Source organism: Astatotilapia calliptera, chromosome 5 (assembly GCF_964374335.1).
Source record: "Astatotilapia calliptera chromosome 5, fAstCal68.1, whole genome shotgun sequence".
Classification (NCBI taxonomy): Eukaryota; Metazoa; Chordata; class Actinopteri; order Cichliformes; family Cichlidae; genus Astatotilapia; species Astatotilapia calliptera.
Genome location: NC_137426.1, coordinates 29135805 through 29279983, shown reverse-complemented (window position 1 = coordinate 29279983; position 144179 = coordinate 29135805). Strand labels below are relative to the sequence as shown.

At 40.8% G+C, this 144179-nt stretch overlaps 5 protein-coding genes and 3 non-coding genes across 14 annotated transcripts; all 8 read right to left on the bottom strand.

Moving 5' to 3' along the window:
• Positions 1-6142: 6142 nt before the first annotated feature.
• LOC113022831 (inter-alpha-trypsin inhibitor heavy chain H3-like) lies at positions 6143-41559 on the bottom strand. 4 transcript variants are annotated; one of them, XM_026168691.2, is made up of 42 exons: positions 40883-41558; positions 40211-40315; positions 39546-40082; positions 39326-39355; positions 39049-39072; positions 35190-35344; positions 34934-35038; positions 34675-34837; positions 31606-31716; positions 31373-31501; positions 31156-31269; positions 30905-31073; positions 30670-30795; positions 30376-30557; positions 22101-22286; positions 21841-21980; positions 21508-21668; positions 21174-21200; positions 21008-21067; positions 20584-20640; positions 19388-19524; positions 18703-18738; positions 18538-18561; positions 16162-16316; positions 15974-16078; positions 15729-15891; positions 15462-15572; positions 15224-15352; positions 14879-14995; positions 14627-14795; positions 11694-11819; positions 11000-11181; positions 10705-10887; positions 9680-9819; positions 9382-9542; positions 9247-9276; positions 9054-9098; positions 8320-8448; positions 7649-7850; positions 7301-7476; positions 6837-6948; positions 6143-6720 (listed from the first exon to the last, which is right to left on the bottom strand). In XM_026168691.2, the coding sequence occupies exons 3-42, from the start codon at positions 39657-39659 to the stop codon at positions 6582-6584; spliced, it is 4824 nt and encodes a 1607-aa protein (XP_026024476.2). In that variant the 5' UTR covers positions 39660-40082; positions 40211-40315; positions 40883-41558; the 3' UTR covers positions 6143-6581. The 4 variants fall into 4 exon arrangements, with proteins under 4 accessions (XP_026024476.2, XP_080157524.1, XP_080157525.1 ...); XM_080301398.1 differs by lacking the exon at positions 21008-21067 and having other exon boundaries at positions 40883-41559; XM_080301399.1 differs by lacking the exons at positions 39049-39072; positions 39326-39355; positions 39546-40082; positions 40211-40315; positions 40883-41558 and adding an exon at positions 37785-38117.
• Positions 41560-52944: 11385 nt separating this feature from the next.
• On the bottom strand, positions 52945-77021 carry LOC113022833 (inter-alpha-trypsin inhibitor heavy chain H3-like). The gene is made up of 22 exons (XM_026168695.2): positions 76515-77021; positions 76282-76311; positions 76007-76030; positions 75714-75868; positions 75456-75560; positions 75197-75359; positions 74676-74786; positions 74429-74557; positions 74212-74325; positions 73961-74129; positions 73727-73852; positions 73426-73607; positions 56930-57115; positions 56670-56809; positions 56337-56497; positions 55973-55999; positions 55807-55869; positions 54767-54880; positions 54372-54573; positions 53809-53981; positions 53447-53558; positions 52945-53325 (listed from the first exon to the last, which is right to left on the bottom strand). The coding sequence occupies exons 1-22, from the start codon at positions 76626-76628 to the stop codon at positions 53187-53189; spliced, it is 2739 nt and encodes a 912-aa protein (XP_026024480.2). The 5' UTR covers positions 76629-77021; the 3' UTR covers positions 52945-53186.
• A 953-nt stretch (positions 77022-77974) lies between these two features.
• On the bottom strand, positions 77975-95243 carry stimate (STIM activating enhance). Its single transcript, XM_026168737.2, has 10 exons — positions 94269-95243; positions 91430-91478; positions 91236-91331; positions 91009-91130; positions 90630-90742; positions 88413-88490; positions 87867-88010; positions 82994-83101; positions 79055-79178; positions 77975-78333 (listed from the first exon to the last, which is right to left on the bottom strand). The coding sequence occupies exons 1-10, from the start codon at positions 94492-94494 to the stop codon at positions 78218-78220; spliced, it is 1176 nt and encodes a 391-aa protein (XP_026024522.2). The 5' UTR covers positions 94495-95243; the 3' UTR covers positions 77975-78217.
• On the bottom strand, positions 83872-83944 carry trnar-acg (transfer RNA arginine (anticodon ACG)). The gene has a single exon. It is a non-coding gene; the product is annotated as a tRNA-Arg (tRNA).
• On the bottom strand, positions 84689-84761 carry trnar-acg (transfer RNA arginine (anticodon ACG)). The gene has a single exon. It is a non-coding gene; the product is annotated as a tRNA-Arg (tRNA).
• On the bottom strand, positions 85505-85577 carry trnar-acg (transfer RNA arginine (anticodon ACG)). The gene has a single exon. It is a non-coding gene; the product is annotated as a tRNA-Arg (tRNA).
• Positions 95244-95329: 86 nt separating the features above from the next.
• On the bottom strand, positions 95330-118654 carry sfmbt1 (Scm like with four mbt domains 1). Of its 4 annotated transcripts, none has more exons than XM_026168696.2 (21): positions 116996-118654; positions 111608-111668; positions 110194-110339; positions 109078-109321; positions 108294-108382; positions 106196-106448; positions 105333-105430; positions 105050-105151; positions 103754-103913; positions 103528-103610; positions 102750-102876; positions 102140-102253; positions 101912-101954; positions 101747-101814; positions 101500-101639; positions 100193-100302; positions 99647-99837; positions 98030-98208; positions 97718-97942; positions 97165-97293; positions 95330-96970 (listed from the first exon to the last, which is right to left on the bottom strand). In XM_026168696.2, exons 2-21 carry the CDS (start codon positions 111630-111632, stop codon positions 96830-96832), a joined length of 2667 nt encoding a protein of 888 aa, XP_026024481.1. In that variant the 5' UTR covers positions 111633-111668; positions 116996-118654; the 3' UTR covers positions 95330-96829. The 4 variants fall into 4 exon arrangements, with proteins under 4 accessions (XP_026024481.1, XP_026024482.1, XP_080157528.1 ...); XM_026168697.2 differs by having other exon boundaries at positions 99662-99837; XM_080301402.1 differs by having other exon boundaries at positions 101747-101811.
• Positions 118655-118929: 275 nt separating this feature from the next.
• Positions 118930-139124, bottom strand: prkcdb (protein kinase C, delta b). Its single transcript, XM_026168705.2, has 17 exons — positions 138966-139124; positions 129941-130071; positions 129482-129757; positions 125742-125910; positions 124968-124999; positions 124717-124802; positions 124210-124339; positions 123980-124080; positions 123796-123880; positions 123163-123287; positions 122208-122381; positions 121539-121630; positions 121345-121407; positions 121044-121182; positions 120641-120829; positions 120418-120546; positions 118930-120259 (listed from the first exon to the last, which is right to left on the bottom strand). The coding sequence occupies exons 2-17, from the start codon at positions 130047-130049 to the stop codon at positions 120101-120103; spliced, it is 2058 nt and encodes a 685-aa protein (XP_026024490.1). The 5' UTR covers positions 130050-130071; positions 138966-139124; the 3' UTR covers positions 118930-120100.
• Between the last annotated feature and the right edge of the window lie 5055 nt (positions 139125-144179).

Here is a 144179-nt window from a genome sequence, read left to right as displayed (position 1 = left end):
CTATACAGCGTGATAACCATTTTGCTGTTTTGCAGTCTTGGAAGAATGACGTACCTCATATCCGCGCGTTTAAATCAGGTCTGCCCCATGTTACCTGCCTCAGGTGAGTACCGTGTTCAGTGGGACACTGCCTGTAAACAAATGGCTGTACTTGCTGAAGGTGTTTGTAAGGGTAGCCTGCACCGCAGGGCTCTGGCCTACACATAAGGCAATATTTATTTCAATGTGACGTCGTTATAATCTTTCCTAAAACAATTCAAAACCGAGTAAACATAACAAAGTAATTCTGGGTTGTTTATGAGATGTGATATTAAGCATATAAAACACGTAAACAAGACGTTCGTGCATTAGCATCTTATAAGCTAGTGACCAATTGGACCGTTCGCTTTTTTCTTTGTAACTGAAGGCACAGGTTTACCTGAGCTGTTTTTCATCGTCTCTCCATGTTTGTTCATTTCAAAGTATTTCCACTGCTCCTCATCTCTCTCTGTAGTATCTCACTAAATATGATTGTCCCATTGTGAGTGGTGTATATATCTTTGACTTCCAGTTGGTGGCGCAGTCGCACGTTTATATGAGCTACTAATGATGAGTTGAACGTGTTGCTGCGCTGATTTACTGAGGACACATGTAAACGATCAGCTGTCGTTAGTACGTCCAACAGTGCTTTGTCAGCATACAATCACAGGTTGTTTTGAGGCTGAAAGTTTTTACTGAGGATGCATGACGTCAACGAATTTAGAAAAGTTATATAGATATGGTTTTTATCAAATGTGAAAACATCAAGTCACTGTAACGAGTTAGTCATTGTTTAATTAAAAAAAATGTTTTTAAGTGCACGAGTAGTTACAATGATGCATCTACTACTTACCAAGCACAACTCTGAATAATAATAATAATAATAATAATGATAATTTGCACGATTTACACAATTTACACAAACACATCCTTTCACGAAAAGTTAAAAGTTTCGCAATTTAGCATCGTCAAGTTTAGTTTAAACTTACAAAAGACCATCTTGATCCTTTTTGCCATATTCAATAATCAGAGCCATAAAACATGAAAGTCTTGATCGTGCCAGATGTGTGTGACACATTTCATAACTTTTTAAGCTTTCCAAACCCCACCACTTCACATTGCAGCGAGCCAGAAGGGCAAAGATTCAGGATTTTACTTAATACATTTTACACCAACATACATTTTCTTATAGAAACTGTATCACAAACTCTTTATTACTGGTTGAATAAAGGGAATTAGTGTAGACAGCTTGAGCTAGGAAATTAATAAAGCAATTAAGGTAATGTTATTCAACCAACAGCAGCCTTTTAAAGGAACGTTTTAAAAAGATTAAAAGATTTAATAATTGATAAAATTATAATGTTAATTATATTATGATAAAAAATTGGAGGATATGCCCTCTGAATAGGGCTGGGCCATATTATACCGTTCACGGTAATACCGGTATAATGTTAGGCAACGATAGGAAAATGAAATATCGCGATAGAATGGGAGTAAAACGCGCATGCGCAGTGCCTTTGTTTTCATACGCACATGGCCGATTGTTGAGTGAAACAGATGAACCAGAATTGGTTTGTAAAAATGGTGCAACTTCAGTGATGTGGAACTGGTTTGGTGTTTGTCCGTCAGATACACAACAAAGCACATTTTTTTGCAGAACATGCAAGCGGCCGTTGTTATTGTCATATTTGTCGGACTAAGATGCTCTTAAATCTGGGAGTAATCTGGGTCCTAAACTCCGTATTCTTCAGGTCAAACAACACTGCAGCATCACTTAGAGTTAAAAACTGTCTAAATTCTTTCATCTTTAATAAAACGATCAGCATTGCTGCTTTACCAGGTGTAACTATAAAGTTTAACTTCCAGGCATCCATGAAAACAAAAGTTATTACATTTAACGGAGTTAGAAGTTAGCAGGAAGCTAGCGGAAGTTAGCTCGCTAGTTTCGCTAGTTACCTAAGCATGATATTGCATGTTCTGACTGAGAGATTTCTGAAAAAAATCAAACGTACAGCTCTGCTATCACTTCCAACATAAATGAAGACAGGAAACTAAACAGCAGTGACGTTTGTAGGGTTACTGAAGTTGGGCTAGCTGGTATATAATGATGTGCTACGTGATCGCTAGCGACACAGCTATGTTAGCATAACATAAACAGTGAAGCTGGAGGACGAACACTAACACTTTTCCACTTATAAAAGTTAACGTGAAGGTTCTTCATGGTTAGAAACAAATGCAATCGCATGGCAGGATGCTGTAAACGGACCAAACTTCAGTCAGGAGAACAACTGAGATAATCCATCCACAATACGAGGTTAGTCATTAATATACTGCAACAACATGGGAATAGAGCAGCTGCAGAGAATTCAACATTAATGAATCAATGGTACAGAAGTGGAGGAAGCAAGAAGAATGAGTTTAATAAAGTTTGATTTATCTGACTGCTTTGTTTCGCTTAATGTGCCTTATAATCCTGTGCACCTTATGGTCCGAAAAATGCGTACTGCACACTGCAGTTTAATGTTGCAAAGCACCTCTTTTTAACCATATAACCATATTATACGTGGTTATGCTCAGGATATGTCAGCCCATTTCTACTGGAAATGCCTTTTGGTTAAACTTTCAGCAAGGAATTTGCATTTGCACTGTTACATTTTTATAAAGCTTTAATGTACATAAAAACCAGCTTCTTGTTTAAGTGAAAATAAATGGAAGGTTGTCTTTTTGCGCTAGTAATGTTGTGGAGTTGTATTTTGTCTCGCATCAATTATATCGTCGGTTATATCGTTATCGCAAATTTTCAAATATATATCGTGATAAATATTTTTGGCCATATCACCCTGCTCTACCTCTGAAGTCTGAGAACTACTGCTTTAAAGTCAAAACTAACTTTCCAAATATTTCTAAAAAGGACTGTCATGAACCAAGCAGCCAGGAACACACAGGCACAAATGTAATCTTCAAAAAAAAAAAAAAGGGTTTTATTATGCCTCAAAAAGGACAAGATGATTCCAAAAATTCAAAATGACAAAAAATAAACTTTTTTTAAGAACCAAGTGGGCCCATAAAAGAGGTTAACTTAACAAAACTCAACTCAAAAGTCACTTAACAAAACATAACTCAACAAACTGACCTGCCCAAATGAGAAACAGCTCCAGTTATATAGCAAATGAATAAACCATTATATACACCAAAGGTGAAAACTAGAGATAACAGCTAACCATCATTCAAGAAGAACCCCATTCCCCCTACATGATCACAATAGATGGTCCAGTCCATTCTATTGGCTTTTGCATTTAAACCAGCTCCATCCTCAGCCTCCTCTTTCAGCCAAACCAGGAAGGACTGGAGCGGAGGCCAGGTAACTCAGAAAGAACAGAAATATAATTAATATAACACATACCCATATAAAATAACAAACTGCAAAACAGAGCCTATGCCACCCTTTGGACTATAGCCTAGTGCCGTCATGCATTACAGGTAAACTCAAAATATCAAAAGTTAACTTATGATCACAGAAGCTTTAGAGCATAATGTAAACATAAGACAAAAAGATCAAATGAATATTACCCAAGTATTTCAATTGTGTGGTTGCATGCAGCCATCACAAGGACAACCCTACCCAGTGGTCCTGTTACACGTATAACCCCAGAAGATCACAATTTATCTGAGTTCTACACTGAAATGGAAAATGTATGTGTATGGGTGCATCAGGTCAGACAGGTACTGCAGGGCCAGGGCATTGAGGGTTTTTTAAGTGAGAAAAAGGATATAAGTAATGCGTGATGTGACCAGGAATCAATGGAAATTTATGAGGGTGGGGGTGATGTGTTCCCAGAGCTTGGTGCATGTTAGAAGCCTAGCAGCTTACCTGCTGCTTTCTGGCAGGTAGCTCCATGCCCTCCTGGGTTTTAAATGCACCTTAGAACACACATGCATCAACACTACAATGAGCGGGTGGAGGGAGGTTTGGAGTCTTCTCTCACCCCCATTCTCTGCGACCTGCTGGAGCGGGGGGGCTAGGAGGAGGAGTTGGCCGTCCGACTGCGGTCTGGAGTGTGGGGCCTTCCTGCTGCTGCGGAGTCGGGGCGGTCTGCCTCCCCCCACCGCAGGGAAAAGGGTAACACCACCTGGGTCTGGGTGCAGCTCCCCCTCCAGGGGCAAGGGTACCTAGACCCGGTTCGTAGAGTACGCTTGGGGAGTGTGATCGTGTGTACAGCGTCTCTTTATGTCTGTCTCCACGTTGGTTGAGTGTGGAGTAAGTGCATATGAGAGCATGAGGGTGGGAATGGATGTTTGTATATGTGTGTGCCTGTATTGTGTGTCTATATGTGTCTATATGTCAGGTTGGGTGTCAGGCGCCACCTCTCTGGGGACATCTTAGGCCCTCCAAGGTTTGGAGGCCTATCTCCACCTACCACCACTTCCCCTGCCAGTGGCGGACTCCCTCAGATATCGGTGCGTTGGTGGTTCTTTGTGTCTGGGGATGGGCGTCCAGGTACACACCGGCTCACTCCTTGGCGGCCGCTTATCGGGGCCTGGAGCCTGGGGCTCGCTCGGGCCACTTCGGAGGTGGAGTGCCCCTGGCCTCTCGGCCTGGGGCTCGGTCACTCAGGCACGGCTGGCTGCCGGCGGAGCTCACGGGCGCGTCACTGCAACTCCCCCTGGCTTCTGCTCCGCGGCTGCTGAGTGAGCCCTCATCTGGGACTCTCCTCAGCTCTTTCTGGGACAGTGGCGCGGCTGCCCCTCTGGTGGTCTTCCTTGGTCTCTTGTGTTCTGGGGGCCTCTGGATGTCTGGAGTTTTGATCTCCTCCACACCTGCTTCATGCCCTGGAGGACGGGGCTGTGGCCCCCCCACACCCTCTAGCAGATCATTACATGAAGGAACCTTTAAAAAAAAGGTCCATGCTCACAGGTGTACACACGGGTGATCACACCCACAAACTACACCCTTTCTGGCTCCTACCTCAAAGCACACTGTGTTCTGTTGATCTTATGTGCTGCACAATAATGTTTAATATTTAGTATTTACTGTCATATTCCCATATATCATTGTGATGCTGTTTATTCTATTACTCTTGTTCTCTTCTGCTTGTTTTCTTTTTTCTTTCTCAAATCAAATCAAATTCAAATTTATTTGTCACGTACACAGTCATACACAGTACGATATGTAGTGAAATGCTTGGACAACTGCTCGTGACCTAAAGAGAACAAAAAAGGAAAAGGCTATGAATAAGATAGGAAATAAATATGAAAAATTAAAAAGGGTAAATTTAACTAGGAAGGAATAAAATATAAATTAAGGTTAAAAATGAAATAACTGTACAACACAAATTAGAATGAAGGGTGATCCAGGTGATTGATATATGCATTTTTTTCTCTACCCATTCTGTTGGTTTATGTTTTTTGCCCTTCTCCCCCGTCCCTCTTCTCAGCTGTTTCTCTTTCCCTCTTTCTTTCTCCCCTTCTTTCCCCCAGTCAAGTCTGTCCCGTATTCAGTAAGTGAAAATAAAATAAACAATAAAAGGTGAATCAAATAGACCATTACGGCAAGGCTGGGATGGTCAATTTGGTAAAGTAAATCCGTTGGGCATCTTTCTTTGCCTTTAGACAACAATTCTGAAGGCAAAAGAGCCAAACGGGACAGGCAAAAAAAAAAAAAAAAAAAAAAAGCCTAGCAGCTGAGTTTCTGGACATACTGGAGCCTGTCCAGGACTCCAGGACCTCACTGCAATAATCCAGCCAGTTGGTGAAAAAGTCATGGATGAGGGTCTCTGCTCATCAGGTGACATTTCATTTATATGAGACTGGAATGGAAGTGTGAAACTCAAAATTGTCACCCAGATTGTGAACTTCTGGGGATAGTAGGATGTGGCGACCGACTATGTCAGTGAGTAGATCGCCAATCTTCGGGAGTACGGCTTTGAAGGCCACAACAATAAGTTCTGTTTTATTACTGTTGAGCTTGACTAGGTTAGATGACATCTGTGTTATAATTGCAGCTGACATGACCAAACTCAGCCTGCTAACCAGTTTTTCAACAGCTGAAGCACAGAAAATGTGAACACTGTGTGCCATTCTCAAGTCTAATATCTTTTTTTTTTTTTATGCTGACAGGGAGCACTTTTTTAAAAAGCAAAATATTTATTTAATTCCAAGAAAGCATGGAGAAATGAATGCAGTATGTCATATATGCAGACTATTCAGAAAGCTTTACCTGCCATGTTATTTGTGTCATCATTAAATCTCTTGACTCACACACTGTCATTGTGTGAGTAAAGCAAACTATCTCACTGATGCTGTTTGACTAAATAACATTTAGCAGGAGAGGTTCGATTACACTCTGTAATGCCAGACGGACACAAACACGTACACTCAAAATATACTGTAACGTGATATGCTTGCATTAATATAAACATGCACTTGCTTTCAGTTTTTGCATGTGTCACTTTGAAATAGAAAACACCCAGCGACTCACTACAATGGCTTCTCATCACACACCACCCAGAGCATGTAAATCTACCCTGCAGCTCCCAGTGCAATGCTGATCGCACTTTGCGTTTTCAAATAGCCGTAAAAAGGTCTGACACGGTGTAGTCTGAGGCTGTTCCATCGATCAGGCCTCTTCCCTCGTTGTCAACAAACCAGCAGGCGATGCTTTCTCCATTCTTCACATCCTTGTTGAAGTCTTTTTGCCAGTGTCTACAGAATATATAGATGTTTTTTTTCAAGGATGATTTGCACATACATGAAAGGAAACTAACTTTAAGGCTGAGTGAATATTATGCACACTTCTAAAATTTAAGAAGTCGCCTTACCTTGTCACATTCAGCCTTTGCCCCTTCACGTACATGGTGGCATCCAGTTTCTCCTGGCCTTCACCTGGATGCAGGTCTGTCAGCTCAAACACAACCCCACGGTAGAACTGACCTGCAGGAAAATAGCTTGTGACATCTTTTGTTTCTGTTTTAAGAATTAGTTTTTAGTAAAAACAAAAGAGCTACACCAGGTGTGTCGAACTCCAGGCCTCGAGGGCCGGTGTCCTGCAGTTTTTATATCTCACCCTAGGTCAGCACACCTGAATGAAATGATTAGTTCATTACCAGGCCTCTGGATAACTTCAAGACATGTTGAGGAGGTCATTTAGCCTTTACGGTGTGTTGTCTTGTATCAAGGTTACATCTAAAACCTGCAGGACACCGGCCCTCGAGGCCTGGAGTTCGACACCTGTGAGCTACACAGTCACTTTATTACTATATCAAAGCTTCTTGCAGTTTAATACCTAGCAGACCATGAACTGAAGCAGACAAGTGCTGGCTGTCCAGAGTGTAGAAACCCAGGTAGTCTTGGTGGTCGTGGCGTCTCTTCCAAACCTTTGTGTGTCGGATGACCCTGAATTTCACTGAGTGCCTCAGCGTCACTGTCAGACTGCAGTTTTTAACTAGGTTGAGCTCCATACTTGGTCAGAGGCATCCAAGTTGGAAAACACATGAAAAAATGAAGGAAACAAACTAACGTCATTTGCAAATGTGATTAAAGTACATATAGTAATTAGTGGGACTGAAAAATGGTTTAAAATATTTAATAATTTCAACTTTACGCATGTGTTTTGCCTGGGGATTTTACTCACTTGGCATCTCTGAGTGAGGTGGCATCAGACCACAGCAGCTTGACCTGCTTGTCATTGTAGAAAACAGAGATATCCTGAATGCTCACATCCAGTCTCACCCCCAGGTTCTGATGTGTGATACCAAAACGGCCAAAGTAGGTGTTCACGTTACCATCCAGAGCAACTTTCTTCTTGCTAATTATTTGGCCATTCACCACAAAGCCTGAAATGAGGGAGGATAATGAATTTGGAAAATTTGAAAAAAGAAAATTCTCCCATTAGAACGAGTCCTTCAGTATCTTCTTGATGCATGCTCAATCGTCCAGGTAAGTAAATCCCCAAAGTTTGATTCTGTTCATCTGGACGTAGTGGGAGAAATGTTTCATCTCTCATCCAAGTGACTCAGCTGACTGCAGGTTTCCCCAATCTTATAAACAGTACATTTGCATAATGACTGAAACCAGCCCACTGAAGGAACAATAGGCTGGGAGGTCAGTTCCTTGATCATTACAGTAGTGCTAGTTTCAGTTGTTATGCAAATGTACCATTTATGAGACTGGAGAAACCTGCAGTCAGCTGAGACTGAAGAAGTCACTTGGATGAGAGATGAACCGTTTCTCCCACTGAAAACGCTACCTCCAGATGAACAGAATCAAAGTTTGGGGAGTCCTTCAGAAAGACTCAGGACAGACCTGATTTGGGGTCTCTGACCAGACTGAAAATGGTTCCTGGTTTGTCGTTGATGTTGAAGCACAGAGCGTCGTTTTTATCTGGAAGCTCTATCATAAAATGGGGATCTCCATCAACTGCAGCAAGTAAGTCTAGAAAAAAAAGGTATATCTGAGTAAAAAGCTAATTTAATTATTGAGCTGACAGGTGTGTTATTATAATAAAACAGAGTCTGCACCAACAGTAAAACTATCTTACCTGCCCTTATGACAGCAGTGTACAGCCTGGTTTTTCAGAATTAAATGTTTTCAGTTAAATACACTTACTTAACATTTTATTAGGTACATCTTGGTAGTACGAGGCTGGACCCCACTTAGGTACATCTTGGTAGTACGAGGCTGGACCCCACTTACCTTGAAAGCAGCCTTAATTCTTTGTGAAACGTGTTAAACAAGGCTCTGGTAACAGTTCTCAGACATTTTGGCCCAAATTGACATACCATGACCCCATTAATACATTAGTATTACTAATATTGTAACATTGTATTTGATATGGCAGATGTCTTAAATAATGACGGTCAAAACATTCACAACTCCTGAGTTTCTTGAGTCTTCTATGAATGTTTTCATTAACTGTATAAGGAAGCTGTAATGCTTACCTATTATAATAGCATGAAATGAAACAAAAACAAAACAAAACACTGAAACCACCTGTCAACTATTTAAGTCCGTAAAAATGTTACATATGAAACACTTACCATCAATTACACGCGAGCCGACAGCAGGCGATGCATGTGCACCTGCTAAAAGCACAGTTTCCTTCATATGCATTGTGCAAGTCAGATAAGATAAGAAAGGCTTTACTTTACCCAGATTTGGGAAATTCTTCTCTTATAGCAGTTTAAAAAGTAAATGAAAACACATTAAATTCCATTCAAAGACTTCCCATACCCATGTGTCTTTCTGCTTGCTGTCGCTGGCCTGTAAAATAGGAAAGAAATGAAAAAGAAAAAGTTAATTTTGCCAAAGTGATGGGAGAAGAATGTTTCTGCTAATTTAATAAGCGGTGGATTTTCTTTCTCCTACTTTCAGTCAGCTTGTCAGCAATGAAAGAGCGATCAGCTCCATTCTCGTTTTCAGGCTTGGTGACCACCAAGGATGTGAGAGGGGTGACAAAGTTATACTTCAGAGACAGGTTCAGAGCCTTGGCTTCTATATTTCCTCTCTCCTCTTTAGTACTGAGAGCACTGGAAGAGAGACAGAGGACAAGATGGACATGACGTTAATAATTTATTATGATGTATAACATAATGTTTAACGGAAAAAAAAATCACCATCAATAAAATTTCTGCACGGTAACAGAAAAATTTCCCCATGAACCAACCTGTTCTCCAGCTGCTGCTGGATGGTGAGGTAGGCCCACATACGCTCAATGAAATCTCCAAAAATGTACCCCTTTTCTGGGTACACTGTCTGCCAGTCAGCCACACTGGCCTTTCCCTGTGCCACAAAGTTCTCTTCAGACTTGTTAAAAAGGAAAGATTAAATGACAGACATTATTCTGTGCAGCCACTCAATTTTTTTTTTTTTTTTTTTTTAGCAAGCTGACATCAGCATGCTAATATTGTTTCAGATAATTACGTTTCATAGATATTCAATTATTAGAATCTGAGATGGTGTCGACAGTGTTTTCCAAATCTGCAGAGTAACTGCAGCATCTAAAGTTTGTTCAACTTGCTGGCTAAATAACTCAGCTTACAGTAAAGTACATAAATATCACATGAGCTTTGAAAATGGGCCTTTATCCCATCATCCATCTTAACACATTTTATGACTTTAGCATTAAACATTTTTCTTATTCCATATATTTATTTATTCTTTAAGTCTTTAACGTAGGGTCTTTACCTTACAATATAAAGTGTCTTGAACTGACTATTGTTGTGATTTGTCGCTATATCATCATTAATTGAATTGAACACCACACACAGATTTGTTTTCATTTTAGTTTAAAGAGTTGAAGTTCATGAAGCACTTACAGTTGGTAAGGTGGGTAGATATATGCTGGTAGGAACGTAGTACTAACTTTGTCATAGTTGTTTAAGGTATTTACACAGATCTGATCTTATAAGCATAAGTATTATGCTTCACATAAGTATAAAGATGGATGAAAGCCACTAGCTTAGAATCTTAAGTTGAAAGCAGAAAAGAATGAAAAGTAATGAGACTCCACTTGATGTTCGGACTACAACAGTCAATTACAGCTCGGTTCATTTACAGTTCGTGAAATTCCATATTCAGCCACAGTAAGACTGAATAATAAGGCTCATTTGTATGAGCACTAACATAGATCTGAAGTCAAACTCACGTTGTAAAGGAAATACTTTAATAATGTGCTCTCCCTTTTCTCACCCCGTGGGCAAACACTTCCACCGAGAAGTTTTCCACGTCATTTTCCTTCAGCTGACCAGCGACCACGATCTCTGAGCCGTTGAACAGCTGGCTGTAGTGAGTTTTGGTTAAGAAGTCTGTATTCTCTGAATAACGCAGATCCACCTCCAAGAGCAGAGGGCTGGACACTTCCTCGTAGAAACCCTGCAACAAAGACACAAAATTGTTGCCATTTATGTAAGGCACAAACTAGCATTTCTACGCTTGCATTGATTTTCATGTTACAGTCATTAACGTTCTTAATTTCTTGCCTTACCTTGAGTTGAATGGCAGCATCTGAACCCTCAAAAATTCTGCGGGCCACTCCTTTATTTTGCCTGCACATAACATCCAGGAAGGAGTAATCCACATCATTTCCAAATCCAAGACAGAACAGAGACATGATTCCTCCAATAGCAGAAAATACATTCTGCTGGATTAGCTGGGGGCTGGTCACCCCTGCAGACACAAACACACTTACATATGAGCATGCATTAAAAAGCTTCCATTTCCAATGAAATTGTCGAGTTGGGTGTCAGCTTTACATAACAAATCAGTTCCATCTTACTCCCTAACATTGTTAATATTCATTTATATGCTATTATAAATGAGTAAAAAAATGCTGCGGGATACAGGTTCCTCTCGCGTTCTTAGCTCAGGGTGAGCAGGTGGGTGAGCTGGTGGTGGGCCCAGCAGTTGCTTCGTGGCTTCCTCCGGTGAGCACCTGCCAGCCACATGCCGCTCCCACCTAAGGAGTGGGGATGGGTGAGGCAGCAGGCAGCGTCCTGGCTGATTGCAGGCCCCGCCCCACCACCTACCCCCATCGCCTGACTGAGGCCGCTGAGCCTGGCGGCCCTCCCCCTGGGAGCCGGCACGGGCGCCGGAGCAGCCCGGACCCCTGTCTCTCCCTGCTGTCCCATACGTGGATCCACCACAATTTTCAACACACAGAATGTTTAAGATTGTCTCACCACTGTTTGGCATCCCGTCAGTCAGTAGAAAAATCATATCCATACTCCTCTCTGGAACTTTCTTTTCTTTTCTTTCTTTCTTCAGCAAACTAACTGCATCCAGTATAGCACTGTTGATGTTGGTGCCTGAAAAGCAACAATGCTTTGAGTAACATGAAAATCTCATCATGTTCAAACTTTTACTTTACTCTTTTACTTGTTAAGCCTTGACCAAAAGATTGATAATATTCTCTCTATGCAGTATGACTGGATTCTGTTTAATTAGACTATAGCTCTGTACAAAAGTTCTGAAGACGTTTATTAAAGTTCTGAAATGAAAACACCACCTTGATTGTTTAATCTACACAAAACCTAAAAGTGTAAAAAAAATAATATTACTCTGTTTTCTATGGTATTTTGAGCATGACTCTTTCTTGGCCATGGCAGCTACTTCCTGTAGCTGTCTGTGGTCACTAATCATTGAATTGTTCTTTGTCCAGAGTGAAACAATTGTACAGGATAATTGTTTAAGAAATAAATAAAATTAATAAATTTCTCTAATCTACACATGGATAAATTATATATACATACACCTGCGTAATATTGGATTAAATATCACTTAGCAAGTTGCACCTCAACTAGATCCAATTGATAGCCATCAACAAGCTTCTGGCATAATTCTATATCAAATCACTCTTCTTAGCAGAATTGGTACAGTTCGCTTAAATCAGTTGGTTTAGAGGCATAAACCTTTAAAATGTAGCTCACAGATTTTCAATAGGGTTTAGGCTGCGGCTTTAGGAAGTTAGAAAGTTAATTTCAGAAGGTCATTGTTGCCCTGCTACAAATATTTTCCTGTTGGAACACCCGATTGTGTCCAAGTTCAATCATTTAGCAGCTGATCTGAGGTGAAGTTGAAGAGTTTGGAGGTAATCCTGCTTCTTCATTATTCCACCGATGTTGTGCAATGTACCAGTACCTCTTGCAGCAAATATATGATGATCACCCTGCTTGACAGCCTGTTCCGTGTTCTTAGGTTTGAAAGCCTCTCCTTTACTTCTCCAAATATTCTTCTCGTCATTGATATCAGATAGCTCAATCTTTGTCTTGTTTGACCATAAAACTTTTCCCTAAAGAACATCTGACTCGTCCATGTGGACTGCTGCAAATTTCATTTGAGCTTAAAGATGTCGATTTTGGTGCTGGGGTGTCTTTCTTGGTCGGCACCCTCTCAGTCCTTGATAGTGACGGTGGTGTCCAGCAGTCTCCAGTTCATTGTAGCCTTGAGCCTTTGTGGTTTCTGTGACGTTCCTCAATATTCTGATGAATTTCCTCCCATCTGAAGATGACAGTTTGGGTCTTCTTACCAGTGTTGGTCAAGTAATCATGTTACTTTACTGATTACTTATTTTCAAAAGTAATTAATTACTTAGTTACTTTTTAAAAACATGATTTACAACCTGAATAGGTGATAAAGCGATAGATCATTCAGCCCAATTCTACTTTTTCTGCATAATCCATCATACAAAATGTAATCAAATGGAAAAGTCTTTTTAAAACTTGTTTTATTAGTTTTAATCCTTTAGCTTTATGCATCAAGCAAAAATGTAATTATATGCAACATTCTCTGACTGGAAACCTATTTTCAGCACATAAAATATTTTTTTGTGTTTACACTCACTCTTTCAAATATTTGCGAGGAAAACCCAGCAGAAAATAAATAAAATCAAAGACTAGCGGTCCTGTTGCTCTATTTTCACCTGTAAAGCAGGAGTGGTGTAGGCGGAGGTTTACCCTGGTGCAGGTGTGCCGCAGCGGTCAGTTGAAGAATCCGCGAGTTTCTCTGTGAATTTCCCATTACGTCGTTGCGCACTCGGTGCTTGCTTGGAAGTTTAGGGGGTTTTTTTTCGCTGTAAAAAGAAGTTTTCTTCACACGCACAACGGACACTAATGTTTTTGTCACTTTTTATGGAATCAAACTCAAAGTAAGGTCAGTACTTCCACGCTTTAAACGCTGCACGCTCATACTCTCTCCGTACTCGATATATTATCCATTGTTGATCTGCACACAGCTGTTGCCACGAATGTCACACTCGCTTAGGTCACTGTCATGAGACATTCTCAAAAAAAAAAAAAATAACGGTTTGAGTAACAGTGTTCCTACGGGAAAGTAACGGTAATCTAATTACCGTTTTTGCAATAGTAATCCCTTACTTTACTCGTTACTTGAAAAAAAGTAATCAGATTACAGTAACGCGTTACTGCCCACCTCTGCTTCTTACAGACCTTGGCAAAAAACTTGTGCAATTGAAGTGATGATCTTGGAATCTGCAGTCGCTTAGAAATTGGCCCGAGAGACCTTCCCGATTTGTGTAACTCTACACAATCTTCGCTGAGTTCCTTGTATATTTTCATTGTTCTGAGTATTGTTCAATCCAGTGAGGGATAACAAACTTTTTTTTTTTTTTTTTTATACTGGCAAAGAACTAATCAGTCATGATGACTAACAAGAAGTTAAAAGGTCTTGGCCTTGTCAAAACAAGATTTAAATGGGTGTATGTATACTTTTGCCCCAGTGTGGACTAAAGAAATTCATAAATAAATTAAAACTTGTCTATTTGTTTCATTAAAGTATGCCATACAATCAATCCACACTGGAAAAAGAATAGTTTAGAGAAGTCATTAAAAGCCCAAAATTACCATGAAATTCATGCCCGTGATGACTATGTAAACGTCTGATTACAACTGTACATGTTTAGTGGCAACCTCACACTCAAAACTTGACAAAGTTGCTTGTTTTAGCTATATAACAGTAACAGAGCAGAATGATGCCAGCCTTGTTGTGCAGTTGTCAATGACCCAGAATTTTGCCATTTTTCACTCATTCAATAATGCAGATAATAAGCAGAATAAAGAAAAAAAAATCACTGTACATAAAATTCAGCAATACTTACTTCCACTGTCCTGTATTTTCTTTACATAGTCAATGGCGTCAGAAACATTTCTCTTTGTTGCTTTGGTAAGATAATCCTTCCAGTAACTAATCTTACGCTCAAACAGGAGGATACCAAAGTGGTCCTCTTCGTGAAGGTCTTGCAGAATGGCAACCATTGATTCTCGGGTCTTTATATGTTTACAAAACATATATGGAGATGAACACACTGTCATGCATACAGTATGTAATTTGCCTCTAATTAGTCCCCTACCTGTTCAATCTTTGCTCCATGCATCGATCCACTAGTGTCAATTACATACACCACATTCTTTGGGACTCTGGCCAGGTCAGGGGGAGAAAAGAAGTGCACAAAGTATCCATTTACTGCCTGAAGGGAAAGAGTACTTTGGGTTAAGATGAGCAAGGAAATGTATAGCAGACAAATACAGCTAGGGAAGTAAACGTAAGACTAAAAGCAAAATAATGATTGCAGCTTCCAGTTCTATAAATAAAACTGCTGTCTATAAGAGTGTGTTTGAGATCAGTAAAAATTCTGTGCTTTAGCTGAGATAAAGGCTGCTTGTGTGCTGCTTTAAGTTCTGTCTCATCAGCTGACCTGAACTTCCCCCAGGCTTGTTGCTCGTTTCACATCATACTTGATGATGAAATCTCCATTAATTAATGAGCCCTTACAACCTGGACATTTCTGTTGCTGCTCCACTGTTGGTGAGAATGAGATGTGTGCCTGAGAAACAGAAAAGTTTCATTTCACTTTAGATTATTGTAGATATATCCTTTATACCTAAATGCTACATTGTAAAAACACAAGGACAGACATCTTGCCAAAATATCACCTTTGTGTCTGTGACAGTTTTCTCTATCAGAGGGATCAGCTCATTGGTGAGGAACGTTGCAGAAGCCTCAACAAAAGCAATGCCTTGAGGCTCATAGATGTCTGCCTCAATCTGTCACACCATCCATGGAAGTAAATGAAGCATAAAAGAAGAGGTCATTATGGCGTAAAGACTCACTAAGTCAACGCAAGTTCCTTACACAAACTACTTCAGACAGCCCATCATTAATCATCATGAAGAACAATAAAAGTGAAAAGTGAGTCCTACCTGAAACTCCTGCACTGGTTGTTCTACTTTGACTCGGATCAAGATCTCATAACTGCCCAGTGTTCTCTGAAGGAGCTCCTCGTAGATCAGAATGAAAGACACGCTGCTCTGGGCAGCAATGTTTACAGATACAGAAAACATTTCCATCTTTCTTCCAGAAGCCCTGCAATAATAGATATGGATTACATTATTGCAGGTTAAGGGTGGAGGTTGGGATGTTTAATCTTTATCTTATTCCAGTATACTTGACAAGTCCAGCAGTCTTTCCAGAAGAAACAGCCTTCTCATACTGCTCCTTGGCGCTCTCTTTCTCCTTCACCTCTCCAACATACTCCTGACCATCAATTTCCCTGTGACCCACGAGGATATGTGTCAACATTAAAGGAGGATGCGCTCTATGATCATTGTCAAAAATGCTGTACTATTGACTGACATGCTAAAGTTGGTGATGAAGGCCATCTTGGGCAACTCTACTTCAAAAAAGATTTCCTGGGATGAGTTTTCCTTGTTTAGCGCCTTGGAAGACATGACCGTGTGTGCGAAACGAGACGACACTGTGCAGGTGATTCGAATGCTTTGCACTTCCACCTTTTGAATAAATGGAAAATGTAATGTGCTGACAGAAAAAGATTATTAGTGTAGTTCAAGAGAATTATTGTTAGGTCTGTCTGGCACAGACCCACCGCTGGAACGAGACAATTCTACTACAACAGCAAAAAGCATTGGACACCAAGCAGAGCTCTTTGTTTGATCTCGTGCACGAGGGAGAGAACTGTGACGAGCGCCATTCCTTCTGCTCGAACCCCAGTCGCTCTCGTCTGCTCCCTCGTAGCACTGCTCTTTATTGTGGTTACATGAATATGCATAAGTTCATTAACATGACGTCTTACACAGGTATACATGTGAACAAAGAGTACCTTGTCTGCGTGTACGTGTGTGTGTGTGTGGTCAAGATGTGACCCTGTGAAGACTCCCCAAAGCTGGTGCCAGGAGTCCAGCGGTCCACCTAAACAAAGGGCTCTTATACTTAAGCAGATACAAAGTAGGTGTCCTCCTATACCATAAATCAGTAAGAGAAGGTACGACCGCTCTCATGACCTTAAGATGTGTGTGTTTGCCAGAGTGCTCCGGGAGGCACGCAAAGTCTTTGCAGACTGCTAAGGATCAGACCTCTATCATTATGCAATCGATTATAAAACTAAGTATATGTGAGCATATATTTCTAAGCATAAATGACAACCCACATGTTAACCCAACAATTATAAAATTTTACAACAACCAATTTAATAAAAGCACAAGAAAAATTAAAAAGTATTTGCCTCTTTCTTGATTTTTTCATACCGTATTTCTCACACTTACATGCTTCAGATCATGCAGTTTATAAATGATGATTTAATTTATTAAGGGAGACAAAGTTATCAAAGTTATTAAATCCATTTGGCTCCCTACTCTTTCCCTCCTAATCCTAATAACTGGTTGCACCACCCTTGGCAGCACAAACTGGAATCAAGCATTTGTAATAAGTGGCAATGAGTCTGAAATCACCTCGCATGTGGAGGAATTTGGCCCACTTTTCTGAATTATTTTCATTCAGCCACACTGGAGGGTTTTTGAGCATGATCGGCCTGTATTGCTTTTTTTTTTTGTTTGTTTGTTTGGGGTTTTTTGAGCCATTTGGACTTGCTAGTATGTTTCAGATCATTGTCCTGCTGCATAACCCAGGTGTGCTTGAGCTCCAGAGAATGAACTTTGTGATCTTCTGGATGAGTTGTTGATGGCTTCTGGGGTAATTTTGGTCAATTTCTGGATATTGGCTCTCGCCATGGTTCACTGGAGTCCCAAAGCTTTAGAAATAGTTTATAACCCTTTCCAAACTGATAGATGTCACTGACTTTATTTCCCAGTCATTTCTTCAGATTATGGCATGATAATGTCATAGTTTTGTTTAATCTTTCTGCCTGCTTCACTTTGTCAGACCAGTTATACTTTTAGCGATTCCCTGATTCAACAGGTTTGATAGTTATCACACTTGGGTGTGGCTAGTGAAATTGAATACAGCTTTCCAACTAATGTTGTTAATTCATGATTTTACTTTTTCACATAAGGCCAAATAAGTTTGGTTTTTACATTAATAAATGAAATCCTCATTTAAAAATTGGATGTTGTATTTATTCTTTGTCTAATAATAAAATTGGTTTGATGATCTGAAACATTTAAGAGTGATAAATATGCCAAAAAAGAAATTAGGAAGAGGCAAGTACTTTTTCACAGCACTGCATAGCCTAGACCAGGTGTGTCAAACTCAAATACACAGTGGGCCAAAATTCAAAACTGGAACAAAGTCGCGAGCTAACGTTAATATTTATTGAAATATATTTATTCCTCCAGATATAAGAATGAATCTTTTCTTATGGACTCAAACACGTTTTGCTGAAAAACTGAATATGGAACAAGCAAAGCTTAATACTAAACAATATATATATTAGCTGTATAATACCAGTAGGCCAGCTCTAATAGTAATTTGGTGTGGCTTCGCGGGCCAAATGTAATTAGCCAGAGTTTGAAACCTATGGCCTAGACCCTAACATTAAAATTGCATGTAGTTTCTTATAAGCAGAGAGTAAATAAATACATTTTCAGTGGGCACCAGGGGGAGGGACAAGTGGGACAAGTGCAGCTGGAAGCGATAAACTTTACTGGAAGTATGGACTTAATTTTGGAAAAAGCTGGTAACACTACTGTAAGTTAGAAGTTATAAGTCATGTTGACCAGGGTCTATTTTTGAAAATTGTCCGCCTCTGTTTCTTACATTTGCAGAGCTTGAACTTCTTTTCTGTAAAAAGAAAATTGATAAATAGTTTCATGAACGTGTTTAGCAGGGTCAAAACATAAATGAATGACATATAAACAATGCACAGAATGAAGTATCAGCAAATGTGTCTACTTTCATAATTAGACACTGTGACATGAGTACCTTCATCGACCTGATGCCCACGGTTTCTTTGGTTTCCTGGAACACAGCACAGAATGACTGTAATGTTACTAAACAATTAAAAAGATGACTGTAAAAAGACAAGTATAAAAACTGCTTGTATCACCTACAACATGCAACGACACCTCTGCATTGAATTCTCAGAGCTTTATTTTAAACCATGTACCAATTATGCCAATCTGAAAAATTGGTGCTTTTGAAATATTTAATCTCAACTAAAATAACCTTCTCTACGTCTTGTAGAGGTTTTCCAGACACCGCGCTTCTAAAAGATTCTCAGATGTAAATGCAATAGTCACTCTCTGAGTTGTGACTCATGCTCTGTCCTGTATAAACTGAAGAAGTATTGTGCAATACTCAAGCGTATTTATTTTCAAAAATAAAAGCCTAACTCCAGACTACAAGTCTCTGCAAAAATGTGAAACCATGAAAGAAAACAAGACAAGAAACAAAGTTTGTAACGCTCACAATTTGAGTTACAGGTTAGAGTTATGTCTTCAAGTAACTATGTCACTTCTTTCAAAAGAAATGTTTAGATATGACACCACAGTTTTTCCCAATTTTACTCTATTAAGGAATAATGAAAAAAAAGTATGGACTGAAAAAGAAAACATTAAAACAGGAGTCTCTTTACATCCAAAAAGTGTACATAGCTTATTTAAGATACCTGTGTTAGAGCATCTCTCCTGGAAATAACCAGAGCGCCATAGGTCTGAGCTAGAAGACTGATGTAGACACAAGCAGACAGTAGCAGGACTCTCCACACCACAGGCATGTCTGGGAATGCAACAGCCTTTCCCGTGGCTGAAAACAAATGTGGAAGGAATTCTTAGCATTTGAGGAGTTTGTTCCTTCAGTGAGACTCCACCCACACTATGGTTGAAAAAGAGGAGGGTTACTCTGCTCCCACAACTGTTTACTAGAATATTGTCCTGTAAATTAGTGTGTGTGACTTCCTTAAAATAGTGTGTGCCAGGGACATTGGGAACACAAGGAAGCGAGTTAAAATTATCCAGTTCCAACTTGCCTATCCAGTGCCTGACTTGTGTGTGGGTGTGAAATTCATATTCTTTACGAAACTTTTACTTTTACAATACTTACTCACAGTTGTCTATTAAATATGGAAATATGACTCATGAAAAAAAGAAAGTAAATGTCAATAGCATGATGCTTGATAACAGCAAACATTTTAACCATGATTTTTAAGAAACTGCGGTTTTCACTTTTTAAGAATCATACGATTTTTAAAAAGTGTTTTCATATTGTGAAAAATCCTGTAAAACAAACTAAACTATAACTTTGATTTGGCGCTATATTAATAAAATTTGCTTGTTTTGAATTATGGGAGAGTTCAGGTAGAAGAAGGTGGAGGAATTATACTCTTAAAGTTATTTACAACAGACAGGCGGTTACATCAGAAAGTCATTTACAATGAAATGCATTCCCCACTTCTGTGTAATCCTTTATTGTAAATGTAAATGTTATTATGAAGTGATCAGACAAAAGAGGGTTTTCAGAGAATACTGTTATGTTCAATGTCTATGCCATATGTCAGAACAAGATCTTGAGTGTGATTACAGTGATGGGTGGGTTCTTTTACATTTTGCGGGAAAACAATTGATTCTAATAATAGGTTATATACATTTTTGAGGTTGTCATTTTTAGCATCTATTTAGGGAAATAAAATAAAAGAGGCCTATAAACCAGATAAAATATGATTAAATCCATTTGCAATCTGAAGAAAAACAAAATAAGAAAGAGTAATAAATATTGAAAAACAAGGCAATAAAGCAATAAAGATCCAGCTTGAAGATAGAAATTGAGTATAGATAACTCTATCTGAACTGTATATGGTGTACTTACCAAAATAATTGTAATGCCATGAATACGACTCCATGGGCGAATCATCATAATCATATTCTTGAACAGGGAGAACAAAAATCCAAATCAACACGAATACAACAAATTGACTTTGTCCCATAAATCTTTTTTGTGATTTATCGTAAAGACCATACAGATATTCATTATCTGAGAGCAATGAAGAGCATTTCCACACATCTTTGGACCAGTTAGTGCAGCAGGACTTGAAATAATAATTAGCAATAATTTAAAGTGGCACCAAATTTTAACTCAAGCAGTCACCAAGTCCTCCTATGTTTGTGAAAGATGCCATGGCATTTTATCTAGTTAACTGTGCCTCTTAATGCAGATCTGTAAATATCAGCAAAGTCAGACGTCATAGCTGGAGCACAATCTATCCTATCTGAACTGTATATGATGTACTTACCAATTGCGGGTGCTGGCTGGTAATGCCGTGGATGCGGCTGCGCAGGTATATAATTATATGCTTTGAACAGGGAGAATAAAATCCAAATCAACACGAATACAACAAATTGACTTTGTCCCATAAATCTTTTTTGTGATTTATCGTTAAAAAAAAAAAAATCACTTACTCATTTTTTCAGCCTGCTGTCTTTGCTCTGTGAGAAAAAACAGACAGATAACAGTTTTAAACTGGAGCTCCAGCTTCTGCTTTTATACTTCACTAAAGGGGAATAATATGTGGAAAATGTAAACTCAGTCACCAGTTCTCTTCATGAATGAGCTGCAGCCATGCTTTGCTTTTGTGGTAAAGCTTGACTGCAGCCATTTCAAAGTGACACTTGACAAACACACACAACCACACGCACACACACCCCTCCGATTCATCAGTCAATATAGTTTTTGTCTCTTTAAGAAAAGCCAGTCCAGTGTTTTACATTTTTAAACTCTGTTTTCTCCAGGTACCTTCAGTCAGCTTGTCAGCAATAAGAGGGCTGCTTGTCGAGTCTTCGGTTTCGGGCTTGGTAACAACCATGGATGTGAGAGGGGTGACAAAGCTGTACTGCAGGGACATATCCAGGGCCTTGGCTGTTGTGTTGGCTTTCTCATCTGGTGTACCGCTCTTGCTGCCAGAAGGAAAATATATGTATTACTACAGGGAAATCTATAAAAGAACATCAAATGATTAAAATGAGCGTCCTGGTAAAAGAACAAGTGTCATCAAAGACTATATATCATACCATATTTCTTATGAGAACAATGTGCCTTAGCAGCCAAACTGAACTGATTTAAACTGACCTCTTGTCCAGTAACTGCTGGATAGTGAGGTAGGCCCACAACCGCTCGGTAAAATCTCCAAAGATGTACTCCTCGTCTGGGTAAAAAACATCCCAGTCTGCGGCACTCACTTGACCCTGGACTCTGAAGTCTTCTTCGAGCTTCAGGAGAAACAAAAGATAAAATCCATATGAACCAGAGTAAAACAAATAAATATAGGCTATGTCTACTCAATGTCTCAATGTTTCTGCCATTTCTTTTGTTTTTCTTTTTTTCCTCACCCCCTGTCCAACCACTTCCACCAGGAAGTTGTCAAGGTTGTCGTCAATTAAATGGCCAGCCACAACAATCTCTGTGCCATTAAACAAGTAGCTAAAGTGGCTGGTGGTCAGAGAATCCACTGCATTGTCAGGATAGTGCATGTCCACCTCTAAAAGTAGAGGGCTGGCCACTTCGTCATAGAAACCCTGAAATAAAAGCATACACACACTTTATCACTTTTGCTTATTCCAATTTTCTGTTATAAATTTAGCATGAAATATTGACTACATAATTCATAGGAATATGGCATAACTGCAGTGCTTTAAATGAAGATGTACCAAACATAAAATCAAAGAAAAAATGACAATGTTTGTCTGGCGCCAGAAATCGAACCCACAGAAGGGGGGCCTGAAAGCAGAAGGTTCAGCCTCCCATTCTACTTTAAAATAACCTAGGAACCACAAGTAAGAGAGCTCTAAGTGCCCTACTGAGGTGCTAAATTACTATGAGGTCTTTAAGAGAAGGCGGGGCCTGAGTATTTAAGAGCTTGTATATGATGTAACAGGGAGCCAATAAAGAGAAGCCAGTCCCAGAGAAATATACTCTCTCTTTTTAGTCAGTACTCTCACTGCAACATTTTGGATCAACTGAAGTCTTTTAGAGAATTTTTTAGAAGTTAGAAATGCATGAACTAGTTTTTCAACATTATTCTGAAACAGGATTTTTGAAATTTCAGAATCAGAATCAGAATCAGAATGGGGTTTATTGCCAAATGTTGAGCAGGTTTACAACATTAGGAAATTGCTGCGGTGCTTCAGTGCAAACATGCTGTCATAAATAGCACTTAAATAGACATGGAAAAAAATAAAAGTAGGGATAAGAATTAAAAGTGCTACGTGGAAAGATATGTGCAAGAGATATACATGAGATATATACATGAGAATAAGAATTAAGAGTGCTACGTTGAAAGATATATACATGAGTGCAGGTGGTGATCAGTGCCAAACATAGAATGATGCAGTGACACAGCGTAGGGTCATGTGTTAGTGGTGGGTACAGTCATATGGTTATTGTTCATGTGTCCAACAGCAGAGGGGAAGAAACTGTTCTTATGGCGAGAGGTTCTGGTGCGAATGGACCGGAGCCTCCTGCCTGAGGGGAGCAGGTCAAACAGACTGTGTCCAGGGTGAGAAGGGTCAGCTGAGATCCGAGCTGCACGCCGCAATGTCCTGGAGGTGTACAGGTTCTGCAAAGATGGGAGTCTGCAGCCAATCACCTTCTCAGCAGAGCGCACAACACGCTGCAGTCTCTGTTTGTCCCTGATAGTGGCTCCAGCGTACCACACGGTGATGGAGGAGGTGAGGATGGACTCGATGATTGCAGTGTAGAACTGCATCATCGTCCGTGTTGGCAGGTTGAATTTCTTCAGCTGCCTCAGGAAGTACATCCTCTGCTGGGCTTTCTTGATGACGGAGGTGATGGTGGGCTCCCACTTCAGGTCCTGGGTGATGGTGGTACCCAGGAAGCGGAATGAGTCCACAGAGGTGATGGGGGTGTCAGTCAGGATGATGGGGGGGAGTGGGGCTGTGTGCTTCCTGAAGTCCACAATAATCTCCACTGTCTTCTGGGCATTCAGCACCAGGTTGTTGTGGCTGCACCAGGACACCAGACGTTCAACCTCCCTCCTGTAGGCAGACTCGTCCCCGTCCGAGATGAGTCCAATAACGGTGGTGTCATCTGCAAACTTGATTAGCTTGACAGACTGGTGAGTGGAGGTGCAGCAGTTGGTGTACAGGGAGAAGAGCAGAGGAGAAAGAACACAGCCCTGAGGGGAGCCGGTGCTGATGGTCCGGGAGTCCGAGACATTCTTTCCCAGCCTCACATGCTGCTTCCTGTCCGTCAGGAAGTCAGTGATCCACCGGCAGATGGGATCAGGCACATTCATCTGGGAAAGCTTGTCTCGGAGATGGTCTGGAAGGATGGTGTTGAAGGCAGAGCTGAAGTCCACAAACAGGATCCTGGCGTAGGTTCCTGGGGAGTCCAGATGCTGCAGGATGAAGTGTAGGGCCATGTTGATGGCGTCGTCTACAGACCTGTTGGCTCTATATGCAAACTGCAGGGGGTCCAGGAGGGGGGCCGTGAGGGTCCTGAGATGGGAGAGAACTAGGCGCTCAAAAGACTTCATGATCACAGATGTCAGAGCCACGGGTCTGTAGTCATTTAGTCCAGTGATCCTAGGTTTCTTGGGGACAGGGATTATGGTGGAGGACTTGAAGCAGGCAGGCACATGACATGCCTGCAGTGAGGAGTTGAAAATGCCAGAAAACACTGGGGCCAGCTCGTTTGCACAGTGTCTGAGGGTGGCAGGCGACACACCGTCTGGGCCGGGAGCTTTCCGAGCATTCAGGTTCTTAAACTGCTTCCTCACATCTGCTTCATGAATATGAAGAGTTGTGGTGGGAGGAGGTGGTGTGAAATCCTCTTTTGTGTGGGGTGAGGAGGGGGGTGTTGTAGGTGAATGGTTTGAAGGTGGTGATGGCTCTATGTAGGGGGGAGAGGTGGAATTAGTGTCCAAAGTGTCTCTATTGTTGGGGCCGTTGGAGGTGTGAAGGCTGCCTGATGGCTCGTCAAAACGGCAGTAGAAGTCGTTAAGGGTGTTGGCTAAGAGCAAGTCATCAGTGGAGTGGGGGGTTTTAGGCTTGTAGTTTGTGATATTCCTAAAACCTTTCCACACAGAGGCCGAGTCATTCTCTGAGATCTGCTGCTGCATTTTCTCAGAGTGCTGATGTTTAGCAATGTCCACTTCTTTAGTGAACCTGTACTTGGCCTCTCTGTAGCAGTCCCCGTCTCCGCTTCTGAACGCCTTTCTCTTTTCCAGCCACAGCTTTTTGAGTTTAGGAGTAAACCAGGGTTTGTCATTGTTATAACTCACCCTGGCACAATGCTGTCCTCACAGAAGTGGATATAGGAGGTGACAGTGTCCGTAAACTCGTCCAAGCTGTTAGAAGCAGCCTTCAATGTGTCCCAGTCTGTGGTCTCCAAACACGTGCGAAGCTCCTCCACAGCCTCGTTGCTCCACAGTTTTTTAGTCCACCCTGAACCACCCTGATAACGACTGTGTTTAGATTGTTCCTTCCCATTCCATGCAAGGCCACCTGGGTTGGCTGGAAATGGTAAATGGCCTGTATTTATATAGCGCTTTACTAGTCCCTAATGACCCCAAAGCGCTTTACATATCCAGTCATCCACACATTCACACACTGGTGATGGCAAGCTACATTGTAGCCACAGCCACCCTGGGGCGCACTGACAGAGGCGAGGCTGCCAGACACTGGCGCCACCGGGCCCTCTGACCACCACCAGTAGGCAACGGGTGAAGTGTCTTGCCCAAGGACACAACGACCGAGACTGGCCAAGCCGGGGCTCGAACCGGCAACCTTCCGATTACAAGGCGAACGCCCAACTCTTGAGCCACGATCGCCCCCAAGAAGACTGTTTACTTAGCCTAGCAGGGCGAAGGACACTGTCTCAGCTGAACTCTGGACACGCACACACATACATATACACTGATATGCACACACTCATCCCTCCTCTCTTTCCAAACGCCTTCGATGCTTGTTCCCTCCTGGGAACACGGCGGATCTGAATGGTAGCGCTGGGCAGTGTGGAGATACAGAAATTCTTTTATTGCTGCCATATAATCTGCATCATTATAATTGCATTAATAACATTCTTTACAGCATTATTTCATGTAATAATATTTCTCACAGTATTGATACTGCATTACATTTGTTTATTGAAGATGTCCATTTGAGGATCCTTCCATTATGTTAACTTTTATTACAAGTACGGTTAGAAGTATTTTATACACATTGCATATCTGTGCTTATTTTGAGTTGATGTTCAGTTCATTAAGGGTCTTAAGCTTCACTGGCGTGACTGTCCAGGTGATACATGCTGAGGGAAACTAGAACATAGAAGGATAACTGCAATGCATGCTTACAGTACATATAATACATATAATCTAGGAATGTGTCCGGCCTGAGGCCTCAACTCATTTGGTGTCTTACTATATTTTATTCTACTTGGTAATAGATGATCAGAGTCAATAATTAGCCTCAGAGACCCTGAGGGCTTGAAGTTTATTACCTTGTATGGAAGGTATTATAGAAAAGAGAAGTTCTATGTCTGCTTATAGCTATTAAAGATGTACGATTAACTGTGACTAATGTCTGGAACCTATTTTAATCTGTCATTGACGCCATGGGGGGGCGTGTACCCCACTGCTTTATAAGTAGCCAAAACATGCATTTTGGTCAGAAGACATATGTTGATGTTTTCTCCGGGCTGTTAATAAACTCATCGGTTGATTGCACTTTTCTGGGGCCTCCGTGGTTTGTGACACTGCTCTACATTGATTGATTTCGCGACAGCAGGATGGCTGCTGCGTTTGCTTCGGATTACTCCTCACCCCCCACCCGACCCTGTGGCTTGTCACGTGTTCCATAATGTTGTGCTGTGGACATTTGTGCTTTTTTTCCCCAATTCAATTCAATTTTATTTATATATCCTGGTCAAAAGTGACTCCAAGGTTCCTCACAGCGTTACTGGAGGCCACGGTAATGCCATCCAGAGTAAGAATCTGGTTAGATACCATATTTCTAAGCTTTTCAGGGCCGAGTACAATAACCTCAGTTTTATCTGAATTAAGAAGCAGAAAGTTAGCAGCCATCCAGGTCTTTATGTCTTTAAGACATTCCTGCAGTTTAACTAATTGGTGTGTGTTATCTGGCTTCATGGACAGATAGAGCTGGGTGTCATCTGCATAGCAGTGAAAATGTATGCTATGTCTTCTAATGATACTGCCTAAGGGAAGCATGTATAATGTAAACAGAATTGGTCCTAGCACTGAACCCTGTGGAACTCCTCAGTGTGTGAAGAGGACTCTCCATTTACATGTACAAATTGGAGTCTATTAGATAGATATGATACAAACCACTGCAGTGCAGTACCTGTAATACCTACAGCATGTTCTAATCGCTCTAATAGGATATTATGGTCGACAGTATCGAATGCTGCACTAAGGTCTAGCAGGACAAGCACAGAGATGAGTCCACTGTCAGAGGCCATAAGAAGATCTTTTGTAACCTTCACTAAAGCTGTTTCTGTGCTGTGCTGAGCTCTGAAACCTGACTGAAACTCTTCAAATAAACCATTCCTCTGCAGATGATCTGTTAGCTGTCTGACAACTACTCTTTCAAGGATTTTCGATATGAAAGGAAAGTTGGAGATTGGCCTATGATTAGCTAAGACTGCTGGGTCTAGAGATGGCTTTTTGAGTAAAGGTTTAACTACAGCCAGCTTGAAGGCCTGTGGTACATAGCCGATTATGTGCCGGGGTGGCTGTAGCTCAGGTGGCAGAGCAGGTCAGCCACTAATCAGAAGGTCGGTGGTTCGATCCCAGGCTGCATGCCAAATATCCTTGGGCAAGATACTAACCCCATGTTTGCCTACTGGTGGTGGTCAGAGGGCCCGGTGGCGCCTGTGTCCGTCAGCCTCGCCTCTGTCAGTGCGCCCCAGGGCAGCTGTGGCTACAATGTAGCTTGCTATCGCCAGTGTGTGAATGTGTGTGAGAATGGGTGAATGACTGAATGTAGTGTAAAGCGCTTTGGGGTCCTATGGACTAGAAAAGCGCTATACAAATGCAGGCCATTTACCATTTACCATTATTAGAGATAGGTTGATCATATTTAAGATCGAAGAATTAATTAATGGCAGGACTTCTTTGAGCAGTTTTGTAGGAATGGGGTCTAAAAGACACATTGATGGTTTGGAGGAAGTAATTATTGAAGTTAACTCAGAAAGATCAACTGGAGAAAAAGAGTCTAACTTAACATCGATGGTACTAAGAATAGCTGTAGATAATATTACATCTGTGGGATGATTACTGGTAATTTTTTCTCTAATGATAAAAATTTTATTTGTGAAGAAGTTCATGAAGTCATTACTAGTTAACGTTAAAGGGATGGTTGGCTCAAAAGAGCTGACTTTTTGTCAGCCTGGCTACAGTGCTGAAGAGAAACCTGGGGTTGTTCTTATTTTCTTCAATCAGTGACGAATAGTAAGATGTTCTGGCTTTGCGGAGGGCTTTCTTATAAAGCAACAAACTATTTCTCCAGGCTAAATGATGATACTCTAAATTTGTGACACGCCATTTCCTCTCCAGATTACGAGTCATCTGCTTTAGGGTACGTATTTGAGAATTATACCACGGAGTCAGGTACTTCTGATTAGAGACCTTAGTTTTCACAGGAGCTACAGTATCCAGAGTCGTACGTAGTGAGGAGGTAAAATTATTAACAAGATAATCGACCTCTGTTGGAGTAGTATTCAGATAGCTGCTCTGCTCTATGTTGGTACAGGGCATTGAAGATGATAACAGTGGGTGGATTATATTCTTAAACTTAGTTACAGCGCTTTCAGAAAGACATCCACTTTGATAAAGTCTACTCTCCACCGCTGTGTAATCAATTATTGTAAATGTAAATGTTATCAGGAAATGATCAGACAGGAGAGGGTTTTCAGGAAACACTGTTAAATGTTCCGCTTCTATGCCATATGTTAAAACAAGATCTAGAGTGTGATTAAAGTGGTGGGTGGGTTCTTTTACAATGAGAGAAGCCAATTGAGTCTAATAACAGATTAAATGCCATGTTGAGGCTGTCATTTTTAGCATCTACATGGATGTTAAAATCACCCACAATAATTATTTTATCTGAGCTCAGAACTAAATTAGATATAAAGTCTGAGAAATCAGACAGAAACTCTGTGTAAGGCCCAGGTGGACGATAGATGATAACAAGTAAGACTGGTTTCTGAGTTTTACAGCTGGGGTGGACAATGTTAAGCATCAGGCTTTCAAATGAATTAAAAGTCTGTCTTGGTCTTTCATTAATTAATAGGGTGGTGTGAAAAATTGCTGCCACACCGCCCCCTCGGCCTGTGCTTCGAGATTTCTGGTAGTTAGAATGACTCGGGGGTGTTGATTCATTTAAACTAACATAATCATCTTGCTGCAACCAGGTTTCTGTAAGGCAGAGTAAATCAATTTGTTGATCAATTATTAAGTCACTTGGAGGAGAGAGACCTAATATTTAATAATCTACATTTCACTGTTTTACTCTTTGGTTCAGATGTGGATACTGTATTGTTCTTTCTTTGTAATTGTTTATGTTTAAGTTGTTTGTTGCTGGTTTTTAGTTTGTTTTTTGTCTTTTTGGGAGCTGACACAGTCTCTATGGAGACGGGTTTTTGGGGGGGGTAGCAGGAGGAGAGAAGCTGCAGAGAAGCGTGTAAGACTGCAACTCTGCTTCCTGGTCCCTTGTGCAGAGGAGTTTTTTTGTTTCCTGTTCTCATGCTGTCCTCCCAGGAGCCCAGCATGAGTGGAGGTCTCTTTTTTTCCCTCTTGTACTTTCCCATTGTAGTGTATATTTCAGTGTTTTTTCTGTAACGCTACCGATCTCCGACCTGTATCCCCATGTGATGCTATTTCACAGCAGGGCAACCTGCACGTGGCGAATAAAGCCTTGATTGATTGATTGATTGACTGATTGATATGAGTGCTTGTGTATAAATACACAAACAATACACATATGCTTTCAATTGTATAATTTAAGTGATCTAGATAGCTCTGTTTTGGAAGTTCAGTTAATGCTAGAAATGCGCATTAGAATTTGTATGTGCTTTTTGTAGTTTGTACGTGTTTTGTCTCTGGGGCCACCGCATATATTTATATATAAACATATATAAATAAACCCACTTTTTTATATTAGTAATTCCTTTTGTGCATAATTTTATATTATTGTTAATAATAAATTAATTAAAGCAACAAAACAACCTGAAGAGCCGGTTCGGAGCTGAAAGAGCCAACTCTTTTTAGTGAGTCAAGCCAAAAGAGCCAGTTCTCTAAAAAGAGCCGGAAATCCCATCACTGCTGCTGCTCTGTACAAGCTGCTGGGGGGCTGTTAACGATGGCCAAGCTATCGTTGCCCACATGGACTACAGGGCTCTGGCTAGCTGCAGGATTTTCAAGGGTCTGGAGCTGGGATTCCAACTCAGTGATTCTGGTTTCCAAAGCTACAAACAGGCTGCATTTATTCTAATTATAATTTGCAGGTGATTTAGCAGAAAGTATGTTTGGATAAAGCACACGAGGTTACACTGTGGAAGAAGTTATTATCTAAAGGTTTCTAAATAAGGGAGCTACACAGATTAGTGTGGAAGAGGAACTCGCACCTGGAGCTGAGCAGCAGCATCTGAAGCTTCAAAGATTCTGCGGGCCAGGCCTTTGTTTTGTTTGCTCATCACATCCAGGAAGGAATAATCCACATCATTTCCAAATCCAAGACAGTACAGAGACATTTTTCCCCCAATAGCTGTACGCACATTCTCCTGGATCTTGCCAGTGTTGCGCTCTCCTAAAAATGCATGCATCCAAAACACAATGATAAAAATGCTAAACGCAATGTAATGTTAAATGCTGAACAAACATAATCTAGCCTATGGTATGTTTGCACTCTACATACTTACCCTCATTTGGCATTCCATCAGTCAGTAATATAATCATATCAGCACTTCTCTCTGGTAGCCTCTCCATCTGTCTGTCTTTGACCAGCATGTGTACAGCAGTCAACACTGCATCATTAATATTGGTTGCTAAAAGAAAAACACAATTCATGTTTTAAAATGCATAAACTATTAATGTTTTTGTGCTGTTAGGTGTTTGTTTTTTTGTTTTGTTTACTTGTTTTTTTGTATTTCTTACCTCCTCCGCTACGCATTCTTTTGATGTAATTCATGGCTTCATTTATGTTTTCCTTTGTTGCTTTGGTAAGTGAATCCTTCCAGGTTTCAATAACAGAATCAAACAGGATGATGGCAAAGTGGTCGTCTTCATGGACTTGTTGAAGAATGGCCAGCATAGCTTCTCTTGTCTACAAAGAGTCAGAGGATGACGTGTGTCCACATGAACTTTGACATATTAGAAGCACATCAGGGGTCAGAACAACTTCTTACCTGCTCCATCTTTCTTCCACTCATTGATCCACTTATATCAATTACAAAGACCACATTCTTTGGGAGTTTGGGTAATTCAGGAGCAAAGAAGTGCACAAAGTATCCATTTACAATCTGAAGAAGAGACAGATTCCAAAAAGTAATGAATTTTAAAACAATGGTGTAATAAATCACTTTTTCAATTTGATCTTATTCAGTACTTGAAGCTTTCACTGACCTGTATGTCCCCAAGGTTCTTCTCTCGCTTCACATCATAGCTGACAATAAAATCTCCATCAATAAGTGTTCCATCACAACCTGGACACTTCCTCTGCTGCTCCATGGTTGGTGAGAAGGAGATGTGTGCCTGAAAAGGGAATAATACATACACAATTATGATCCCAACTGAGATTCAACCGTGCAATAAAATGCAGCACAATAATCAGAAGGTTTATTATTGTATGAAGGTACCTTTCTGTCTGTGACAGTTTTCTCCACCAGAGGGAGCAGCTCATTCGAGAGGAAGGTTGCATGGGCGTCAACATAAGAAATGCCCTGAGGCTCATAGATGTTTGTCACAATCTGTTTCCACAAAGGCAAACATGGAGACAAGAGATCATTTCTAATGTAAATCAGGAAATCACCCTATGGGGGTTAAAATGTCTTAATGCAGGGGTCACCAACCTTTTTGAAAGTGAGAGCTACTTCTTGGGTAGCGATTAATGTGAAGGGCTACCAGTTTGACACACACTTCTCAAATAACAAATTTCCTCAGTTTAACTTAATTATGTGTTATCATTAATAATTAATGATATTCATCTATGTACAGACACTAATTATGTTAATTATTTTTCACCATAATTATAAAGAATGCAAGTAGGAAACAAGGTAGGAAACCTAAATATCAATATGCAACGCTTTATTTCTATATGTCTCTGCAAGTATTTACATTTTGAAGTGATCACTTCTACAACATTTTCACTTACCACTAACAAATTTTAACAAATCATGCACTGTTACATACATTATTTTTGTATGTATGTAACATACAAAAAATCAACTTTCAAATTTTACAGAACTTTTCACCAAATTGGCAGCATTTTAAAGCAAATTGTCACATGTTACACTTAACAAACACATTTGTTTTTCAATAATTAAATTCAACTTTGACATGACACTGTAATGTTGCCACTGAGAACATCTAATATGGCTTTCTTTGTCTGTTAGTGGGAAACCTGGCATTGCATGCTGTTCACCAGTGTGTTGTAATCTGGGGTATAACTTGACACTGCAACTCTGAGTGAGTCTTGCAGATGTGCATCGGAGAGGCGTGTTCTGTGTTTGTTCTTGATGAAGTTCATGTCAGAAAAGGCTGATTCACAAAGATAGGTTGAACCAAACAGGCTGGCAACCTTCATAGCTGCTGTGCACACACCACTGTACTTTTCTGTGTCAACAAGGCACCAAAAGTTTGGTGCACCCAGATAGGCTTTGAGGTGGACGTCATTTTGCAATGTTACAATTTCGATTTCCACCTGTCCAGCATCCAAGCTGAACATTGAACTTAGTTGCTCAGCAATGCATGTTGTGTCCACATTCATGAAAGGATTGGAAACAAATGAGACACATGGCTCAAGCTGATCAAGGTCACAAAACCTGTTCTCAAACTCTTGACCAAGTCGGTTTATGACTTGAGTGTACTTTTCTGCAACTTTGTCAAAAGTCTCAGATGCAGAAGCATTGTCTTTCAGCACCATCTGCACAGAGGGAAAGTGCAGCACCTTTTTTCTCTGTAAATGCACAGAGAAAATGTTCATCTGGGCTTTAAATCCATTTAAAGCACTTATCATGTCAGCAACAGTCTTACCTTTGCCTTGCAGCTCACAGTTCAAATGGTTCAGTTTCCCAGTAAGGTCTGTTAAAAACGCAAGGTCAAGTGTCCACTCAGTGTCCTCCAGCAGAGATGTGTCTTCCCCTTTGGATTGCATGAACTCCTTGATTTCACCCAAAAGTGACAAAAAACGAAGCAAAATCCGTCCCCTGCTGAGCCATCGGATTTCCGTATGTAGTAGCAGGTCACCATATTCAGCTGACAGCTCCTCCAATAGCACCTTGAATGTTCTGTGCTGTTTAGCTCTGGAGCGGATGCTGTTTATGATCTTCACGACGGGAGTCATGACGTGCTCGAAGCCGATCACCTTTGCGCATAACGCCTGCTGGTGAATGATGCAGTGGTAATGCATGAAGTTTGGGAACTCTGTGTCACCTTTACAGTGAGCGATGAATCCCGTATGTCGGCCGATCATAGCAGGAGCCCCGTCGGTAGTCACTGATACCAGCTTTTCCAACGGTACCTTTTTCTTCGCGAAAAACTCCTTCACCGCGTTATAGATGTCAACTCCCTTCGTAGTTGTCTTTAGCGGCAGTAGTGTCAGAAGTTCTTCTTTTGTGGAGAAACCATCAAATACCATCCGGATAAAGACCATCAGCTGTGCTGTACTGCTGCTGTCGACGGACTCGTCACACTGGATGCTAAACCAACTGCACTTTGCCAGATCCTGATCCAACTGATCGGCCAAGTTCCCGGACATAGCCGACACTCTTCTAACAATTGTAGTTGCCCCCAGCTGGACATCAGAGAGAGTGGAGATTACATCGTTTCCATATTTCTCGTCTTTAAGCACAGTTTTTGCAATTATCATCATTGCTTCTTTGAAATACTCCCAGTCTAAAAATGCCTTCTTTTTCTTAATCATGAAATGTGTAGCTCTAAATGAGGCTTCGGTTGCTTTTTGAGAGTTTTTCACCGGTCTCGTGAAAAAAGACTGCTGTTTGCTCAAACCTGCCTTTAATTCGCGGGCCTTTTCCGCTCGCAGTGTGCTGCCCTTTGGGTAGTTAGCATGGTAGCTTGTGTGACACGTTCGGAAATGTCTCTCCACGTTGTGCCGCTTTGCTGTTGCCACAGTTGCCCCGCAAATGAGACACACGCATGAATCTTTCACAGTGGTAAAAAAGAACTCTTCCTCCCATTAACTGTGAAAATTATGTTTTCTTCCTTTTTTCCGCCATGTTTTCCTCATCTCCTCACCTTTGCCTTTGCTGGTCTTCACGGCAACTGTTTCCGTGGAGACCAGCTAGCACTATAAATATTAGATCATGATCTAATATTTAATAATAAACATTTTTTATATATTATCTCTAACAAATTAACACCAATGCAATTGTGATTAAAAAAAAAAATAGCAAGAAAAAATAAAAATAGATGCAGCTTACTGGTAAGTTGTTATGGTGAGCTATTTTTAGAACAGGCCCGCGGGTGACTCATGTGGTCCTTGCGGGCGACCTGGTGCCCGCGGGCACCGTGTTGGTGACCCCTGTCTTAATGCATGCTCAATCATCCAGGTAAGGAAATCCCAAAAAGTTCATTTGTGGATTCTGTTAGTGTGGACCTAGCGTTTTTAGAGGGAGAAATGTTTCGTCACTCATCCAAGTGACTTCTTCAATCTCAGCTGACTGCATGTTTGTGCAACCTGGATTCACCTGAAAGTCCTGAACCAGTGTTTTGGGTTTGACTCTGGTCAAAAGCTCATATCGGCCCAGTTTCCTCTGAAGGAGCTCCTCATATGTCAGGACAAAGGTCACGTTGCTTTCAGCTGCAATATTGACAGAGACTGAAAACTTCTCCATCTTTCTTCCAGAAGCCCTGGAAATAACAACAACAAAAATGTCGCAGAGATATCTGAGAGCTGTTCCGGTGAATTTACATGATCTGTGTTTCTGGTTCATCTGGACGACTCACTTGACGAGTCCAGCAGTCTGTCCAGAGGAAACAGCCTTCTCGTACTGTTTCTTAGCTTTCTCTTTGTCCTTCACCTCTCCGACATACACCTGACCCTCGATTTCCCTGTGAGGCACAAAGATGGAGATAGACATGAGGGATGTAAAGCACATAAATGGACACCAAGATAGTGAGAAATTCAGCTTTGGAGCACAGTTGTGAAATGAAGGACTGGCCTATAAAACTGTCAGAATGATTAGAGAGGAAACAGACTAACATGCTGAAGTTTGTGATGAAAGCAGTCTTGGGCAGCTCCACTTCAAAAAAGATTTCCTGTGACGAGCTTGCTTTGTTGAACGCCTTGGAGGTCATGACAGTGTGGGCAAAACAAGAGGTCACAGTGCAGTCCACTGTCACACTGTGCACCTCCACCTGAGACAGAGAGACAGAAGAAAATGTAGGAAGATAAAAATGGGTTTCTCTCTATGAATCTGATTTTTTAATCTGAATTAAATCAACTCTCTCACATGTGTAATGAATCAGCATATAAGAAAAGAGCTGCCCTTTTATTTTCTGTTTAAAACACAATTGTTCCTCTGCTCAGATCTTCACAAAAGCAGCAGGTGTTGCATAAATGTACAATTTATAATCTCTTGACCCTTTTTTTAAACACTCCTTGTTTGTATCACATCACTAAACTGAGCTGAGAGTATTTTACAAATTTTACCTGTGTGCTGTTCATCTGGATGGACTAGCTTAATATGTCCACCTGCTGTTTAAAGGAGTTTGCGTTCTCCTTTCATGTTGCAGCATTGTTTTGGGTGGGATTTTTTTTGCCAAACTGACCTTTGGTAACTCACATATTCCTATTTGTTTATACATTAATGAGGTCTAGTTTATATCAAGTGTAGTGTTTGAATTAAAAAAGCCTTTCAAAGTAATGAAAGGTAGGGCTGTTCGATATAACGATACATATCGGATGACAATATAAAAACATCTATCGTTTCATTTTACGCTGTCGTTTGTTTCGTGGTGTCGCAAAATAAACTGTTGACGGCAATATTTTTTCCATCGTTCTGATGGTCACTTTAGTCAGTGGCGTGTCTAGAAAATTTTTGTTGGGGGGGCCAGGTATGGGCACAGATTTGGAGAAGGGTGGCAGATGTAATTGGCAGATAATGTTAAAAACAATTCTACCAACCATTAACCATAATTCAATAACCCTATAAACCTAATAACCGAATGCGCTTTTAACGCTTATTAGAATGAGATTTTAACCACTACGGTTTTTAGATACTGCGTCGATAAAGTACAAGAGATACAATCAGTGCTTTGTCAGTGTTTATTCAGCATTCAAGGACAGCAATATTTGCATAGTATATTTACTGAGATATAGTGCACATATGTTTTGGGCAAAAACATTATTGAATATTAAAATACGAACATTTTTAACATACAATTGGGCAAATTAGCCAATGCAAAACTTTATCTGCCTGTTAAAAAAAAGAAGATAATCTTCTCACAAACTGGTGTTTGATTTTGAAACGGAAAAAGTGGGGAAACAACTGAAAAGACTAACATTTGAATAAAACCTGAAAGCAAGTAAATACTTTCTATGCTGCCTTATGGTAAACTTTGGTAATATTGATGTATAAAGAACAACACTGGCTGATGATGAAATACAGTCAGCTGGCATGGTGACACTGCCAGTATTAACCTGCAGGGCTGGACTGGGACAAAAAAAAAAAAATCAGCCCGGGCATTTTGACTAGAGACCGGCCCACCATGTATTAAAGCCATAAAGCCTTTGAATGAAAACAAATGCTGTTGTGACAGTGATGTACAGTCTTGTTGGTATATGCATGATTTCTATACATTTTATGTCAGATAAAAACTTTGTTTGCAAGATTCAGATAATTATTTAATAAAAGTGAGACATTTTAAATGAGAATAAGAAAGTAAAGTATTTCTTTGTGCCCCCCTCTCCCTGTTAATGCCCTACCTGGCCCCCTGGAAACACTTTGCTAGATCCGCCCCTGCACAGCTATCAGCTGTCAGCTACTTAGAAAAGGATCCTGGTGTTATTTGTCTCTCAGAAACAGTTCATAACTTCCCTTCAACTCATTCATGTCACCTAAAAGGTAAACCTGTTTCTCCATCACCTGTTCAGCTCTGATGATTCAGTAAGGACATCTCCTGGTTTCATCTTCATGTTTCCCTCTCACCAGATATCCAAACCGACATCATGACCAGCAGCTTTACAGCTGTGGCTCCAGCAAACATCAGCTGATACTAGAAATTAATATTAAATAAATTCTAACAACAGCTGATCAAGCTTAAACATGCTGCTGTTGTTTAGCGCGAAATCCGCTGGTTTCCTCTTTCTGGCGCAAAGTGGGAGATAAACAAACAAGAGAGGAAAGCCGATCAGCTGATCATTGATCAGTTTCATGATTAAAGTAGGAACACGAGAGGGAGGGGGAGAGAATGAGAGAAGAAGAGGCAGCTGTGCAGCAAAGACACAGAATAACTCCAGCTTTGTGTCTTTTTTTTTTCATTCTAGCTGAAGTACGGGACAAACTGCGTCCCCTCTCAGCTCAATACGAAACATGTAATATTTTCTCTGAATGAGGGACCATTCCATTTTTTAAGGAGCCGTTGGCAACTCTACTAACTAACCTTATGAATAAAATAAAGTTCACTATCAATAACATCATAGCACCCACCCAGCTGTATAGAAACTCCGTCATACTAGCTAGCACGCAGAACAAGTTATTGTAACTGACTGTAAAAAGTCAGCACAACGAAAATAAACTCCACCTAAACTTGGTTTATATCTGACCCAGACAGACTGCAGGTCATAACTTCTTACCTGAAATTCAGTTCACCTGACACTTGGGCCGGCGGCCTCCTCGGGTCTCTCCTCCTCCTGCCTCCCCTTCCCTCATCCACCTGCTGGCCTCTGTGGAAGCTCCGCCATAGCCACCACCAAACAACTGAGTTATTTTTACACATCGGCCAGCATCTGGCCAGCCCACCACCTGTCATTGTTCATGCCATTACAAAAAAAAAAAAAAAAAAAAGTCATCAGGCCACTGGGTAAATGCCCGATGGCCAGTCCAGCTATGTTAACTTGTTAATCTTTTGCCGAAAAATTGTTTTTTGCGGTGCCGGCTCTCCTTCCTTTGCTAACATGATGCTCATAGTGCAGAAGCCGATGCTGCATTCACTTACAATCGGATATCTGAGCTTCACTGTGAAAACATAAATCGTACATTTGATATTTCATTGAATTTTATTGTTTTAGCTTCGGGGTGGCACCTGGGGTGGCCAGCCTGGTTGCGGGATGGCCTGTGCCCCCCCAGGCCACCCCGCTGGCACGCCACTGACTGTAGTGACTATATTAATTTCTTAAAGTTCTCTCTTTCTCTTATATTTAATATAACCACACTACTGACGGACAAGCGCCTGTTTTTATGCGTTGTCGTTAGCAACAGCGACGGTAACACCTTCGCGTGTCCGCTTGTTTATGTTCCACATAAACCTTTCACAATAAAGCTCAAGATCCTGTTGGGACTTTTCATAAACGTTAGAACAGGCTTTTCCCCGCAGCACGCCGTCTAATGAATACAAAGAAAACAGCGGCAGTTACAACTTATGTCTAAAAATGTATCGTTTCATGCATCGGTTAAAACACTCGACTCCAGGTAAAGGACGCGCAGCTGGAAATGCTTCACGCAAGTCGAGCTGCCCGAGATTCACAGAATTTACAGAAAATGTTAAATTTTTGTGATTTATATCGTTATGGGACGATAGAATTCTTATATCGGGATATGAGATTTTGGTCATATCGCACAGCCCTAATGAGAGGCTGTTATAATGAGTTTGCTCATTTGGGGAAAGTAATAGAAGACAGGAGAAATCTTTACAGATTAATCAGCAGCCCCGACACTACACTTTGATCACACAGTTTATTTGGCAGCCATCACTTCAGGTCCCTGTGAGCTTATCCACACATCCCATCGAGAACAACAAGCAGGTTTCTCTCCATGAATCTGATCTGTTAATCTGAATTAAATCAATTATCTCCCATCACCATTATCATCACCAGGAATATGAATGGATACATTTCTTACCATTGCTTCATTTGTACTTCTTTTCTGTAAGAAAAAAGGGCGATAGATTCAGTTCACACATAGTCTCTTTGTCTTAGTGAAAACACCTCATTAGGTTTAAATCACTGTTAAACTGCAGTTTCTAGTACTGCATCATATCAGCTCAACTTCATAACACAGATCACACCATTTTTTAAGACATATCTACTGGTAAACTGACAAATACATAAATATACGATGGAAATGTAGATCTTAGTGCTGCCTTGTTTTTTTTTAATGCGAATCGTTTGCCAAGTACCTGCAGTGATCTGGCAGCTCCTCTTCTTTCCTGAAATACACACACAGGATATTATGGAGAATACATGAAGTAAGTTTTAAGAAAAAACTCAGACAGTTTGTGATTAAGTTTTGCTTTGTTGTTTTAAATTAAATTACAGGACTACTTTCTGAGGACAATGCTGTCAAAATCATACCAAAATGTTTTTTCAGTTTCATATCACAAAAGTGTTTGACGTTACCTGTATGGCTTCATCGTGCCTGGAGATGACCAGAGCTCCTGAGGCTGAGCTGCTCAGCCAGAGGCAGGCGCAGCCCCACAGCAGCAGCAGGCGAACACCCAACAGTCCAGACATGATCAAACTCTGACTGAACACTGGCTGACTTCAGTGCAGAGCAAAACTCTCAGTGTCCTGTGGGAGGGACACGTATCTGTGTGTTTTCCTATATTGACCAGCTGCCCTAAGCTCAGTGTCCAGGAGGCTGTGAGGTGCTGTGAACCACAAAGATAATATTTGCTAGTTTGTGGAAGTCTGGGAGAGTGAATCCAATCGACACTTATTTAAACACTTAGCAAAGTGACAATAAAATCGACATCCATGGTTTCAAGATCAAGAAAGAAATCTGAAAAAGTTGGTTCTGTTCATCTGGACGTAACGTTTTCAGTGGGAGAAACGTTTCATCACTCATCCAAGTGACTTCTTCAGGCTCAGCTGACTGCAGGCTTCCCCAACCATATTGACAGAGACTGAAAACTACAGTGCTTTCTTCCAGAAGCCCTGTAAACAAATAAAAACAAATTAAAAGTAAAAACACAACAACAACAACAAGACTATCACACTATCACACATTAACAGCTCCAGTTAATTTGTACAATCTGTCTTTCTGGTTCATCTGGACGACTCACTTGACGAGTCCAGCAGTCTGTCCAGAGGAAACAGCCTTCTCCTACCGTTTCTTAGCTTTCTCTTTCTCCTTCACCTCTCCGACAAACACATGACCCTCAATTTTCCTGTGAGGCACAAAGATGGTGATTGACATGAGGGATGTAAAGCACATAAATTGACTGCATGATAGTGACAAATTCAGCTTTGGAGCACAGTTGTGAAATGAAGGACTGTCCTATAAAAACTGTCAGAATGATTAGAGAGGAAACAGACCAATGTTGTTCCCTAAAACAGGGGAAATAGTGAGGAGAAGTGAAAGAATGGCACGGACACGCAGCTCTCACTCTCACGCGTCTGTATATAGTGACAATACTTTACATAACATTAACGGACAAAAACATATTTTTAACTTGCAGATGTTAGCTGACACAGTCACGAACTTTCCACAGCAATGAAATAATACTTTAAGTACTGCATGTCGTTCAGTAGTTAACTTTTACAGACAGTAACAGAAAAAAATCTTCACACAATATGGCGGAGTAATAGCGAAAACAAGCATACACAACAACAGAGGTTTTCAGCAAAAACAGTCCGCAATTCACATCTTCCGCTACAACGAACAATGATAATGGGCTAATAAGCAACAGTAACACATGCTGCCACGTTTATACAGATCTGTGCATGGCACTTACTATAAACAGGGGAAATAGTGAGGAGAGCCAGATCTTTGAAGTGAGCGACGCGAAACCGCTCCCAATGGATTTTTATTTTTTTTATTTTCCTCACGCTCTCTCTCGCACTTTTTTCCGCTTCTTCTTCTTCTTCTTTTACGTATTATTGGCGGTTGGCAAACAACTGCATGGTGCATTACCGACACCACTGGTATGGAGTGTGGACAGAAATCACGCTAAAAAACAAAACAAAATAAAAACAAACAAAAAAACCCACTTCATATCCTCCCAAACAACCTTCCTTCTCTCAAAAGCTGAAACAATGCCTGATAACATTTATCCCCTGACTCCTTCTGCAGTAACTCTACAAGATCAAGTTTCATAGCAATGCTACTGAGATTTTGGACCAACCGTCTCCTCTCTACCGTATAATTCCGACACTGCAAAATAACATGCTCCAAAGTTTCATCCGCTCCACAATAATCACATTTCCCTGATGCATGTTTCCCTATCAAGAACAGTGTGGAATTCAAACCCGTATGCCCAAATCTCAGTCTTGACACCACCACCACCTCCTCTCGCCTACTCCTTCTTGTGGATCTCCTCACTCCCACCCCCCTTTGAATTTTATATAACCACCTTCCCCTCCTGTCTTCTTCCCACTGTTTCTGCCATCTACCTGCCTAAAATCTTCCACCCACTGCACTGCTAATAGAATCGCTATCATTTCTCCTGTAAACACAGACAATCCATTATTAATCCTCTTCCCAATTTTTACCATAAAGTCCGGAATTACTACTGCCACCCTCACTTGACTAGCTGGATTCTTTGAAGCATCCGTATATACTTGCACATACCCATAATACTGATCTATGAAACCCTGAATTGAGTGTAGACCACTTGCCCCGTCCTTACTCTTCTCAAAGAAAAATCTACAGCTGCTTCAGGAAGTATCCATGGAGGGATTGCAGGCACTCACCGACATATGTCTAAGTGGTCCAATTTAAGTTCCCTAGCTCTTCCCCCCACCACCTATCCAAAGCTCTTTAACTCCCTACTGCCCATCTCACAGCAAGGTCTAAGTACATCTAATGTAGGGTGACCCGTCCCCTGACCCTGTAAGTTTGCCCAATATGTCAATTTAAACTGTTCCCTCCTCAACCCTAGTGGCATTTCCCCCATCTCCACCTGCAAGGCTACAGTGGGAGTCATCCTAAATGCCCCTGTACAAAGTCTCAACACCTGATACTGAATCAAATCTAGCTTGCTAAGAGAAGTGTCTGCTGCCGAATTATATGCCAGACAACCATAATCTAACGTTGACTTTATCAATCCAGTGTATATAGCCCTCAGGGACTCCCTATCCGCGCCCCAATCCTTCCCAACCAAACACCTCAAAATGTTCAAAACTTTTTTACACTTATCCATAGTGGTGCAACGGATCAAAATTCTCACGGTTCGGATCGGATCACGGTTTTAAAGTCACGGATCGGATCAATTTTCGGATCAGCAAAAATAAAAAAAAGACAAAAATTCTACTCGCCATTTACTTATTTAAGTATTTTTTGCCTATTAAAAAACATTCAACTGAAGACTCATTCCACGCACTTATATAAAAACAAGTTAAGGTGCAATATGGACATTATGGACCATGCTGGGCAGCCTCTGCATCCTCTGCACAGAGCCATAAACAACCAGAGGCAGTGGCGGTCCTAGCCTGTTTCGCGCCCCGGGCGAACACCCCCCCCCCCCCGCCCCCCCCCCACACACACACACACACACAAAACATATCAAGGATTATACATTAACATAAAACTGTTGTCGGAACCATACTGAATTTCGCCAGAGACACACACACACACACATATGAAGAGAGGGAGAGTATGCATTGTATGCAAACGGCTACCAAACAGCCATCATAATTCATCATACAATGAGAACAGGACGAATCAACAATTAACAAGGACTAATTAATATTAAAATCTGTAACATAATGTATTGTTTGGAATTTAGTCTGTTACTGTTAGTATTTTTACCATTTCTTTTTGGAGCAACTGTAACCCACATAATTTCCTTAGGGATTAATAAAGTATTCTGATTCTGATTGTTTCAGGATGACCTGCCATTATCCAATGACACATCTGCTTACCTGTATCTTTTGCTCGTTTCTCCTCCTCTTGTTTTCCCTTTTTTCTAAACTGAGGACCTGATGGCTTTGAACTTTTCTTTTCTATCTTCCATTGGTTTTAATTTTGCACTCCAGTATGAACACAAATCCCCCAACACGAGGATCACCACAACATAACCTAATAGACCTACACCTTAGTTCACAGATTTGCTTTGTCTAAGGTTTATTTCTGGGATTTCACACAACCTAGGATTCAAATCATGAATACATAATGGACTTGGATTTACATCATTATGAATGAAATGTGCTCTATTTGGAAGCAGCCGGCCTCCCCTTTCGACGGGTTGTGTGTGAGACTTTAAATCATCAAACTGTAAATTATAAATTTCAAATTGTTATTGATCCCTTTACCCCTGGTCCCTAAAGTGTATATTTATTTTCTTACTCTTCTTATATTTATTGTTTGTTTACTTGCACTGCTGTAACTGGAGCCTAGTCTCGTCTCTCTATATACTGGACTGTATGTAGCGAAGATGACAATAAAGTTTACTTTGACTTCAGCAGCGAGCAGGCGCACCGAGGGCTAAAGAATTTTGAAAAAACATCGGTGCAAATTATAAGTCTGTATCATAATGTCTGGTGTTTTCGTGTTTGTTGTTTTGTTTTTATTTTGTTTTATTTTGCGAGTTGGTTATTAGATGCTGCTCCAGTAGGGCTGGGTATCGTCACTGATTTCTAGAATCGATTCAATTCCGATTCACAAGGTCCCAAATCGATTCGATCCACGATTCGATTTAATTCGATTCGATTCGATTTAAATCTGGGAAATTTTGACAGTCAGAAGTATAATTCAGATCAGAACATTTACATATTTTTGTATCTATAAAAAGGAAGCTGACACTGGCAAGACTTTATCCAAGGTGTGAGCATCACAGCAGATGCCTTTGTGTCAAAGTAGCTGAAGATAAAACACAGAAAAACATGAAGGTGATTTTCCTGGCCTGGGATTTTATAAAAATATTCTGCAGTACATCAAAAACGAAAGAAAACCATTAATTAATGAACATTACCTCTGACGTTACAGCGGTTTTATTAGACACACGGCTAAGCATTTTGCATTTTGAATAATATTAAAAAGTTTAAATTTGTTCAGTATTGAACAGCAGAAATGAGGTTTTCTTTTCGGAAGAATGTAAAAGGGAAAAAAACAGCGGCCGACAGCGCTGTAAGCAACAGTAGACTTGTGCATAACAAGCAAGCGAATAATGAAGAAAGCGAAACTGTTCGAGAGAGAGAGGGTGGGAGGGAGAGAGGGGGAGGGAGAGAGAGAGAGCTGCCGCATCGCAATGGAAGCAAAACAGTAAAAGAGTGAATTCATGACGATGTTTATGTGAAGCGTTTGGATCTTCTTTAGCTGCTGGTTCGGTCAATATTGTTTGGAGAGAGATCAAACTAACAGCTTTAGAATCAGCGCATAAAGGGCGTGAACACAAAGCGCGGACCCGGATCAGCGGGCTTTCAGCCCCGACTGTGAGAAAGGCGACATCTAACTGATTCTGATCCGCGGGTCGCACTGTGTGTTTAAGTCTATGTGCAGAATCCCTGTACCTGCTCTCATTTACTGTTTGGTGGTTCTTGAAATTTTGTGAGATGTCACCAGAGATTCTGGCATTTCGGACAAAATAAATTTATATTAAAAAATCGATTCAGGATTTTAATGAATCGATTTTACGTTATCCAAGCCAGAATCGATTTTAATCGATGAATCGATTATAAAAACCCACCCCTATGCTCCAGCCAGCTAGAGAATCCCCCGCCGCCCCGCCCTCTCCTCCCGGTGCCGCAAGCAGCAGGCGCACCTCGCAAACGTGTCGCCCGTATCAAAAACCGCTACTGACCAGAGGAGTCTGTTCAGTGACATGTTGCTTCTCCCAAAGTCAAGGACCAGCAAGTCCTTTGTCCCACACGCCAACAAACTGTTTAACTCCTCGCTGGGGGGGAAACGGGGACAGAGGAGGGGGAACAAGTAGCTGTAGTGCCTTTTCACTGTGCAATAGTTTTTGTTAATATCCAACGGTGTAATAGACTCACAATACTTAAAATGTGCCGTTCCCTTGTATTCTTATTCCTATTTATTCTATTTATCCCTTTTGCATTCTCTGTATTTATAAATGTGTATATATGGTATATTTCTGCTCACATTCTGCAACTTCTGTTGGTGCTGTACTACTGGAAACTGAATTTCCCGGAGGAACCCACCCGAGGGATAAATAAAGTTTCATCTAATCTAATGTAATCTATAGTGCAGTGCAGGGCTTTGTACCACTCCGCTGTGACGGTCACGTGGCTTTCCGTTGCCCTGGAGCTCCACCCAGGGGCGATTTTAGCCCATTTTTGGGGCATGAATCAAAGCACCCCCAAAGATTTCTTACTTTTTCGACTTTTTTTTTTGACAATATTTGCTGTTTGTGTGACACACTACTAAAAATATAAAAAGCATACAGTACTTGGTTGAGACGTAACATTTTAACAACAAAAGTATAGATAACCCCCCTCCCTCCCAAAATGGTTTGTTCCAGCTCTCCCCTACTCTGGCTCTAGCGTCCTTTTTGCCAGAGTGATGGTGGCTGAGACGCAGCTGAGTGGATGTGTAAGTGCCTGGCTTAAAACTAGCTACATTTAACCTTCAGTTACTCTTTATATAGTTAGGAAGGAGTCAGACCATGTTTCTTTTTAGCTGAAAAACATTACACCAGGTAACCTGCAGTGTTGAAAACGTGTTTTCCGACAATGTTGGCTACCCTACAATCCGTCCTGCTCTGTAGTAAAATCAGCGACATTTGACCGTCCTGTTGCTCCCATTGAAATGTATACAGCCTATTTAAAATCTAAAACTTAAAATTGTCCGTAGCCTAAAGTTGTTACCACTGTCCTGTTAGAAATGGATACTAACTAGCTAACTGACTGAATGCCCATTAACCTTATAACTCCTGTTGTGTGTGTGTACAGAGAGACAGCCAGGTTTATAAGGGATATAAGGAAGTTTTTTTCAAAAACAGGAGCCACATTCAAGTAAAAGTGTAAAATCAAATGATCCGTGAATCAGGAATAATGTTGGATCAGTGTTTGAATAATTATATCTTTTATTAGATGTGGTTTGGTTATTTGCCTTTTGGTTGAAAGTACACTGAGAGAGGACTTTTTCATTAGTGATCTTAATAGTATTTTTTTATATTAATGTAATTTTTCATCTAATTGTATGCAATCTATTTGTGTATGATTGTCAGTCCAAAGAGGGAGAGAGGAAAGAGGGGAATGTGAGGGGAAAGTAAGAACCAGGTAAGAAAACAGACAGGGGAACAGTGACAGGCAAAACAGAAACTGTTAAACTGACAAAGAGAAAAAACCTGGAAGTTGTGTTCCCCCTATATTAAAGGTGCTATACAGAATCTGCTAAATAAAAAAAACTGGGTTGAAACATTTTTGACCCTCTTTAACAACATTCCAACATAACATTATCATTGATTGGGGAGATTAAAATTAATGATATATTTTTATGTAGTTCAGCCACAACTCTACTAAAACCTCAGCCAGTAATAGGTAGGCCAACTTTTGGACCGTCCAGTTGTCTGTATGACTGCCGCAGTACTAGGGGTGGATTTTAATAATCAATTCATTGATTAAAATTGATTCTGGCTTGGATAACGTGATATCGATTCATTAAAATCCTGAATCGATTTTTTTTTATATATAAATGTATTTTTCCCAAAATTCCAGAATCTCAGGTGAAACGTCACAAAATTCTGACAACCACCAAACATTTAAAACAGTAAATGAGAGCAGGTACATGGCTTCTGCACAAAGACGTAAACACAAAGAGCGGACCGCGGATCAGAATCAGTGAGATGTCGCCTTTCTCACCCGACGGCACGGACACGGTCGGGGCTGAAAGCCGACAGCTCGCTGATTCAGATGTTTCGGCGGATCCGCGCTTTGTATTTACGCCCTTTTTGCGCTGATTCTAAAGCTGTTCGTTTTATCTCTCTCCAAACAATATTGACTGAACCAGCAGCAAAAGAAGATCCAAACTAAGCTTCACATAAACATTGTCATACTTTTGCTGTTTTGCTTCCACCACAATAAGATCACACTTCATGCACAGCTCTCTCTCTCTCTGTACTTCAAGAACAGTTTCCCGTCTATCCCCGAAATTTGTTTTCTGCATTATTCATTTGCTTGTTAAGCACAAGACTACCGTTATTTACAGCGCTGTCGGCCGATGTTTTTTTTTTCCTTTTACTTACTTCCGAAAAGAAAACCTAATTTCTGCCGTTCAATACTGAACAAATCTAAACTTTTTAAAATTATGCAAAATACAAAATGCTTAGCCGTGTCTCTAATAAAACCGCTGTAACTTCAGAGGTAATGTTCATATGTTGATTAATGTTTTTCTTTCGTTTTTGATGTACTGCAGAATATTTTTTAAAAATCCCAGGAAAACCACCTTCATGTTTTTCTGTGTTTTATCTTCAGCTACTTTGACACAAAGGCATCTGCTGTGATGCTCACACCTTTGATAAAGTCTCGCAAGTGTCAGCTTCCTTTTTATAGATACAAAAATATGTAAACGTACTGATTTGAATTATAATATTTCTGACTGTCTGAGGCAAAATTTCCCAGATTCAAATTGAATTGAATCAAATCGAATTGAATTGTATCGAATCGAATCGTTGATCGAATCGATTCAGGACCTTGTGAAACGGAATCGAATCAATTCTAGAAATCAGTGACGATACCCAGCCCTACGCAGTACGTACATCACATTTGCACACTATCAGAAAGTGCCAAATGGTGCCCTGGTGGAGTGAGGAGCTGTAAAGAGAAGCAGAGTGCTCTGTTTATATTCTAAAAATGTTTTAATCTTGTTTCAAAAGATTCTGTACAGCAGCTTTAAATGTTTTCCAAAAGGACACTTACCTTTTCAGTGTTTCTCAAACTTTTTACAGTGTGTACTACCTGATAAAAATGTCAAGCTCTCCCAAGTACCACTATGAAAGCATGAAACTCATAAATCTTACAACACAAAATTAGTATTATTAAATTAGTAAAATTAGTATCTGCAGTAAAGATTTTTTCATACATTGTATACATTGTACCACAGGCAAAGTTGCCTCCATTTTTATAGTTTTTTTATTAATATTTTGTAATAATTTATTTGTAATAATTTATTCTGTTTTGGGAGTGTTTTTTATGTATCTGTATTATATTATACATACACATTAAAAGTGAATCTCTGTCCAAAAAATGCAGTCCGTTTACTTTTTACTCACTATGAGCATCATTTATTATTCTCCCGCAGTAATTAAGGTTAGGATATGTTTTTTTTTTATTCCAATCCATTCTTCTTTTGCAGCATTTAAATAACCTTTATCAGATTTGATGGTTTTGTTACAGACTTTTCAAATAGGTGTTTTGTTTTTCTTTCACAAATGTGGGATTAAATTGTTAAAATGTACAAAACAGTGATGTCATGTTTTGTGATGAGGACCCAGGCACAGAGAGACTTGATGAATTTATCTTATGATTTAATAAAGAAATTTGCAGACTTGCACAGAGATGGTAAAATTATGATTACTGATAACGGAGAAGAAGACAACAGACGACGAGGACAGGGAGGAACAGGGGTTTAAATGCACCAAGGAGACAGTCATAGAGAACTTGGGACAACTGGAGACATTTAAGGATGCAGGGATTGACAGGGAAGAAGTATCATCATGACGTGTAAAGTTTATCTTGCCTGGTTGGCTGTAGGGTGGCTGTAGCTCAGGTGGTAGAGCAGGTCATCTACAGATCGGAAGGTTGGTGGTTCGATTCTTGGCTTCCCCCAGTCTGCATGCCAAATATCCTTGGGCAAAATATTAACCCCAAATTGCTCACCGATGCAATGTGTGAATGTTACTTAGAAAGCACCTAGAACAATGTGCTTGTGTGAATGGGTGAATGCACAAGTTGTGTAAAGTGCTTTGAGTGCTCAGAAGAGTAGAAAAGTGCTATATAAGAACCAGTCCATAGTTGGGCAGCTCTCTGGGTGCTCAGCACCCCCAAAGCTCTAATCCTAGAATCGCCCCTGCCCACAGCCATCTTTGAAACATTGTTCAGGCATAACTGTATATATTGCATGACAAAGATGTTAAAAAAGCATAAATAACAGTAGTTGTTAAAAAAATACATTTTATTTGTAGCTCATAAAGGTCGATTTGTACGTATTAAAAAGCATTTGCTTTGATGATCATTACTGCTGCTCAAGTTAATAGAAAGATGCAAAATCTTATTTTGAGTTATTTCATAATGCAGGATTTATGTAAATCAGATTAGTTTTTCTATTTTGTATTTCTTTACAACTACAGTTTTACCACTTGTCAAATGAAGATTATGAGAGTAAAAAGTCAACTCTACAAACACCAAGCTAAACCTTTGTATTCACTGACAAAGGTTCCAAACATTGTGGAGGGAGTGTGTGTGAACAAACATCCACAGTTGTTAGGATGCCTGGGTCGTTGACCCAGGGTTTTGAGTTTATTATATTATTTCTAGTCTTTGGTTTCTTTGAGTTCTGTCTTATGGTTTATGTCTCTGTGTTCTCTAGTTGTTCTGTCTCCCCTGTCAGCTGTATCCCCTTGTCAAGTTCTCGTCTCTGTGTTATGTTTCCTGTTTTACTTTCTAAGTCCGTGTCTCATGTAAATGCATCTGATTTTGCTTCCTTTGTCTCGTTAGTCCTGATTTGCCCCAGCTATGTTTCCCTCCTGTTACCCATTCCCTGATTGCTCCCTCTGTGTATTTAAGCCCTGTGTTTCTCTGTCTCCGTGTCACAATCTACCCTTATCTAGCTGTGTGTTCTGGCTGTGTAAGTGTATTTTGTATTCCTAGTTTTGTTACACTTTTGAGTAGTGATGGGCAGATGAAGCTTCATGACGCACTGAAGCTTTTCATCCAATTGGTTCACCCCAGCGCAAAGTGTCTTGCTCTAGTAGGACATCTACTGGATGTAAAAATATTAGTTGGCATGAATTTGAAGACTGTGGCCTTTTGCACACAGCCTGTAAATGTCAACAACAAAAGGAGTGTGTAAAACATCTATATTGTAGTGATGGCAGCATACTTTGTATATTTATACTGGCAGTATGGAAAATGATCATTTGGAAATCCTTAAAATGGAAATGATCATATACAGTGAGGTGAGGTGTGGTTGGGGTGTGGACAGTAGTTGTGCTTTTGTAACGTTGAGGTATTGACAGCTACACACTGAGGCTTTGAGCCTCAGTCCTGCCCACATTTTATTCTGTAAAAACTAAATTTTCACTGCTTTTATGACCTTTTTAGTGGGGAGAACATAGCTAGGATTTAATGATTTAACAAATCTTTTAAATCCTTTGTCCTCCACAATGCTAAATGGCTGGGAGTCCTCCATCACCATGCTAACCAGGTCTTCATCTATTTGAGATTGTTCTCCTGAGGAAAGACAACAACAAAAAAGCACAAATATAAATATCACACACATAACTTATTACACTTGTATAATATTGTTATATAATTTAGTAACATTACGGCATGCTATATTATCATGGCATTTGATGGCTCACCTGGTCTTGCTCCACAATCGGTGTTCCTCTTATTCTCATGCAAAGCTCTGTAGTGCCTAAGCATGGATGAGGTGTTGTTGTTATATCCCAGCCCCCTGGCACATAGCAAACACTTCACCTTGTACAAAAGTAAAGCCGCTTAACATAAATTGTATTGCACCACCAGTATTATGAAAATACATCTTCTGTAGAAATTTACATACCTTGTTGGGAGGAATAAAATCAAAATGTTCCCACACAGGGGAGGACATCCTCCTCTTCTTAGCTGGCTCCATTCTCTTCTGACTTTCTCTCCTCACTCTCATAAACCTCCAAACTGTCTCCAAACTGTCTCCAAACTCTCACTAACCGCAACTCTCCATCAAACACCTACATTTTGAATGAAGTCTGAGGGGTTTATATCGCTGTCATAGCTCGCGGCAAAGTTCGAACCACTTCATGAACCAGTCACGTGGTAAAGCCGGGCAGCGAGGCTTCGGACGTCATCATTTTCAGCTCCTCCCATAAATCAAGCAAGCCTCGATACGCTCATCGCAGAAACGCCCCCTCAATTACTCGACACAAGCTTTGAAGCCTCGATACAGAATGTCACATCACTACTTTTGAGTTCATGTTCCGCCTCTGAGTGTCTGCACATTGGGTCCTCCTACTACCACTTCTGCCTGTACACAGCCTTCACATAACAGAAGATCGCGACCAGAACATGGACCCCGCAGACTCATTTTCCTCGGAGTTCAACGCCGAGATGATGCGGATGGTGAGTCTGCTCGACCGCATTGCCCAGTCACAGGATTTACGGACTATGGCAGTCGGGCTAAGCGCAGTAGATGCCATCATTCGGCATAACCCTCAGCTTTCTCAGTTTGCTAAGGACACTAAGTTGGATGGCACCATTACTGCCTGGAGAGAGCAAGTCAGGGTTGGTGAGCTTGCTCTCTCACTCACTAAATCTTCCCCATCGCTGCTTCAGCAAGACACACACTCTCCACCTGCCTCTATGCTGCCACGGACTTCCTCTCCTTCCGGGACCTTGTTCACCTGTCCATTCACCTCTTTCCTGGCAGCTATGTGGTCGGAAGATCAGGAGGAGGTCTCCATTTCTTCACCGGTTCCTGTTTCCTTGTCCCGAAGGAAACGGCACCACCGCCACTCCTCTCCCCAGTCATCTGTTCTGCAACCTGGTCCTGCTGGAGGGTCCGAGGAGCCCGTCCGGCCTTCATCTGTTGTTCCCGCTGGGGGTTCTGGAGAACCGCACCAGCCTTTGTTTGCCTCTGCTGGAGGGTCCGAGGGGCCCGCCCAGCCTTCTGCCTCTGCTGGAGGGTCCGAGGGGCCTGTCCAGCCTTCTGTTCCTGCTGGGGGTTCTGGAGAGCTGCACCAGCCTTTGTTCGTCTCCGCTGGAGGGTCCGAGGGGCCCGTCCAGCAACCTGCCTCCGCTGCAGTGCCATCACCTGCGGCTCCCACGCTGTCGCCTGCAGCGCCACCACCTGCGGCTCACGCCGTCGCCTCCCACAGCCTCAGCTACAGCTACAGCTTTAGCTTCGCCTGGTCCAGCCTCAGCTACAGCTTCAGCTTTGCCTGGTCCTGCCTCGCCTGGTCCTGCCTCGCCCTGTCCGGCCTGCACGTCCTCGACCTGTCCGACCTGTCCAGCCTGCACGTCCTCGCCCTGTCCGGCCACCTTCCAGGCCGTTGGCTAGACATTGTCGTTGTTGCGGCCGGCCTCCGGACCTGCCCCGCCGTCGCCGTCCGCACGGTCGGCCCCCTGAACTGTTCGGGCTCCTGTGCTGTTGGCCCCCGGGCCGGCCCCCTGAACCGTTCTGTTTTGGACTCTGTTTTCTTGGGTTCCAGTGTGTTTCTGTTGTTGTTGTTGTTGTTGTTGGGTTTTTTGTTGTTGTTGTTTTGGACTCGTTTTGTTTTTTGGCCCTCTTGGTGCTCTTGTTTTGGTTTGTTTCGATGTGCTCGTTCAAGCCCAAAACACACTAGATTTTTACATTTTCGTTTTTAACATTATGCATCAGCATTGTTTTGGGAAATATTGATTAGATAGTAATAAAATGTTGGCATGTTTACGATGCCTGTTTCACATTTTCATTGCCCAGTTATAGCTCCTACTCTTACCAGTAGCTGAGATTACAGTTATAAAGAGAACTGATTTCATCTTATTGGTGCTGCCCTCAACAACAGTCCCAGTTTCTCATGTACCCCGTTGGGAAAATTAATTGTCCAGCCCTGTTTTGAAAGTGTCTAAGTTAAATACATTTTCCAGTAAATAGGAGGAAACACGAACAGTGTTTGAAACCATGAAAAAGGGACACATATTGACCAATCTTGAGCACATCTTTAATGACTGTTTTGCACATATTTTAATACAAGGAAACACTGAGACAGTCTCCAAGTACTTGACACTGTTGAGATTATTATGTATGCAGCACTATGAATGAAAGCTGTCTTGTGTTGGTTGCTGGTTATTGGTGCTGTAAGTGCCTGCGGATTTGAATATTTATTTAAAAGAATTGCATTTTGATGATTTCAGCAGCTGGTACGGCCGTGTGGCCTCTTCTTAACCAGATTTAAAAAGGCCGGAAACAATGTAGTCTCTCACATGTCCGTCAATGAGGCCAGTCCCATTATTGTGAATGAACCAGCACGGAACATTTTCCCCGTTCTTCACATCGTTCCTGAAATCCCTCTGCCAGCCTCTGTTGACAGAGAGAGATGTTTCATTTAGAAGATTCACACTGCGAGAGCACAAACACAGCAACAACACATTTAAAATTCATTTTGCATGCAAACACTTCCAGACTGAAGTCTTTAGTGTACCTGGTTACATTGAGCTCCTGTCCTTTCACATACATGGTGGCATCTGGTTTCTCTGGGACTTTTCCTGGATGCAAGTGTGCCACCTCATAGTTAATCCCATGATAGAACTGACCTGGAGGATGGTAAACCATTTAAATTATAAAAATATTTGAATTTGGACCCTTTCCAACACTGGTAATTGTAAATTATACCTAAATAATTTGAGTTTTGCTGTATTTGTTTTACTGATGCAAGAGATTAGTGGTCCTATATTGTTGTTAAATATTATTTATTAATAATTGCATTAACATAGAACATGGAAACATCTTCAAAATCATCAGTGATAAACCACAAATTTAGAGAAGAAATGTGTCATGTTGTACCTAGCAGGCCATGAACACCAGGGGACAGGAGGTGACTGTCCAGGGTGTAGAAACCCAAGTAGTCCCGGTGGTATGGGTGCTTCTTCCACACTTTGTGAAGCAAAATCACAAACTTAACTGAATCTCTTAGTGTTACAGTTAGGCTGCGATCCTTGGTCACAAGAAGATCCACACTGTAGGAGAAAGAATAAAAATCAATCATAAGAGCTTGAAAAGAAGGCAGTCTGACTTCTTTCAGTTTCATGGAAATGTTTCATCTCACATCTAAGAAACGTCTTTGATTCAAAAACCAAAAGGTGGAGAGTCCCAGGTATTTAAACCACAGTGAGGGTTGTGCCTTAGGAGGTGATCATTGGCTCATGATTAATCATGCAGAAAATCACATGAGCCAAAGTGTGAAAAAAAGCAGTGGATCATTACCACCAGACCTTTTGAGAGAAACCACTGTGAGACCTTGCCTCACCTGTCATGTGGCATACTCGTAAGACTCCCTGGATGATGGAGAAACTATGTAGACCTTTTTTTTTTTTTTTTGCTGTGACTTTAACAATGTAATCACTCACTTGGATCCTTTAATGGAGGCTGCGTCAGACCAAAGCAGTTTGACCCATTTGCCATCCTGGAACAGCGAGATGTCCTCAGTGCTCACCTCTAGCCTGACCCCAAGGGTCTGGTGGACAATGCCAAAACGCCAAAAATAGGTGTTTATTTTCCCATCAGGGGGAGTTTTCTTGTCTCCAATAATCTCACCATTCACCAAAATACCTGGAGACAGTGGGATCCAGTCAGTCACATGATATCTGGACTTTCTGGCACATATTGCATAACTCATGTATGAACTGAGGAAAAAAATATCAGTACAAGTTTTCGATCTATAAAATTATACATGAAGAAAAACAACGACGACACTAAGACTGCATTTCCTAAGTCTTAAGACAGCTGTGTACACGGGGCTGACCTGAATTTGAGTCTCTGACCAGGTTGAAAATGGTTCCTGGTTTGTCGTTGATGTTGAAACACAAAGCATCACCTCGGTCTGGTAGCTCTATCATGAAGTGAGGATCTCCATCCACTGCAGGGGCCCCAGAATAGTGTGACAGGAATAAATACATATTGCAGAAAAACACACAAGCAACATGAAGGTCATGACGTTCCACCCATGAAAAGTCCACACTCATGGGTGGAACCACGTCCATATACTTCATTTTAGTTCCAGCTACATAATCTTAAGTGTTGTTGTCAGTGTTTTGAAACACTGATACTGTTTTCAAAGAAAATCTGTCCATCACAGGCTCTATATTAAAGATGGAGATAGTTTCTGGATCCAAAAAGAGAAGCAAATATGGAGATGTCTTAAATCTGCTGTCATTCTTATGGCCAGCAGGGGGAGGCTTGTCAGGGTTTCAAAAAAAAAAATTATATTTATCAATATCTTTGGGAAATGGCACACGGTTTCAGTGATCTATTTCCTGACTAATTTATAAACATGGGGTTCATTTTGTAAACTGTCCCCATTAGAATAAAAAGGAATTCAAAAGCAGCATATTAAGAAAGGACTACAAGTGAGCCTTTCCTTACTCAGAGCCAAAAAGATTGCTCTCCTTAATGTTTCATCTGCATCTATCCATTTTAACCAGAGTCTAAACATGTCTTTTCATTCAAAGAAATGGCATCTTTCTGGCATACTATTGAAAACATGCCAACAAAGCTAAAATTTAGATGAAGCCAAAATTAGTCATTATCTGAGAGCAATGAAGAGCATTTCCACACATCTTTGGACCAGTTAGTGCAGAAGGACTTGAAATAATAATTAGCAATAATTTAAAGTGGCACCAAATTTAAAGTGGAGCAGTCACCAAGTCCTATGTTTGTGAAAGATGCCATGGCATTTTATCTAGTTAACTGTGCCTCTTAATGCAGATCTGTAAATATCAGCAAAGTAAGACGTCATGGCTGGAGCACAATCTATCCTATCTGAACTGTATATGATGTACTTACCAAAATATGTGGGTGCTGGCTGGTAATGCCGTGGATACGACTGCGCAGGTATATAATTATATGCTTTGAACAGGGAGAATAAAATTCAAATCAACACGAATACAACAAATTGACTTTGTCCCATAAATCTTTTTTGTGATTTATCGTTACAAAAACAATCACTTACTCATTTTTTCAGCCTGCTGTCTTTGCTCTGTGAGAAAAAACAGACAGATAACAGTTTTAAACTGGAGCTCCAGCTTCTGCTTTTATACTTCACTAAAGAGGAATAATATGTGGAAAATGTAAACTCAGTCACCAGTTCTCTTCATGAATGAGCTGCAGCCATGCTTTGCTTTTGTGGTAAAGCTTGACTGCAGCCATTTCAAAGTGACACTTGACAAACACACACAACCACACACACACAACCACACACGCACACGCACACACACACACACACCTCTCCGATTCATCAGTCAATATAGTTTTTGTCTCTTTAAGAAAAGCCAGTCCAGTGTTTTACATTTTTAAACTCTGTTTTCTCCAGGTACCTTCAGTCAGCTTGTCAGCAATAAGAGGGCTGCTTGTCGAGTCTTCGGTTTCGGGCTTGGTAACAACCATGGATGTGAGAGGGGTGACAAAGCTGTACTGCAGGGACATATCCAGGGCCTTGGCTGTTGTGTTGGCTTTCTCATCTGGTGTACCGCTCTTGCTGCCAGAAGGAAAATATATGTATTACTACAGGGAAATCTATAAAAGAACATCAAATGATTAAAATGAGCGTCCTGGTAAAAGAACAAGTGTCATCAAAGACTATATATCATACCATATTTCTTATGAGAACAATGTGCCTTAGCAGCCAAACTGAACTGATTTAAACTGACCTCTTGTCCAGTAACTGCTGGATAGTGAGGTAGGCCCACAACCGCTCGGTAAAATCTCCAAAGATGTACTCCTCGTCTGGGTAAAAAACATCCCAGTCTGCGGCACTCACTTGACCCTGGACTCTGAAGTCTTCTTCGAGCTTCAGGAGAAACAAAAGATAAAATCCATATGAACCAGAGTAAAACAAATAAATATAGGCTATGTCTACTCAATGTCTCAATGTTTCTGCCATTTTTTGTGTTTTTCTTTTTTTCCTCACCCCCTGTCCAACCACTTCCACCAGGAAGTTGTCAAGGTCGTTGTCCATTAAATGACCAGCCACAACAATCTCTGTGCCATTAAACAAGTAGCTAAAGTGGCTGGTGGTCAGAGAATCCACTGCATTGTCAGGATAGTGCATGTCCACCTCTAAAAGTAGAGGGCTGGCCACTTCATCGTAGAAACCCTGAAATAAATACACACACTTTATCACATTTGCATGTTCCAATTTTCTATCGTAAACTCAGCATGAAATAGTGACGGCATGTAATTCATAGGAATATGGCATAACTGCAGTGCTTTAAATGAAAATCTAAGAAATCATGACAATGTCTGTCTGGCTCCTGAAATCAAACCCACAGAAGAGGGCCCTGAAAACTGAAGGGTTTGCCTCCCACTCTTCTTTTAAATAACCTGGGAACCACAAGTAAGAGAGCGAAGTGCTCTGTTCAGGTGCTACATTACTTTGTTTTGGTGGTCTTTAAGAGAAGGTGGGATCTGAGTATTTAACACCTTGTATATGAAGATTGAATTTGATTTGGGATGTAACAGGAAGCCAATAAAGAAAAGCCAGTATGGGAGAAATACTTACTGGCTTTTAGTCAGTACTCTCACTGCACCATTTTGGATCAACTGAAGGCTTTTAGTGAGTTTTTTTAGAAGTTAGAAATGCATGAACTAGTTTTTCAACATCATTCTGAAACAGGATGTTTGTAATTTCAGAGATATTGCGAAGATGCAAGAAAACAGTCCTGCATATTTGTTGATTATGCACATTTAAGGACATATCTTGGTTAAAAACAACTATGGCTTTAGGGTTTTTTTTTTCTGCAGCCGAAGTAATTAGTGTGTATTATCTGGCTTCACTGATAGATAAAGCTGGATATCATCTGCATAGAAATGAAAATGAAATGTACACTATGCCTTCTTGTTTTACTGCCTAAGGGAACCATGTATAATATAAACAGAAATGGTCCGAGCACAGAACCCTGCGGAACTCCATAACGAATCTTTGTGAAGAGGATTCCCCATTTACATGAACAAATTAGAGTCTATTAGATAGAATTTATTTAAAACGGTTACACTGCAGTACATTTGACACCTAAAGCATACTCTAATCGCATCTTTTAAGAGCAAAAAACTCTTTTTCCAGGCTCAATGAAGAACTTCTAATTAGTGAGAAACCATGTTCTTCTCCTCTTGAGTAAGGTATGCATTTGTGAGTTATAATAGGGTGTGAGGTACTTCTGATTTGAGGCTATTTTCAGGGAAGCAGTCAGTGGCAGGTTTTGATTTGGGTGACTTGGGCTGTTGACCAGGGCGGTATCGTGGTTGGGACGGCATCATGGCATCTGCAAAAAAAAGTTGCTTGCACCCATCCTGCCTTGACATCATGCCAGCACATTTTGGAGATTGCATAGGCACATGTCTATTTGCGAGGAGTAAGGGTGCCCTCCATTTATGAGGTGCCTGCTCCTTGCTGCACAGGGAGGAGAGGGGTGGAATGGCAGAGTACTCTCTGGCTGGCTAATGCGGCACCTAAAACCAGCTTGCAAAATAAAACTAAATTGAAAACCAAACAAATCAGGGCTGTCAACGTTAACGCCCTCATCACGATTAACACATTTAAAATTTTTAACGCAATTAATCCATCTGGAGCGCAGAATGACTCAAAATCGCTGGCATGTCTCTGTCAACGCATTTCGGTAGTTTGTCCAAGTTTATGTTGTAGGGTTGGGTGTTGATACTGGAGTGCAAAATTACTGATGGAAGATGGAAAAGAAAAGTTCAAAGCCATCAGGTCCTCAGCTTAGAAAAAAAAGAGAAAAGAAGAGAGAAACGAGCAAAAGATACAGGCAAGCAGATGTGTCTTTGGATAATAGCAGGTATTATGTATGACATGTATCCTGAAACAAGATAGCATTCATTAGTAGGGATTGGGACAACTTCTGTTTACCTTTCTTAGCCACTTGGCTATGATCGTAAGCAGTAGGCAGACAGTAGACACTGATGTGGTTTATTGACTCTTTTGGACTGTTTTCAGCACAATATTAATTAGCCATTAATTGGAAGAGCTGTAATGTTGATTTGTCTGCTATTCTCAATGCATGACGAATTATAATGACTGCTTGTTAGCCATTTGCATAGTCTCTCTCTCTCTCACTATATAAAATATTTATCTTGTTAATTTCAGTACGTTTCCATCATCAGTTTTCACAATAAGATATGTTAATGTATAATCCTTAATATGTTTTGTGTGTGTGTGTGTGTGTGTGTGTGTGTGTGTGTGTGTGTGTGTGTGTGTGTGTCAGGGGGTGGCAGAGGGAGTGTTTGCCCAGAGCACCAAACAGGCTAGGACTGCCCCAGGGAGCAGTGATGGTAATAATGCCATTAAAATGGTAAATGGCCTGTATTTATATAGCGCTTTACTAGTCCCTAAGGACCCCAAAGCGCTTTACATATCCAGTCATCCACCCATTCACACACACATTCACACACTGGTGATGGCAAGTAATGGTGTTACTTTTTTCAGCAATTAGTAATCTAACTAATTACTATTTCTGTCATTACAATGTCGTTACTGTTACTAAGAAGAAAATGCAGTGCAGACGCCTTACTATTTTTCAACACACAGAAGAAGGCTGAAGCTATGGTGGCCCTGAGAGGCCAAATGGACTGCAACTTCAGAAAACACTTGCAAAAAGAAAAATGCTGCCAAAAGAAAAATGCTGCAAAAAGAAAAACACTTGCAAAAAGAAAAACACTTGCAAAAAGAAAAATGCTGCAAAAAGAAAAACGCTGCAAAAAGAAAAATGCTGCAAAAAGAAAATCGCTGCAAAAAGAAAAACACTTGCAAAAAGAAAAATGCTGCAAAAAGAAAAACACTTGCAAAAAGAAAAACACTTGCAAAAAGAAAAATGCTGCAAAAAGAAAAACGCTGCAAAAAGAAAAATGCTGCAAAAAGAAAAACACTTGCAAAAAGAAAAACACTTGCAAAAAGAAAAATGCTGCAAAAAGAAAAACGATGCAAAAAGAAAAATGCTGCAAAAAGAAAAATGCTGCAAAAAGAAAAACGATGCAAAAAGAAAAATGCTGCAAAAAGAAAAATGCTGCAAAAAGAAAATCGCTGCAAAAAGAAAATCGCTGCAAAAAGAAAAATGCTGCAAAAAGAAAAATGCTGCAAAAAGAAAAACACTGCAAAAAGAAAAACACCTGCAAAAGCACACAAGACACAACGGAAATGTTTCTGGGGAGACAATAACCCGACAGACCAGTTGCACGAACCAAAACATGCTAACAAGTGCACTGGGACTGGGAGACACTTCAAAGAAGTGGAAGCGGGGCGGCCAAAGAGTAAGCTTTTGTAGGTTTTGCTTATAATAACCAGTCCGCTGTAACTGTATGCCAGGCGTTTATTATCAGCCAACATGAACGTCCGTACACTCGTTTTTAGGAAGTACACATAACATCTAGAGAGAACCACAGCGACACCTGCTGGAACTCTCCGTAACGGCAGCAACAGGAGGCAGTATGGACAAACATAACATTGCTGTTATCTACATCCCTCTTTTCAGTTTTTTTTTCTTCTTCTTAATTTTGCACTTTTCAGGCAAACCCAAATCAAACAACACCACCGTGATGGAAGAACTTATCAGGTTATGGATTACACAACAAAATGAGGCTTCAAATATCAAATGAAATTCACAGTAATCATTGTCATAACTGCGACAAATATGCAACAACATAACACGAGATAAAACACATTTCAAAACAGAAAATACAGCACCGGTGTGCTTTTAATCCACGTATTTACTATTCGGTTTAGACACTCTACCAGATCTGGTTCGGTACAAGTTGTCATCAGAGCGTACTTGGCATTTTGTAGGTGTTATCACCTGTTCTGACTGTTTTGTGCCATGTTGTGGTGGGTTGAGTTGAACTGTTTCATGTTTGTTGGTTTGTGTTTCATTAGGTTCAGTTTCATCCGCTCGTCGAGATGAGTCCAGTTCATCTTGTGTTGTAGCGAGCTTTTCGGGTTGAGGCTCGCTCACAGGCAGAAGATGTTGTCTGTTGCGCCTGTATTCTTTTCCACCCGACTCAACGACATATGAGCGAGGTTCAGCACATACTTTACTTACAACTCCAATCTTGTCATGTCCTCTCTGTGTTTGTAATCTCACCACCTCGTTTGGTGTTAATGGACTGAGCAGCTTGCTGGACTTGTCGTAGTGCTGTTTTTGAGTTTTACGCTTTTTTGTGAGTTGAGTTTTGATAGTGGTTGTCACTTTTGCTGTTGGTGTTAGCAGTTTTTTGCACACAGGAAGGGTTGACCGCGTTCGTCTTGATAGCAGCCTCTGTGCTGGTGAGCCAAGAATGTTGTCTCGTGGCGTGTTGCGTAGATGTAACAGGTTCAAATAGAAATCAGTTCCATCTCTTTTTGATGTTTCAAGGAGTCTTTTAGCACTCCGGACAGCTCTTTCACTGAGTCCATTTGACTGAGGGAACTCAGGGCTGCTTGTGACGTGTATGAACTCCCAGTGTGTGGCAAACTCACGAAAGGTCTGGCTGGTAAACTGGGTGCCATTGTCTGAGTACAGTTTCTGTGGTATCCCATGTACTGAGAAGTGGTGTTTGAGTTTGTTAATGACTGAGGCCGATGTTAGGTTTTCAAGTTTATCTATTTCAAACCATCCAGAATATGAATCCACGAGCACAAGGTAGTGGCGATTGTCCCATTCGAATAAGTCTGTGGCTGTGATGGACCAGGGAAGATCAGGAATTTGGTGTAGTTTCAGGGGTTGTTTTTGTTGGTGAGGCTTTAGACTGTTGCAAATGCTGCATGATTTGACTTTGTTCTCAATGTCAGAGTTTATTGTCAGCCAGAATACGCTGTCCCTTGCTCTCCTTTTTGTAGACTCCATGCCTGGATGTCCCTTGTGTAGTTCCTGCAGATAGGTTTCATGTAGTGATGCTGGAACGATGGCTCTGTTGCCTTTCATAATGACATTGTTGTCGATGATTAGTTCATCGTGGTAGCTGAAGAATGGTTTTATTTCTATAGGCACACTACTTGCTTGTTTTGGCCACCCCTGCTGGATGTAGCGAGCAAGTGTCTGTAGGGTAGCGTCCTTCGAGGTGTGTTCGGTGAGCTCTTGTAGGCGTTTTGGTGAGATGAGCTGAAGTGACATTACCTCAAAGTCGCGCCCCTCTTCCTTTAGAGGTTGCTCATCCAGCGTTGGTGTGCGAGAGAGTGTGTCTGCGATGTAAAGGTGTTTGCCTTTCTTGTACACCAGAGTCAAGTTGAACTTTTGTAATCGTAGCATCATGCGCTGTAGCCGTGCCGGGACTGTGTGGAAAGGTTTGTTTTGGATTGTGACCAAAGGCTGATGGTCAGTTTCAATCACCACTGGCTTTCCGTAGATGTAGTCGTAAAACCTGTAACATGCGAACACTACAGCTAGTAACTCCTTCTCTATCTGAGCGTACCATCTCTCCGTTGGAGTTAAAGTTCTTGATGCATATGCCACAGGTTTGTCGTCCTGAAGGCATGCAGCCCCCAGACCATGCTGGGAAGCGTCACATGTGAGAGTCACTGGCTTGTGCATGTCATAGTATTGAAGTACTGGTGGGCTAGTGAGGCATGCTTTAAGTTTGTTGAAAGCATCCTGCTGATGTTGAGTCCAGCTCCACACCACATCCTTGTGAAGCAACTGACGAAGTGGTGCCGACAGTTCACTTAAGTTTGGGATGAACTTGCCCAGGTAGTTGATCATTCCCAGGAAACGTTGGAGAGACGTCTTGTCCTGTGGTGGTGGCATTTCATTGATCGCGGAGATTTTAGTTGGATCTGCTTTTAGTCCTTCGTCAGTGAATATGTGTCCCACGTAGCTCACTTCTTTAAGTCTGAACTTGCACTTTTTTGGATTCAGTTTGAGTTTTACTTGTCTGGCTCGCTCCAGAACCTTTTTTAAATTTTTGTCATGCTCCTCTATTCCTTTGCCTCCCACTATGATGTCATCCACTATCACTGCGCATGGATATCCCATGAATATTTGTTCCATGGCTCTCTGGAAGACTTCAGAAGCGGTGTTGATGCCAAAGGGCATCCTCAGGAATTTGAATCTGCCGAAAGGTGTTGCAAACGTAGTGAGAAGAGATGAGGCAGGATCTAGTTTGATTTGCCAGAAGGAGCTCTTTGCATCCAGAACTGAGAAGATGGTTGCTCCCGACATCTGAGCAGCTACTTCCTCCACAGTTCGCATGGGATGGTGAGGTCGCATTAGTGCCTTGTTCAGATCCCTTGGATCAATGCAGATACGAACATCATCTGTATTCTTTTTGTGTGTTGCGACCATGTTAGATACCCATTCCGTGGGCTCCTCCACTGGTTCAATTACTCCCAGGGCCTGCATTCTTTGAAGTTCCTCTTTAACTCTTTTCTGCATAGGAACAGGAACGCGTCTTGGAGGGTTGACGACAGGTGACACGTTTGGAGTGAGTTTCATTGAGTAAGTTATAGGTAAGTCACCGACTTCATCTTTAAACAGGTCTGTGTATTCATGAAACACTTTCTGCGCTAGTGTCTCATCCTGATCTGTGTCAACTTGGTAGACTTCCTTGCTGAAACTAACCAGTTTCATTCGCACGCTGTCCTTTAATCCGATGATGGGTTGCACATCGTGTTTTACAACTTGGAATTGCAGGTCATATAACTGTCCAGCTAGCTTGCACTTGAGAGTAACTGTGCCTGTGGTCTTGATCTTCGTGCCTCCGAAAGCAACAAGATTTACCTGTTTTTGTGACTTGAATAGGGTTTCGTTGTTGCCGATCTTTCTGTAAGTGTCTAGTGAGATTACGTTACATTTTGCCCCAGTGTCTACTTTTAGTTTGAGGGCCTTATCAGAAACTTTGACTGTGCAGTATCCTTCTTTGTTGTGATTGTTCTCACCCTCCATTGTTAGGTGCTCAATGCAAAATGTCTCATCACTGTCTGGGTCAGCATCCTCTGAAATTTGGTTCACTTGTTTGCCTCTGTGATGTGGTTTTGCTGATCTGCATTGTTTTTTGTAATGATTGTATTTTTTGCAGACGTGACACTGTTGTCCGAAAGCAGGACATTGCTCCCTTTTGGCTGGATGCGAACCACCACAGTTTCTGCAATTTTGAATGTTCGTTAGAGGTTTATTTATTTTCCTTTTGAACTTGCCATGTTTAATCTGTACAGTGTCCACACTAGCAGATGTAATATGCTTTGGTGTAGAGATGGACCGATCCGATATTACGTATCGGTATCGGTCCGATACTGACCTAAATTACTGGATCGGATATCGGAGAAAAATAAAAAATGTAATCCGATCCATTAAATATCACGAAAGCACCTCACAAAACTTGCAACACGCCGTAACTCACCTCAGAACGTTAGCACGTCGGAGCAGTATGCATCACGTGATAGAGCGGCTGTGGCATGCGGGACCTGTCGGTGGTCTGGATAGCATGTGGAGCTTCGCTAGCAACCCGGCATTTCATCTCCGACAAAGTTATCCCGAGAGAGGTGGTCTGGATAGCATGTGGAGCTTCGCTAGCAACCCGGCATTTCATCTCCGACAAAGTTATCCCGAGAGAAGTAAAGCAAGTGTGTAAGTCCATCTCTGAATGTTTGTAAAGCATTCCTGCGTTAAGCTTAACAAGCGACTGCCTCTTCTGGCTGCTACTTCAATCATGAAACTGCTTAATGATCAGCTGATCGGCTTTTCTGTCGCGAGTCCGTGTCTCTGGTTTGTTTTTGGCCCACTTTGCACCAGAAAGAGGAAACCAGCGGCTGAACAACAGCAGCACATTTAAGCTTGATCAGCTGTTGTTAGAATTTATTTATTATTACTTTCTACCCAGGATCTTTTTCTACGTAGCTGACGGCTGGTAACTGTGCAGGGGCGGATCTAGCAAAGTTTAGCCAGGGGGGCCGATAGGGCATTAACAGGGAAAAGGGGGCACAAAGACATACTTTTCTTTCTTATTCTCATTTAAAATGTCGAGCTTTTAATAAATAATTATCCGAATCTTACACCCAAAGTTTTAATTTGATGTAAAATGAATAGAAGTCAATTACTGTATATAGTGACTATTAAGTCTAATATATATACCCTAGTAAGCTATAGTACTTTTTACTTTGGGAAGGTACCATCTGTGCAGTCTGCAATTTTGTTGAAGAAAGATGTTGAATCTATTTAATATTTCTTGAAAAATAATTTATTTCTGTGCATTTTTTTTCACACTGCATCAAATTAAGGTTGATTACGTTGATTAAGCATCATGAGGTGGAGCGTGAGGGGTGGTTCCCTATTTTTTATTTATTTTTGTTGTTGCTGGGAGTTGGAACCCTATTAGTTAGGTTGCTTACTATTTACGCTAAGTACTCTTTAAAATACCAGAATAGGGAGGATGGTGTAGGTTTAAGTTTATTAGATTGATCAGTATTGCTGAACTATGAAATTTTTTTTTTTTTGCATAGGGGTATAACAGAATAGCTTTAGTGTAGTTGTTTTAAACTTGAGTATGAACTTATACAAAATGCAGCAAGATATTTAAAAAAAAAAAACAGTTTTGTTGATTAAAAAACACTATATCGGATTCATATCGGTATCGGCAGATATCCAAATTTATGATATCGGTATCGGTATCGGACATAAAAAAGTGGTATCGTGCCATCTCTACTTTGGTGTAGAGAGGGCTTTGCTATGTTGATCTGTGAGCTCGCTTATTTGGCATATACGCACCGCCTTGGCAAGAGTGAGTTCCGTCTCTTTAAGAAGGGAACGTCTGACGCTGTCACTGGTTATACCACATACTAATCTGTCTCTGATTAACTCGTCTTGTAGTGCACCAAAGCTGCAGGTTCTGGCCATGTTCTTTAACGTGCTCACGTATGCTTCAATGGTTTCACCGGGTTTCTGTTGTCTTTTGTTAAAGTTATGCCTCTCCATTATGACATTGGTCTCTGGGTTGCAGATTTCCCTGAACTTTCTCTTTAGGCATGCGGGGTCTTCCCTCGATTCCGCGGCGACTTCTACTATGCCTTCAGCTGATATGACTGCGGGGGCATACGTGAATGATCGCTCTCTTTCAATGGCCTCTGGTCCCGCCAGATTGAGGAGTATATAGGCCTTAGTCTTAGCATTTTTGTCACTGTGGGCAGCGGCGATAAAGATGTCATATTCGCGCTCGAACTTACACCAGTTTTCAGCGACGTTGCCGTCAAAGATGAGAGGATCTGGGCGCCGGAATCCGTCCGCCATGTTGTGCGGTGATTGCTTTTTTCGTCGTCCTTACCGGCTCCGCTTTTCTTCTTGGACTGTGCAGGCTTTCTAATATATCCCACTTCTGACACCATGTAGGTTTTGCTTATAATAACCAGTCCGCTGTAACTGTATGCCAGGCGTTTATTATCAGCCAACATGAACGTCCGTACACTCGTTTTTAGGAAGTACACATAACATCTAGAGAGAACCACAGCGACACCTGCTGAAACTCTCCGTAACGGCAGCAACGGGAGGCAGTATGGACAAACATAACATTGCTGTTATCTACAGCTTTCAAAAGTTAGTTCTGAATATTATGTCACTTATTTATGTGCAAATGTTTAATAATGAAGAACATTAAAACATTACTGTTGGCCACATGCCGGCAAAGTTATGTGACATTAGCGATGTTTGTACTTTTAGCGTTTACTTTGTTTTAAAGCCTATACTTTATACGCCGTTCGATAGTTGACCTTAATCTTACAGAGAATCTGACGATTTTGTGGATAATTAAAGTCAGTCATATATCCACAAACACAACAAGCTGAAAGTCAGTGAATGCTGCTCAGTTTGCGGTCCTGAATATCACGGCACAAGCAGGATTCACTACACTGTTAATGTTAGCTATGTTATATTGCTGCCTCTGTTCGGTGGTGTCGAGCCAAACGGACTTTAACGTGTGTTTGAACGAGCTGACGGTTTACTCGTTAAGCTGAAAGATATATATATATATATATATATATATATATATATATATATAAACCAACACCCAGCACGCCCCTGCGGGCGGTTTATCCTTCAAGCTCGGGTCCTCTACCAGAGGCCTGGGAGCTTGAGGGTCCTGCGCAGTATCTTAGCTGTTCCCAGGACTGCGCTCTTCTGGACAGAGATCTCCGATGTTATTCCCGGGATCTGCTGGAGCCACTCGCCTAGCTTGGGAGTCACCGCACCTAGTGCTCCGATTACCACGGGGACCACCGTTACCTTCACCCTCCACATCCTCTCGAATTCTTCTCTGAGCCCTTGGTATTTCTCCAGCTTCTCGTGTTCCTTCTTCCTGATATTGCTGTCATTCGGAACCGCTACATCGATCACTACGGCCGTCTTCTTCTGTTTGTCTACCACCACTATGTCCGGTTGGTTAGCCACCACCATTTTGTCCGTCTGTATCTGGAAGTCCCACAGGATCTTAGCTCGGTCATTCTCCACCACCCTTGGGGGCATCTCCCATTTTGACCTCGGGACTTCCAGGTTATACTCGGCACAGATGTTCCTGTACACTATGCCGGCCACTTGGTTATGGCGTTCCATGTATGCCTTGCCTGCTAGCATCTTGCACCCTGCTGTTATGTGCTGGATTGTCTCTGGGGCATCTTTACACAGCCTGCACTTGGGGTCTTGCCTGGTGTGATAGACCCCAGCCTCCATGGATCTTGTACTCAGAGCTTGTTCTTGTGCTGCCATGATTAGTGCCTCTGTGCTGTCTTTCAGTCCAACTTTGTCCAGCCACTGGTAGGATTTCTGGATATCAGCCACCTCCTCTATCTGCCGGTGGTACATACCGTGCAGGGGCCTGTCCTTCCATGATGGTTCCTCGTCTCCCTCCTCTTTCTTGGGTTTCTGCTGCCTGAGGTATTCACTGAGCACTCGGTCAGTTGGGGCCATCTTCCCAATGTATTCTTGGATGTTCCTTGTCTCATCCTGGACTGTGGTGCTGACACTCACCAGTCCCCGGCCCCCTTCCTTCCGCTTAGCGTACAGCCTCAGGGTGCTGGACTTGGGGTGAAACCCTCCATGCATGGTAAGGAGCTTTCTTGTCTTTATGTCAGTGGCTTCTATCTCCTCCTTTGGCCAGCCTATTACCCCAGCAGGGTACCTGATCACGGGCAGGGCGTACGTGTTGATGGCCCGGATCTTGTTCTTACCATTCAGCTGACTCCTCAGGACTTGCCTGACCCTCTGCAGGTACTTGGTGGTTGCAGCTTTTCTAGCGGCCTCTTCATGTTTCCCATTCGCCTGCGGGATCCCCAGGTACTTGTAACTGTCCTCTATGTCTGCAATGTTGCCTTCTGGTAGTTCAATCCCCTCAGTTCTGACTACCTTCCCTCTCTTTGTTACCATCCGACTACACTTCTCCAGTCCGAACGACATTCCAATGTCATTGCTGTATAGCCTGGTAGTGTGGATCAGTGAATCGATGTCTCGTTCACTCTTGGCATACAGCTTGATGTCATCCATGTACAGGAGGTGGCTGACAACTGCTCCGTTCCGTAGTCGGTATCCGTAGCCAGTCTTGTTAATGATCTCACTGAGGGGGTTCAGGCCTATGCAGAACAGCAGTGGGGACAGAGCATCTCCTTGGTAGATCCCGCACTTGATGGTGACTTGTGCTATGGGCTTGGAGTTGGCCTCTAGTGTTGTACGCCACATCCCCATTGAGTTCCTGATGAAGGCTCTTAGGGCCCCATTGATCTTGTACAATTCTAGGCATTCCAGTATCCAGCTGTGGGGCATTGAGTCATAGGCCTTCTTGTAATCAATCCAGGCAGTGCACAGGTTGGTCAGTCTGGTCTTGCAGTCTCGGCTGACTGTTCTGTCTACCAGTAGCTGGTGTTTTGCGCCTCTGGTATTCTTGCCAATTCCTTTCTGTGTCCCGCTCATGTATTGACCCATGTGCCTGTTCATCTTAGCCGATATGATGCCTGACAGGAGCTTCCATGTAGTACTGAGGCAGGTTATTGGTCGGTAGTTGGAGGGGACCGGTCCCTTCTTGGGGTCCTTGGGGATCAGGACCATCCGACCTTCGGTTAGCCATTCCGGATGTCTCTCGTTAACTAGCAGCTGGTTCATTTGTGCTGCCAGACGCTCGTGGAGTGCAGTCAGCTTCTTTAGCCAATAGGCGTGAACCATGTCGGGCCCTGGTGCTGTCCAACTCTTCATACTGGAGACCCTTTCTTGGATATCTGCCACTGTGATGGTTACTGGACCCTGTTCAGGGAGGTCGCTGTGGTCTGCCCTCAGATCCACTAGCCACTGAGCATTGCCGTTATGGGTTGTGTCCTTCTCCCATATGCTCTTCCAGTATTGCTCCGTCTCCAGTAGGGCTGAACGATTATGGAAAATAATCTAATTGCGATTTTTTGCCCCAATATTGCGATTGCGATGCGATATGCGATTATTTTTTAAGGTCTTTGTCTTCTGTATTATTAAACAAAGACAAGCAATACATCATATAGTATGGCCAATACTATATTACATTAATTTTAAACTGTTCTTTCCTGGAAGACAGACCTCTGTTATGATGACATGAGGTGATGCATGAATTGATGACTGACATTTTTATTTAACTTCTTCAATCACAACAGTATATTTGAACATACACAATAGTTAATTTTTAGCTTACAAACATCTGAGCATAAAGTGCTGACAAGGAACCCTGGTGTAAACATTAAAATGAAAGTCAGTACAATGTGCAGATTGCAGAAATATACATAAAAAAAATCAGTGGCTTTACCACACTCAGTTTTTCGACATCTGTGAACTACTACAGTCATTCAATTAAAAAATAATATTAAATAAATAAAACTAATAAATAAAAAATACACACATCTTACTGATCTCTGCAGTCAGTAACATTACACATAAAGTGCAAACATAATAGCAATTGTATAAACACACACACAAACACGCCTTTCAAATTTAAAGGCGTGAAATTGGACGGTCTAGCCTTCTGATTAGCGTCACCGCTGTCTCGGTGGAGTTTAATAAACTCGGCCGTCTGCTTCTTGCTATCTAAAATATAACCAGACACTGGTGTAAATTCTCGACTGTCTCATACTTCTGTTTAATAAGTTTTCTGTTTGACGTTTAGTCAGCTGTGTGAAAACCAAGGAGGAACCCACCCGGGGGATTAATAAAGTTTTATTTTATCTAATCTAATAACTTTAATCTCAGCCAAACCGATTTACTCACGAACAAACAAAACACTGAAAAAAGCCCAACAATAACATTTTTAGGTTGTCTAAGTGACTTATATATTACGTTTAACCCGAGCAGCGAAACTCCGCGGTGATCTGAAAATGATGTGCCGGGAGTTGTGCCGTTCTCGGCCGCATCAGTAACCCTCGAGCTCCCGGCTAGCTGTCGAGCTGGTGGGTAGCAGACGCCTCTGAAAACGTCGAAGCACTTTTGCAAATATGGGATATCTTGATAAACCGAGCAGATATTTGATGTTTACACAACTACTTTCTCGCCTGAAAATATGTTAAAAGTTTATTTTGTGACCCTGAAAGATTAGTATGAGTAATTTTAAAACTTAGTAGCGGCCGCCATTGCTGGAAACTGGAGTTTGGCTGGGCCGCGCTATGAATTCTGGGATATGGTAGTAATTTGGACAGCCTTCGGCGCGTCGCTGTGACGTAATCGGTCTACAAATGCGGCCTCAGGAGGATGCAGCCCATGAATTTGGACATGTCCAGAGTATAATCGCAGCCTTTGCGGTTAGAAAATTGCACTTGATCATGTCGCGATATTATCGCAAATGCGATATATCGTTCAGCCCTAGTCTCCAGCCTTGGTGGTGCTGTTCTCTTATTATTATTGTTCCCTTGCCACTGAGAGTACACCTTTGCTGGTTCTGTGGAGAACAGCTGGTTTATTCTCCTGCCTTCTATCTCTCTGGTGTACCTCCTCAAGCGGCTGGCCAAGGCTGTGAGTCTTTGCTTGGCAGTTTCCAAGGCCTCAGGTATGGACAGCTTGCTGTATTTCTTATGCACCTTCTTTGTCGCACCTTTCTGCAACTCCGTTAGTTGGCTAACCTCCCTCCGTGCTACTTTGATCTTGCCCTCTAGCCTCCTTCTCCATGGAGAGTACTGCCCCTTGTGGCTGTTCAACTTGTAGCCAAGCATCTCACTGATCACTGCTGCCGTATTGTAGATCAGCTTGTTAGTGTCGGTAATCGTGGTTGTAGGTATTGTCCGTAGTGCTGCATTAACATCATCTAGCAGACCTTCTGAGGGTACTTCACGTAATCTTGGTAACCGGCTACGGGGGATCCAGGTTTCAAGCTTGGCCATGATCCTATTTTTCAGGTCAGTTCCTCTCGCACTCAACAATCCTTCTCCTATCGCACTTGGGGCTATGTACCCAATCTCGGGTGGGGGTGATGATATCTCCCCCCTGACCTGGCGTCCTGACTCCTCCTTGCCGTAGCATTTGTGTTGTACCTCGTCAATCTCTAGCTGTGAGAGCAGTCCCTTCTTTCGAATGTTGGAACACTGAGCTACTAGTTGTTTCGCCGTCATTGTGGATGTTGGGTATCGAAGAATCCATAGGTCCCTCATCCTATTCATGTAGCCCCTTCCGCCGGGGTTACTTGCGTAGTAGCATTCCAACAACGCCCTGTTTTCGTCTCTTGCCCACCGATGCCTTCTTGTTCCAGTAGCCCACTTTTCGTCAGGGTGCCCTGGTTCCTCCGGGCGACGTCTGAGCCGGCATGCCTTCATATTTATCTGTCTCGCTCATGTCTCACATCAATCACATGACCAATTTAAGATCACATAGAAACAAGATGCTATATACCATATAGCATCTTATATAATGCTATATAAATTGTGTTGATAGGCCAAGTAAAACCAGAGCCAGGATTAAAAAAATTCATAAAAGTCATGATAAAATAAAATATATGTGGTGTTTTCTCCAGAATACTATCGTTGCGTTTACTGTCTAAGGACAGCGCTTGCAAGCACTCTCTGCTTATGATTCCCCCCCCCCCCCCCCCCACCTATTGGTGGAAAAATGTACCATGTCGACCAATAAAAAAACTGGTATGGTCACATAGCATTTGGTTCTTTAGGGAGAGGGGGATGTTTTAGGAGTGAAGGCGGTGAGAGAACGAAAGAGAGAGAGAGAGCTTTGAGATGTGAGAGATTTGTGATGTTTAGCGTGTCTGGAGTGTGTAGTTAGTGTGTCGTGTAGTTAGTGTTTAGTGTTTAGTGTAGTCTCCAGGTGGAGTGATACATCTCCTGCTGTCATGCATTGATGTATCAGGCTTGTGAAGTGCTCCTTTATCTTATAGTGGATATGATTATTTTTTGGAGTGGCACAAATAATTTGTGCTGAAAAGAATGACACCAAACAAGGCAAGATAAATACTGTAGTTTTTAAAGGTGAACTGTAGAGGTAAAATAACAGCAATTATACTCTCGCCCCAAGGGGGTTAGACTTTTTTTTTTATTTACACAATAGTTACTTTTCCCAGTAATTAGTTACTTCTATAATATTGCAACTCAGTTACTAACTCAATTACTTTTTGAAGAAATAACTAGTAACTATAACTATTTACTTTTTGAAAGTAACTTGCCCAACACTGCAGGGGAGCCAGAGTATTCAGAGTCATATCCAGTGACAATCTATCAGATAATCAACCTCTGTGAGAGTTTAGGTAGCGGCTCTGCATTGTGTTGGCTAAGAGTCAGGCTTTCAAATGAATTCAAACTGTCTGTGTTGTTGTGGGCTGTTGTGGGCTGTATATATTATCTGAATGGGACAACTAAGGAGAGAGGGGGGTAGGGCAAAGTGCGCTGCAGGAGAGGAGAGGTGTTTGCGTAGATCTGTTTGTTTTCAGATGCAACACACTCAACCTTTTAATGAAGAAACAAATTCAAATATCACTCTGATAACACTGTTAGTGTTGTTATCAATATTATCAATATTTGGATCAGTCCACCCGACTCTAACTGGAAGACAATGGTCGCTGGTGTCTCTAGTTTCACGCATCTCAAAACAGTTGCCAATAACGAGAATATTTTCCTCACCACGTGAGGCAAAATAATTCACACTATGGTTGTTTGGTGAATGGGACAATATGGACTTCCTGCTTACTGTTACCCAGCTGGCCTGATTTATTGGCTACTCTGTACAAACCGCCCGGGGAGGCAGTTAACGATGGCTAAGCCCACATGGACTACAGGGCTCTGGCTAGCTGCAGGATTTTCAAGGGTCTGGAGCTGGGACTCCAACTCAGTGATTCTGGTTTCCAAAGCTACAAACAGGCTGCATTTATTCTAATTATAATTTGCAGGTGATTTAGCAGAAAGTATGCTTGGATAAAGCACACGAGGTTACACTGTGGAAGAAGTTATTATCTAAAGGTTTCTAAATAAGGGAGCTACACAGATTAGTGTGGAAGAGGAACTCGCACCTGGAGCTGAGCAGCAGCATCTGAAGCTTCAAAGATTCTGCGGGCCAGGCCTTTGTTTTGTTTGCTCATCACATCCAGGAAGGAATAATCCACATCATTTCCAAATCCAAGGCAGTACAGAGACATGTTTCCCCCAATAGCTGTACGCATATTCTCCTGGATCTTGCCAGTGTTGCTCTCTCCTACAAATGCATGCATGCAAAACATAAAGAAAAAAATGCTAAATGCAATGTAATGTTAAATGTTAAATGCTGAACAAACATAATCTAGCCTACGGTATGTTTGCACTCTACATACTTACCCTCATTTGGCATTCCATCAGTCAGTAATATAATCATATCAGCACTTCTATCTGGTAGCCTCTCCATCTGTCTGTCTTTGACCAGCATGTTTACAGCAGTCAACACTGCATCATTAATATTGGTTGCTAAAAGAAAAACACAATTCATGTTTTAAAATGCATAAACTATTAATGTTTTTGTGCTGTTAGGTGTTTGTTTTTTTGTTTTGTTTGCTTGGTTTTTGTATTTCTTACTTCCTCTGCTACTCATTCTTCTGATGTAATCCATGGCTTCAGTTATGTTTTCCTTTGTTGCTTTGGTAAGTGAATCCTTCCAGGTTTCAATAACAGAATCAAACAGGATGATGGCAAAGTGGTCGTCTTCATGGACTTGTTGAAGAATGGCCAGCATAGCTTCTCTTGTCTACAAAGAGTCAGAGGATGACGTGTGTCCACGTGAACTTTGACATATTAGAAGCACATCAGGGGTCAGAACAACTTCTTACCTGCTCCATCTTTCTTCCACTCATTGATCCACTTATATCAATTACAAAGACCACATTCTTTGGGAGTTTGGGTAATTCAGGAGCAAAGAAGTGCACAAAGTATCCATTTACAATCTGAAGAAGAGACAGATTCCAAAAAGTAATGAATTTTAAAACAATGGTGTAATAAATCACTTTTTCAATTTGATCTTATTCAGTACTTGAAGCTTTCACTGACCTGTATGTCCCCAAGGTTCTTCTCTCGCTTCACATCATAGCTGACAATAAAATCTCCATCAATAAGTGTTCCATCACAACCTGGACACTTCCTCTGCTGCTCCATGGTTGGTGAGAAGGAGATGTGTGCCTGAAAAGGGAATAATACATACACAATTATGATCCCAACTGAGATTCAACCATGCAATAAAGTGGGGTGCAGTATTTGGAAAGTTTATTATAGATGATCATCAATTGTATGAAGGTACCTTTCTGTCTGTGACAGTTTTCTCCACCAGAGGGAGCAGCTCATTCGAGAGGAAGGTTGCATGGGCGTCAACATAAGAAATGCCCTGAGGCTCATAGATGTTTGTCACAATCTGTTTCCACAAAGGCAAACATGGAGACAAGAGATCATTTCTAATGTAAATCAGGAAATCACCCTATGGGGGTTAAAATGTCTTGATGCATGCTCAATCATCCAGGTAAGGAAATCCCAAAAAGTTGATTTGTGGACTCTGTTCATGTGGATGTAACTGTTTTCAGTGCAAGAAACATTTTGTCACTCATCCAAGTCACTTCATCAGTCTCAGCTGACTGCATGTTTGTCCAACCTTATAAACAGTATCTGGCTGTAGTGCTTTCAGTGGGAGAAATGTTTTGTCAATCATCAAAATGTATCTTTGCACAATAACAAAACGTTTCTCCCACTGAAAGCACTACAGCCAGATACAAAGAATACATTTTTTGGGACACCCTAAGTAGGGAATCTAATCAAACATGGATTCACCTGAAAGTCCTGAACCAGTGTTTTGGGTTTGACTCTGGTCAAAAGCTCATATCGGCCCAGTTTCCTCTGAAGGAGCTCCTCATATGTCAGGACAAAGGTCACGTTGCTTTCAGCTGCAATATTGACAGAGACTGAAAACTTCTCCATCTTTCTTCCAGAAGCCCTGGAAATAACAACAACAAAAATGTCGCAGAGATATCTGACAGCTTCTCCAGTGAATTTACACGATCTGTGTTTCTTGTTCATTTGGACGACTCACTTGACGAGTCCAGCAGTCTGTCCAGAGGAAACAGCCTTCTCGTACTGTTTCTTAGCTTTCTCCTTCTCCTTCACCTCTCCAACATACACCTGACCCTCAATTTCCCTGTGGATGTGAAAGATGGAGATAGACATGAGGGATGTTAAAGCACATAAATTGACACCAAGATAGTGAGAAATTCAGCTTTGGAGCACAGTTGTGAAATGAAGGACTGGCCTATAAAAACTGTCAGAATGATTAGAGAGGAAACAGACTAACATGCTGAAGTTTGTGATGAAAGCAGTCTTGGGCAGCTCCACTTCAAAAAAGATTTCCTGTGACGAGTTTGCTTTGTTGAACGCCTTGGAGGTCATGACAGTGTGGGCAAAACGAGAGGTCACAGTGCAGTCCACTGTCACACTGTGCACCTCCACCTGAGACAGAGACAGAAGGAAATGTAGGAAGATAAAAATGGGTTTCTCTCTATGAATCAGATTTTTTAATCTGAATTAAAACTATTATCTCTCATCACCATTATCATCACCAGGAATATGAATGGATACATTTCTTACCATTACTTCATTTGTACTTCTTTTCTGTAAGAACAAAGGGCGATGGATTCACATTAAAAAATAATAAGGCTGCACTAAGCTCTTAATTTCCACTGCATGTTTATGTAGTTATTGGTTTACCAGCAGATATATCTTTAAAAATAGTGTGATCTGTGTTATGTTGAAGTTGAGCTGTTATGACGCAGTATCAGAAACTGAATTTTAGCAGTGATTAAAAACTAATGAGATGTTTTCACTAATACAAAGAGACTATGTGTGAATAGTTTTCCAAGTACCTGCAGTGATCTGGCAGCTCCTCTTCTTTCCTGAAATACACACACAGGATATTACGGAGATTACACGAAGTAAGTTTTAAGAAAAAGCTTACAAAAAACTCAGACACAGTTGGTGTTTAAGGGTTTTGGGTTAAAAAAAAAAAAAATCATAGAACTACTTTCTGAAGTCAGCGCTGTCAAAATCATGCCACAAAGTTATTTCAGTTTCATATCACAAAAGTGTTTGACGTTACCTGTATGGCTTCATCGTGCCTGGAGATGACCAGAGCTCCTGAGGCTGAGCTGCTCAGCCAGAGGCAGGCGCAGCCCCACAGCAGCAGCAGGCGAACACCCAACAGTCCAGACATGACCAAACTCTGACTGAACACTGGCTGACTTCAGTGCAGAGCAAAACTCTCAGTGTCCTGTGGGAGGGACACGTATCTGTGTGTTTTCCTATATTGGTCAGCTGCCCTGAGCTCAATGTCCAGGAGGCTGTGAGGTGGCTGTGAACCGCAAAGATAATATTTGCTAGTTTGTGGATGTTTGGGAGAGTGAATCCAATCGACACTTATTTAAACACTTAGCAAAGTGACAATAAAATCGACACCAACTGTTTCAAGAAAGTAATCCGAAAAAGTTGATTCTGTTCATCTGGACGTAACGTTTTCAGTGGGAGAAACGTTTCATCACTCATTCAAGTGACTTCTTCAGTCACAGCTGACTGCAGGTTTGTCCAGCCATATAAACAGTACCTTTACACAATGACTCAAACGAGGCCACTAAATGAACAATGGGCTGTGAGGTCAGTTCCTTGATTATTAATATGCAAATTGTCATGACCATTGATCAACAAACACTTTTCAAAGACCATTGATCAAAGACTACAGATTAACGGGCAAGAGTACCATTCACAGAAAGCTGGAGAATGGCTGCAATCACAGCATTGTGAGATGGGGAAAGATGTCTCTAAATCCTTTAGGTTTCTTGGCTGCCGCCTGGAAACTCGAAACTTTATTTTTTACAGGCCTGAGGTCTGGAGACTGGCTAGGTCACTCCAAGATCTTCCACATCTCGTCTTCATTGTTTTGGCTGAAGGAAGGAGGTTCTTGTGTGGGACTTTACTTTACAGTCTTTTTATGCTCTTGGAATTAAAAAGTGAAGACCTGTCAGAAACTACAAGAGGCTTTTTATCATTTCTCATCATCAGCATTTATGTAAAGATGTGTTTGTCATTTAGCCCAGAAACATAAGTAGACATAATCTCCGCAGACAGTAAACTAGATTTTTGTCTGCTTATTTGTTGTGTTGCAATTTTGGCAAACAACTATTGATGTTGGCTCTTCTCTATTCCAGACCTAGCCAGATCTGGTAACTCATTTTGTGGCACTATGCTGACCAACCCCCACATTTCTATTTGTTCACTAGTTAGGGATCAGCGTTTAAAATACAACAAATGAACATTTATTTTTTTGATACTTAGGGAAGGCCTCTGAAAATCTAGAGATTTGTTAACACATAACTTTAAAAGAAAGAGCTTTACAGTCCTGTACAATAATAGAACATCAGGATTTATCACACATTTGTATTTTGGTGCAGATGTGCACATTTTCATTAAAAAACATTTGTTCGAAAGTGTTTTTTTTTTTTTTACTTTTACAATAATTGGATTACAATAAGCAGATTATAATATGTTGAAATAAAAGTCTTAAGGTTGCTTGTCACAGTGAGAGTTTATTTAGGAAAATGCTGAACACAAGTAAAAAAACAAAAAAAAAATTCACAATATATAATCATAGCAATGAACCACATTCATCTGTCTTCAATTAATCTTTCTTACATTTTTCATTAAAGCAGGAAGAAGCACACACTTAAAAGTCTCTGAGTCTGAAGCACAAAGCCAACAGTGTGCATGTTCATCCTGTGCTATTTGTTTGGTTTCAGGTTGCAGTGTGCTTCACTTGCTGAACACACTGGCTCCAGGAGCTTTGGCAGATGTGGGCTGGTCAAGCACGGTCTCCTTTCCTGTCCTCACACCACTGAACACAGATGGAGCAACTTTGCCCGCGCGTTCTGATCACAGAACGAGACAGAGACACAAGACACGTGTCAGAAAAACACTCTCTATTTGTGGCACTTCCTCGATTCATAGTTGAGAATTTGACATTCAAATTTTTAATCAGGCACTTCTTAGTACCAGGCACCAACCCCAAAGGAATACTAATCATTCAACGTCATGTCCAAGTAAGCTGCTATTAAAACTATATCAGACTATGAGGTGTTTGGAGTGTGGACATCTAGTACACTTATATGGATGTGTATGTGTGCAATGTTCGTGAGATAGTGCTGTCGTAGGACTTTTTTTCTGTATTTACTTCTTCATAGAGTCCAATGTCAATGTTTGAAGAAGCTATAAAATGTCCCTCCACTCACTCCGACAGAAACCATTGGTGATTTATTATCAAGAAAACTACACGAAACACGGGGAACTCATCGTCGGTGTGTCCTTTAAAAGTGATACATGTTTTCGTAGGTTCAGCTCTCCCTGGTGGTCTAGTGGTTAGGATTCGGCGCTCTCACCGCCGCGGCCCGGGTTCGATTCCCGGTCAGGGAACTCGTTTTTTTTTTCCCTCTCTCTCTCTTTTAAACAATCGGACACTAATACAACACAAAGTCAACTAGTCTGTTTTTACGAGATATACATAGTCATGTTTACGGTCTATGCGCCCATGAGTTCATACTTGTTATTCCAGGAAGACATAATGCCTTTGCAGACAGCAAAGACTTTACTCACCACACTCCACCATGACCTCATAGGTCTTACTCTTAACCTCGCCCTTCAGTCCCAGTTTACTGCGGGCTCCTTTGAGGTCCTCTTCCTTCATCGGTGGGCGCTTCTTCTTTTTTACCTCGCCTGGCTACAGTAAAGAAAATAAGGGCAAATAAAACGTATGTGACTCTCTGGTAAAGCGTGGATTCATTGTGTATTCATTTGCTGTATGTGAGGTGATGTAACGTACCTGTGACATGGCTGTTAGAGTTGGTGCTCTGATCCCGCAGACAGTGTAATTGATTTGTTGGTTGTTATTCTGTTGTGTGTGTGTGTCTGTCCCCCAGACATTATATATAGTCCTGTGTCAGCCTGCAGTGAGTCAGTCAGGCCCCCCCTGCCATCGGTTCCACTGCCTGTTGTCACAGTGTATTATTAGGTGTGACGTGAAGGATAGTACAGCTGGAATGGGGTTAACGATAAGCTTACAGGCCAACAGCTGACAATTTCAAGACACAACAGGAGTGGCAGAAGGCTACACCTCCTCCTCCGGTTAACCCTGCACTCACATCCTCTTTTGAAAATGTCTCTGTAGAGCTTTGCACTTTGGACTACATTAAACTAGTGATCACCACCCAGCAGTACCGCCTTGTAGAGTCAGTTCTTGGGAATCTGCTTACTCAGTTCAATAACTTGATTTAGGCAAGAGGATGTTTCTTGTTGGGATGTCATAAAAAGCATTTTCAGCCAGTTAACCATCAAAATAAGGGCTGGACCAGTAAGAGCCGCCCAAATGTCAATCTGGACCAGTTGTGTTTTCAGTACGCATTCTCTGCCAAATCTGTTCGTATGGACCATTAGGACTTAATATCATGTTACTTTATGCACTCGATCCGGATTGTTTTAAATGCGTTTACACTTTTCTTTTTAGCCTGGAACAAGTAAGCAAACAGTTTAGGCAATATTACTCATTAGACTTGGCATCAGTGTTTAAATTCAAGGTGTGAGCTGTGGGATCATGGAAACACCGACTCATCACTGTTTTAACTCAGTGACACACAGTAAGACTCGTTACTGTTTGTATGTGATTGTTACCCACTTAGAGCAGTCAAAGCAGTTATAGGACTTTTAGCCATCATTTGGATTACCCGTTTGTGCAGATGATGATTATGATGATTATTAAGACTTTTCCCAGTGCGATGTTTAGAGCATCTCATTACGCATGTATGTTTATGCTGGCCCGTTAAATATATCCTTCACCCTTAAACAACTGGCTTGGAGCTCCATCATCAGCATTTAAAACCACAACACTTAAAATATCAAACGCAACAAATTATATGTTTTTGAGCAGAACATGGTACTTACAGTAAAAGTAATAAATAGACAAAAAGTCTTAGACAAAGAGACAAAAGGTGCCTTTTAAATTAAGCTGTTGATCCAACATGTCGTGAACTGTAAAGAGCCCCTAAGAATGGCTCCTGGTGCTTAATTACTGCATGTGTATTTGCTGAAAGCAGATCTATTTCTGGGAACACAATCATTACCGGTCGACTCTGATAAGGAAAGCGTTACCCCTAGTGGTAAACAGCAAGCAATCCCCACAATTAAAGAGATGCTGAAATCATCACCGTGTTGTAATTTTGTTGTTTAAACATGGCTTTAAAAAAACAAAACAAAACAAATGCAGATATCAATGAATATCTTTGAATCTCACTTTTATAAAATAAATACAAAGTTTAAAAGTCAAGGTATGAAAAACAGTTTTGGGATGAACATCATCCCCCTTTGTTTTTTTAACATAAATGCGTTTACACATTTTATGACGTCACACCGTGGTCCCTTTCAATCCCTGGTGGTCTAGTGGTTAGGATTCGGCGCTCTCACCGCCGCGGCCCGGGTTCGATTCCCGGTCAGGGAACACCTTTTCTCTGCCACAACAGAAAGGTAATCCACTACTTTCATTCTGTATCATACCGTTTATTTGGAAAGCATTTATATGATAACTTATTTCCATCAGATGTTGTTCATGAAGTAGATTAAGCTCTGCAAAATACTAAAGCCCTCTTTGTCCTAGTTCAGCTGACAGTTACCATGACTTCTGCACTGTCCCGTACTTTCCCCTTTTTAAAAACGCACAGTCTTTCCTTCTTTACCAACATGCCAAAAACATCAGAATGAAATCATCAGCAGCACCGTAATCATTGTAGTTTAAGTCACGCCTTTTACTTTAAACAGGACCAGCAGTCACACATATATTCAGGACATGCCAGTTTATATACACACACTAGTGTGTGTGTGTTAAATCACACACACAAGCACACCCTTTCTCTCAGCTGCCTGGTCTGCACTTACTGTTTACAGTTTAGAGGTCTATGTACGTCACATTCTTAAGATTAGAGCCTGCTGGATGGTGCTTCATGCCTGAGGGGTGTACTGCAAAGTGAGATTAGTGGTTTAGAAAACTATGTTGAGCATAAACTCAGAGTTTTGTGTCACTAATGTGACTCCATTACTGGACAGGAGCAGGTTATGTTCTGAGTTTCAGTTTAAAAATTAGCAGAAGTCTCACATTTTCACTTACAGCATGTGTTAAGCGCAATGTAGATGCTATGCTAGGGGAATGTATTTCATTTGTGCAAGTTGTTAAGCTGTATCTTAATAAACCACTGAATGAAGTTCCACATTTTTACTGGAATGTGCATGTACTAATAAGATGATACTAACACAAAGAAAGCCTGGCTGTGTTAAAACTGTCTTCGTAGTATACCCCTCTGGAGATCTCGAGCTCTGCTTAAAACAGTCAAAGAAAACAAAACCGAACCAAAACCAAAAATAAAAAGACTGCTGGTAATTTAACTCAGGCACATTGTTGGAACTACAAAACAAAAACACAACAATAACAAAGGAAAAAAACAAAACAAAAAAACCCCACACATTAGAACGGGGAAAGGCAAAAGCTGAGAAAAATGGGAAATTGTGCAAGAACCTGTTCCCATATTTACTGAAAAAACACTTTTGGGATGAGCATACTCACCTTTTTTGGCCCGAAAGTAAAACACTCAAAACTTAAAAAAAAAAAAAAAAAAAAGTACATTCAAGGACTAAAACATACAGTCAGAGCACATCAGTAAAAGAGTCAGACATGTTGCAGTCGTTTGCTTACAGAAAAAACAGTGGCTGAGCTGACATTAGAAGGATGCTGCAGTGCAGCGCTTGCAGTCTTACAGGTTCAACAGTTCAAAAGAGACTTCAGATGTCTTTGTTAAAAGAAATGGAAGATTGCTGCAAGGATTAATGTGCTCCATTCGACTAATGTAACATCACGTACAAGATATACGGTAGAGTCAATACAGTGATTCAAAACCTGACATAATGCTCCTGTTAAAGTTAAAGGGTGTGCAATTGTACACACCGTCACAGACACACGTATAACACAGGCCATGGTGGGGCATCTACATGTGACGACAACAGGACAGATGTTAACGTGGAATGAACACAAGGAATACATCTTTTTTTTTGTTTGTTTGCTCATTTTTGTTTGTTTGTTTTGGGGGGAGGAGGGTGCACTTCGGAAGGATATCAAATGTAACCCAGTACATCATATTTGGCTCTGCTGGAGCCAGTTCAGTTTTCCTATTACATTAAGGATTTAACAGTAACTTCACTCATTGTTTTTCCCAGTGTCCTGAAACACAACACTCACATCATGAGAGCCATGTTTAAAATAAACAATGATAAAAAAAACCCAAAAAAAACAAAGGAAAGAAAAAAGGTCGACTGCTAAAAAAAAAAGTTCATATAGCTGTCCTCCAGGAGCCAATGGTAAAGGAGCTTCAGATACAGTGTATTATTTTGTAATTGAAGGTCACTGATTGAAGGCAATATCACACAATCTGTAGGGGAACGGGGAAATGTACGCAGACTTTTTGATCCTAACAGTAAAGCTAGGCACGCAGGTCAGACAGGGATCCCCATGCGAAGCTTCTTCTTTTTCACCATCTTCACACCAGTGAGTCGACGGACATCGTCTTCATCAGACTCATCCATTTCGTCATCTGCAGAGAAAAGGATCTGAGGAAAACGAAGGAGAGACAGAGATATATCAAACCTCAAAGGTTAGACGAGGTTAACGGTTACATTTAAAAAACAAACAAATAAACAAACAAACAAAAACAAGAAAAAAAAAAAGATCCATGATGACTGCCATCATCATTATCATGTTGACTCCCAGGTGCACTGTTTACTCTAAAGTGCTTGATCACACAATGGGGATAAACACAGAAATATTTCTTTTTATATTTGCCCTCCAGATGTTTTAGAGCCCGTTCCCATAAAAGCACAATCATATTCCAATCTAGCCTCACAACCTCATTGCTGATGTAGCTTTTTTTGTTTTTAACCTTGCTCAAAACATACATGAAAAGAAAGTCTGTGGGGGGGGCGCAGAGTAAAGCACATAAACCTAACAAAGAAGACCTCCCACATAAAACTCGAGCTCCCAAATGAGCATAATACGAAAGCATGATAGCATAATTTTATATTGTCTAATATTCTCACTAAGAAAAAAAAAAAAAAAACAGTGGGAATGACTGTTTTATTTTACAAACTAACAAAATCTAAAGTAATAGCACAACTTAATACATGAAAAGATCACAAGCCAGCGAGGAGTCGAATTAAAGTTTCACTTAACAACTGTTTAAAAAGCCAATACATGTCTGCATCATTTCATAATCAACCCCTGCTAATTTTGTATTTTAACATGTGGAAAAGGAAACAAAAAAAAGAAAGACTTTACTGAGTACTACTGTCAATGTAACCCCAGAAAGAAAAAAGAAAAGTTACGAGCCAGCCAGGAGTCGAACCTAGAATCTTCTGATCCGTAGTCAGACGCGTTATCCATTGCGCCACTGGCCCCATGGTTCAACCACTGTGGCCCATCCCCCACAGTTGTGCCCTGGGTGCAAGGTCCACGTGTAGCAGCAACACTTTCTCGGAAAGGGAAGCTAAACTGCACTGCTGTGACCTTTCATGCTTTCAAAATCCATTTGATGTTGTTTCACAATGTAAACACATCCTAACAGAAGCTGGAGTAAACACTACTTCACAAATAAATAGGAGGGAAAAGATGACTGCGTTAAAGGGGACAAGAAACGCTAGACATTAACAGCCAATTAATTAAAACTCATTGTTGCAGCAAAGACAGCACAAATGTGATCCCCTTAAACTGATTTTTGGTTTTAGTGTCTTTATTTTCCTCTGAGTTATTGATTCTGTTACATCCATGTCAGTGGTTGAGAGCAGTGCTCTATCGTGTAAATTAGCCTTTATATGTGCAGTGTTTCAGGTCCCCTTTAAGGAGAGTTGTTGTGTTTTTCATAAAGAGGAATTTGGAGAGTGATTAAATACTGGACTTATGCTCAATATTGTGGTCACAAAATGCCCTAAAATCTCTCCACAGAAAAGGTTACAAACTCCTGAATCTTAAAAGCTAGTCATTGTAGCTTTATTTAACGAAGTTATGCTGTAATTTTACTATAGCGTTAAGTAGGTCAGAGAAAATGTATTCATAGTATGACTGTTCTCATCTTATGCAAGAATAACAATAATTGCTTCTATTATTTCAACCAAATCAAAGCAACCCAGAAAATAAAACATATACGAGCCAGCCAGGAGTCGAACCTAGAATCTTCTGATCCGTAGTCAGACGCGTTATCCATTGCGCCACTGGCCCGCAGTGGAATGCAGTGCCTCCCTACAGGAATACATGCGTTTTACTACAGCTCAGCCCATCCCCCACAGTCTATTGCTCTGCTGACTGCATGTGGTATTCAACAGCAACACACAAGAAGAAGGAAGTAACACAAAGCTTGCGTTTGTCAACGCTGCATGACTGCTACAGTGTTCAAATGCCTCAAAAGTAAGCCTGATATTGCTTTGAGATTGAACATACATACATCAAATATATACAAATCTGTAACACTGCACATGAACTTATAAACAACCACCAATTTTACAGGCCAAAAATCATTTCAGTCAAAGGATAATAATATGTGTATTGATTTCTGAGTCCTTGCTAAGATAACATGAAAATAATAATACGCATTTATACTCTGCCCTACTCTACTTGGACCAGCCGGTTGTTGACTTTGTGGCATGTTTCTAACAGCAAAGTTGCTGAGTGCCCTCTGATGAACAAACATTGCAAAGACTATTTCTCCCACGTATCCTTTACTTTACTTTTTAAATTTTAATCTAACAACTGTTTAAAATGCTACACCCTGTCTGGATCATTTCATTTTCCTAATCAACACCTGCTAAGGAAACAAGAACACTGCCCCCCCCCCCCTTCAAAAAAAAAAAAAAAAAAACTTCCAGCAAGGGACAACAGTCACTGAGTACTACTGTCAATCTAACACCAAAAGGAAAAGAAAAGCAAAAAAAAAAAGCAAAAAAAAAAAAAAAAAAAAAAAGCTACGAGCCAGCCAGGAGTCGAACCTAGAATCTTCTGATCCGTAGTCAGACGCGTTATCCATTGCGCCACTGGCCCACTGCAGAACAAAGGAGCCGCCTACACAAATACGTGTGTGTCCACAACTCTGTGGTATGGTAACAGCATGCGCATAACAGTATAAAATTCCAGAAAATCTAGGGACTATCTCATCAACTTTATTTATAAAGCACTTTAAAACAACCACAGCTGACACAAAGTGCTGTACATTGGAACTGTAAAATAAAATTACATGAGATATAAATAAAGAACAAATAAAAGAAGAGTGAAATCATTAATTAAATAACTACTTCAATTAAAAGAGAAACTAAGTCTCACTGAGGTTAAAAGCCAAGGAATAAAAGTGGGTTTTAAGACGTGATTTAAAAGTGGACAGTGAAGGGGCCTCTCTAACATGCATGGGCAAATTATTCCATAATTTTGGAGCCACAATAGAGAAGACCCTGTCCCCTCTGAGCTTCCTCCTGGATCTCGGTACCTCCAGGAGCAGCTGGTCAGCTGACCTGAGAGACCGACAGGGTATTGTGGGTATGTGGGGATGAAGACGCTCAGAGAGGTAAGGCGGGGCAAGACTGTGAAGGCATTTAAAAACAAACATAAGAATTTTAAAATTAACTCTAAAAGACACAGGCAGCCAGTGCAGAGAGGCCAGCACGGGGGTTATATGCTCTCTTTTTCGAGTTCCTGTTAGAAGTCGTGCAGCCGCATTTTGAACCAGCTGCAGACGTGAGAGCAATGACTAACTGACCCACACATAAAGTGAGTTACAGTAGTCCAGGCGGGAAGAAATAAAAGCATGGATCACTGTTTCAAGGTGCTGCCTCGAAAGAAAAGATTTTACTCTTGCCAGTCGCCTTAAATGATAAAAACTGGACTTCACCACTGCTCTGATTTGGTTGTCCAATTTAAAATCACTGTCCAACTTAAAACCAAGGTCAGTAACAACAGATTTAAAATAGACTTCCAGGGATCCTAAAACAACAGAGGAGGACTCACAGGGACCACTGGGTCCAAACACCAACACTTCTGTTTTCTTTTCATTAAAATTTAAAAAGTTTAGAGCCAACCAAGCTTTAATGTCATCTAGACATGTCAAGAGAGGTTTTATGGAGATGCCATCCTATCTGTCCTAACATTTGAAAAATGTTATTGAATGAATGATGAATGAATACTGTGTGTGTGTGTGTGGAGAAGAGATATGTAAACACTAGTTTACCAGCTATAAAGTAAACCACTAGTTAGAGGACCACAGTAGCACTGAAACATTTACTGTGTAAATGTCCTGAACAAAAAAATCATTATACACACTTTATTGTACTCTGTTGCTTCCATATATGACTTATTGTCTGGAAATATGGGGTAATGCATATAAAACGAACACTCTTCCTATTTTCAAGTTACAAAAAAGAGCTATAAGAATTATAAACCAATCAAACTATATAGAACCAACTAACATTTTGTTTATTAATCTGAATACCCAGAAATTTTATGATTTAGTTGAATATAAAATGGCACAGATAATGTATAAAGCACAAAATAACTTGCTTTGCCCCAGTACTCAAAAGCCGTTCAAAGTCAGAGAGAGTCAATATGACTTAAGGGGAACAGATTTCTTTAAAAAAAACAAGATAAGGACAAATATAAAGCAGAGATGTGTTTCTGTTAGAGGAGTTAACCTGTGGAATAGTTATGACAGTGATTTAAAAAAGGCGTAGTTCATTTTCCTTGTTTAAAAGTAGAGTATTAGAAAAAAAAAAAAAAAAATTTTATATATATATATATATATATATATATATATATATATATATATATATATATATATATATATATATATATATATATATATATATATATATATATATAAATAAATCAAGAATGAAAAGAGCAAAAAAAACAAAAAAAAAAACTCTTGATTCTTTTGCTTTGATGTAGTTACTTATCTTGTTTGTTTTGTTTTTGCTTTGTTTTATTCTTTGCTTCGAGCCCTGTGTACAGGAGCTGCATGCAAAAAGATCTTTTGTTAAAAGGGTTGGGGTAATAAGCAAATGCTTCAGCCAATACCTTTTGATTAGCCTTGTCTCATGCTTTCTTGCTTTGTGGTAATCTTTATTATGTCTTCACTGAGATATTTGAATGCTAATCAATAAAAATCAAATCAATCAAATCAAAAAATGCGATGTACCACTTTTTATTAGGTTTGAGCTCAAAAGAAGATTACTGGGTTAAAAAAAAAGAGAGACAGAGAGACACAGGTGGACTGAAGAAATGAAAATGGTATGTGTCAGTTGAATCTGTCTCCTTTAGCATTAGCTTTCCAGTTAAACTTACCTCTGACTCCGAGTCATCATGGGAAAGAGCTCTTCTGTATCGCACCTTGCCGTTCCCCCGTGAGTCCTCTTCCCTCTCTTCAAGCTTTGCTTTTGTCCTATGCTTCTTCATTAAGAAATTATCTACTACCCAGAACATTAGGGCCTACGTGACACAGAAAATACAGGTGGATGATTTTTCTACAGAACTGATTCAAGCGGTTTTTAAAAATCCACCAAAACTAGAGAAACAGCTTTTACCTTTGTGTGCATGCAATACAATGGGCACTGATGATTTTGGTAACCAATGACAATGTCTCACTGCACGTTAGTGACACAATATTATCGCAGTACTTCACTCACTTCATTCATGTAATTGTGACTTGTAACATTTTTTGATTTGTTGAGTAACATACATTGTGATTTATCACATTGTTTCAACTACAAACTAGGTCCTCAAATTAAACAATTTTTCTTCCACCCCTGCTAGACATGTAATATTGGTTTTGCAGGAGATGTAAAATTCAGACAAAAAAAGAGAAGAAAGATAAGATAAGGGCAGACTTACATTTACGAAGAACGGAACGATGAGCATAACGATGGCCAGTTCCAGGGCAGGATTGTGTATAGGCTTGAGGAGTGCCAGCTGCCACACAAACAAACACAACAAGCACAAATATAATGTTGCACTTAGTGACAGCATTAACTTTTGATGGTTAAACATGCAGCCCATAATATTATTGTACAATGACAATATTATAGTCTTAAATGGGGTCGGGACGGGTCTGTCATATTCAAGCGAAATATAAGCAAATATAAGCAAATGTGCGGCATTTAAGAAAACAAGCTGAATGGAAAACAGCTGCTGCAAATACAAAGGAAAGAAAGAGGAAAGCTGGCAAATCTGCAGACTGTATAGTATGCATAGATAGGTATCAATGAGGCATCATCCCTGTGCTGTAAATCGCGGTTACTACAATTACAGCAGTATTACCGTTAAATTAACGTGTTGCAGATAAACAACCTTTTATTTCTATTTATTTATTTATTTTAGCTGTAACCCCGTGGTTTTAGACCATTATTTCACGCACAGACTAAAATGAAAATTACTGTTACTTTAACCGGACACAAAACCACAGAACTACTAAATTTTTTTTAAATAAAAGAGGCGAAGACGCCAAAAGATGCTCTCCCACCTTGGATGTGCTCTGCTAGCTAGCACGTTAACGCTGCTGTTATTCGGTGAAATCTGGAGAAAAGGCCACATTTTTACCTCACTGCCGTAACGACACTTTACTCTGAAGGCTTTTTTTTTTCTTTCCTGACAAGAAGAACTTTTCTATCATGTATAGAAGTTGTCAACGACCGACTCTCATAGTGAGACGAGGGAAAGGCGGATCCCGCACGTAATTTGCGTAGCTTACGTAGTCACCGCATGGCCTGAGGTGCGTTCATCCCCCCCCAACACTGAGGTCTCAAATAATCAGTGCGCCACAATTGCTAAAGTACAGCACAACAAACTGTTTTGGGCATGAAAAAACTGTCTTTGGAGGCCCAGTGGTTAGGAATTAATGCTTTCAGTGCCCCTGGGTCAAGTCCAGCAGGGGAATGAATGCAATAGTTTCTCAATTAAATGCAAGCTGCACCCTGGGCCAGGAACAACTGCTGCTCACACCACACAGACTCTGAAAACATCTGCAGAGCCAACAAAGGTAGTACTGAAGAACCCAGAGTGAAGTTAAACCCGAGTGTACACTAACCCCAGTCAAACTGCCAGAGGCTGACCTTCAGCAGGTAACAAACACAGTGATGGATTACAGACTCTTTTTCTAATGCTGCAATATTAAAATCACAGTTAAGTGCTCTTTGGACAACTTGCTTGGCTGTTAGCTTTGTGCTCATACTGAAACACCCAAAGAAAGATGCTGTGTGTCCTCATCATTTGTGAGATTAATTTAATTATTAAATGGTAATTATGTAAGTGTATATCTCAATGTGAAAGTAAAACTGTTAGTAGCATAACAAAATACCTTCTCCAGGGAATACTTAAAAATATAAATCATTACTTACAAATGCTTTTGAGTAATGACTCAGAAAATGCTGTTTAAGTGTGCCTTATTGTATACACAGTGATGTAGGACCAAGGTTATTATTGTTAAATATAACTAAATAAAACCTGAAACTATATAAATATAAAAACTACACATTTGAAAAAACTAAACTAAAATATAGCACAAAATTTGTATTTGTTGGATTGGTAAAAAAAAATTAAATTAAAAGTTGCTTCATGAGGTTTAATATATTATTTACTGAGACTTGATGTCGACAACACTGAGTCAACTGCTTTCAAAAAGTGTTGTTTGTTTTTTTTAAATATCTGTACTGATTTTTGTAGATCTTACCACTGATATATGCCCTCCAAACAATAATTAATAAAGACTAAGACTGAAATTAACATGAATTAAACTAAAACATTTCCAAAAAACTAAACTGAAACTCTGGAAACTAGCTGAACCTAAACTAAATTGTAGAAATTACAAAAATATAATAACTCTCTATAACCATGCTTTACTGTATTTACACAAGTTCTCTGGGCATCATCTTTGTGTACTAAACTTCCCAAATTACTCCTAAACAAACTAGCACAACACCCACCAAAACGTTCAGGTGTAGAAAACAAGACCAGAGCAGCATGCCGAGTGAGAGGCAGGGCTGACCCGTGTAAAGTGAATTTACCTCGCATGTATAGTATGATCATGTACGAAAAACACACTCTTCTACTGACCTGCTTCCACTGGGGGATGAGGAGGACCAACATGATAAGGACTTTCTCAAACATCATGATGAGAATGTAGAGGATACACTGCCCCAGCCACGCTGTGCACTGCACTGGCTCTCCTGGGGAGACAGATGATTGTCTAAAACCATGATTATGTATTTCACATATATACACACACACACACACACACACACACACACACACACACACACACACACACACACACATATATATAGTACAAAAATATTAGATGTCACTGCTTTGGTGTTACATAATTGCCAACAGAACAAAGTAAGGCATTGAAAGGGTAGGAAATGGCACTGAAGCGCTATAATAGCAAGGGCAGCTACTGCCCTCCACTGGACATCACAGGCACTGTCCTCACCGTATTCTCCAAAACGCAGGGAGTCCCATTGCCTCCATTCTACAATAGCACTGACGGCTCTTACCCCTGCATAGATCAGCAACATGCCCAGAGAAGCATCTAACAAGAAATTAATGAGGTATCTGGAGGGAAAATGGAAAATTAATGTGAACTGAGTGTCTACAAAGTTAAATTATCTTCATTTTAAAAAGATTACTCTGATTTATCAGAGACATCCAAATACTCACAATGAGCAGGGATCCTCCTCTGTGAGGTCCGACAAATAGACATTAGCAAAGTGGATGAAGAGCATCCCAATTGCCTGTTTTGAGGTGTCCAGAAACCTGCACATACACGCTTACGTTACTTCCAAGGCACTCCAGTGGGTCTCATGCGGTTTCTTTGCATAGAAATTAATTTAGCGCTGGCTCGATTCCCTTACCAGATCTTCCAGGGTCTCCTCTCATGTTTGGGCTCCCTGAAGCGCTTCACTGTAGAGGAAAGAGAGTGCCACACAGATAGTGGGATTTTGCAAACAGAGTTGCACACATTCAAGCATTCTCTCTTGTTTTCATTAAACAAAGTTACCCAACCCTCCTCTGAGCCATCAAACCTCCAGTGAGCATTTTATTGCTTTCGTATATGAATACCGGTTTATTCTAAGACTCTTGCCGTCGTTGCCCTGATATCAGTCAATTAAGTGAACAAGCGAGAAATCAAAGAGTTTCTAATCAAGCTGACATGAAACTACTAGCTATGAGAGTTTAAGTGAAAGGGAATGGATGCTTCTTTCAAAATGTCGCAAAGGGAGAGAATCAATAAATCAGTGTTAGAAGGAAAACTGTTCATCTAGTCTGCCCAATTTAAAGATACATGAAATAAAGTGGTACAAATTAAGCTATTAGTGAACTGTTTGCTAAGCACTCCTGCTGGGTAACAAACACTAAAGCCACTGTATGTGTGCATCGGTGTGACTGTTATTCTGGGAAGCAATCTGCTTCACTCAAGTCTTTGCTTTATGGCTCCATCATGGAAAGTGGACATCAAACTACCTCACTTTTGTAAACTTAAACTAAATGTTGTTGTTGCTCTGTCCAAATATATACTGAGGGCTGCTTTTTACGGAAAACGATGAGCTCAGTTTGTGCTCCGAACGAGTGTGACTTCATAACCAACACACCCCACTTACAGCTGGGTGTGATGTGAAGGCAGACAGAGGCCTCTGCTTCCTCCTTCTGCCCAGAAAAAAAAACAAAAAAAAAACTACTCACTGCTGCGAGGCTGCTGAGCCACATAAAACTAAGGCTTCTCTCATTAGGTCACACAGCTGCCAGTTTGGTGCCAGACACTGGCTGAACCCAATCTTCTGTGCCAGCGTTTCCTTGTCTGTGTTTATGGACATTTGCCTGCCAATTTCTAATGTAAAGCTACCTTAGCCTGAGGTGTAAAAAGAAAAGTTTTACAGTCTGTCCACATGGAGAAGTAAAAGAAGATGAGCTTAATGACAACAAGCAACTAGAGACAATCTAGCGAACAGTCTCATGCTGCAGTAGGTGTCACCAAGATGACATTTAGCCATCACGAGACAAGGACAGCCAAAGAAAAAAGAAAAACTAGATATAGTGTTGCACTACAATCTATGTTGACTACATAAGACAGCATGTTTGATAAGGTTTACTACATGTTTTGTGTGTGTGTGTGTGTGTGTGTGTGTGTGTGTGTGTGTGTGTGTGTGTGTGTGTGTGTGTGTGTGTGTGTGTGTGTGAGATGCATTTATAAAACTTTTCAGGTGTGTAGCTGAGATCAAACTAAACGTCCAGTCTGAAGAGGTGAAGTGAACCATGAGTGCTCAGTAAAGGACACTAAAAGAAGGCAATCAATGGGGTTGTCCTGCCATTTCATACCCATGCCCCACATTTTAAAGTATTACATTACTGTAAGTATTATTTCAGTATTTCTAACTCCCAGTATGAGAGCTCTCTGAGTTATAAAGACATTTATACTTCGGTGCGCTCTTAACATCAGACCCATTAGGAAGGACCCTCATCATGAAATTAAATACAATGCTCATTATGAATGCAACCTTGAAACAAGATTGGTTCAGGTCTGGGTTAATGATGACTGCCACCGGTTTGTGTTGACCAGGAAGGTGCTGTTAGAAACTATGCTACTGCTGCAGACAAATGAGAGGAATGTTGTTGGACTCTGCACCATTGCACATATTATTGTCTGTGTCATGTTGCAATTGTGCGTCTGTTCTGTTTACATTGAGAGCTTATGTCAATAAAGCTAATTCTGATTGTGATTCTGAGGTCGTGAGAAGAACAGAGAATGTTTACAGATGTAGAGAAGAGGGACATGCACAGAGGCGAGTTAAAGGGTGAGACAGAGGCAGGTGATCCAGTGTGGCAACCCCTAAACAACTGAAAGAAGTAGTGTTTTGAAAACTCAGTGATACTTCAGTTTTCAAATCCTATTTAAGATGGTCTCTCTAAATAGTTTATAAAATAAATATATATATATATATATATATATATATATATATATATATATATATATATATATATATATATATATATATATATATATATATATATATATATATATATATAATAATAATAATAATAATAATAATAATAATAAGATGATTTCTACTTCTGAAATCCATATATGCTAGTTGAGACAAAGAAACCTCATTAGTAGCTGTTACTGTGAAGCACCTACAGGATATATAGAGTGACCATCACTTGAGATACAACACTTTATTTAAAAAACATATTCTGAAACTACTTAGGACAGTTTTCTATCTGCACATCACCCAATCAAAAGAAAGCAACATTTTATATCTTTCTTCTCCACTGCGATTGCTTCCTCAACTGACTGCCAAGCAGAAATGTGAAAACTACAGCAACATCCAAACAAAGTCATTTTCATTTATTTTTGCAAAGTTCAGCAGTATATGGAGTACATGCAGCATGAGAGGTCAAATGTGCCAGGAAATGCAGAGAGGAAGTATTTTTTTTTTTTTTAAATGATCAACACAGCCAAAAAAGCCCCAACAAGTGACTCTAATTGGTATGCTGTTACAGTGAAGTGAAACCCCTGCATTTAGATTTACACATATTAATGTCGTTTGTCTGGCTCTGTATAGATTTACCTCAACCCTCCCAGCTGAAATCAATATCACATTTGATTATCAGAGTGTTGCTATTGGATGATACCCGCTTACATCAGCAGCTGGTGTCAGATATCTGACACAGCAGAGCATTAGCCATACTTACACATGAGCGTGCTGAAAGCCATCACAGCGAGAAGACCTTGCAGGAAGATCCCAAAGGAGTCCATCAAGGCGCCGTTCTCGCACCCCCGGTTATTGGGATCTGGTGTCGGTGTAGAAGACACCGATGTATTGGTAAGAGACACCGCGGGCATCCCTGCTCCTCCTGGACCAGCCAGTGCCACCTCTCCGTGCTGGGACAGCATGTTGACCCCGCTTGCTGCAGCCATGGGACAGAAGATCTGGACGTGACTAATTAATAAAGTGAAGAAAAGCAGCAGCAGCCGCTCGGACCCAGTTCTGTTGCGAAGTTGCCGGTCAGCTAATCGATACGCTAAGCAGGACAGTCTTCGGTGAAAGATGGTGACATCCTCTCCATTGAAAGCTCGCACTCATTCTCCTGCTTCAGGCATCCATAGCTTCTTTGTCACTGGACAAGTGAAGCCGTCGGCGCTGGAAGTTGCAACGACGTATAGCGTGGTCCCAACTGAGCCGTGTACACAGTTTAAAACGGCAATGCAACACTAAAAAAAAAAAAAAGCTAGTTTAAAGGTACACGCACACAGTGGAGCAAACACTTCCTAGGTCGACCTGGAATCTTCTAATCTGGGAACTAACATCGGCAACAAACATAAGCCCGGCTAAACAGCAAGTGTTTAACGCGTTATACGGACATGTCAGCCACTCGGAGGTAAATTTCAATTGATGGGGAAACCGTCCACCGTCTAGCGACTGAGGTGCTGCTATCGTTATCTACCTAGCTAGCCTCGGAGCGAACTACTGAGTTCAGTTAAGCAAAAGCTTTCAGACAAAGTTATACTTCCTGTAAGGTTTAAAACGGCGCATGTACCGGCATCTCGTGACAGTCGCGCACAATACCAGCTTGTCTGTTTAAAAAGTACAGAAAAATAAATGTGAATAACTGCAGGTCACAGCTCCCGTCTCTTATCCAGCTGCTTCCCCTGCCCAGCAGTGCCCACTCATGTTGACAGACGCTGGGTCACGTGGCGCGCACGTAGCCACAAAGTGCATGCCGGGAAAGGAGGAACAAACACGAGCCGCATAAAAAGTGTTGTTCAGCTTTTATTGCAGTGTTGTCTTTAAATAGCAGTGATAATAATCTTCAAACGAGGCCTGTGCTATTGTTCTGAGCACAAGGGAACTACGAGAAAATTAGTAAACACATAAACATCACACAAACTGAAGAACGTTACATCAAATCGCACGACACTGACTGAAAAAAACGAGGGGAGAAACGACTTACAAAAGCATGTTAAGAGTATCATCTTGCTTTAAAACTGCTAATTTCATTTAGCATTAGCAATTAAAATAACCCATTGCTGTTAAAAATGTTTTTATCAACTGTAGCTAAACTGACTCGCATCATATACCCAATATTGCAAAGTTTAGACCTATTCTGTGCAAATATATCATGTTGTTTGGGCATTTACACATATGCACAAAGACGATTTTTTCCCCCCCCTTTCAAATCACCCTGTTGCACTAGAAGATATTTGAATATGTACACTATATACAGACATGCACGTGTCATAATTGCATACCACCATGTAGTGCATGGTTTTGCTTGTGCTTGCAGTACAAAATCATTTCACATATTGAGACTTAAACCAGAGAGCCATAGTCTCTTAAGATCAAGACCCCATTTTACATTAAACATACAAATTTGGCATAAAGTATTCCATCTTAAAACTAGCAACGGATCTTGATATACATGTTGCATGTTTAAAATAAAATCTAATGCAGTCCCTGCAATGACTCAAACTATCGCTTCACAACTGGGCAGCAGACTCTTTGCATCGTCTAGTTTGATTTCTGAAGAAACAATTACTCTTTTTCTTTAACTAATACACCGAAATACATTTTTGAAGACACTTTAAATATTCTCCACAGAAGTCACCAGATCAGAAGGCAGTTAATCTCACTTATTACTTAGTGAGATTATTACTTACTTATCCCATAGTATTACAATTTAAAAGCTTTGATCCTGTGGTATTGCCCTAAGCGGACTGCAAAGTATGATTAAATAGAACAAGAGTTCTAGAAGTGGCGCTAAGTCACTTTTTAAGTGGGTAAGAAAAGGGGGAAAGAAACAAAAAAACAAAACAAAAAAAAACAGGTTCACAACACTCTGAAGATACAAATTAGTCAAACAGCATTAATTAAAATAGATACAGAAACCAAGCTCTTTTCTTTTTTAAACCTAAAGCAAGTCCTTGGTGATGGTTTATTTTGATGTCAAAATATGTTGAATTTAAGGAATTTATACTTATGTGTCTTTACATTTATTTGTGCCATCAAAGAGCCACAAGTTCCTTCCTTTGGGTCTTCTACTTTCTCAGCTGTCTTTCCCCCTCCCCAAGGATCAAGAAATGTTGCTTCGTCTATCATGTCCACGCAGGTTGTGGAATAGGAAGGATTCTAAATGAGGTCCAGTGTTAGGGGGGAACCCCACCCCCCTAAAAAAAAAAAAACAACCCATTGATTTTGAATGGATTAACACACAGAACAGGGTGCAGTCACATCCCACATCTGGTCCCCCGTCAGCTACGTAGCAAACTGCTGATAAAATGCCAGCTTGACCCGCTCGATGTGGTGGCACAGCTTGATGGCCGGTCCCAGCTTCAGGTCCATACACTCTTGCACTGTCGGGAGGTTCAGCAGCAGCAGCGCCTGTCCGTCAATCTCCTGCCAACACACGAGTTCATGTGAGATGCATTCTATATATAGCTTGTTTTTGGGTTAACACACGAGAAATGTTAAAATGTTTCAATTTCTAACCATGGATACAGTACAAGTGTATATATACACTTATTGCACTGAAGCAGAGTGAGCTCTTATCCCTAATGGCCACGGCCATTAAGTCTGAGTATTTTTCATACCTGATCCAAGAAAATCCTCGCAAGAGGCGCACAGTCAGTGGTCCTGATAAAACGAACCACATCAGTAACGCTCCACTCCAGGGGGCTGGTATCCAAACACAGTTTCTGAGGAGGCTCAGCTTTTGGCGTCTACAAACACATAGACAGTGTGAGTCAGACAGACTGAGATTTCCCTGCCAAAGACGAAAGGCTCGCAGCTCATTTTAACCCTTGCAATTGATGCTGAGACGGGTAGCAGACCTAAACCTTTCATTAAAGAAATAATAGCTGTGTAAAAGCAGTAAAAGGTCACAGTCAAACAGCCATTGGAGACATTTTTGTTTCTTTCAAGCAGCATAATGGGACAGACCGTAATGCGGCAGAAACACCTTTTAAAATGTTACTAAAATGGAAATGTTAGAAAGCACAAGACATTTATTTAGAGTGCAACTGGAGGGGCAGAGCGCAGAACAAGTGGAAAATCTTTGTGAACCTGCTGAGTATTAATTACAGATACACTGCTTGGAAACATAATTAGAAATATTGCAAAGCTCCTCTCTGTAATTTTCATCACCTTTGGTGAAGGGGGGCGGTTCTCATCATCAGAGAACGAGGGGGAGCGGGGTTTCCGGCGTCTGCGTGTCGGCCTGGGAGTCGCCGGCGGGGAAGGGGACGGTGTGGTGGGCTGAGATTTCCCAATTGACTGCTCTGAATCATCCTGGAGATCGTCCTGCATCTCAGAGCCAGAGTCTTCACTCAGGGAGTCATCCTCATCTAAATCTTCCTCCTCCCCACTGCCCTGTGAGCAAAAGGATGACAAGCGGTCACTTCACACAGTTCGTTTAACCTAAAGCTTAATGCAGAAGTAACATGAGTTCTGGGGTACCTGTGGAGAGCCGGCAGGTGTGTTGTCAACGGAAGCTGATGAGCGTCTCTTTTTATGGACAAAGAGCTGCTTCCTCCTCTTCCTCCTCCGCCCCCTTCTTTTCACTCCAGCATCCAGATTAGTTTGGCCTCCAGGTGGACGACCAACACGTTTACTCTTCTTCTTTCCATAGTAATATGCTGATGGTAAAACAACAAACCTGTTGTGTCATTATCATGTTGCATCTGGCATGTCTTATAGACTTGAATACACCACTGAAACAGATGGATATTAATCTGACTCTAATGCTTGTATTCTTAAACGCTCTCTATAAGAAAAGCACTGATAAACAGGCTGTTCAGTAGGTCTGAATGAGATGAAAAAAGAGAAAGCATAATCATTTGTCTGTTGCTATTGAATTGCATCAGTTAACCACAACACTGTGATGCAGCTGCAGTAAACATATCAGCAAATCTGTGGCTTTGTGCTTCAAAAAAAAGAAAAAAGTTTTACACAAGATCAAAGAGGCCAACCCTGACACCAATTTTCTACCAACTCTGTGTGCTCACTGAATACCCGCTAAGCCAAAAGGTTATTGCAAAATAAATAAATAAATTTCTCAGAATATTCACATTCAAGGCACAGATCATTTCTATTCACGAGCTACACAAATGAACTGAAGGTGAATAAGCTTTGGGCAAAATGAGAACAAGTTATGGAGCCATGAGAGCACCATAAAAAAAGAAAATTGTAAAAGGAAAAAAAATATTCAGAAATTACCAACAAAAAAAAAAAAATAATTTATATAAAAATAAAAATATATCACTTAATTAAAATCTCTAAATACCTACATTTCCATATACAAGTTATATATATATATATATATATATATATATATATATATATATATATATATATATATATATATATATATATATATATATATATATATATAAAAACAAAACAAAACACATTTGCAAAAACAAACTGCCCCAAGAGATGGCAGACAAAAGAGGAGGAGACATGCACAGAACACACAATAATATTATTTTGGAGTGCAAAACCTCTTTAGTAGACAACTATGGAGCTCCACACATAACAAACAGATAATGAAAAGTAACATTAATCCTATTAAATTTAATATATGCGTTCTGAGACTTCTACAATTTTCAAAACATTAATTTCTAGCAATTATGTCATGGTTGGGGCTTTAGAGGTTTACACGTGCCACCACAATGCTGAGCATGTATTACAAATATTGGTTGGAAATGTTAGACATTCCGTATCACGTCTGCAATGGCGTTCCTTTTCCTGATGAACGCCACTGTATTCACAGTCTTTCAAATGCCAAATGCTGTCAGTTACAGAAACACGTTCTACTGGATTTCCACTGTATCACTGCATGATCTGAGTCTTTTATTAGCCGGGTAACGTCCAGATTGCACATATACTTTCTAATTCAATTAGAAATCTGTTGAGTTTTCTAATTGCATCTCAAAGAGTTTATAACAGCTGATCAACAAATACAAAGATTTCTAAGATATTATACATGAATATCAGAGGTTGTTTATATTGCCTCTCTAGCTATTTAAACAAACACTTCAGATGAAATGAGAAATAATTTTAAGTCTCAATGACCTGTTTGCCACCTACTGTATTTGGTCTTGGTGAGGACAGAGCAGTTCTCTGAGCAGTGCTCCAGAACCATGCGAGGTCCAAACAGGTTCGGGCAGCACTCTAACTTAATGCAGGTTTTCCTGCAGAAGTCTGCCACACGGTCTGCAGTACGGACTATTTCCACGGTGGCCCGGTAGCTCTTTCCCTTGTACCTGATGTTTAAAGAAAAGCAATGGTAAATGTGACTAATTTTCCACAAAGTGCTGGGCTGGAAAAAAAGTTTCAGTTACTCAAAACCAAAACCGCTTCGATATGTAATCTAACAAGATCTCGCCTTACAGAAACCTAGATGCTATCATCTTATTCACCACTTTACTGAAGTATTAGTGGGTTGCCCCTGATTCCGGTGTGAATACACCCATGTCTGTACCTATTTGTGCTTTAAGTACACTTTTAAACCAGCTTGTTCTGTCAAATATGCCAGCTGGAAGCACTTGTTCTATTCCTACAGGTTCTTCTGAAGAACTGAGTATTTTGAGTGAAGAATTAAATGACGCGTCTCCTCACTTTGCTTTGAGTGTCTCTCCATGGCCCTGCCAGCGGCTCTCCTGGTCCAGCTGCAGCTCTCTCAGCACACGGCTGGGCTTGTAGGCCGAGTTTATCAGCAGAGTCAATACCTGGAGACGAGATGAAAACGATGAAAAGAATTTGTTATTTTATACTTTAGTAGCACTATGTGTTTTCTCTTAACATCAAAAATCCCTAATCAGCCTGAGACAAGATTTTTGCTGTACAGTATAACATTGTGTTGTTAACTAATAGGCATAATTTCACTAGTTTCTGAGGAAACACAACGAGCTGAACAATTTCAGAACCTGGGTCTAGCTGTGCTATACAGTGCTTTGGGTGAAATCCTAACTTGATTATACTCACAGTGACAAAGCTGCCACCTTTAATTTGGCATTTACATTTGCAGTGTTCAGTATGACAATTTAGGACATTGCTAACACTGACTAATTTGCACAAAAGAAAGATGTAACGCAGAACAATGGCTACTGCACACGTTTTGAAGGATTCTATTTCTGGAAGTGAATTCCTTATTCATTTTCTCCATTAAACAAAAAATAAAAAAATGAAAAAATCCTTGTACCAAGAGTTTCAAGCCTTGAACCAATCCAACCAGCTACGAGGTGAAACATGACAATAAAAATAAAAAAATAAAATAGAAATAGAAAAGAGGCCAGGCACAAGACTGTGCAGATAATTACTTTTACTGGTGAAAGAATTATTAATCCCATAACCCCTGATTCCACAGCAAATTACTTCCTGACCCTTGAGTGCTAAGTGTCCATTTTTTATATGGCTGGACATTTAGTAGTCTGTGTTGTGTATATGTAGTAAACTACAGCATAGTTGCATGGTTATTGGTAGAGTGATTTATTCCTGACTGTAATCACCGCTCTCACAGTTTCTGAAGTTTGGTGTTCTGGCATTTGGTGGGGTTTAAACATTGCTATGGTAACAGCAACCTCCACCAATCAGAGTCATCACTGTTTTGATTGAGGATTGTGGGTAAAGTAGTTCCACAGCATCACAATAAAAGATGTTTCTGTTAAAACAAGGCGGATATACATGCAGACTTGTGGTTTCCATTGAAACACTTTCCGGCATTTCATAATGCTGTAGCTTGTCCTAAATCTGCTTTGGATGTTTGCAACTTTATGGCTCATAATAAAAATCTCTATGGAGAATATGGATGGGATTTTTACTTCTGGAACGCATTCGCTTTGTTGATATTTGGTCATATAACAATGTTTTGGATATCAAAATGGCTAAAATATCTGACATGTCACCAGCTGACCAAGCCTTCTCACCTCTTTGAGCACGAGGACGCAGTTTCCAGGGCCGATGAACTGAGGCAGCTCAGCGATGCGTCCCTTGTTAAGGTAGGGCCCTGAGAAACAGCGGTGGTTGAAGTAGATCTTGGGACAACAGTATTTCCCGTTGCCCTGCCCTGCACACGTTCACACAAGAACATATATATGATGGAACCACCACAGTAGATAAGCAGCAGACCGAACATAATATATAGGGTCTTAAAAACTGATCAGACAAACTGACCTGTCTCCGACTGGTTTGTTATCTGCTGCTTGACAGTGTCAGGTGATGAAGACTTGGGGGGAGTTCTGCTGTAAAAGGATGAAAATTAAATGAGATGTTGAAAGGCTGTTGAGCTTAGTCCACTTTACCACCAATCACACACCCCACCCCTCCTCTCATACTTACTGTTTCTCTGGCTGCACCACAGCAATCTTCTTTTCTTTCTCAACTGAAAAGCAAGGAGAGATTAACGTGTGCCCGGATGCACTGATTTTCATTGCTATTTATTCCAACGTCACGATAAAATGAAGATCGTATTTTGTTTCTATTTGTGTTCTTAGTAAAAGGCTTATTCAAGCTGCTGGGTAACCACCACTACCATGAAACTCTACAATGATGAGTCATGTTGTATACCTGAGGGCTTAATAGGGTAGACAAGTGGATAGCCATTTGTCTCACACCAGCTGACAGGAAATATATCGAGTGAGTCCACATGAACTATCAGCTCTGGCATGGGCTGCTTTAGACCTGCAAGAATACACACACACACACACACACACACACACACACACACACACACACACACACACACACACACACACACACACACACACACACACACACACACACACACACACACACACTCTTTATCAGACATGAAACTGCTTCTTTTAAAATGAAAGATTATTTTCAAAATAGAAGAATAGAATAGGCTTTTGTTGTCATTGCACATGTACAACTAAAGTGTGGGTGCTCCACACCAACTGTACATGGAATAAAAATATAAATAGTAGGACAACAAAAATAAATAATAGACAAGAGGAGTACATACAAAACAGGAGGAAGGCACACAATAGAGAGGCACAAATGAACTTTGCCTTTTGCGTAATTAGCTGCAAATTTGTTTTCTGCTGCCATTCAAATACTATGTCAGCATTTTCTTCTTAAAACAGCAGAAAAAAAACTGTGCATATTGTAATTGTTCATTTGAATCCATCTACTAAAGTTTCAGTAGTCATCTCACCTTCAAGGCTCAGCCAAATGTATTGCCCTTTGACCCGGGTGACTGTGGCCACGTGAATGTTCTCAGGTGATAGTGGGTTGACAGCCTCTAGTTTCATGGCCTCTTTGAAGCTGTGCTCACACTGCTCCTGGGAGGTAAACAGAGAGAGCTGTTTCACGGCGAGGGAGGATGGCTGATGGTTAGTTTTTGTGAAATTTGTCCATTAGGAAAACAACATGCTGAGTCTCCCGTAAAAAGCAAGAGAAGTCACAGTGGGTCACCTGCTCTACAACCCCATTACACAGTTGGGATACATTTCATCACTGGTATCCGATTATGCCGTCAGTCACATGGCTAAACTGAAAAGTGTAATTTCTCATATTTGGTCATTTATGACAGGCAAAAGGGAAAAAACAGAATAAGCAATGACACAATCAAGGAAAACCAATATTTCCACTATTTGTTATCTTTTTTATCTTCGCTTCCTGCAGTCTCTCTCAAAACTATATCAGAAAAATGTTTTATTGAACTATTTTCTCCCCTTTCCTCAAATTTTTAACTTAGCCTAGTTTTTAGATGCACCATCATGTAAATAAACAACATTATTTTATTTAAACTCAATTCATATAAAAAAAAAATAACTAACAAACAAACAAATAACCCTCAATTCAGAAGCATGAATAAATAGTGAGACCCAAGTTTTTCTTTTTTCTTTTAATCATTATTTTTCTGGTCAGTAATCTGCAAGACAGATGGCTAAAAAAAAAAGAAAGAAAGAAAAGAAAAAAGGTTTACTTACAGTTGGGAAGCAATGTTGAGGAGCAGCTTCAGCTTCACACTGTTTCAGGTAGTCTGCCCAGTCAAAGTCTGGACCCTGGTATCCTGTGCATGATACAATAAACACCAACAAGAGAAGGAAATAAGGCAATTTAGAGAGAAAGCAAGACAGCACAAACAATCTCACCACTGTTATCATGAACTGTCTGATTTCAAGTTGTCAAAAAGTGATAAGTGACAGAACAAACCTGGTGGGGGGCTGAGTGGGAGCCCGTTTTTGAGGCTCCACTGAGCAGGGAAGATCCCCGGACTGTCTCTGTGACACAGGAAGGATCGCCCAGCACTCTCTGACTCCTCAATATCACAAAGGTTGTCCATTGTCACCAGGAAGTACTGCTCATTATACACCTGGAATATACAACACCGGACCCAGAGACTGTCAGATGTTTTATCTTGTAGTCACACTGAGCTGGTTGAGTTTTTAGCAATTTAGCATTTCTAATATGATCTATTGTTTCAGGCACATGTAAGCATGTTGGATAAACATTTTTTAACGGAATAAAGACATTTTTAACTGAATAAAGACAGCATGGACACTCTGGGTGCTTTGTGAGGCTCCCCCAAAGTCCTCTGGTTTACATGTCCTTCCCTCTGCTTATATTATTTTATGCCAGTGGGCTTATTTTAAAAAACCAAACAGAAACACTCAGATTTTTTAGCTCTGATAGAGCAGAGCAGCCACACTTCTGTGTAAAAAGATCAACCTTTTCACAAGTTAGAACCTGCTGCCCAAGATGCTGCAGAACACGTTGCAGTGATGAGTCACTTTCACATATAATTTAAACACTGGAACTCGATCTGATAAAATTTAAGTTTCTTCCCTGTACGCAGGTTTGCAGACGTGAGTAAACGAGGGGCCATTAGCTGTGCTTAGCAGAAAAGCAGGGAGAGCCCATCATCAAAGCAGACCATTTTCTTAGGAATCTACTGTAGAGAAATATTTAGCATTTTTTAAATGACAGCATTTTGTGCTGTTAAAATTTGAGATTATTTCACATACAAATATTAAAGTAAAATGGCATCGCTGCCCAACTCAAGCTAACTACAAGGAAGCTTTCATTCTGGCATATGAAACTCTGTTGTTACATTTGGCTGCATCCCCGGTGTCTGAAGAGGAAAGACTGAGAATAGTGCAATAATAATAATAATAATAATAATAATAATAATAACAACAACAGTGTATTGAATTGTTTTCACACTGCACATATAACAATAAAAAGATAAAAGTAGTGCTGAGCTGATGAAAAAATGATTGATTATTGATTGTGTTACATATATTGTTGTAACATATAAAGAAAATAATGATTAAGAATAGTACATAGTTTAAAGCGTTTTCTATTTCCTGCTCTGAAATAGAAAGTGGATGGCAAGCCAATAACTCGCTGTAAGTTGAGTTTCACTGCAGTATGATAGCAAATAAATTCTCAGTAAACAGAAGCAAAACTGAGCACAGAAGACACAGATTTAATGGGAAATTCCGTTACCCTGGTGACAGTTGCAGGCCTGATGGAAATGGGAGCAGCAGGGTCAACAGCTTCTAGTTTCATCCCTTCTTTGAAACAATGAGCAGAGATGGCAGGTTGATCCTGAGACAAACAAACGCTTGTATGAAGAGCCATTTCCAAAAGCCTTGGTCTTAAAAATCTTTCAGCACCCGATTTGGAGAATGTCGCTTTCAGTTAAGCATAAATATCAAATGTTAACTCGTGAATAAACAGAGGAATGTTCTGCTCGGGAAGAACAAATAAAGAGCGCAGTTGACCGTACCTTAGTTAACTCTGCAGTCAGAGCTTCATCCTGAGGCAGGTCACTGATCCTCTGTCTCACGTCCTCCCACTCCTCCTCTGTCCGCAGACCTAACAGATCTGAAACAAAGACCAACTGTTAAAGATAACTGTGGTAATGTTTGATTATCAAGGGCATGCTTTTGAATTTGACTAAATAAACACAAAGTATAAAGCAGTACTTGGTAAAACACAGCCTGTATGTCAGCTTGGTCTGTAGCTGGACCTTTAAAAAGTTGCTCCCAGTTAATTAAACAAGGGAAGCAAAAAAAAAAAAAAATCGATGTCGCTCTCCACAATGTTGCAACCACAAAACAGAAACTTCTTATCACAGGATATTGGACTCCAGACAGAAATTAAATGGCTGAAATCAAATTACTGCTTTTGAAAAAAAAAATACAATAAAAACATCTTACGAAGAAGAAAAAGTAATCTAAAAAGATCTAATTAACTCCTTTTACTAACATTGTTCTGTATCTGAGCTATAAAAAGACTTTTGGTGGTACTAGAAGACAGATCAGTAAGGATAGAGCAACAGCCTCCAGTGCCAACAAACTGTATCCACTTCAAAAGTATTAGCAGTGATCTATCAAATCCTGCATGGAAAATTAATTTCAAGGTCTAGCAGGAAGTACTGAGAAGTTTTGTTGCTGGGCCAGTGTATAGAAAAATAATAGAATTACACTTGATAATTAAAATGCATTCATATAGTTCGTCCACGTGTCCTTTCTTCTAAACTGTCACTAATGCATGCAATGGCACTTTGCTCAGAAACCTATAGATGAAGAAGAAAGGAACTTCCTTTACTTCTGGAAATAAAACCTGTCCCATGTCGATGCCACTGACCTGAAGGAGGCCTGAGGGTGCAGCCGTGCTCTTTGGCCCAGCCGGGTGGGTGTAGGCGTGGGTGGAGATAAAAGAGCCAGAGAGTTGCGGGTGTGTCTGGGAGACCCTCTGTGCCTATAAGCCGCAGTTTCAACCTTCCTCCGACATTTTCCTCCACCTCAGCAGCCCAGGCCAGCCCCGGGTCAACGCTATCCTGGAGCTCCACGTAGCAGCCCGCACACAGGAGCTCCACTGGGTCTCTGCCACGCTGGGGCTGGAAAGGGGCCAGGAGTGGTAAATGGCAAGGCCATAGCACACTAACACAAACACACATGAACACACGCCTAGACAAGGAGAGGAATTTGCAGTGGAGAGAATGCACTGCATGGCTAAGTGGCAGAACTGAAGCACGGTGACTGAAAGCTAACTAATGGATGTGAAGAATTTCACAGGCTGCTCCTACAGTGTATTTGCTTCCAGCAGCACATCATTCATGGTGTAAACAAAAGCTCAGAGCCTTGTGTTTTGTATACTTCAGACTTCAGCAGATAAAATCTTATTTAGTTCAAGCTGAGATGTATTCTAATGTTGATTTTTTTATTATGGCTCTTAGAGATATAAATCTAAACTTAAAATACAGATAGGAAAATACAAATAACTAAGTAGCAACAGTGATGAATGCAATATCATTAAAATTTAAAAGCAATTCATCTCTAACAACTGCCTTATTTCTGTGCCCGTTTCCTATCATAAACACTCAAAATATTCAGAGATACTATATTGTGAATACAGACCCCAAAGTAGAAAATCAATGCAGCAATCTGATACTGAGAGTTCACAAAGACGGAAAAGGATAGAGGAAGATCAGGGGAAAAAATTATTGAAACACATTTCCACAGTAATCAGAAGTTACAGAATAAGCCAAGAACCACTTGTACAAAAAGAACTTTAAAAGAAGACTTGGCACAGAGTTTTTGAGTAGAAATGAGATGCTCTGCAACAGCTCAGACAGTGTGAAGCACGCTGTGCTGATGTCAGCTTTTATGGATACCAGCCAAGAAAAAAAAAATTCCCCTGCTTGCTCTTTGGCACAAAATTAAAAGATTAAACTGTGCTAAAGTGCACAAAAAAGCCTTATTAATAATAGAAGCGCATTCTTTGATCAGATGAGACACAAGATAAATTTGTTCAGATGGTTTCCAGCATGGCTGGCATGATCCTGGCCAAGAGTACCACAGTGAAACCAAAGTTCTGACCGCGAAGCAAGGGAGGTGAGAGTGTGATATGGGGCTGCGTGAGGCAAAGTCTGTTTGGGATGACATTTATAGATGAATGCCTGTGGATACACTGCAACACTGGTTGATAGGTTTTACATAATATTTGCAGGAGAGACATTTTCTAGCTTGACAACAATCAAAGGCAAACTGGCCAAAATGTAACAAATAAAATAATCACAGAAAGAGTTGACAGAAGAGGTAAATGTGGATGTCACAAAGGTAGAAGAGAAACTCTGTGAGCAAAGCACAGCTTAAAAAAAAGAAAAGTCTCTGAAGGATGGCATTTCTCCACAAAAACTGGAATTGTCCATGTTGAGGGAGTCTGGCATCAGAAATGAAGACAGAAAAGCTAAGAAGTGGGAAAAAGGAAGAAAGACACTGACTTCTGCTGCTTTAAATTCCTTCTGCTGGGCCTGAATTTTAATATAGTAAATCTAATTTGTTACTTTGTAATTTGGAATAAGCTCTAATATTACCCCATTACTTTCAAAGGTAAGTCAAATATTGAGAGAGGATCTCCTCTCGGCTGCTCCCTTTATCGGTTATCACAGCTGATCACCTGCCTCCGTCTCTCCACATCCCTGGCAGCTCTATCTTCAACATCCCTTCCCTAATATATCCACAATTCCTCAACTGCCCGTCTAATGTGAGAGAATGTAACTTGTAATTATCTGACATTTAAGTGATTTGACACATGGGAGTGCACAGTGTGTGCCGTAAATTTGCCCTGATAGAGGAGACTGTTGTTGGCACGGGTGGGTACCGAAATGCCAAAAGCTAACACCCCACCCTGGGTGTGAGTAGCCTTTTGGAAGGACAGCTGCTTCCTTCCCCTGCCTTACCAATTCCAGCAGGCTGGCAGGCGCGCTGCACTCCTCAGCCAAGGCCTTTTCCAGCAAAGCCTCCCAGTCCTGATGCTTCTCACGCACACCTGAGGTGGATGATTCACACACACCATTTAGTTTATTAACCAAAAAAGCTGGTGGTCTTTAGCATTACACACATCCCAATTCTAATTTTTCCTCACACAGCTGCTTTGAAGCATCACATCAATTATAAAACAGAAAAAAAAAAATACTAGCGGGATCATATACTGAAGGTGAGATGTTATCTTAATCAAACTTTCATCTGTGTCATCTACCACATCCCATAATGGTAAATCAAGTATTTGGTTTTGTTTTGTTATGTTTTCTGTTTATACACACAAGTATCAAGGTTTTTTTTAATCTCCATTAATGTAAAAAATGCACAAGAAAAAAGTTAATTTCCTTCAGTGTTTCGCCTACCCATTTTGTGGGAAATCTATTTTTCATGAAGCGAGAACATCAGAAGGGAAACCCCAGTGTTTCACCTTTGGGCAACTGTGCCAGCAGCACATCAGGGGAACAGAAATATTCATTACTTAAATCTAACTGATGAACAAAAGTCCAATTGCCTAGTTGAGTTCCAACATTAAATTACATTTTGGCATGAAAGAAAACCCCCCAAAATCTTACATTGTCTCTGCAGAGCTCTCTCCATTTAAAAGACAGAAAGGTTACTTGACTGTGATTTATGAGATCAGTCAGCTCTAACTATGCGTCCCACAATTCAAAAATCACGATGCCAATCCCAGCAGCGCCTCACCTTCAGGGGGCCTCATTGTCTTGTCGTGCTGCCGGCTCCAACCCAAAGGGTGGAGGTCTGCCGTCATGATGTCACACCAGAAGTCTGCACGGCGGTCATCCTGGTATCCCTCGTAACGTAAAAGCAGCAGCTGTCCACATGTGGTGATGATGTTTGCCACCCAATAAGGGCTGTCAGGCTCAGAGCGCACACATACCTCCAGCTTCATGCCTGGAGTCAGCCCTGTCTGCAGGCCCTGGTCCACCTGAGGGGAGAACGGAAAACAGGAGCTCAAATCAACATAAGAGAAAAGACTTTTATTCTATTGGTTTTCATCCTAAATAAATCTACCTACCAGCTTTCAGCTTAAGTAACATGGGTTAAAACACTAGTTTTATGAGAGAACACAAGGACTCTCCAATTGTTTGATACAAGTAACGTATCCAGAGAACACAGGGTTGGATTAGGTTTCTTTAAAATGAGCACAAAGCACATGGAAATATTTAGTCATATAATCCACTGGATTGCAAAGAACATGTGGTCAGATTTCTTTGGATTACTTCAAAACCTGACCCACAGTTTTCCTCAACATCTCCAAACCTTTTCAATGCATTTTGCATATTACAGCTGGTCAAATCAAAACAACCTAAAAAAAAAGGCGCTGCAGTATGGACTGCCCATATGTGAGGCACATGTTTGTAATTAGTTAATAGAATTAACAAGAGTTACTATGAAAAAGGGTTTAATTTTCACTCACATTTACTTGCTTTGGTTATCTGACAACAGAATAACTTAAGTTGCGCCTATACAGGAAGTAACTTGTAACAATGTAACAGCTAGAGCCAACTTTACACTAGTCGGGAAAGAAAAAAATGGTGACAGTGGTGACTCTGTTGTTACTACAAAAAGAACATTCAGACATGGTGCTGACTGCTTGTTTTCCTCATTCTATGCCTTCTAGCACATTAATGAAACACCATATGGGCAGTTTAAAAACTTCAATTTAAATTTTAATATGACATTTGACCCCACCAGTCTCTCTGAAGACTTTACACAGAAGCTATGTAATTCATCATAAATAGCTAGCACAAGTTTATCCAGAAATGTGTGTAAGCTGTCAAGGTTGTCGACACCCACATGTTTGAAGCTGTGATGGGGCACAGCCACGGCTTCAGTCTCCTCCAGGTAATCATCCCAGTTAAAGTCAGGAGCATCCTGAGCAGAGTCTCCATCTGGAATGCAAACGCATTTTTCTTCATGAACCTGCTTTCCAGCATTTTGTCCTACACAGGAATGCACAAATATCCACGGGTCACTTGCAGTTTTATATATATTTTTGGGTTGTTGTTTTTTTGGGGTTTTTTTTCCATATTTATTTTGAGCACAGTCCTTGTAGCTAACCATTTCTTGTAGGAATGTTTTTTGTTGTTTGTTGAGTCACTTAACAGCAAGCATTAAAGATAACAACTGGAACACAAGGGATGATGTAGTGCTGTGTCTATGTACTAGCAAGAAACCAATTTAAATGGGGCCTTTGTTACTAGTAGCCTGTTGCAAAAATGCATACAGGAAAGGAGGTCCAACAGTGAATGTCTGCATCCATCTGTAAAACATGATGGAGGTTCTGTCATAGTGTGGGACTGCATTTCAACCACTGGTGTTGGGCAACTATCAAAATTGCTGAAAAACCGCTTACTGGCAAAAGCTTCATTTTTCAGCAATGACAAAGATCCCAAACACACTGCCAGTGCAGTAAACTGGATAGCACCTGGGCAGAAAAACCATATCAGTCATGGATTGGCCCGGACCTCAGCGTGGGATCATCACGAAAGATTAAAAGTCAGCCAACATCCAAAGAGCTTTGAATCCCCTTCAAGAAGCACAGTTATTAAAGCTTTTGTATTTTCTAACTAGTTTCTGTTTCTATTTCGTTTTGACTTTCTGTTTTCAATTCAGTTCAAGTACATTTCCAGAGTGGGCTTGTTTGTGTCACTTAGTTTTTATTGTTGGAAAATTATCGGTTTGCTGTTTCATTTTCATTAGTTTCAGTTTTTTTACGTATTATGTATGGAAGGCACATGTCAGGCATAAGTAAAATCAAAAACTAATACAGAACTTTTTAAAAGCAATTGACTCGCAGACAAGTCTCAATAAACATTTCCATGACAAATATTGCCTACTGACAAAGACTAAAACTAAGGATATTTCTATATTTGAATTTGAATTTAGTTTGTTTTCCAAATTCACACAATTGGTTCGGTTAATTTTCTGTTCTACAAATGTCTATTTTTTTTAGTTAATTAAAATGTGCCCCTTTTCCACCTCTAATATTTCCTCATATACTATATTTACATTAATTTTTGTCCATGTTTAAATGAATCGCTGCATCTATTAACACTTATCTAGCTCAATATAAAGCAATGAGGGGTCACTCCAGACTTTTGTGTAGCCAAACTGTTATTTTAAATGTCAATTATGGTTTTGAATTTCATAATCAAAACCTCCCTAAACTTTTTGCCTTTCACACATTTGTTCACACAATTGTTCTTACCAGACACCAGTGTCTCCTGGCTCATGCTGGTGCCCTCGCGGCCAACTAGGACTCCAAAACTCTGGCAGAAGAGAAAATGAAACACAGAAATGAAAACAGTGCACTCATCCAGGCTCCAAATAGTCATCTGTGGCACACCACTGTTATGCCTATACCTTTATTTTAACACCATCTATATCATTATAATATATAAACATCGGTATCAGTTAACAGCATGTAAGCCACTCGCCATAGACAATAGAAAGCATCACAATGGCAGGCAGAGTAACCTGCATTACTGGGTCAAACAGCAGACATAAGACAAAGAAAATTCAACAGCATTAATTTGCAAACTGTGCTTCAAAACAAAAACAAAAAAAGAATTTGCATTAGTTTGAATCCCTGAGCCATTTGAAAATCAAGGACTGCTGCCTCTTGATAATCAGGCTGCCAATGTCTTTAGAGAAGATCTAACATTAATATTTAAAGTGCTTCTATCTGGTCCCGGACTTACCAACTAAGTAACGCACCAGATGGTACGATAGCTGGAAAATATATGTAGCTATGCTAATCTCATCCAACCTCACCTCTCTACTTGTGAAACTCATTTGGGTTCTTCTTTTTAAAACCACAGTCATATGCCTTTTCCTGCCCAATGTGAAAACGAACAAACGCATGAATGCGGACTCGCACGTCAATCTCGGACACATGAAACCCAACCCAGGGCATTGTGAGAGCCAGATGAAATAAGTTAATACAACAAGAGAAGTGGCATGAATGAGAAAGAGCGGAGCGCTGGGCGTGACGATGGTGGAGAGCACGCTGTATGGGATGCTGAGTAGAGCTTGTCTGTCACTGCAGCTCCATTCAGGCGCCCTGTCAGCCCGTCTTTGTCACATCTGATGTCTCTATTAAAACCAAGGCCGCCATCAGAAGCCACCCCCTCCCGACCGCGGGACTACCACTGCGACCCCCGTGCTCCGCCGGGACCAGTGCCGCCTTTCACCCGCGACCCTGTCCCTTACTCGATTTGCCTTTTTCCCCCTCCCTCCAGCACATACACAAACACGCAGCAGAGGACCTCATTGTCCTGGGGGGGCCAGGGGGTTGCACACTCCTTACACCAGAGTGGAAAAAGAGCAGTAGAGATAGGAGCAGAGCTACAAGCCTTTAGTAAAAAAGCTATATTCCAAGGGGTCCTAGGGGCCTCGTTCTAAACTGATATCTCTTTTTTTATTCTGTACTTAATTAAAATTAACATTTTGATACAACAGATAAAGAAAAACAGAACCCTAAAAAGGGTCTCACAAACTCAAACAATGATAATGCATTATGTCCATCACCATCCATAATGACATCACACAAATGTAGCACCCACTTTATGTAAACAGTCTGTTTTTCTCCTTTTCTTGAGAAACCTGCATCTCTAGTGCACCCTTTCCATCACAAAGATTTCTATGTCCATCCAGTGCTTAGGGACTGGAGCCTCAGATTTCTTTGCATTTCTTTGTAACTAGAAATAAGCACAATTTTACACAGATCCCAGGCTGTTCTAACAACTACACTTTCACTTATTACACAGAAACACTGTCAGACCTGTGACTCATTGGACACTTCATATCCAAATATCTTTTAGACCGCTTTATTTTTCCTTTAATTAGTTGATTATTGTTATTTTTTTTTAAATATCAGAATTTTTGGATTCTGATACTCACAAAGCTAAGGGAATGATTGACATTATTGTGGCTGCAGCATTTCTAGCATTTCTGCAATAAAGAAATTACATTTTTCTCAGTTTCTTCAAGTTCAGTGATTAATGATGTGTGCTCAACAATGAGTCCTCCTGTGAGGAGTCTGCTGGTGCTTCTTTTCCTCATTTTGCTTAAACACGTGAGGTATTTTCCCTTTCTGCTTCTGAACACCCTGTCAGTTTGAAAACTGTTTTCTTGATGACTTTTACACCCTTCAGTCAAACAGCGAGTGCAGCGCTCATCTCAGATCAGTCTTATTTTATTGTTCATATATGAAGAAGTCTGTGTTTTCTAATTGAAATTCTCTTTTCGATTGCTTCATTTTTCCCTCCAAGCACGCGAGCACAATACCTTGATAATTTTGTTCACACATGGAGGATTTTCAGGTAACATTTACGTTCTGACGACGTGAGTTTGCATTAAAAGTTCCTCATGCTTCCTGGTCACTGGGACCCCTTAGAGGATACATTTTTAAAGTACTCGCTCAGAATCCTAACCCTGATCATGCAAATACGTACCACTAATTATACCCTAAAAGCCACAGGAACTATTTTGTTCTAAAACTGTTCAATGTAATGACTTGCAAATTTAAATTTTCAATGTAACCATGTTTTACCACTTACATTTTTTTTCACATTATAGCCATTTTGCTCAAACTGCAGTTAAAAGTCAGCCTGACAGGATTAAAGCTCACCTTGGCTGTTTTCATGGCTTTATTCGCTAGCACCCGAAGACACGATATATTTTAAAGTCTTGTCAAATCAATTGCTAAAATATTTTGCAAACTAAGGGCTATGGTTTTTCTAAGAACGGGTACTCTGTACTGTAGTCTGAACAACTTCCCTATTACCTTCTTGGCACAACTTGTTTCCTTTAGCCCCTAACGCTGAGATTTGTGAGGTTTCTGTATTGCCTTTCCTATCTTTCCATCTTGTTTGCTAGAAATAGAAGCATCTACATGGAATCTTACTTGAGCTGTGTAAAAATACACCCACAAGCAAGGCAGAGACATCCAAATTCATGTCATTCCCATTCTCTTTTGTGCCTACATGAAAGACCCAAACCTAAATACAGTTATGTCTAGCGCTGATTTTAAAAGCACCATAGGGAATGCAGTGAAGGAGACGTATGGACGTTTTTCTTGAGACCACTAGTTTTAAATTATACTGTATATAATTATGTAGATCTTTTATTTTATGGTACTTGTTGCATTTTTTTTTTGATATTTTGGAGTTTGTATGGCTGCTACCTTGGCCAGATTTGGTCTCAATAGGATTTTCAGATTAAATAAATACATTTGACAAAAATCAAACAACATAAAACTGAATCATGTTTTCTTGAACAAATAGGAGGACGTCAGCATTTGAGAATCACTATGAGTGGAACATGGATACATTTCCCATGCAGTTGGTTATTTCACAGGGAATTGTTGAGTCCATGAGGTGCAGCACTTTTGCTGTGTAACTGCCACAGCAGACAGGAAGAAAAGCAACTTCCCCTGTTTCATATAAAGTAAAGTGGTCTGTGTGGACCACAGCTCTGCCTGAATCTTTCTACAGCCAAGACTCTGACTGAACCTGAAAGAGAAAGAGCCAAATGCACACACACCCACAACTGACATCCACACTACATCCTCTTTACAAGCACTCACCGAATCATACTCTCATCAGCACTTAGCATGCCACTGAGCGTTCTCAATAATGCCTTTCAGGGCCTCTGATGTCTCGGGGAGGGAAACGCAAACCAACTAAATAAGTCTTTACACATTGTGTGGCTTTTCTAGAACACAATCTGCTTTCGATACAATTAAATTAGTCACTTCCCCAAGCACTATTAAATGTCATCCACCAGTGACTGAAAATGTATTTCTACAGTTAGCAGCCCACACTCTGACCTTCACAAAACCTAAAACGTATCTGTTGCATTTGGTATAAATTTACACCTGTAATGCTATCAAATCTTTCATGGTTTCTTGCAAACCAGAGTTCTGTTGGTGGTGTTCAAACCAATGAAATGTGACAAATAAAAAAATAATAATAAAAAAAATCACCAGCAACAAAGCCATCTGGAAACTGTGACAGCCCACCATGCTCTAAATAACCCAATGTGTTAATAGGAGCATTTTATGTGGTAAAAAAAATAAACTGTGTACAATGAAATATGAGGTTATGTTAAATGCCAGGAGGTGTTGCAGTAGAATAATTTCACATCACAAACAGAATGATCCTCTATTGAGTCTACAGAGGCAGAACTGTCTGACTGATACCTCTTGGTTCATGACACGAAAGCCACACGGTTTATAGGTCAATAATAATAGCACAATAGGAAAGCGAGAATAGTTTTGGTTTTAGGCGAAACCACCTTTAAAGGGTAAGGTTGAAACACATAAGGTTGAAACTCTATGTCATTCTTGATAACGCATCTTAAAACGATACCATTAAATTCACAACAGCAGCCTTTTTGGTTGTTCCTCAGACACCACCCCCCATCACCAAACACACACCTCTCACCCTCCGAGGCGATTTAAATAACTTCAGACACCCTGACATCTTCAATGTGGAGGTAATGGTTGTAAACAAGAGCCCAACAAATAAGAGTTGGCCTGCTCCCGTAAATCACTGCGACATCCCAGCGAAACCTGCGACAACTACACATCCAAAGAAGAAGAAAAATAAAGAAGAAGAAAAAGAAGAAGGGGGAGGAGGCAAAAAATGGAAAAGACCAATTTCCTCAATACAGCACGCTTAAATAACACCTATTTCCTTCAGGTGCTCGATTTAGTTTCAGTAAAGGCTGCTCGTTGCACAGCGGCACGTCAACCCGAGCAACCGCTGCCAGCCAGCGGATCACTCAAGTTGCACAATAGGGAAGTTAAGGGGGCTGATGAATAATAGGGTGCATTAAGTGAACGGTGAATCTGACGGGAAAGCGCAGACATTTCGAGCATCATCTCGTTTATCCGCGTTAAAAAGCTAGAGGAATTTAAAAAAAAAAAAGAGAGAGAAAGAGGGATTTGGGGGGGGGGGGGGGGGGGGGCAGTTAGTTTATGCAGCCTGCTTGGTGGTAGCAACACAAATCGGATGAGGTCGTGCAACCTTCATTATGCAAGACTTAAACACGGTACAAATATACGGAGTTACACGAGGGCACATCCATGGACACTTCCACACGGTCCTTGAACTGTAACTAGCTTAAGATTGCGCCGCTTTTTCCGACTAACCGCAGCATTCAGAGAGGGAGAGAGAGAGATGGGCCATCAACGCAATGGCTTTGCAGAGAGAGAGAGAGAGAGACTACAGCGCCAACGGTCTAACTTTCACACTGAGCGGAACATGACACAGGCAGCCGGAGAAATGTGCTCAATTTCCGTGTAATAAATTAAAAAAACACGAGGGTAAGCGTGTAACAGCCGTGCGGGACTCCTCGGACACATGGTTTAAAACCGCCTGTGTCCGAGTCAAGTTACTGAACGTCACGGCTTGAGCAATAAGAGCAGGCTGACGAGCAATAAGGGCGCTTACACTCGACCGAACCCGACTCATCTTTTTGAGAGACGGGAAAAAAGGCGAATGCGCCACCCCAGCACAAAACATCGCCAGGAATTTGTGCGCAACAACGCGTACCAAGTGAATATTTAGTCGCAAAATCGGCCCCTTACCGCTAAGTAGTTTTTCCAAGTCGCTTTTTAGATGCCGTTCCTCTCCGCCTGCTTGCTCTCAGCAGCGTTAGCGTAGCGCGAATAAAAAGCCGAGGCCCCGGTGGGACGTTTCACAATAAAACCGCCTTTACGAGCCACCGCTTTACAGCCGTTGCCCGAGCAACGAGCGGGGCTTTTGCTGTGACGAGGATTAATCCGCAGATACTTCCGGCTTTGTTTCGGCAGCGTGCCGTTAGCTTAACGCAGTTCTCGTTCACGACCTCATTCCAATATGGCACGAGCGGCCACTGCGCATGTTCTGCCGCCTATATGCCTCTGAGCCTGGCTACATCACACTGACTTCCATCTTCACACACACAATAAAAATGACACACAACAGGAGTGAAGACTCAAATCTATAACACAAAAATAAAAGAAAAAAAGCTAAATGTTTGCCGTGTTCGTACAGAAGGGGAGGGTCAGCCTCACCAGCCGTTAAAGGGCTTCTTTTATACCCAGCGGAATCAACACTTAGTTAATGGCTGAGCCGGAATTAATTGCACGTATAATCGACACAATTTCGATAAGTGGAATAGGCTTCTTTTTCTGCTACAAAAGACAAGCAATTCATTCTGTATTAAAGTAGGCTATCGGCTGTGTTATTGAAGATGACCTCGAGTTGATTTATTTCCATTCACTGTAATATCTGTTAAGTAAATAAAATAAGCTCACAGACAATGCCTGACATACGTCCCGTACTTTTAAAATGGACAATCACACTGAAGGATACAATTCTACGCGTCTTTGCTGTCAGGGTACTCAAGCTGCGCAAGGATGCCAAGCCGTTTATTTTTTTTTGTGGGTTTTTTTGGGGTTCTTTTTTTGTTGGGGGGGAGAGGGCGGGAGAAACTGCTGGAAATATGCGCTGACACTGAGTGCGGCGCACAAAGTCTACCTATTTTGTGCAAGAAAGGCGCTTTCCTTATGAAACAAGTGTACACCTCGTTTCGATAAACCCGTCTTCAGCTCTTCAAGCCTCACCCGGTATCTAAAACACATTTTGCCGCTCACTTGGAACATATAAAGGCAACTGCCTCATATAATCCCCCACAATAGGCAGCCTTACGGATGCCTACAAATATTTTTAAAAGCGTTTATTTTTTTTCTTTTTCAGGTGGAAACAACACAGTAAATGTTGGCCACAGAAAGGCGATCGGATCTTGCACAAACAGTCGAAACAATCGCAGAGCCGTGAATAAATTTAAGTGACAGGGACTGGGGGAGGGGGGCACGCATTTATTTCCAAAATTTATCTGGTGATTTTTATTCCAGTGTGGAGCTGCCTTGCACTAAAAGCTTTCGACTAGACGAGAAGGAATTTGGGTTTCCCCAAATAAATCTGCTGCTGAATGAGAAAGTATTAGTTAACCGTGCCGCATTTTTCAATTTATCTTTTTGATCGTGTTATTTTTAATTTGTCATTTGGGTTGGGTCGTTTTTTCTTTTTAAAATGGCCTGCAACTTTAACGCTGCATTAGGCTTAAGGCTGTTTGCATAGAGAGGCAAATCTCCGAACAAGTTGAACACGTTTGCCTCCCAGTGCAGCTTTCAGTTTCCTGTCTCTTGTTTGCTATTTGTCCACAGTCTGCACTAAGACTTAAAACACCGAAATGCGTCGGGGTGGGGTGGGGGACAGAGGACGAGGACAGGTCATAAAAAGGCGAGCGCGCTGCATGAACGTTTCCTCGCCTTTTTTTTTTTTCACCCTTCTAAGGCACGTTAAGCTGCAATAAAAACACCTGATCGCTAGGTGGCGGTAAATTACCACAGGTCTTTTCCTAACATAATGCCAGTAGTACAGAGGTGCACGTGAACCAAGTAAACGTTTTCTTAACCTGTATCAATAATAACTGGGATGCAAAATTGATTTAAAGCAGAAGAAAGGGCATGACTTCTCAGGAGTTTACAGTATATTTATTCAGAATCAAATGTAAAAGATGAGAGTAAAAAATAAGTCCACCCATAACTTACAGAAAGCTCATAGTAACATACATTTTAATCTTCCATATACAGCAATATTATTTCCATGTTAAAATTCCTGCATTCAAGTAATATAAGACATATTAAAGATCTGTCCTTACAGTGACACCCCCCCTAAAAGCACATCCTTCAGCACATACAGGCATGGTGCCAAACGGCTGCTGCAAGTCTTTCATGAAATCTTTTGCAAGCCCAAAGAAAAACATAATGCTATGTGTGGAACAAGTGTTTGCACTGTGCTTGAGTCTGAGGTAAAGAATGAATTTTAACACCAGTGTTGGATAAATAACACAAGAAAAGTGGGTATCATGGGCATTTTTTTAAAGTGAATGTGACACTGTGGGTAATGCATGTCTAGTTTCTAAACAAGAGTGCAGTCTATGAGGGAAAATGTCAATTCTAGCATTTAAAAACAAAACAAAACAAAACAAAAAACAACTTTATTTCAGCTAGACTTAAATTCACGGCACCTTTACCTGGACCAGCTGAGAATTCGTACACCAACAGTTAATGTTACTGGCTACAGAGGTACCATTTACATACAAAAATACCTGCACGCACCCACAGGCTCTTATGCATGCACCACACACACTCTGTCTTTCACACAAACACAAACACGGCTTGACTAAGCAATGCTAGGTGTATTAATTTCTATGACTAAACAAAGATGCTGCATTTCTGTCTGTGAATAAAAATTTATGATACAGTACACTAAATGATACTTACAGATTCAAAGTGTGATCATGTGGAAAAGGGAAAGAAAAGTGCCCAAAGATTGAATATATTCTACTATACACACCTGTCCCCAGACTGATAATGGTAACACTGGTTTCTGATGAAACTCCCTTAATTTCCAGACACTATTTTATACACCTGTACAAGTTTGATAGCTGAGATATTATTACACTTAGCTTCCAACAACATCTTGGTTTTATTTGATCTTTTCCTCTTTTGGGGAACTGAAAAAACAAAACAAAAGAAAACTTCATTGTCAAGCTCAGGCCCTCCACCACACGAAGACAAAGGGAATTGGGTAAGAAGCCTGCTGGAAGTGATGAGCCATCTGAGGATGCCATTTTTACTTTCTTATTTGGTTATTATGGGTTCCAGTTTGGGGTTGATGAAGGAAAAGCCAGCGAAAGCTGCCTGGTCCATAGAATCAATGAGGTTTTTATCAGCATGGGAGAGACGCGGCTTCTCATTCAGGAACTCACGATCAAAGTTGCTGTGGTCACTGGGGGATTTCTGTTGGTGGAAGGTTAGGCATTTAGTCAGGTTAAAGTAAAAAAGAAAAAATAAGATGAGGTATCTGATATCCTAGAGGCAAGCAATTATATTTAATGACAGCTCTAATTAATAGCTGTGAACTAATGTTAATTAAAACCAAAATTTTAGGCCCATACCACTTTAGGCTTGAAAGGAGGCTCCACTTGTCTCCTCTCCAGTGCTGTCCAGTTAATGTTTTTGAAGAATGGGTGTCCTCGGATGTCCCCCACAACACCCAATCTGCGAGTGGGATCTCGCTCAAACAACTGAAATAATAACAGAACACAATAGATCTCATTATGTAACTATAATTCCACAATACGCATGTTTGCCTAATAATTTATTCATTTATATTTTTACCAGGTCAAGCAGGCTCTTGGACTCCTTGGAGATCCACCGAGGGTAGTGAGGAATGTCCGACCTGATGGATTCAAAGAGCTCGTCCTCATCGTCACCTTGGAAAGGCGACTGACCAATTAGCATCTCATACACCAGGACACCAAAAGACCACCAGTCCACTGAGAATGTGTACTTCTGTCCACACAGGATCTGAGATAAGAGACAAATTGATCAGAAGCATAGAAGAAGAATGAGGAAATGTGATGTCTGGAGTGTTCTGTTCTTGTTACATAGTATTACAAAGAGACTGCAAACAAACGATTCAGGTTGCCACCTGAATGACATACAGATTGTGGCTTTTATAAAAAGGTGAAAGATTTTGATGGAAAAGTAAGGTATTGAACCCTTAGCCGGTCAAACCAACCTCCGGTGCGATATAATCTGGTGTCCCACAGAATGTGCTCGCTTTGACATCTCCAAAGACATTCTCTTTGCACATGCCAAAGTCTGCTATCTTTATGTGTCCGTCCTTGTCCAGCATCACATTGTCCAGCTTCAGGTCTCTGTAAACAGATATAGGATGATATTTAAACAATGTAGGACTGTCACAGTAAATTCAGTTTGAAGCCATGTAATCTAAAACGAAATTTCAGTTTACTCTGCTGCAGTAGCAGACTGAATGCAGAGAATGCAGGAAGTAGTACAGAGAGCCTGTGGGATTTTACCTGTAGATAATTCCCTTTGAGTGGAGGAATTGCAGTCCCACTATAATCTCAGCAGCATAGAATCTAAAAGTTGAGGAAATAACAGTTTTAGTACGATTTAAGACCCAATGACGCTGAAAATGATAACTCATACAACACTTGTAGCTTTTTTTCTTTTCTTCCTTTTTTAAAACACTCTATCCCCATGTACTCACGTAGCTCTGTTGAGATCAAATCGTCCCTTGTCTTGGATGTGAAACATCAAGTCACCTCCATTCAAGTACTCCATTACAAAGAAGAGGTGCTCCTGTGCAAATAATACATTATTGTAAGTTAACCAGCAGACGTAAAGGGGATATGGAGAGCGGGGTAAGTTGCTCACACTAATCCATTTTCTCGGTACGCAGAGAGTCCACACTAATCTGACAATTAAGAAGTTCCAAAAACCTTAAAAGAGTTTTATATTAACACAGGGTCATTAAGTCTTGAAAGGCAGAAAAAGTAACTTTTAAAAATAATTATATCGATGCCAAGGCTCGCTGCCTGACTGGCTCTCATCAGTTATTACTTACTTACTACTATTGCATGGCACTAAATTTAATATAGATAATGACTTACAGGCATTACAGGTGTTGTTTTCTATGCCCGTAGCTGTTGTGCAGATAAATTCAATATTTTACCACTGCTGTGTGTTCCTTTGAACTGAAACGCTGTTAAAACAGTGTTTATTTTAAAACAAACTGAAAGAATTGAATTGTTGAGGATGCAGCCTTTAATGACAGCTTGGAACTGTGACTCTTATTGCTGCAGCCTGGAAGACTCCCCATCAGAGAACATGTTCTATGAACTTTACTAGCAGAGGTGTTTAGCATGTGTGCACTTACTTTTGACTGGAATGTGGCATAGAGATGAGTGAGAAAAGGGTTGTTCCAGGCGAGGGAAAGGACTCTTTTCTCCACCATGGTGCACTCCACATCATCATCCATGAGAACGACGTCCTTCTTCAGGACCTTCACAGCAAAGTACAGGCTCTGTCCCTTCAGCTCTGCAAGCAACACCTGGGGTGTCAGAACCACATTACTGTCAGTAACATCATCAGGTCAATCACACCTGCTTCATAACTAGAGTATAACAAAACAAACTGAGCTATGTTTTTGCATTTCTGTGTAGATGTTTCACTTCAATGCAGAGCCCACAATGCCCACACTGGGACTGGATATAAATAAATTTGCCTTCTCCTTTTCTTGTAAATCATTCTGTGTGTTAAATGATGTCTGGCATCTGTGGTGACAGATGAACAACTTGTTATTGCGCTTGAAAGCAGTCAAATGCTCCCATTGCAGAGTGAAGGAAGTCATTTCAGAAGCAGCGGGGGGTTGTACAGATCTTATAAGCGAGACTAAAGATCAAAAGTGGGATAAACTACATCTGCCATGTAAATCAAAATGTGCTTTAGTTATAGACTTAAATTAACAAAAAAAAAAAATTAGCACATGAGATTTTTTTCCCTTCAGAGGTTTCTTCCTTTCAGAGGTTCCCTTCATCTGAATTTAAACATCTTCACTTTTCCTTAGTAATGTTACTTTTAATGGTTTTGTCTTCTAAAACATGTGAATTTTTACTTTGTATACAGTTTTTTCAAAATATTTTACTCCCATTACCAACATAATAGTTCATGGTTAGCATCAGCAAAAATTCCCATGTGGACAATTGAAGGACTACTTTGAGTTTATTTTCTTAAGCAAACATTCTTTTCACATGCAAGTCTGAGTAACATTATGGTGCCTTACAGTCCATGATAAAGACTTAAAGATTTAAAGACAGCAACATGGAGCATACCTTGCCAAAGCTGCCTTTTCCCAGAACCTTGTGGAATATTAGCTGGTTGAGGGAGAGGCGTGCCTGGGAAACTGTAGTTGGGGCTGGGGCGGGGCTAGGGCTAGGGCCCTTCCCATTGCCACCTGCTGTAAAATTTGCAAACTTTAAGTAAATGAGTATGCAAACCTGTAAACAAACATGCACGCAAACTGAAACAGCAAAAAGGTCATTTTAAGGTTGATAATAAAGACATAATTAATAAGGAAAGAATGATGTTGGGAATGACTGTTTCAAAACTGCATTTTTAAATATGCCCAGCATTCAGATAATGACATTATTATATTTGCAAGCAATTGCTTTGATCCAAAACCTACAGTTTCAGATTTGCTTTACACCGTGTTTTCTTACTCTTGTTTCTTAATTATGTTATTTAGAGGGTGTATTGTTAATATGGCCATCTCAGACACAGCAGCTTCTCCCACCTGCTGTTCAAACCTCAGACTTTAAACAGCATCTGGCCTTAAAATCAGAGGAGGTAAAACTGCATGCCGCAGACAAAGCATCACTCAGGTCTAGTAATAGGTCCCCTAAAGCTGATACACCATTTTAGAAAAACTTTGTATTACAGTCAGTGCTACAATGAAAGCTTCTCACCACTAGGGTCCACTGTTGCATTTCTGACATCTTGGTAGATTCCAATATCTGGTGCAGGGGAGTCATCAGATTTCTTCACAGATTTCTATGGAGAAAAAAAGAAGTTTGGCAACAGATTATTTCATATTTTTAATTAGTTTTTCTTAGCTTTTTAATACAATGTTCACCCAATGACTGTGCAAACCTGGGAGACTTGAGACAAAGCCTCTGCTAGTAGTTTCTGGTTGATTCCACAAAGATTGCCCACTTTGCTTGTGCAGCCACTATGTACGTTCATGCCACAGTCTGGTCAGTGGAGTCAACAATGGAACGGCCCAAGCAAAGGAAAAGATTCAGAGAGAAAATATATTAATAAAAACGAAAATAAAAAAACAACAACAAAACAAACAAAGAAACTCAACACACCAGACTTACCTTCACATTTAAGGCCCTGCTTGTACAGACCCCACAGTAGACTTCCACAGTGGTCACAGAAGGTGGGGCTCTTGTAGTTGTAAGTTTTAAAGCGATGTGGCATGTCAATATTGAAACGTTCTTTCTGGAACTACAGACACATAGAAGAGCATTAAACCCAGAGAATGCTGGTACCTGATGATTAAAACACGCAAGATTATATGTTTCGCCTGTCTAAGCTAAAGTCACATAGAACTTCTACAGACAATAAGCAATCACACGTTTCAACTGATTTGAACACTGAATCCAATACTGATGATGTTTGTAGGTTTGGGTGGATGTGTTTGGCTCAGTATTCATTTGAGTCAAAGATATGTGTCAAAGTACAGTGTTAAAATGACTGTTTAGTTGACATAATAGTGTATCACTGATATATTACTACAAGATAAAATACAAAATCATCCTCAATTCCATGATAAAAAGAAACCAGCAGAGTGACTGTACTCGTCCATACACAACTTCGCTCACCATAGTCTCACGACTGTTGGTCGCTGTTCTAGTGCACTTGCCAATGATTTTGTCGCTGCACTTCCTGTGGATTGCTGCATTGCATTCTGTGTGAAATAAATAAATCGATAAATATTGTGTTAACTGTGAGACTGAAATATTAGCAGTCCATTCACTTGCAACTTTGATGGTTCCCCTTTTCCTGGAGGTGAAAGGTGTTTATGTGTAAGTCTGACAGCACATGAATTGGTAACAGTCAAAGAAACACTCACGTTTGCATTTGTATCCTTGCTTGTTGAGCCCCCTGCATGGGGAAAAAGGGAGAAGGTAAATGGCTGAGCTATATCCAATTTAGAGAATATATTATAATATTCTCTGCTAATACTGTAAAAGAGTAATATACACGGGATGATTTTAATTGTAGGACTGCTGATGATAGTGATATACTTTAGATCGTGTGGAGATAACTAGATTCTCCTCCCATCTTAGGTCATAAGATTGAAACTATGGGTGTAAAAATACCAGCGTCAGACAACAGACTCAATAAACTTCAGACTTCCTCCTCCCTGTTTTACAAGATATAGATAATACTGAAGTTTGAGTACAAGGAGGAGTTTGGTTCACAGATTAGTGCTGCTGACACTGATATAACAGCCTTGTGGGATTTCCCTAGGAGGTGACTCATTCTCACAATAGCACTCTTACAGGTTTTTCCCCCCTTAATTCCCTTAAACTGCTCCATTAAGCAAAACAAAATAACCAATCTTTTAAAAAAGACATTTGAAAGTATGGACTACTTGTACCAGTGAAATAAAACACGCATGCACGCACACACACACAAAGCAAAGCAGAAAAGCAAGCAAACAGACAGGCAAACTAGCTGCCTCTGGATTAGTCACGTTCAAACAAAGTGGAAGGAAAAACATTCATAGCCTCACTCTGAGACTCTACTGAGATTTTAAAAAAAAAATACACCAGTGAAAAACTAAGATTTAATAATAATAGTGGCAGCTGCCATCTAACAAAGAGGGACTTTTGCATCTCACCAGAGAAAGTCTCTACAGACAGAGCAGAAGGTGGGCTGGTGGAAGAAGGTGGACGTGAACTCATGGTTCTTGATGACAAGAATCTTGGGCTGCTTGACTGCGCCCCTCCTCCTGTTCAGGGTCATCAACCCGTCTTCAGTAGGAGCCTTCAGGGTCGGCCTAGCAGCCACTGTGGGGAGAGATAGAGTTAACAATCAAATAATTGCATGTCCATTAAATTTTAGAAACATAATTTCTGTCAAACGTTACCTAAATTCAAACAGTTTGGCTGATAAACCTTGAATGTTGCCGCTGTGTATTTTATCACTGTCAACTGTAACAGAAAACTATTTGTTAAGAATACCTTATGAGCTAAGGAAAGGGGAGACATGAGCTACTGCCACTGCTGAATGGAGGCTAAACACTGCAAAATGCCTCCCTGGATTAGCTGCTCTAACTGATGCAAATCAAATGGGTGGGGGTCAAAAGTCAATCAGAGAAGACAGCGAAAGAGGCGTGAGAGTGGTAAACAAAGACATAACAGAAACTATGGAAGAGACAAGGGGGGTATGTGGGTGGATGGGAGGTGGCATTTTGGGACAATTCAAAAAAAGAAGCCGCCTTAAAGACAACAGAACAGACGGGGGGAAAGTGGGAAGAGTGATGAGGTGAGGGACAAACTTTTTTCTTATCTGCCAGTCTACTGACAGATGTTTGTTTGGACAGCACTTTGGTAAGTTGAGCCAAGAAAGTGGGAGCGAGTGAGAGGAAAAGAGAATGACAGAGGGGGCAGATACTGCTGATGACTGTTCACATGTGCCTAAAAATACTCCGGGCTGCTTTTCAGGAAACTTACAGAGGGTGTTGGAAGGAGACAAGATGCAGAGTATGGAGTTTTCATGACCCAGTAACAGCAAACCCAGACTGTGCCACTCCCACACTGAAACTCTCATTACACAGAACGCAGTTTGGAAATACCACGAAATGTTTGTTGTGTTAACAGTGACTATGCGGGCTGGCCTTGCCATCCGGACCAACTTGGTACCCTAAATGCAGCATGAAGCCAGCTAATGCTCTGCTATTATTAATATTATTATTATTATTAAGAATGTACTTTAATGGGTTAGGGTTAGGGTTTATTCTGCAATGGTTTCATGGCACACCTAGTCAGCTGACCAGACCAGTGTGAGGTGTGAAACCAGCATGCAGATTAATCATCAACAGCCTGAGGCAGACAGATTATTTCAAGGCACTTTAGAAGCGTGGCTGCTCCACAAACCTCATAAACACATGTAATCTGTGGCTGGTTGTAGAAAAATAAGGAAAAATGAAGCCTTTCTACCAGTAGAGGGTGATGTATAGCAAACAGAGTAGACAGATGGGAAAATGGTGGTGAGGGACGTGGGTGACTGTTGCCGGAAAAGATCTCAACTTTCACTGAGCGCACATCTCCCTGGTGGTCTAGTGGTTAGGATTCGGCGCTCTCACCGCCGCGGCCCGGGTTCGATTCCCGGTCAGGGAAAACTCTTTTCATATATTGTCACTACTCGCGCATTTCAGTCAAGTCTCAGGTTATAAATTAAATCTGTCCAAGAGCAAACTTTATCTATTAAATGAAGACGCGTTTCCAATAGATTTGTCGGGTTTCCCCTTTAAAGTGGTCAAAGAGCAGTTCGCCTACCTGGGTATTACAATTACAAGAAAGTATAAACAACTTCTCAAAGCCACCTTTTTTACGCTATTGAAGAATGTCAAACAAAGCCTTCAACAGTGGTCGCCCCTGAACACAACTCTGGTCGGACGAACTAATTCAATTAAAATGAATATCCTTCCTAAATTCTTATACTTATTTCAATCTTCACCAGTCTTCATCCCCAAGTCTTTCCTTACAACTCTAGATTCTATAATCTCCTCTTATATTTGGAAGGGTAAATGATGTCGAGTAGCTAAGGTGCATTTACAGAAACCTAAGATTGAAGGTGGCACTCCCCAACTTCCGCTTTTACTATTGGGCTGCCAATATTTGATCTCTGACCTACTGGTTACAGTCTGGGGAGGGTGTGGGCCCCACCAGCTGGCTGGCACTGGAATCAGACTCAACTCATGGTATTTGTCTTGCCTCCTTCCTGGGTTCTTCTCTTCCTTTATTCATTGACAACTTTGGATCTAATCAGATAATTCGGCAATAATAATATTAATATTAATAATAATTTTTCACTTCAAAGCCCCATCCTTTCAAAGCACCTATTCCTCCCCCCAACTTTGGACAACTTGTTCCAGGTTTGGTTTAGAGCAGGTATTATTTGCTTTAAAGATCTCTTTATACACAATAAACTAGCATCATTTGACCAGCTGTCAAAAAAATACAGTCTTCCCAAAACGCACTTTTTTTAGATACTTACAACTGAGACATTTTTTGCAATCCCACCTCTTCAATTTTCCAGACGCTTCAGCTGCTAACTTACTGGACAAGCTCCTTAATTTGCAACTATCAGGCAAAGCTGTAATGTCTTTATAATAAACTGTGCAGTGTAACACCAGCTCCCGTTGTGGGCCTCAAGTCCACATGGGAGAAGCAGTTAAACATATCTATGTCACATGACGTCTGGGACTCAGTCCTTTCTCTGGTAAACTCTACATCACTCTGCACCCGTCGTTCCCTGTTACAATTCCACATGTTTTGGACCTGCCCTGGCCTAGCAAAATCTTTGGGAGGAGGTTTCCTGCACTTTGAACAAGGCTACCGGCCTGAAACTAGCTCTCAACCCCCTACTTGCTCTCTTTGGTACAGCGGGAGAGGATGATAAGTATATTCCCAGAGCAAAGCGTAGGGTGCTGTCTTTTGGTTCCCTCCTGGCTAGGAGTGCCATTTTGATGAGGTGGAAGGCTGCTGCCCCGCCCTCCCATGTTCAGTGGCTTGCTGATCTCATGTCATGTCTCAGTCTGGAAAAGATCCACTGCTCCATCCAGAACCAAAAGGGCACATATGATAAAATTTGGGGTGTCTTTCTGGAAAACTTCTCTAAACTTCAACTTAAGGATGTTCCAGCTGAGTAACGGATTTGCTGATCTGATCTGATGTTTGTCTGTGTTAACGGGAACGTGAAGCTCAGCGATATCGTAGCTAACTTCTGTGTGGTTCTTATGGAAAGGGTTAGTTAATATCATAATCCCTCCCGGGTTGTGGCTTTTATTTTGTTGGGGGATTTTCTTGTTTTTGTTTTCTCTCTTTTTGTTTTTCTTCTGGGTTTCTGCTTGTTTGGTAAATAATAGGAGAGGAAAACAATGTTCCAACATGAGAAGTTCTGTTTTGTATTCATTCATTTTAAACAGTTTGTGTTTTCTGTCTTCTTTTTTTCCTTTGTAAACTATATCCAGAAATACTCAATAAAAATATTTTGAATTAAAAACTGTTTTCTACAACCTGTAATATATATTTTTTAAATGTAAACCTACTTCAAGTAACAGACACTTTGATCAAGTTGGATCCATTTCCAGCCATTTCACATTAGACAACAGCATGTAGAACTCTATGTGCTTTATAATCATGCCTGAAATGGGCTGGACTCAACTGGCGTAAAGGCGATGTCACATGTTTCCATGCACCAATATCACTATCTGAATCTGAAGGTGACACCTGTTTGGTCACATGTTTATGTTTCCACAAATCCACTGATAATGATCAAAAGACCTTGCATGTTTTCTCTCCCCCAAGAAGAATAGAAAACTAGTGATTGTAAACTAAACTTGAATCACATTACCTGCATCACCATCCTCCAAAAAAAACTGCACAGCCATCTGAATCTTCCCAGAAGGCTGCAGGTCCACCCAGAACTCAGCACGTCCGCTGCCTCTAGACTTGGATTTGCAGCGCTCTGCCAGCACAGACACGCCCATTGTGGCCTTGGCCAATGGCTCCTCATTACTCTGCATAAGAACAACTTCTAGGACACGCCCCTCCTTGATATGAGCATCAAAATTGGACTTCCAGGGGGGGTACATGGTGGGCTTCCTCTGAACCAGGGTCTTCCCTCTCTCTGTAAAAGAACAATGACATCATCATCATCGCTGCATTAAGGAGTGGTTATAGCTCAAAGATGTTTGTTGAGAATCAGTTTCCTTGTGGACTTTTGAGGGCAGTAGATAGTGACAGTCAAACTGATGTTGTAAGGTCTCTTTGTCAACTGTTGCACTTCTTGCACAAGCACAACTGTACATACCTGTGTCGATAGACTCTTTTATCCTGATGGCACAGATGGGAGCATCAGAAAGAGGAGACAGCGCGCCCACATCGTAATTACTGAGGGTGATACGCAGGAAGGGTGGCATGGTGACCACTCACCAAAGGCTCCTGGGGGCGAAAAAAAAAGACTGTGATTTAAGCCACTCTGTCTAGACTTTCTAGAGAGAGATCTTTGTCTCTTGCTCTCACACACACTCACACATTGCTCAAGTTCTGTGCGTAAAACAAGAAGGAAGAGGGTAACAGCGGCTAGCAGCATCCTGCAGAGGAAGTAGTGGTTTTCTACTTCACACATAAGTTTGGAAACTACCTGCCAGTAACGAGGGAAGAAGGAACAGAATGTCAATCCTAAACTGTACTCTAGAGAGGCAGACAGCGAGAGAACATTTTTCAAAACAAATATATAATTTCAACCCTGTTGTGAATTCTTTTCAGCAGATGTTACCATCTGTTGCTCTGACCATTCTTTAAAAGGCTCCATAACTGTCAACACCAACAACAGCCCTGCTATTTGTGAGCGGACAAATCTGGAGCGCTTTTAATGTTTTATTGGGGGGGCTTGTGTTTATCCAGCATGTTAGCGCTACTGGCTGAAATTCTGGGGCCTGTAGGTGAGTGGCATAGCAAAATGTTCAAACAAATGCATGTCTCCTTTTTCAGTAATCTCATCTCTTCTGTCTAATACTTCTATCTAGTGTAGTCTAATAAAATGAATGCTTCCATCTAAATTTTACATTTCCTAAGTTCCTAAAACTGTTGTTGTAACAAGACAAGTCATCTACTTATTAAAACTCCATTTCTTGTGCTAAACCATTCTTCGGATGTTGTGTCATAGTGGAAGAGTAATTCCTCACTTCATTTTCTGTACATGAGATTCACAGAAATGACATGCCGCCTTTGTGCGTCTACATTATCGGTCACTCATAAGAAGACAAGGTTTGTTCGTGTTCACGTTCCTTTCACTTTGCTGAATGAAACATGCTCTGAGGTGCCAATTGAAGAACCTGGTATGTGTTTTTAATGTATGTATAAGCATGCTGCTCAGCCTGCTAAAAGGTAGACTAGATGCTATTTTGAGCTCAGGCTGGAAGTAAGATCACATCTTGTGCTCGCTGGGGTGACACTCAGAATTTCAGAGAGAGAAAGCAGGAGAGTTTTTTTTTAACTATAATAAAGGGATGTGTAGTGTCTGGGAGGCAGTGATGTCCTACACAGACAGGCCTTGTGATTTGGAGGTCAAGGCTTGAAATCCAAAACAAACAGTCTGGGTGAGGAAATGAATAACTAACTGTGATGTCTCAGAAATCGTCTCCAATGTGCTCTTTCATTGCCAACTTCTTCAACAGACAGAAATTATTCAGTAACCAGCACATATATGCCCCTTTCACAGCCTCGGGCACCTTAAATGTTTATATAGTTATGAAATAATACCATCGGGCAGACGATGAACTGAAGATTGCTAAACAAATGACTGTTTCTGACTGCGGTCAAGACTGCTCTTAAACAAGAGGAGAGCATTTGAAAGTTCCTATACATGTACTCACACAGGCAGGCATACAGGAATAGGAAGAAAAACACATAAACACTTACTGGGAATATATACTTTTCCAGTTTTATCAGGACTTTACACACACTTTTTCCAATGTACACATGCACAGACATTATGTGCAAAAGAAGGCCTTGTTTCCCCAGAGAAAGTGGAAAAAGTGAGCATATGCAACTGGGGAAGGGGTGGGTAGGGGAAAAGAGCAAGAGAGAGAAAGAGGAAGAAAGAAAACAAAACAGACAACACACTGACAGACATGCCACTGGACATGAGGGGGAAACCAGAGTCGCCCTCACTAGACTGACTCATACAATAGAATCAAACTCCAGTGAAACAGATACTGTACATACATCTGTCAGTGTGCGTCTTTGAAGAGATACAAAGTTACTCTTAAATAAGTCTTTAGTACTTTTGGAGAGCCAGAAGATGTAAGGCTGGGCTGCATACCTGTACTGTCTCTCTTAACTTCAAAATGCTCTTCAGAACTAATTAGAAGGATCACCAGTATGAGGAAAACAAGAGAACAAAAAGATGCTGGTAACTAGGGCTTTAGCTGCCACTTGGCTTGGGAATTGGGAAGGATTTCTCTTCCAATAATCACACACGGTGATTCATGTCAAAGTCAGTGTTTAATAGGAACAAATACAGAAACAGCAAACCCTGTAATACGCACAACAGCAAAAAAACACACATTTCGGTATTAAACAGTACAAGAAAACCAGTGGCACAATAGCCCTTACTTGAAATGACATAAAACAAATATTCTATTTTTGTGCACATGAGTTAACGTGACATAGTCCTGGAGAGGGACGTGCGTGACTGCCTACAAAAGCTAGGCCATCATTTAGTTCATGCTCAGCGACGCACCACGGACAAGTCAAATGTTTGGCATGAAGTGAATTTGTGGAGATGGCGAAGAAATGATCAAGCCGGTCTAGCAGGCTGGGGAGTAACCTTTAATTGTGCAGGTCGGAACAAAGACGGGTAATTTGAGAAATAAACAAAAGTTGGACAACATACAAGAATCAGAAATATGGTCTAAGATATTACTGGCATTGCTTTAAATCCTTGTTCCCTCTTGCTACATAATTACAAGGAAGATTTGTTTGTTTAAAAAAACAAACAAACAAAAAACAAACAGCATGTGATGTTGTCCACATAAGGTTAGCAGTTTAGAACTTGTAGACTAATATAAACTGTCTCTCAATATTAGAATATTTTAGCAGGCTCGAAAAGCCAGCCAACTCATTTTTTAAATGGGAAGAGAGTTTAATTTAGTCAAGTTAGTGACCTGATCTTAGCCCAGTTGGCTCCAACCCCTCGGACAAAGCATGAGCATGCTGGACGAATAAAAGGCAATTAGAGCCTCTAGCATCAATAAGGGTCTGTTGATATCTAAAGGTTGTAGACTTCAGACAATCACTGACTGCAAGAAGCCAAAGGCACTTCATTTGGTAGTCGATAAAAATTCTCTTGAGATGTTAATTTAAAGACCATTTTAATTGTTGCCACAGACACAGTTTAATTTTAAAGTCTCTGTGCAAATGCTAGAAAATTGGAACTCTCGAGATACTTTGAGTGCACTTTATGCCCATATTTTATATATACATATATACAGTATGGGAATGGGATGATCCCAAAACAGCTGTGTAAGTTTTTATGTTTTACTTTAGAAGACTTTCCACACTTACGGTACTTTTGAATTTCAAATGGGTGAAAAATGGGCAGGTGTAACTAACATAAATAAACATGACTCAGCTGAAGCGATCCAAAAATAACCCTGTAAGCCGGCATGGCTACGGTAAAGACCCTGAAGTACATCACTTAAATGGAATGTAACCATTGTTAATGCTGACATTACATCACCTTATCGCCACTGACACATCACAATGTCCACAAAACAAAAGATCTGCGCAGATTTAAATACACCAGTATTCTCTGCTTACATACTGAGGGCTTTTTTTATTTCCACAGAAGATGTTTGAACATGTCACAGGCGGAAAAGCACAGGTGGAGAACTAGAATTACTGGCTCTTGGTTGTACGACGCTGCCAACAAGTCAATTTGCAGCTGACATCTACATCTGCACAGACTTATACAGAAAACAGGGATCTGGAACAATTTGTTTTAAGTGCTTTTATGCTCAGCCAAGAAAACAAATCTGTGAGGACATATCTTAGACGTGGGAGTAGACAACAGTTAAAGGAGAAGAAGTGAACTGAAGAATAACATTTTAACCCAGCAGCACAGTATCCTATGTACAGCGCAATATTTCGATCATGATTTCTTGAGTTTGAGCTCAGAAAAGAAAAAGAAAAAAGAAGAAGACCACATCTCCTGTGAGATCACGATGACAATGACCTCTGACCTCCAGGTTCTAATCAGTTCATCACGGAAAACAACGAGATTTTAGGCATATGTTAAGAAACTTCCTCAATACATTCCAGATTTACATCATGTTAACGAGACTGGGAAGGATGGGAGATAACCCGTGACCTTGACCTTGACCTTTGACCGAAAATTATTTCATTCTTCAGTTTCCTTCGTGCTGCTTTGGTTTCATGGTTCTGCACTGTGCAGGCCTGCTCACTGTCACTGTTTACTGAGACTAATTTAGAGTTGAGTCATCATTAACAACCACTGACAGCTGAGATACAAGATTGATGTGTAAGAAATGCTGAAAATGCATCTGCAGTATATTCAGTATGCCTTTGAGTTTCATACGTCATGCGTTTGCTTACTTAAAAATAAAAACTAAACTAAAATGTGGCTGTTTCTCGCAGACACTTTGTCTGCCTTTGTGCCAAAAGATGACCCAGAGTAATGAAAACTAGTCTAACAGGATTCTATATACAAACCAGTGAAGAGTGTGGATGCAGGCAACAGAAATGGAAATGATCAGTCAGCCAGTGCATCTCAAAAGAATCCCAACATTAATGAAGATAACTCAAACAGCTGACAGGTAATATCACTAAAACCACAGTGAGAGGACGTCAGGTTTAGTTGCTGGTTCTATTTCAGGGCAGATGATGCTTACATGAAGTAGATTTGGCATGTTCCCATACTGCATGCAACATATTCAGTTAGAATTATTGGGAAATTGACCACAGCGTTAAAAAAAAAAAAAATGAAATGGAAGAAAATCTGCCCTGTGAGAAACTTTGGTTCTTGTGTCCTTATTACTTCAATGCACAACATGCACTGAAAGAGAAAAGAGAGGGGGATGCAAGACTGAATGGGAATGCAATCTGCACACATGCACTGCAGACCTGAACTTCTCTAGGCATTACCCAGCAAAGCTGTATGGTTGAACACTAATGTCCTAAGCAGCCAGGCGAGACATTAAATATCCTAAACCAAATGGCATATGTCCAGTCGTGAGAATGTGGCTGATGTGAACGATCTCCTGTTGTGTTTATTCATTATCATTTACACTCAATGCGTGACCCGATTCCTAACATTTTCCAGAGATCATGTATGAATAAGACTACGGACAGACCCAAAACAGTCTTGCTAATGGAGTTGGTCGAGCCAGTGAGAGCTGAACAAACACAAATTATTATGAGCCGCTAACTTCATAGTCAGAGTCAGTCCTAGAGCAAATAACCTGGTGTGTGCATATGTGTGTGGCTGTGTATGTAAACATCCATTATTAATCACAAAATGGCACTTAATGCTGGCTGAAAGAGAAAGAGAAAAAACCCTCTCCACACTGGAAGTCAAACTGTGATCATGGAAAAGTGCTGTTCCTAGCTCCTACACCACATTTGATTTAAGAGCAGGAAACTTTGAACTGCTCAGCAAAAACTAATTCCTATTTTCTGTTTAAATTACAACCCGTCAGACGTTTAAAGTCAAATTGTAGATCCAGCTCTGCATCCTGCATGCACAAAGAAAACCATGCAGCATTTTCTGTGGATAAACTGAGTAAACTTTCATGAGAGTCAGACAGGGATTGCTGACTTTTGGTCATTCATTATGATGGCAGTATTGACAGCTTACTGTCCAAGTACAAATTTAGCAACTAGTTACAAATGAATGTCACGGTACATCAAAACAACGGTATGCCAAAAAACTAGGCAGGACTAGTAGCGCAAAGTTTCAAAATCTGCAGCTGAGGAAAGGTGAGTGGTTGATACAAATATAAAGGGACAGGCAGAACCAAAACCAAGACCTTCCTTGGTGGAGGTAATAACATTACATGACATAGGTAAACCTCTGAACCTAATCAATTGCTTGATTTCCTTTCTCAACCTCAGTTTTGACAGAAAACTTCATCAATTCCACATACCTCACTTAAATCCGCAAGTCTTTCATTGAGGCACGGTGGTGTGCATTATTACCGCATTACCTTCTGGAAAGCACACAAGTGTGCTCGCATAAGCACATACTAATAACCTTGAACAAAGGGGCCTTTAATGAATTTCAGCAGAGTGTGGCTTGAAGAAAAATCAAAGCCTTCCTTTCTTTCACTAACCTGGGTTAATAGCTAACACCCCTTTCCCAAACACTGTCTCTCTCTCTCACACACACAGGTAATACTAACAGAGAAGTTATACTGCGATGTTAAATTCTGCCCGACTTTCCCCTCTATCACGAACTCATAAGACACACATGCACCACCAATATGGTTAAATTAGGACAGGGGAGAAAAGTGAGAAAGATTTGGAGAGATGAACTGATGTTACCGCTGCAAGGTCAGAGACACAAATCGCTACAGTGAAGCACCCATGCCTCTGATCATTCTGGATCTGGGAACTGCGTCAATCAAACCAGTACAAGCTGGTATTAAATGCTTGAGGAACAGTACACTTGAACTTGAAATTTTAGTGCAACTGTTAAATGGGAGGGGGGCTTTTTGTTATTTAAGAGGAACACTGAGCTCTTTGGCACAGTTTCAAACCTGCTACCACAGCGAGGACAGAATCCTGCCCCTGTCTGCATACGTGTGCGAGAGTCCTCTCTCCACATGCATTAAAAGCGGTGTCCATTTCTGCCCCTCTCACAGTTTACAAAACCTTAGTTAAGTTGAGCAAAATAGCATCAGAGCAAGGGGAGCCAAGCAGGATTGTGATGTGTGTGTGAGAGACAAGAGGGACAAGGCCAAGGGCAAGTAATGAGCCAAACTATCATCACCCGCAGATGAATTAGCAAAATTTGAGCCCAATGCCCGCGATTCTTGCTCTTTCATTGTTTACTTGTGTGGGGGGGAAAAAAACTGCATGTGTCCTATTACAAAGGTCCACATCATATGTGAGTGTGATGGGACACACTAATCAGAACACACTTTCCAAGTGTGCCATATTATTAAATTTTTGGAGAAATAAAGAATAATGATTTGTCTTTAGTATTTCTCTAGTTAATTCTCAAACATAGCTGGGTTGGTAATTAAAAGGTTTAAGCTGTTTAAATGTAACCAGCTCTTAGGTACTGTCTTTAAACAATGTTTTAGTTATTCATACACAATGAATACGCCCTGCACATTGTAAGGCTTACGTGAATCTGTAATGTTTGTGAGTTTCGTGCAATTGGCGGGATCAGTGCTGTTCCTCACTGAGCAGATGTCCCAACCGCGTCCTCCAAGCAGCTCATGATGCCACAAGCCAATATTGACAAACCAGTAACTGCAGGCAGATGCAGTCAGATAATGTTACCTGCAGCCTCCGCAACACAAGAGGCTTGTTTTGCAGTGAGTGACACAAGACTTTTGCAAGCAATGGATGGAATATTTCAACATGGGATAATGGGTTTAGTGTTGCCGGTCAGATAAGAAGTTGTGTTAACCATTTCCTACTGAGAAGGCCGAGTTTTTACAGCCGCAGGAACGAAGGGTAATCCTCACACAGACACATCCCCACAAACCAAAGTGAGCCATCATATGTACTCTGGGTTGTGCTGTCATGTCAAAGCCACATGTGATTCTGGCAACAAGAAAGAAGTTACATTACCGCAGGATGACTAACAGCAATGACAGCCGCCTAACGTGAGGGAGGACCTTTGATATTTCGAGCTGGTGGACTTTAGCCTCAGCTGAACAATACAATCCGGTGTTGTGCCAAAAAGTGATTGTCTGCCAAAAACTGATTTCCAGTCTTTCTGTGTATTTTTTAATGTGTAATATCTTTACGTATGTTCGTAAATAGACTTCGGTGAACAGGGTTTACAAAGGGGTTATATAGAGAATTTAAAAATTATCCGCTTTTCAAGTATCTTCACAACTCTGTGTTATTGTACTTACATTATAACCAATCCGGTCCTTTATCCCCACTTAAAATATTTTTACAGAACTATTGTAATATTTTCTGACATTTCTGCTGTGCTCTTGGCCAACTTACTCTTACAAAATACATTTTAATGTTAATGAGATTGTTTTTAACTGCAAAAATAAAGATTATATAAAAGTCACTGCCAAAAACTGATTGCGGCTTCTACCTTGTTACACGAATGTTGTTTGTGGCTCAAGATGACTTTATGTCATCCATAAGGGATGCATTTGGCATATGTTTCACATAGTATAGCCCAACAAGTTACTTATAGCAGTTTAAATACGAGCAATCAGTTTTTGGCAAATACCGGAAATCAGTTTTTGGCAGACAATCACTTTTTGGCACAACACCGGCTTCGGTACAAGTGAAACCGCTTCGGCAGACGGCTGCTGTTTGTAGTGACGGTGAGACTGTCAGCACTCTGTCCAGCCACACCAAAAACCTGCGATTTAATGGAAATCTACTAAACACTCACCCAGTACTGTACCGCTTATGTCACTATGATAGCTGCAGAACTCAGTTTTATGACGTTTAAAATAATAATTAACAGCACTTGCATATAAACAGTGGTAATAATAACTATGAAAATATGGCGTTTATGACACTTTTACACACACGAATTAGGCCTATACTAAAGATCACGCGTGTACCCCATTTAAACCGTCCCTTTAGCTTCTGCGGCAGGTGGATTTGATATAACGAGAAAACGCCCTGTCCCTGATTTTCACTATTATACGGGTTAACTTTTGTGCCAAATTGTAGTAGTTACTCGCAGGACCTATAAGCTTGTTTCCCCGGTTATTACCTAGCTCACTGATTCAAGCTCTTGCCACAGTACGCGAACCTGCAGCAACGATACATGGCTTAAAGTTTCCCGGTCTAAGTGACAAAAACACGATAAAACACACAGAGAGGCTTTCTGCGACAGCAGCATTCCTCTTTCTAGAAACCACACAGCCCTAACCATCAGTTTACGGCTAAACAATCGAGGTTTGTAGTCACCAAGTGAGACTAAACACCAGCCAGAGTCGTGCCAAGGCAAACGCTGGGGACTCCTGACTCCCACTACACTGCAAGCGAGGAAGGACTGTTGTCTCGGTGTTGTCAAATACCGAGCTCAAGCTTCTTCTTCTTCTTCTTTTTAACGCAATTAAGTTTTTGTTGCTTTATAAAAAAAAAATGCGACTTACCTCGTTAGCCTGACTCTAAGTTTCTTTTTTAAGTTTTTTTCTTTTCCCGGAGCTTCGACTTTAAACGGTTGAGTGGTTTTAAGGAAGTGTTCAAGTCCGCTGCTGTTACTCGAGGCTCTCCCTCTCTGTTTGTCTGCCAGCTTTTGTGTGTCGCGGCTCCTAGCGGTGCGCGCGGCGACTGCGTGACGTCAAACAGGTGCATTCCCGGAGACACGAGCACGAGCGACTCTGTGATTGCCACAAACCCATTTAGGCGTGTTCACATATTCATTTACAAACCGAGCGCGGTTGCTTTGCAAAACTGGACCGGCAACATTTAAAATCTGACCTCCCTCACGGGGAAACCAGCTTTTCTCAGCGCCTGAGTCTTCCCATAATTCGCTTTGTATTTAACGACACCTTGACCTGAACCTGACGCACGGTATCGATAAAAGACGGAAAGGCAAACACGGAAGCAAGGGAGCTTTTGAACAGGTGCTGATTAAACCTCTTTATGTGAAAAATATGAATTTGGTAGATCAAGGGAACCGGATATTAGGGCACTGTGGGCTCTCAGTACTCAGGTCAAGTCAAACAGCCATGCGTTTCCACATCAGGTCTTCCCACAGCACCTCCACGATCCCATTTCTCTCTCGGCCTACACAAAGCCTGTTGATCCACGTGGTGTTGAGTCATTAGCCCCACCTACCAAAACTGCATTGCTATAAGAGAGAATGGGTTGGTAAATTCAGTAAGTCTCCAAAAGGGCTATTTATAGCCACGACAATAGGTATAGCAGTGTCATGCTGGTATACCTACTGTTGAATGACAGATTACTGAGAAGACCAAACAGCTATTCAGCACTCAATCCTTATGAAAAACATGTCAGTTAAAAAAGAGATGAGGGATATTATGATTTTTTTAAGGGGCGAGGGGGTGGGCAGGACACCACATTATAATATGGTTGGTTTTAAATCACTCTATTATAAACTGGAGCTTGACAGGAAAAGACGACTTCTTTCCACTACTCTTACTTCCTGGAAAACTGTTTATATTCACCAATGACCTCATGCTGCACCAGTGCTGTAATAAAAAGAAAGAAAGAAAAAAAAATCTCCCAACAAAACTATTATGGACTTTTGATCAGTCATTCCTACCTGCCGTTCCAATTACGTTAACCTGCCTCTTAGTCATAATAGTGAATATGTACTTAAGTCACACCTCCCTCTGTTTTATAACAGCCAGAATTCAGGTTTAACAGGAACTACATCAAAATGGGGAAGCAAGATTTTCTTCTTGACATGAACAAGCAATAATTAAAAAACAATGTCACCATCACCACCCTCAGAGAGAGGCAATGTAGGTCAGGGTGCTGCACGGTTTTCTGATATATTACAAGTCAAGTGATGTTTGTGAAGGTCTGCCCAGTACACTGGAAAAGGTGAAAAAAAAATCAACAAGTGATTTAAAGTTGAAATCAGAAACAGCATTATTGACTGTGGGAATTCCACTTCGGCTACAGTCTGTGTGGGTTATGCAAGTTCACAGAAAAACAAAAAAAGAAACAGTAGAAGCATGTTATGACACAGCAAATGTTTGCCTACGAAGGCTTCAGATTTTATGTGTGAATTAGCCATATAAGCAGGCTGGGGACCCAGACGGTTCCTGTTGTGGTGGCCATTTCTGCAAGCTGAGCCAGTGCAAACACTCCAGTGAGTAATGAGAGGAACAGACAAGAGGGGCGGTGGGAGTGAAGGGAGGGACGAAAAAACAATCCCTAAAAAAGGAGAGAAATGGTCCTTTCATCAAGAGACATGCCACAGACTAAATCTGCCTTTTTCTAACTGTCCTCATTTCCATCCCCTTTTCTCTTCTTATTTTTTCTCTCTCTGTTCTCTGCATGCTCTTTTGCCTTTTTTCAGATTTCAAGACTGAAAAGTGTGTGCTTGTTAACACAAAGAGCTGTCAACTGTTGCTTAATTTAATTGACCTTGATGTAAACGGGGCCAGACATGGCAACATGAAGTCGTCAAAAACATCACGTTAGGGTTTGGGTTATCTAGCAGTGCCACTGTTGCAATGAAGTTTTTTTTATCATCACTGTGTGAAAAAAAAACAAAAAAACAGAAGCACATCTACAAGTGTTTTGTCTTGTCTGTGGTTAAAATGTGCCAGTTGCGAAAGATTGCTTGAAGATCAGTGAGGTTTTGGTGTGTTGCATCCATTAGTGTACTCGGCTGCCCCTGTCATTTATGCCCATCCTCTGTTGTGTAACAGATTCTATGCTCTAACGTGACTAATAGACAAGAAAAAAATGTAGACAGAGCACCTGCCCTTCGAAAAAAACCCTCAGTGTTTTTTTCCACTGTGCCTTCAGTATTGCACCAAGACAGGAATTTCAGATGCCGGCATGGAAAGTTGCTAATCTGCCTACAATGCTTCCAATGATGTCAGTGTACTCTTCCAAGACAAACAACTCTTCCTATTGACATTCTACATACAGCTCTAATAGCAGCACTGCATTGATCTGATTTTTGTGTTCTTTTACTATTTTTAGAGCTTTTTTTCTTAAAATTTTGGAGAGACTCCAGAAATTGAAACATATTGATTAAAATGCACCGGCAGTTACTTGAGGAAAGGTCTGCTGAATGAGTTTCTGTGCGACAGAAGCTGCAGGATGTGAGTTTGGGTCCGAGAGGTGGGAACAAGGTGACTTTTACTATCAGATGTTTAAGGGGAATGAACAACTGTCATCGCTTTCATTGCTGCTCTCACTTCTCTCTTTCTTTTGTTACTTCAAGTTAAGTATTGGGTCATTGAGGCTCCTGGGATCGTGTATCTAGAGCAACCCCAATCTTCCTACTTTCTGTTCTGCCTATTTCCTGACTCTTCAGCTTTAGTCATTTGATTGAAAATAACCTTTCACTCTTGATCTCTATATCCAGTCCTCAGCAAACACTGTCCTCTGTTCTCTTACTTCCTTATTATCAATATTGACAACCTTATAAAATTATTAAACAACAAATCAAATGACTGCTTTGAGTCATTAAAGGATCCATTTCCAGCTGATATGAAATTAGACCAAAAAGTAAGGAAATTGATTATTTCTTTGTTGTAACAATGTTTCTTGGCAATAAACCTTATACTGTTGAAAGCTTGTGTATTTCCCCTTAAATGGTGTCACATCTGTAAGGAAAATGCACGTGTAGGTTGAGCAGCAGAGTTGTGGAGTGTGCCAATAAAAAAACTTACTAAATCTTCTCTGCCAAACAGCTTATTCTCTGCTTGACTCTTGTTTGTTGTGTTCATTGGATTGGATGGTTGAAGTCTAAAGAATCAAGACATACAAGACAATACATTTAATAATTTATTCATTTATCAGACAGCCTCAGTTGCATGTGGAAGCACCATACACAGGCACAACAGTAGCCCCAGTGTGGTTGTGTTGGTTACTCTGGCATGCCTAAGCTGATCCCACAAGTGTTCAGTGGGTTTGAGTCCAGGACTGAGGGCAGGTCATTCCATCTTCACTCCCAAATTCTGGAGGTATTCCCCGATAAACTCCAGTCTCTGGGGTGTCATCTTGGAGGATAGAGTTCAGTCTCAGACTGTGGAGATACAGGATTGCCACTGATTGCAGATCTCATCTCAATTTTCTCTGAATTGAGATTTCCTTTAATGTCGACCTTGTATTTCCAGTGAGCAAGATGCCATCCCACACCACCACATTCCCTTCACCAAAAGTTGTTACCCTGTAAGTGCAGCAATCAGCTTAGTGTTCTCCACATCTTGTCCACAATTTGACTGTCACAGACAGAATCTGGACTCATCACTGAACATAACATTCCTCAACATTTTCAGGTTCCAGTGCACACTTTGCTGACCCCAGCACAATGGTAAAGGGCAGGCCTAGGACAAGGGACAAGTCCTGCAAACTCTGACTGCAAATCTGTGGAGGACTGCCTATCCTTCCTAAGTGCTGACAGGGTGAGGAAACAGTCATCTTTTTGGAACTCCCAATTAATGGTGTGTCTCTGAGATCTCCCATTATATGGAAATTTGGAGATGGTACTGTGCACTCCAATGCTGTAACTTGGTTTTGTAGACTACCAGCTTATAGATACCTTATGGGATGGGCACTATCCAGATCAGAGAAATAGGGCTGCTCAATTAATCGAATTTTAATCACGATTACGATCTGGGCTTTCAACGATCATTAAAAATGACTGAGCCGATTATTAGCACCTCCCTCGTGCTTTACTCTCGCGCTGCTCCGTGTGGCAAATCGAGCGCACCTCTCTGCATTTCGAACACATCACAACAATTGAGAGGACCCAAGGGAAGCTCGGAAAGCTAAGCAGAAGTTATTTGGAGAGGACAGTGACTGCCGTTGGTTGAAAAGAGAGGTAAAAAAAACAAACTTCAATGGTGTGGAAACATTATGGGTTCGTGGAGTCAGACGTGGATCAAGTAGACGTAGTGTGTAAACTTTGCTACAGTGTCGTAGCTGCACCACAGAGCAACACTGCAAAGTTCACTAAACATAGATGTTTACATTTTTCATTTATTTCTTATATTGCAAACATTTGCACACTATTTTATAGTATTTTTTTAAAGTCATTATTCAATACATTGTTATTGTTAACCCTTTAAATCCCTGTAGAACCTGAACCGTGTAAGCTAGCGCAATAATTTGTTTTGCATATGAAACCAGAGGAGTTGTACTTACATCTTATGCCATCAGCTTGTCCTCGGTCACGGTTTCCTTCCACATAAAGCTTTGCAAAAATTGCATAAAAAGCGCTTGCAGGAACAAAAACATAATATTCCAGAAACACGCTTTGCCGATCCGATCAGCTGTTCATAACACTTCCCACATTGAAAAAGATGTCAACACGAACTATCTCATGTCCGCCATTTCCTGTCCGAAACCGGAAGTCACATCATTTTTGCGGAAAATGTAGTTTTTTTACTTGTAGGTCTTAAAAGCCTATACTGGTGTTTTTATAAGTCATGTTTGACTTTTCTGAATAGTTTCTGGGATGCTTGGAACTCGAATTGCACTGCTGGAAATAGTTTATTTTGATGAATATGCAGTTTTATTTGCAAATTTGCATCATAGGATTGTTTTTTGTTTTTCCTGCAGTATATAAAAATTGCTGTATCTCCAAAATAAAACTATGAAGACACTCAAAATAAATTTCCTGTTGTTGTAAACTAATTTTTGCAACTTTT

Coding starts and splice junctions, on each gene's coding strand:
- LOC113022831 (XM_026168691.2), bottom strand. CDS start 39,659: ATGTCTGGACTGTTGGGTGTTCGCCTGCTGCTGCTGTGGGGCTGCGCC. Junction 16,079..16,161: donor TTCATCACCAACTTTAGCAT/GTCAGTCAATAG, acceptor CGTGGGTCACAG/GGAAATTGATGGTCAGGAGT. Junction 9,543..9,679: donor CAGCAGCAGCTGGAGAACAG/GTTGGTTCATGG, acceptor TCTCTCTTCCAG/TGCTCTCAGTACTAAAGAGG.
- LOC113022833 (XM_026168695.2), bottom strand. CDS start 76,628: ATGTCTGGACTGTTGGGTGTTCGCCTGCTGCTGCTGTGGGGCTGCGCC. Junction 76,312..76,514: donor GGCACGATGAAGCCATACAG/GTAACGTCAAAC, acceptor TGTGTATTTCAG/GAAAGAAGAGGAGCTGCCAG. Junction 56,498..56,669: donor CAGCAGTTACTGGACAAGAG/GTCAGTTTAAAT, acceptor TCCTTCTGGCAG/CAAGAGCGGTACACCAGATG.
- stimate (XM_026168737.2), bottom strand. CDS start 94,494: ATGGCTGCAGCAAGCGGGGTCAACATGCTGTCCCAGCACGGAGAGGTG. Junction 88,011..88,412: donor TCGTTCCGTTCTTCGTAAAT/GTAAGTCTGCCC, acceptor TGTGTCACGTAG/GCCCTAATGTTCTGGGTAGT. Junction 78,334..79,054: donor TGAGGTCATGGTGGAGTGTG/GTGAGTAAAGTC, acceptor TTCTGTGATCAG/AACGCGCGGGCAAAGTTGCT.
- sfmbt1 (XM_026168696.2), bottom strand. CDS start 111,632: ATGAGCCAGGAGACACTGGTGTCTG. Junction 102,254..102,749: donor CATTTGGCTGAGCCTTGAAG/GTGAGATGACTA, acceptor GTATTCTTGCAG/GTCTAAAGCAGCCCATGCCA. Junction 97,294..97,717: donor ACCGCCCCCCTTCACCAAAG/GTGATGAAAATT, acceptor ATGTGTTTGTAG/ACGCCAAAAGCTGAGCCTCC.
- prkcdb (XM_026168705.2), bottom strand. CDS start 130,049: ATGCCACCCTTCCTGCGTATCACCCTCAGTAATTACGATGTGGGCGCG. Junction 120,547..120,640: donor CCAAGAGCCTGCTTGACCTG/GTAAAAATATAA, acceptor TTATTATTTCAG/TTGTTTGAGCGAGATCCCAC. Junction 120,260..120,417: donor CTCCTTTCAAGCCTAAAGTG/GTATGGGCCTAA, acceptor TTCCACCAACAG/AAATCCCCCAGTGACCACAG.